The sequence below is a fragment of the Notolabrus celidotus genome, chromosome 8 (genome assembly GCF_009762535.1).
Source record: "Notolabrus celidotus isolate fNotCel1 chromosome 8, fNotCel1.pri, whole genome shotgun sequence".
Taxonomy (NCBI): Eukaryota; Metazoa; Chordata; class Actinopteri; order Labriformes; family Labridae; genus Notolabrus; species Notolabrus celidotus.
Window position 1 is genome coordinate 24,559,108 of NC_048279.1, and position 144,179 is coordinate 24,703,286.

General features: G+C 41.7%; 1 protein-coding gene and 2 long non-coding RNA genes across 3 annotated transcripts; all 3 read left to right on the forward strand.

Annotated features, from left to right (window-relative positions):
- Positions 1-8,255: 8,255 nt before the first annotated feature.
- LOC117817706 lies at positions 8,256-29,433 on the forward strand. Its single transcript, XR_004632181.1, has 3 exons — positions 8,256-8,351; positions 18,504-18,660; positions 29,328-29,433. It is a non-coding gene; the product is annotated as an uncharacterized LOC117817706 (long non-coding RNA).
- Positions 29,434-42,347: 12,914 nt separating this feature from the next.
- Positions 42,348-100,929, forward strand: pcdh19 (protocadherin 19). Its single transcript, XM_034690460.1, is given in 7 exon segments — positions 42,348-44,342; positions 44,344-45,376; positions 45,379-45,823; positions 48,500-48,827; positions 73,769-73,827; positions 75,614-75,786; positions 98,272-100,929. Coding segments are annotated over 7 exon segments (3,249 nt in total). The 5' UTR covers positions 42,348-43,691; the 3' UTR covers positions 98,832-100,929.
- Positions 100,930-126,413: 25,484 nt separating this feature from the next.
- Positions 126,414-128,868, forward strand: LOC117818082. The gene is made up of 3 exons (XR_004632296.1): positions 126,414-126,506; positions 127,632-127,757; positions 128,636-128,868. It is a non-coding gene; the product is annotated as an uncharacterized LOC117818082 (long non-coding RNA).
- The last annotated feature ends 15,311 nt before the right edge of the window (positions 128,869-144,179 follow it).

A 144,179-nucleotide genomic window follows, 5' to 3' on the forward strand; every position in this document is an offset into this window, starting at 1 on the left:
GATCACTATGAAGCAATGGAATCCCCATCACTACTGCACAGTCATGTGGATGTTAACCTGCAAGGAGGACCGAGGGCTGGTGGTGCTAGCTTGGTAAACCAATGTGACATTGTTTGCCCACAGACGCTGTGATCCAGTGAGACTAATGCATAGACTAATGGTGGTAAGAAATGGGTGACTTCCCAAGTTTATAACATGCAGCTGGGCATTTATAGTGAGTAGATAATAAAGATAACACAAACAGTCTCCAATTAGCCATCTTTACTTTCATTTTTACCATAATTGTCAAAACCACTTTAAATAAATGTCACAGGTCTGACACCTCCTGCGTTCATTGTTCATGCTGCTTAAATTAAGTAGCAATTGAATGTGTGTTTGCTAAGCGTTTAAATAATACAGTGATAATTTGGTTAAAAAATGTTTTGATTAGCACACTGTGTGATCACAGATTGTATCAGTTTTTCTTTTGCACATTTGCTGAATAAATCATCAGATGTTAAAATGCACTGCCTCTCGAGAAGATTGTTCAAGACTCCATGTTCTTCTTCTACCGCTTCAAAAAACAAAATGTTGTAAAACTTGAGCTCTGAATGGCTTCATACTCAAATTGCTTAAGTGTTCTCAGCCTCTGAATGTTACAAAGTAATTCATTATGTGTCACTGTTCTACAAGCACATGTTGGATCCAGGGGATAAAAATGGCAGTGTTAAGTGTTTCAGCTGGCTGGTTGCTGAGAGGTGGGTAGAAGTGGCCAGTGAACTAAAGCATCATTATGTAGGAACGTAGTCTGCAGTGTGAGAAGTGACCTACTTTACAACAAGATAACCCTGGATTACCTTTGTGTCATATCCTATTTCAAACCTGTGAAGTCATACAGACGCAAGCAGAGTCTCTACACTCATTTAGAATTTAACCCAAACTTTCCTTCTACAAAGACGCACGATTAAGTGCCTGCATATGCCTCGTAGCAAACGTCATCTCGCATGTTGAGAGGCTCATTTCTTCTGTCTTGTCGTCAAAAAATAAGCAGCGGATCAGAGAGGATGTCATTTGTCAGCTCATCCCTGTTGAAAAAAATAACTTCCATCACAGGTGTGTACAGATTTTATCTTATTTAGCTCATCACACGCTCAGATTTAGTTCATCAGCTATTCCCTTAACGTCGAACATTCATATCTATATCCATTTGACGTGTTTGAAAGAGGAGGAAAAATACTCTTTTGATGATAACTAGGAGAGAGTATTAGACAGTAAATTTTTGGACTCTGGACATCCTTAAATAATTCCACTTGTGCATATTCAAGGCTAAATAGCTAAAGTAGGGCTGACATGAAAAGCAGAGACTAAGGAAAGCATGAGTTGCGATGCCGATACCTTAGTGCTGCAGGCCCTGAGGCCGCTGCTCCTCTGCCTTCCAGAGGGAGGCATATAAAGTCATCATTAAAAAAGGCTTGGGTGAGAGAGTGAGAGAGAGGAGGAGGAGGAGAGAGAGAGAGAGAGAGAGAGAGAGAGAGAGAGAGAGAGAGAGAGAGAGAGAGAGAGAGAGAGAGAGAGAGAGAGAGAGAGAAATAACAGGTTTCTACTCAACTCCCAGCTCTCACTGATTCTCTTTGAACTCGCAGCCAATTTTGCATGCTCGCGCAGACCTTCGCCTCTAAGCCAGAAGAGCCCGGCACTTCCGACATCTAACCCCTGCGCTCAACCCGTGCTGCCGACTCCCGGCTCGATGCCTCGTCTGCCTGCTTCAGAATGAGGGGCCAAAGTTGAAGGAGAGAAGTTGACACACCCCTTAGCTCCAGTAATCACCTGTGGCATATGCTTCTTCCTTTTTTTCCTTTTCTTCTTCTTCTTCCTCTCTGATGCTTGTGTGAAACCGTTTTAGCCTGGAGATAAGTGGTTTTACAACAGTAAACGCAGAAGAGCACATTTTGGCAAATATGTTGAATGGCAAGCAGGAATGCACAAAGATTCTTTTTTTTTTAAAGTGAAACAAAGCCAGCCAACAGTTCACGGTCTGTTTTCTACATGGGTATTATCAGCAGAGTAATTCAGGTCATTGTTTTACTGACATACTCATCCCTTTCAACAAGCCGGTGTTCAGAAGAAACATGGAAAACACCATGAATTTAATAGAGATTATAGGAAATATTACACTTTATACATATCTGGCAAAACTATGATAACTATTTGTCTATCCAGCTACCATCTGTCTCAGTCAAGAGATGTGAATTTGTTCCCATATAATAGCTTTTGATGTTGTTCTCATGTGCTGTCAGTTTTTTTACCATCATACTGCTATAGGTTATTTGTAGGGGTGCAACGGATCAAAAAACTCACGGTTCGGATCGGATCACGGTTTTGAGTCACGGATCGGATCATTTTTCGGATCAGCAAAAAAAAAAAAAAAAAAAAGACAAATATAACTTTGTCCTCCATTTATTTTATAAAACACTTTTAAACTTTTGCCCATTAAATAAAAACAACCATCAACTCAAAATTTACTGTGGGCCCACAGTTCCACTCCATTCTTCTTTCATTTGCTGATTTTCACCGTCCACTTTTCTTTGAGATGCAAACTGAACACACCGTTTTCGTGCATTCTAGGGTCCTACAGCTGGCAAAGTGCAAATATGCGAACTGCTCCTTAAAAGAAAGTGAAAGTTAAAAATTGCACTCGCAGCAGTGAACTCTAAGTGACCCAGTAACAGCCTGTCTGCATATCGTTGACATGGAGACAAGTCCCGGTAAACACGACCAGAACACAGAGTGAAGGAATAACAGTTCGGGGGCCATGAACAGGCGGCCGGATGCGGTCCGCGGGACGCGTATTGACGGCCTCTGGTCGAGTGGGTGCGCGACGGAATTTCATAACGTGGCTCAATCACATTCAGCATTCACTGTATTTCACAGGGAAACCAAAATGCTCCCATACATGTGACTTAAAAGTTGCAGGAGGGTTTTCAAGTTCCTCTGCTCCTTCACTTACCATGACTACTGCTGTGCTTGACGAGTGAGTGTGGATTGAACATGCGGTCATCACGTGAACACGCGCAACTTTTTTCATCAACCGATCCGTGGACCACGTCCGTGCCGATCTGTGGAGAGGCATCCGTACGGATCACGGATCAATGATGATCCGTTGCACTACTAGTTATTTGGGTAAATACCAAGCGGCAACCTGTGGTCTCAAAATATGAAGCCCATGTGGAAGTGTTATAAACTGCAGTTCATGAAGCGGAAACCACATAGGGGAGAACAGGGTTGATTGTCACACGGGTTGGTTGGCACACTCGTTATATCTCGCAACCAGAGGGCACTGTCTCTCAAATTGGGGTATGGACATTTCCAGAATTAGGATCAGAGTTCACCTACATAGTCTTCTCTGGAGTAAGACAGCTGAACTTGAAGGGAGAGGACTTTTTGTGTTTTTCATGTCAAATTGTAAATATTGAGCTCCTCAGTATTTTTCTTCTAGGCTTTAAATGATGGGTTTATAACAAAACAAGTGTTACCCTTACAAAGTGTGAGGGGAAAGCTATAGTTTAGATTTGTGTTAGCTAGCTAACTAGTTGTTAGATGGTTGTTAGCCTTGATGCTAGCAAAAAATTCCAGTTGTGGTTGGTCGTCACATTCTCTTTGGGGTTGGTTGTCACATGTAACAACCATCCCCTATGTTGGCAAAATCATGCATGGTGAAATTAGTTGGAGTGTGCAGACCCTACATTTGCCATCACTGTAACTCAGACAGTGACTGCATGTAGCCTAGGTGAGTAGGCCATTATTGTTTGGCCTATTTGTTTTGTTCTTTATGTTGTTATATAGGCTGGCCTAAAGATGTGTTTCCTGTTCATGGTCCTTGCTCATTTTATGTTAAAATGCATTAAGTTATGTAGGTCTATCACTTGTAAGTGTAATTAAACATTCAAATTTAGTTCTGCCTTCTTGCCTTTTTAAAAATATGTTTCCATTAAAATACCATTGTGACAACCAATCCCATGGTTGTGTCACAGTGTCTTTGATAGTTAATTGCCTCTTTGTTACAATGAGTTGGAAAATGAGAGGGATACACATTTCAAGTCAACATCTTAAGCTTCAATTTAATGTAGGAATGACTATTGAAAGATGTTTTGATAATAAGCAGTCTTATTTTCAGTCTAACTTAAGTAATTTCATTTTATCATAGTTTGTTAGTCCATTTTACTTTTTGAAATATTACTTTTCTTTTTAATATCTGCTTCTGAATTATTTATTTTGCTTCCAGTTTTCTCGTGAGGTCATAAATTACTTCCTTTATGTTTCATATTTTCAGTCTTATTATTGATGTGGTGAGCGAGTCAATTCAAATAGATTTCCTTTTATTTGGAGTTCAGTTCACAAACTATGAAAATCTTCAGACAGGAGACCATAGAGACTTACAAGAGCTCCATTAACCTCTTATAAAATGTATAATGCCAATATATAAAAAATATGTCCTTTTGTAAAGGACATACTCAAATTCAGCTCTCATTATGTCAGTCTGGAAAACCTATAGAGTTGCTTTACAGGATTTGCAGCACAAAGAACTCCACATTTATCTTATGCTGATGAAAACTCTCATGTCAGCACTGTTCAACCTCTGCCTAAACTCTTCGTTTTGTCTGATTTTATGCTAACATAAAGTTAGACACCACATGTGGGTGTTGCTTTTTACACAGCTTTGTATTCATGAAACAAATAGAAAGTTATGCCTTTACAAAAAACATCTGAGGCTAGCTGTTGGTGTCCATGCAAGCTCTTCATTTTACATTAGCTATTGTTACATTACCAGCTGTTATGATGCTACCTATAACTTGTGGTTCTGAGCCTTCAATGAAGGTGTTTACAGACGGTTCAGCCCCAGGTATCAGTAACAGTTGAGACGAAATGTACCGATGTACCGGCTCTGCTGCCATTGCCTGTGTTACAGGGCAGGATCTTGCTCGTCGTACACAGCATTTATTTGGCTGTTGAGAATTTGACACCATCGTTATGGAGTTTTGACCAATCAGAATCAATTACTGCAATAAAAATCCACTATATAGTATTGTCTCACATGTTAACCTGCCGATTGTCATGCCTTATAAACCAACAAAGCTCTGCTCCCGACTCCTACCTCTCCTTCTCTTTGCCTACGCAGATGGATCCTAAAAGACAGAACTGAGGAGGCTATCTTGGAGGTGGCTTTTACTGGAGCTGGATCTCAGATTTTAGGGGTTGAGGGTGAGGAACTTTGGTTTTCCTTTGGTAAGTCCAAGGGTTCTCCAAAGCTGAAGAGAATGCTGAATGTTTTAGAGGAAAACTAAAGACATCTTTTTGGATTCTTTATATTCTAGGGCTCTAACCTGCTGACAGGTTAGTAAAACATCATTCAATTAAGCATGCAGAGCAGGAATGAAGCATACAGAGCATTTTAAAACAGATTGAACGGTCACTATAAATGGAGGAGGAAGTGATCTTTTCATAAAGGGCTTCAAAAAATAAAGCTGTACAATATCAACAATCACCTGATCATTTCCCATCAGCTCTCCTTGTACCCTCCATCCTGACATAGGTGAAAGTTGAAGGAAATGTATTTTGTAGTGAGCTTTAGCTTTACTAAAAGCCTCAATAACAGGAAAGATGGTTTGACCAGAGTATAGATAGCCTTCTATAAGAGGCTGATCTCTGACAGGTCAAAGGTATGCTGCTGAACAGGTTGGGGCTAAAAGGCAGTCCTTGAGGAGGACTAATGCATGATGTATTCATCACTTTTCAATATGCCACAGCTTTTTCAGTTTATCACACCCACACGTTAGCACAGAGATCCCATAGTATGAGATGACCCTCATCTTACACCAATAAGATAGCAGATAGAAAAAAAGCCCACAACATCAGCCTGTGATTTACTTTCGATATGTTTTCTTTGCACCAAGTGTGATATTTCAGAGAAATGAAACACCGGACTTGAACCTTGCAGATTAGAGGCACATCTTTTTATTCATCTTGTTGGTCATTCGCTCCTACAGCTCTGGATAAAATTAAAACACCAGACCAAAGCTTTCATGCAATCAGTGACTCCACATTCATAGAAACCATTCAATTCCGCTTTCTGAATTTCAACACAGGCACAACTCACTCAACTTCACCGTACAACCATATAATAAAGCTGAGCTGCTTAAAGACAGGCATCACCTCTCCCAACAGCAATGTGAAAAACTTGCGCATGAGTGCATGCAAAGATGCATGAAAGCTGGCTTTGAAATCCTGAATATTACACCACATATTGATTTCTGAACTCCTTATACATTGAAACATAAGGGTCTTGTTCAAAAATGAATATGTACTTCATAGCATTTTTCCTGTTGAAAGGACATTTAGAAGACATCTATGACCATAGCTCAAAAGACGTTAAAAAAATAATGTTAGAGCCATATGTGTGTCAATATTCTGTGTGGACTGTTTGTGTGTTTGATGCACTTGTGTGGACACTAGGTGGCGGGTGTGTCAAACCAGGTGTTAGAAAGCATATAGGGAAGAAGACCCAATCAGTGGCAGGTGAGCTGCCTACCGGGTAGCAAACAGTTTTTGACCGTCTCGTTCCGTCTTGTTCCGTCTCGTTTCATCTCGTTACGTTTCGTTACGTTTTGTCATCGTATTGTCTACAATAGACGTAAGCCTGTAATTCTACAAGTTTGATTAGATGCAAGTGTGGATTGATCGGCTGTGCGTATATTGTATATTGGCATAATAAACCTGTTGATGTCAGAGCACGAGTGGACTTCATTCATTCATCCTGACGAGGAGGACGCGTCAACTGAGTCCCGGTAAAGCAGCCCCTCAGTGGCTTATAGGTGTTTTGTTTGGTTTGGCGAAAGCAAGCCACTACAAATAATCTTGATTTAGACAATGCTTAGATGACCACATTACTGGGAAATCTACTTCCACCACAAGTTTTGATACACATTCACACACACAATGGTTTCGAAGCCACATCTCATAAAAGAAGCCAAAACGATTGGGAAAGTGAGCACGGTTCGAACAGTCACCATCAAACCAGTGATGTGCACAACCTGATATGGAACATGGAATGTTGTATACAAGTCCAGATTTCATCATTGTCAGCAAGCTGCTATTAAACTGGCTGAGAGATTAATATCAACTTTAAATGATTCATTAACAAAAATATAGATGAACGACTTCAGTTTTTTTTAATGGCATTAATTGAAAACAAAATTACTCTATTTGAGCAGTAGTTCCATTAACCCCTGGTACCAAAATTAAATAAAGAAGCTATCCCTTTTAAGACCAAACCAATTGTTAAGTGACATGACAGGCAAGTCAGTACCCTTTAAATCTGACTTAGGGCAAGCTTTGACCACCATAGAATACTCGTGTATATGTGGGCTCACGCACAAATAACACAAAAAGCCAGCATTAAACATAAACCAAAACCACTATTGTAGGCCTGATTGAGGCCTGGGTGCTGTGTATGGGGGGGACGTTGGCAGCATTTAGCATCATGCCCATAGTTCATGCCACACTCACTCACCTACTGCACGCCGACTGGTGAAGATACACTGTCCTGAATCCGTCCCAGCAGCACAGAAGGAAAATCCGCACTCCATCTCAGCAGTGAAGAAGAAAAGTCCACACCTTCTGAGGTAAAGTCCAATGGCGGCGATGCAGATAGGAAACATGGGGTCCCCCTCGGAACAGCAGGCCCTGGTAATAGTCTCTCTCCGCGACGCAAGGTCTGAGGCTACGCTCTAGCTCAGCTGGAGTCTTTTGCGTGAATGAGTTAGAAACGAGCTATTCTTATTCTAATAACTATTCTTATTTTTAATCTAATCCTTATTATAAAAGAAGACGATGTCTAGTCGCCAAGCTCTAAGAAAGGCACATGATGTGGTGATGTGGAGGCTGCACAGGTAAAACCTTTGCGGTGAGCATACACCTTGCCAATGCCTCTCTCTTGCGCGTGTGTTTGCCCCGCCCCTCGACCAATCATAATCAAAGGAAATAAAAGCTTCTACTCTACAGGGTAATGCCTGACTCTGCTGCAAACTGGGTACTTACAAACTTTTAAACAAGGCCTAACAGCTGTTATTGAATTGGATGCGCTAGTTGACGAGGAGACAACCCCGGATTATGTTTTTGAAGAACCTCTTCTGAGAAAGAAAATCCCGTGGAGGAGGAGATTGTGGATTAATGCTATTAGACTATCAGCTGTCTCCCGAGAAGAGCAAAACAATGGCAACATCAATGTTTCCATATGGAGCTGTTATTGTAGCAAAAGTAGGCCTATTTGTACATTTTCTGGAAGGAAGACCTCGATGGATCGTCCGCCGCCTGCTGTAAGTACAAGGTCGTGGTTTTGAATCAGGTTTCAGTGGTATTATTACCAGTCTCATACAAGTGAACTTTAAAAAAAATCTAATTTTGGGTAAATGTTAAAATTGTAGGCTTGTTCAGCTGTGTCGGCCCGGCAGCTGGCGCCTTTGAGCCTGAGTTCTGGGAATTAAAACCGTCGCCTCACACAAGTGCGTATTGTGTTTTTTACGCATTTGTGGATCACACAGATCACACACGGCAGAACTGTCGCAAAAGTCACGTGTAGACAGACAGTCAATGAGAAGAATGCCTCAGTTGTAAGCGAGGACTTGTGTGTGTTTTTAGGCCATTGCCTAAAACACTTAGACTTTTTAGAGATTCATCCCTATAGTATGCATTTGTAACTTATACATTTACAGATCTGTGTACAGGTTTGTGGATTCATATACACATTCGTGAATACGTTTATATATTTGTAGATGTGTGTATGCATTTGTGGATCAGTTCACGAATTTGTGGATCTTTGTACGCATTTGTGGATCATAATACACATTTACAAATACTTTTGCTACAATAATAGCTCCATATTCCCATATCTTTGAGGGAACATTTCATCAATGGTAAGTTGAAGTAGACACTGAGTATTTTAATTAAGGTATGTTTATTCAATGCAGTTGTTGTTGTTCTGACATGGTTGGTGTGCAAAGACTAATAAACAACTTAAGTTAACTCAAGTTGACAATGGTAGTAAACCAGCTAATGGTCGCTTAGTAATGACGCAGCTGTTTTCAAAACTGGATACTTTTATCCTGACATTTTGGTGATGAGGTCGATCTGCTTGAGGTGAGGAAAAAGTTAATATGTAGTGTCCAAGCGGCAACCTCCGGTCTAAAAATACGAGTCAAATGCGGAAGGGAAAAAAACTGCAGTTCATCAAGGATCCACTTGAAGCTGGCTCTGAAAGTACCAGAAACTACATACACACCAATTCAAAAAAGCTGATCTTTACAGCAGAAATAAACATGTTTCTTTCACAATACAGCCTGTTACAAAAGACGAGTGTAGTCTGGATAGCTCATTTCTCGATTGGCACACACTGTTGGGGGGGGAGGGGTTTGCTAATGCACGGTTTTCGAAGATGTTGAGATTACGAGTCTTCCAATGAGAGGCACAGCTGACTCGATTGACAGGCGGGAACACTGTACCTGTTGGCTAGGAGGCTCAAAGCCCGCCTCACAATTGCTCGACAGGAGCAATATGCTGCTGCCGCCGACGATTGGCCTCAAAACGACGCTTTAGAAACAGGGTGACGTCACGGATCCTACGTCCATATTTTATACAGTCTATGGTCAAGACTTGACAGTGAACTTTTGGGAGTGAGAGACGTTTTTTACCAGTCTGCATGAATGATATCATCCACCTTTGCTTGATTTTCTAGTCCTTCACCTCTCAAACTGCAGCGTTATTGACCCAGCCTGATCAAAAATACATAGGTCTTTCCTTCATATAGGCTTTCATCCTGGTGGTGGGGTAAAGGAAATGATTCTTGTTTAGATAAGTATACAGATCAGATCACAGGCTTGAAGTTCTGGCAAGGATTCAGCTTTTTGAAATGACTAAAATAGTGTAGCGGATGCTGTTAAAGAGTCGGGAGTGCCCAAAACTTTAAGTGTTTCTTCCTCTCTGTTTTTCTGTGGTTCTCAGGTGGTATAAATACACCAAATTATGTAGAGATGAACACTTAACAAGCTTGTGTTGCAGCTCTGCAGCGTTCAATGGACGCTCTTTCTTTGCGCTCCTGGCTTCTGCGTTGGTCACGTGACAGAAAACTATGAATACTGACCTATTAGAGACAGGTAACACAGTGAACATTAAAATAAATAAACATGACAGCATGTCCTAACTGATGTTTAAGGATGTACACATCAAACAAACTATGTAAAGCTTATGTTCTTAAAGTGACATAGCCTACTATTGTTTTTACTCTAGTGTTTCTACTATTAGGTATATCTTAAATGTATGATTACTTAATTTTAACTCAGCTGGGTGCAGGCTCAACTTAGAGCTGAAAGTTAACCTTCCTAAAGTTAAGCCCTGTATATCAATTAAACTTAAGCCCTGTTTGTGTAACTCCTGGGTGCTACTAGGAAGGAGCAGGTGTAAGTCTGTTAAATCAGGATACTAAGCCTAATCAAGGTCATACTAAGAAAAGCAAAGCTCACAGAGAAAAAAGAGATTGCAGCTCCACTTGTTTGCAGGATGATGTTGATGAAAGTGGGTTAAGAGAGAATAATCCATGATTCGACCCTACTCAGACAGTGAGCTGATTTCAAGGTTTAGTTTTGTCTTATAAGCCCAACATGTTTGAATCAATCAAAGAGCCCTCCCCTCAACCTGCAGCACGTGTCTGGTAGAAAAAGGGGGCTGTCCCCACTCTGCAGGTGCTGATCACTCTCAGGTTTTATGTGAGCTAAATGAGGCTGTCAGCTCTGAGCTGTCAATGCTGTTCAGTTCAGTGAAATTGGAGAAATTCTCTCTGAGTCAATGATTATGCTTCTTTATAATGACGGTTTTGGTTACAGACCTCCATTTTCCTGTTGAAAGCTTCTGTTTGTGATGCTGTTCAGCTTCGTTGTGAGACTGTTTTTGTAATCTGCATGTAACTCCATGAATTTTCCTATTTAGCTATCTGTATTTTTTTCTTTTATGTGTTATTATCCACACCTTCTGTGGATATTTTGATTTGAGAAGAGAGTGGGTAAAAAAGTGTTACTTGGCAGCACTCACTTCTCTGCGAATGCTCACGTGAACTCTCATGACAAGACTGGTCACAGCTAAGAGATATGATATTAAGAGATATGACCAACTTAGTTTGACCTGAGCAATCTTTCTCTTTCTTCTACAGCAGAGTATGATTAAAACCTCTCCCTTTAACCGTGTCTGTAGACCTTCTTGTTAAAGTCATTGCCTATGAAGTGCAGTATTCATGAGTTTGATGTGAAAATGAAAATGCCTCTTTGCATAGACGGGCTTTCAACTACTGCGACATCATTTCAGAGAAATGGCGACAAAATAAAAGTCTTTCCTTCTTTCAACACTAATGAATGATTCATTCAAATCTAAAGACAAGAGACACATTGATGTTAGAGCGTTACTTTCACAGGTTGGAAAATGACTGTAATAAGGTCTACAGCATCAAGATCTGACTTCAACTAGTGCCAAGAAATTTCAGTGTTGAAATTGCGGTTAGTGCTCACTGGGTTGTTTTTTTCTTTGCATTATTCACTCTCTGAAAAATACTTAAACTTGACTATTTTAAACAGTGGCCATTTTATGCTCATCAAAGACCTAAATAAGAATATTTCATACTGATGCTGAAAGAAATGTTGTATATAATCAAACAAAATATTAATTCGATTCAAACAAAAACATCTGAACAATAGGAAATGTGTTTTTGAAGCAATCTCTTAACTTTTCCCAGAGCTGTATATTTTTTAAGTTATGCTATTTCTCTCAGTCTTAAGGCTGATTTATACTTCTGCGTTGAATCGACGGCGTACCCTACGCCGGGGGTCCGCGTAGCTCCCGTACCTACGCCGAGGCCTACGCACGTAGCTGACGTGCACCTCCTCCAAAATGTAACTCTCCGTAGAGCCGACGTGGACCCCAAGCCCTGTGATTGGTCCGCTCGGCGGCTTTGTCTTTCCCGCATTTACAACACTTCCGGGATCCCGGACATCGTCCGCACATCGGCCGTGTATTTCATCTCCCTCTCTCTATTCTTCATGTAATCATGTCTGTATGATAAACAGCAACATGTATCAGCTGTAGATTAACATAACACGCTCTGAAACTCTGTGGAAAAGTAAACAGAGATCGTAGCGGGACCGGAAGCAGGCGGCCGGCTATCAGAGAGACCACACTGCCCTCAGGCGTTTCGGCGGAGAATTGCTGCGCGACACAGACACACCGACGCACAAGTATGTGGGGCTCATGTCCGCGTCAGCCCCTGCTGCGTAGGGGAGACGCAGAAGTATAAATCAGCCTTTATACTGAAAGTCGTTTTGCTATTTATTTGTCAAATTTTTCCTATCAATATCTGATTTATTTAAAGTCTGTAAGTAGAGCTGGGTGATATTGAAAAGAATGTTATCGCAAAAAATGTTTTCATATCAGTAATTATCACCATAAATTAAACATTATTTCATTTAAATTTAAAGACAGATTTTTGCCTCTGGGTGAAAGTTGAAGAAACCAGACAGTTTATTAGCTTGTATCTGGATTTGGTTTTCTGATTAACTTCTTGAATCCCTCATTTTTGACGGTGCTAACAGAAAACAAGTCTTTTGTGTAAGATGAGATTTTTGTGAAGTTTTAGTTTGTAGATTCTTATTTTTCACAGGGTCAGGTAATTTGTATTCCGTAAACATCGGTTTAGTAGAGTATTGTTTTGAGTTGTGCACTCCCCTTTAAGGGTACCAAGAGTTACAGGTGGAGTGATAGTTTCCCACAGTGCAGTGACTGCTTCATGGTTATTCAGTGTTCAGTTGTACTTGTAGCGGTTGACAGCAAACGTGCACAGCAGAAGTTGTCTCTGTGTTCTTCCTTTACCGACATCCTGAAAGTATATTAAACAAAGTTTATTAAGTTAATAGTTAAAGTCAGGGTTAACACAGTGTCAGACTAACGACTTTGCTTTGAGCTGGTAGGTTTGGAGTTTTCCTCAGTTTCGCTGTCGCTTGTTTTCAGCTGAGTATACTTCTGCGTTGCCCCTACGCAGAAGTTTTTTAAGTTTTTAAACACATAGTAAGAAGCAGAGTCCGGTCATTTCCCCCGTAGCCTGTAGCAGTGCGCCCAGAGCCTGGCAGCCGCTGGTACAGGGGAGGAGGACAGCAGAGCAGAACAGCACTTCGTCTTCTGATTTCTGATTGGTTGACTTCTCACCCCACCACCCACCACCCCCTCCCCCTCTGCCCCTCCCCCCATAGCTACAAGTGCTTTTTGCAACACATGCAGTGCAAGAAGTGTTGCAAAAGTCAAGCGCGCAGATTCGTCACATTGCAATGTGAGAAAGCTCATTCGTGAAGTTACAGGGACCGATTCGAGAGGTTGTAATCACCGAAATGTGGTTTTAAATATCAATCTAATTAGTGTGAATATTTTTTTTGTAACTGTATAAATAATTTTTACAAGTGAAAATTTTCAAAATACAAGTTCACATTTTTTCCACACGCTACCTTGTAATTTTTTTTTCTGTAACTTCAAATTCAGTTCACGTGTGGGAATTTTTTTTTAACAAGTGAAAAATGAAACATACAAGTTCACATTTTTGATCCACAAGTACTTAAATCGTATTCTGCAGGTTCTCAAATCAAGTCTAGAAGCTTGTGCATTTTGCAACATATCTACTTTCATAGGAGGAGACGAAATACTCAGCCAATGTGCGGCCGATGAGTGGGGATCCCGTAAGCTGTAAATGCAGGAAATACAATGCCGCCGCACGGACCAATCACAGGGCTTGCGGTCTACGTCAATTCTACGGGTAGTTACACTTTGGAGGAGGTGCACATCAGCTATGTGCATAGACCTCTGCATAGGTATGAGAGCTACACGGACTTCCTGCGTAGGCTACACCGTCAATTCAACGCAGAAATATAAATCCAGCTTTAATGTTACTGAATGACAGAGCACTTGTTAGCAAAACCAGTCAATCAGCTAAATCCGCTTCAGAAGAATACCAAGGTGCTAGTTAAAAAAAAAACTGAACCAGGTGTGTCATCTAAGCAGCTATAAGCCTCCACAAACTTCAACTGGTTCAAAACTCAGCCGCCCGTATCATCACACGCACCGCCTCCATCCACCACATCACACCCATCCTGCAACAGCTCCACTGGCTCCCCATCACAGACCGGATCAACTACAAAATACTTCTCCTCACCTTCAAATCCATACACAACCTCGCCCCTCTATATCTCTCTGACCTCCTCCATACTGCCACACCCGTCCGCACCCTCAGATCCTCCTCCTCCATCCACCTCACTGTCCCCCTTGCTCGCCTTGTTACCATGGGGAGCAGAGCCTTCAGCTGCTCTGCTCCCCAGCTCTGGAACTCTCTCCCACCTGACCTCCGCAACACTGACTCACTCCCACATCTTAAATCCAAACTCAAAACCCATCTGTTTAAACTGGCTTATTCCATCTGACCACAACTCCTCTGTCCATTCACTTAAAACTTTTTAAATTGGGTTTTATTTACTGTTTGCTATTTAAACTCTGTTTGTTTTTAATGTTGTAAGGTGACCTTGAGTGCCAAGAAAGGCGCCTATAAATAAAATGCATTATTATTATTATTATAAGACATTGGATTGGTCTAGTATCACATGAACCAGATTAAACATACTCTCTGTATTTTATTGCTCCCCTCCCTAAAAAAATCAACGTTTGTATAAAAGGAGATGAAAAAAAAAAACAGTCCATCTTTTGTGAACTGTGTTAATATAGACCTGAACAGGCATGCCTGCAGTTTTCAATCATGAGAAAAAGGCGTCATTCTTTTCATCCCTACCTGCTTCTCTTTGCAACTCAGGAAAGAAAGTCCATGCTCATAATATAAATCAATGTAATAGTTACTTGCCACTGTATGTTTTGTCCTGTTCTAATTGTGAAACTTTTTATGCTGTTGTCTTGGCCAGGACTCCCTTGATAAAGAGACTTTGTATCTCAATGGGACTATTCCTGGTAAAATAAAGGTTAAATAAAAAAATAAAAAATAATTAGGCTGTAATTGCTGGAACATACTGTGTTTGCAAGAAGAAATGTGCTCTTACCTATTTCCACTGAAAGTGCCATGACGTAACTCTGCTCCTGTTTCATTGGGAATGAATGTAAAGAGCTTGAAATATTTAAATGATGTCAATTACAAATGTCATGCCCCTGAGTGCCAGATGACTCACTGAACCTTCAGTGAGTTCAAAGGAAGACTTGAGATAAAATGGGACCTATTTCCGCACAAATGTACACTGAGCATAATTCTTTGGAACATTTTGGCCCTGGCTCTATTTATGCTATAGGTGCACCATTTTTCACTTTACATGCTCTTTTAGAGAACAGCCTTGGCAAATATTTTAGTAGCTGTGGCTGAGTTACTGCTGACTGTTGGCAAAACTCCACTCATGAATCAGTTTAAGCAGGAAACCATGTACTTTCAAATGAAGTTACATGCCTCCACTTTGAGGAGTCTTTGATCAAATCCAGGCTGTGAATTTGTGGTGTGAAGTTCAAATCAAATGGATTCTGTTTTGGTGTTCGTTAAGACAGTCAGTTTATTAGAACACGTTTTATAGTTTATGACTATTTAAACCTTTAGTTTGTCTCCCAGTTATTTCCTAATCTTACTTTTGTCTTAATAGCATATCAGAAAATCATAAATATGCCCAAATTTGTCTTACATATTTGTCTTGGCCAACAGTGTTCGCAAACCATGCTATACTATGCTACACCAATAGCATAAGAAACAAGCTGCTGTTATCTTTTTTATGAAAGAGGATTAAGACCACTGAAAAAATCTGGAGGGCAGATGAGGGAAAACAATTTTTGAAGGTGTATTTTTTTTTATTCTGAGACTAAAGTCAGAGTTATGAACTTCTCAGAATTCTGACTTTTTTTTTTACAGATTTATAACTTTTACCTCAGAACTATTACTTTATTTCCTGGTTTATGACTTTAATCTCAGAATTATGACTTTATTTCTCAGACTAATGACTTTAATCTCAGAATTGTGACTTTATTTCCTGGTTTATGACTTTAATCTCAGAATTATGACTTTATTTCTCATATTTATGACTTTAATCTCAGAATTGTGACTTTATTTCCTGGTTTATGACTTTAATCTCAGAATTATGACTTTATTTCTCATATTTATGACTTTAATCTCAGAATTATGACTTTATTTCCTGGTTTATGACTTTAATCTCAGAATTATGACTTTATTTCCTGGTTTACGACTTTAATCTCAGAATTATGACTATTTCTCATATTTATGACTTTAATCTCAGAATTGTGACTTTATTTCCTGGTTTATGACTTTAATCTCAGAATTGTGACTTTATTTCCTGGTTTATGACTTTAATCTCAGAATTATGACTTTATTTCCTGGATCATGAATTTAATCTCAGAATTATGATTTTATTTTTCAGATTTATGACTTTTATCTCAGAATTATGACTTTATTTTTTAGATTTATTACTTTTATTACATAATTATGACTTTTTTCCTCAGATGTATGATTTTATTGCAGAATTATGACTATTTCTTAGATTCATGACTTTTATAGCAGAATTCTAACTTTTTTCTTAGAAGTCTAAAATCAAAGTTAGAATTGTGACTGTAATCTCAGAATTAAAAATAATTCCACTTCAAAAAAAATGTGTGGGACACTGCTGGCCCAGGGGTCTAAGTGCGCACCCCATATACAGATGCTGTAGACCTTGTCGCGGAGGTTGTGAGTTCGATTCCAGTCTCGACCATTTACTGCATGTCTTCCCCCACTCTCTACTCCCCACATTTTCTGGTGTTGCAAAACTTCTGAGTCATACCGAAAATTTTAATAACTACGTCAACAATCAATTTTGCTATTCTTAAATTGTTTCTTGAGATAACACAAAGAAGATCAAAAACTGAAGTAGTCATAATGATCATAGACTCCATAGATTGAATATTTTGCAAGTGATGGCTACTCCCCTTGTGCACCTTACTTGTCACAGTTGTCTAGGAACAACATGTTCTGATTGTTGTTTACCCTCTTTCATGCCTAAACCTGGTTTGAGTTTATGCTAGACTAAGAAAGAAGTTGTCCCATAAATCAGTCTTATGGTGTTGCAGCATAGAGCCAGAGCTGTACAATCAATCACAGCCCTATCGTTATCGTATGTGTTGCATGCAGGTGAGCATAGTTAATTAATTGCAATGCATAAGAGCACTTACATATTCAACTTAAAATCTTGATCGAGTGTTCAGTTTTCTGTCTGCAGGACAACAGTACTCTACTTTCTTTACATCTTGACATTACATATCCAATTGGCTGTAGATTTCACTGTAGAATATAGACAGCTTGAATTGATGTGATACATGTTTTTAAGTGAGACTAAAGGAACTGAACTGAGTCCGTCTCTATAAAAGAAAGAGGAGTTTCCCTCATAACTCGTTACATAAAGCAAATTGTGTTCCTGCAGGTTTAAACTCTAATTCAAAGTGAGTCTTAAATGAGCAGAGCGTCAGTGTGCAGTGTCTGTGTTTGTCCTTGTAGCTCACAGGTGCAGCTAAACACATGAAAGAGCAGAGTGTGGGCTCAGCGAGTAATGCTGATTACATTCTTAAGGAACAAAAAAGCCTACTGTGTGCCATGCATTTGACTTTCCTTTCTATCAAAGAAGGCCAACATCTGGGGGGTAGAACATCCACTCTATGCTCTCTCTGCACACCCACCCACACGGAGAGCGTCTCCTTACTTTGCCAACGCTGTGCGCTGTGAAAGGAAGCCTCTATTACAAATGGTTCTATTAAGTGCCCTCAGTGGAGGATTTTTAAGTAGCCTTGTGGTAATGATGGCTCCCCCACCTTCTCTCTCTCTCTCTCTCTCTGCTTTCTCGCACTTTTCCTTTCCTGTCTGTCTTTTACCTCGCTCCAACCAACCCTGAGAGCACTAAAACACACTTGTATCCTCATCTCCTTTCAACGACAGAGAAAAGATGATGACTTCTCTCTCTCTTATTCCAACCCTTATGCATATCTTAGGCAAAGGGAGGCCTTCAGAATTTAACAGGGCTGTTTTTGCATTCAGCCAGGCCAGCTTATGGTAGGGATGAATGCAGATCAGTGCTTTTGCTTAGAGATGTTTGATACATCCAAAAATCCCCTCCGAGTGATGATTATGGATTCAAGGAGGGGATCTGGGGGCTCTGTTTGAATAGGACGAGCTGTAGGCCAATTCCACCGCTAAGACAGAACAGTGAAGATCGGGCTTCATTGTCAAGCCTGACAAGATTAAGCCAACTCAAAAAGCTGATCAAACCGAGCCAGATTCTGTGTGGCGAGGCGAGAAGTGGTGGCATAGGTGGCTGCTCTGAGGTGTAAACACAGATCTGACATTGACGGGGACACTTCATCTCACCCTGCAGGGTTGCAGACAGAGGCCTCACCACCCCAACTCCCCCTCCCTTTCCTTACACCACTCAACCACCTTGTGAGGAGGAGACGCGATGACCATGAAATCCTTATCTCCCTCACTTCAGCACGGCAGATATTGCTTCACAGCGGCACAGCTTTGACAGCAAAGTAAGTGACAGCCTGGTTTTATCTGTCTGCATAGGGATGAATCAACTGGTTCTGTTTCCCTTTCTGCAAAACTGATCATTATCTTCACCCTCATTATTCCACTGTGTGTGTGTGTGCTTCCTGAGAAATTCCCCTCACCTCAGTTGCAGGGCTTTTTTATTTTGCTCTGTTAATAACTGTCGCCGGGTAATGAATGTGGTTATTAAAGGAACAGCTGTACAGAACGGTACACGCATAAATCGGAATTTCTGCAGGAGCAGACAAACCCATTTAATAGCACAACAGATAAATACATCTCATTTGAAATGTCACCTCATGCACCCCCTCACCCATCTTCACTTATTCTCTGTTTTTATGTGTGGTCTCTTATGAGCAGCCATGCTGCTTGATTATAACATTAGAAGAGTTGCCTGCTCAGCAGTCAGAAGTATTACCGCTTCCAAGACTGTAACAGCCATGTGTCTTCCTCTCGACATTTTCATCTCCTATGCAAATACAGACCCAATGGAGCCAGTAATCATTCATCAGGAAACTGTCTCCAAATGGTAACTGCTTCTGTCCTGCTCATTCATTATTCATCAGCACGGACGGGTCAGGCGGCGAGAGGCTCAACCAGCAGCATGCACACACACACACACACACACACACACACACACACACACACACACACACACACACACACACACACACACACACACACACACACACACACACACACAAAGTCGGCCTCATTCCTCTGTTTATCTCCTTCACTCGGAGTATTGAAATAAGGGAAAAGTCCAATGTTCACTTACTTAGCTCTCCACCGAGTGTAAGAAGTGAGGTTGTGTAGCTTTGGTTCACTCCTCCGCCCCCGGTATTGATAAAACACCTCCGCCCTCCGCTGATACTCCTGTTCATTACTGTGTTTAATGAGAAACTTCTGCATAGAACGCACAGCAAGCGTACCTTTCACAAACGAGTGGGGAAATGTGTTCAGGAGGAGCTGGAGGCAGAGTTTCATCACCAATATGTGACAGGCAACGTGACATGCAAGGAACACCCTAATAAACAGGCCAATATGCAAACACTGCAGTCATATCTGTGCTCTCTCTCTTTTTTTTCCTTGGTAGTGTTTAATTCAAATTACACAGACGCGGAGGAAACATCAAACCAACATGTTAACCCAGCAAAGGAAGAAAAATGAGCTTCCTTAGATGCAGCAGAACCTCGCTCCTGTGTCTTTCTGGTGTCTCGTCTTGATCCCTGCAGGAATTTTCCGTCTGTGTATTAATAACCACTTCAAAGCGAACGCGCTCCCCTGAATGTGTTGTGCATGCATTTAGAGGTCTATCTTCCTCTGTTATGATCCCCCGCAGCAGCAGCAGCCAACATGTAAACATACCGAAGGCGAATGCACATCGACCTGCCGGCTCTGTGTGTCACTGTGCGACTCAACTGTCCACATTCTATTTTGATTTGTTTCCAAGCACGAGCATGTACATGATGGATGATTTCCACGCAGCAGTATTCATCAAGGCTGTCGAGCCAGTCGCTTGTCTCTTTCCAAATGAATGGGAAACACTATTTGTATAATGCTTTGAAACTGTAGCCTGGTGAAATTTGAATTTACTTTGCTAATGGAACACATCCATAATTATTATATGCTTTCTGTCTTCAAGTTGGCTGATAAGCTCAATTTATGGTAGTTGACTTTTGCCCTACAGTGACATCTTCAGCAGGGGGATGCCAGGAGTTTTAGTTTTCAGCTGTGAGGGTTTTTGTGAAGTTTATAGAGCGGGCCAGGGTACATCCCCTCTAGTCTGTCATCATACTTAAGTGGAGCATTGTCTAGGCCCTGCAGCTCCCCCCAGATAAAACTGCCAGTGGTGCAATTTCCTCAAGACCCCTCAGGGCCCATAATTCTCTTTGTAGGTTGTCTGACAATTTGCTAAGCAGTTGAGACTGGGACACGGCAAGACTGAGACGTGCTGCAGCTTAAAGCGTCTTCACAGAACAAGAGGCTCTGCACACGACTCTACAAGGTTACGAGAAGCCAGTTAACTTTCACATTTCAGATACAGAAGTGAGAAATAGAAATCTGAACTCCTCCTTCACTGCTCAGTGAAGCACCTGGCAGTGAGTCGATGTGCGAACTAGCAGGGAGTTTATGAATTCAAATAACAAAACATGGCTGTTCTTTCGAGGAGCAAATATTTGTTTAGTGGCGATCATCAAAAGGAAAAAAGGAATCCAATCAAGTACAGTACGAGCCCGAGGAGCCAGAAGGCAGAAGATGGAAGGGATTCCGAGTGCAGCTCTTATCCAGCTCTGGTGCTTTCTGGGCTACCCAGATTTGGTGCATCACATGCGTTAATCACCCTGCCAAGTGTAAAAACTGCACCAAAGGAGGGCGTTGGCTCACAGCTAGAATGACATACATTCAGTATGCATGCATGAGGAGCTCCGACTGATGTGCCACTGTACACAGAGGGAGCCGAGTCCTGTATCAATGCTTAATGTCCCCATCCACTTGTCATGATGCAGACATGGTTATGAGGGAAGTTTCTTTTCCAGGGTGTTTTTATCGAGCCATCTGTAATGCTGCAGAACTATCACTATGCTGTTCACAAGGACACTAGTTACACCCAATCGCCAAATTTATGCAAAAATCTGTTGTGCTGCCTGTAAAGGACTTTATGTTTGTAGTGATTTGTGTTTGTGTGTGTGTGTTTGTGCACCACCGAGGGGAAAAGAAGGACAGTCATAAAATCCTTTTCTTTCATATCGGCACAATTACCCATGGAAGTAAAATCATACTTCCAATCTTTCTCACATTTTCCCCTCTCACAGTAAACCATTCACAATCGGCCTGTAATTGATTGTAAGAATGAAATTGCCCGTTATGATCCAGGATAGAATTGTCTGAGGGATGGCGTGAGAGAACTAAATAACAAATGTGAGGACAGGATGAAAGACACTGCTTTAATTCACCACAACTGATTTGATAATAAAACTGGAGCCCATTTCACAGTATAGCCAATTATGTCCTCGGTGAGTTCTGCCATCACGCCTGTCAGACTTTAACACCTCACAACCAAGTGTGTGGCAAATCCAAAACCCCTGTGATGCACGTCGGCGATGGATCTATTTTGAAAATACTGTGACATTTACAATAACGCAGATATTTCACATAATTAAACCAACTGTAATTACCTTGATGCTGTACGTCTTTATAACTTTCCACACATTTTAAAGCCCTCTCCTTTTTGGAACTCTTTAACTGTGAGAACCTCTGGCTCATTTTGCAACACAGGAAAGAGCTCCAAGGTGACATGAAGTATGAGTCAATTCTTCATGTGAAGGAAGTAATTAATTAGGATGTCAAATGTGCAGAGCATCCTCGCCTCCATTTTTCTTCTTAATTGGGGAATAATTTGGAATTTGGAGAGGCTGCAGATCACATGTAATGAAGATTGACACCTGTTATTTCTCCCTGTCTCCTCCATCCTCCACGGACTACCATTTATTAATGTCTGTGCCCTTTGTGTAAGGTTACATAGACGCTGTTCTCCTGCGATTGCTGTGCAGCCACAAGGGTCGTGTCTCAATAGACGGTGGAGGATTGGCGGGGCTGCAGGGCCTCACCCTTCAGGGCCGACCTGTATGACACATAGAGACTGCTTTCCTTGTGCTTCACTTCTCATGTCCCATGTAACAGCTGTCTCTCTCAAAGTGATGGCTTCATTTCGACTCCTCCTGGAAGGATCCTCAGTGGAACAGCCCCCCTGAAACTAATACCAGAGTTAACATATGTCAAAAGGTCAAATGTGTGTGTTTTCACCTTTCACACAACACACTCCAGCTATGATCAACCCGACCTGACATGAAAGCCGCTCCCTGAATGTGGAGGGAAGATTAATTGCCCTCTGCAGTCCGCGTGTACTTAATCTCACGTCCTCAAAGTGTGGCTATGTGAGATTAGGTTGCACTAAGCCACTAAGCGCCTGGTGTACACACAGGCAGAGACATCTCTAAGAGGGGGCACACATATGTAAAGCATTCAAAAACACACAACTGCGTGGGTGGCTGCCTGAACAAACACAAGTTGAACCTGCAGAAATGTAAACGAATGCGACACAGACACACGCACGCTGCTGCTAAACCAAGCGCCAAACGTCAATCTTCAATCCTGAGTAATTCAGCTGAGACACAGAGCCGTGCTGTGTTGTCACAGGACAGAGAATCTTAATCAAACCTGAGCTCTGTCAGTCCGCTGCTCACCTTTTTTTTTTTTTCCACTCACACAAAATCAAATTAAATGAGAGTAGGGGGGAGGCGTTTCTGCGTGAGGAGAGAGAGTTGTTGGGCTACAACAAGAGCAGCGTCTGCATAGAAAGCACAGCTAAATAATCATTGTTTGCGTGTAGCAGATTGGGCAGCTTGAAGGGGTTAAGCATGAGTGGATTAAAAATGCCGGCACACATCCGTTTCCATAGTCTAATCCTCTTAGAGCCCACTCCTAATACGTTTTTATATCTTTCCTATCTCTCACCGAGGTGAAATATCAGATTAGTTGCCAGGCTTTGACTATATCTTATTACAACCTTATCTAACACTGAGGGGTTGGGAGCTACCATGGAGGTGGGGGCAGTGATCGACCTCACTGCCTTTTGTTCGAAAAACCCAGATTAAGGTTTTCCTGTTGCTGTGGTCATTGACATAAGTCTCTATAACAGATGACTGGTCCATTATCCTTGGATGTATTTCATTATCCGGTTTTCTAGCTACAATGCAAAGACAAAAAAACACTACATTATAAGTAGGAAGGATATGTTGTATGTTCAGGAGTCAAACGTTGAGTCTTTGAGGGCTCATCTCGTACAAACATGTTGCCTATTGACGCCATGAACCTGTTTGTGTCCACAAACAACTAATAATCCACACCATCCCATACCTGATATCTACTTTCAATTTATACACTGCCTGCAGCAAAACCGGATCTCATACTTCTAAAATCGATCATATTCCTGCAACAGCTAATGAAACATATGAGAGAACACACGAGTGGAATCAATGAAGTGTTAAAACAGAGGTTCTCAATATATCTCGACTATCTCCTGTAGACAGGAAGAAGCAAGGTACAGCGACGTTGAATAATGTCATTGGTTATGAACTTCCACAGAAAGTTGCCAATTAGTTTTAATGACCAGGGACCAGAGATATAGCTATAGATGTTATAAGTAGCACTTTTTACTTTTACAGCAAGGTCCATGTGGAACAGTGCTTCAGCCTGTCACCTTTGTAGGAAACTTAAGCTGTAAAAGACAAATTGTGCTTAGTCACTGTCCTGTTCATTCTGTAGTGCTTTGAATTGGCCTCTGCGTCCAACAGACCACAGACTTTATAAAACATGGGTGTATCTGAGTGACGTCAGCCTTCTGTTTCTGAAGCAGTGTTATGACGTCCAACAATGGCGGATGCCAGATTGGAAATGCTGACTCACTCTTACTTTTGGTCACTCTGACCATAAAAGAGGTGGAGCTGTGGCCCTTTGCAACCCCTCTGTGTAGGTTGTGCCTTTCATAGGCTTTCCAAAGCATGGGCTGAAAAATCGCCCCTGTATAGTGTGTAGGGACATAACAAAATGAGCCCATCAGATCAAAACTACTGTTAGTGCCAGGATGTAAGCATTTTCAATCTTGCTGTGAAAAGGGCAATTGAAAATGGGGGTTAATGTGGTCTTCCCAAGCGGCAACCACCAGATGCGAGAATTTAAGCCAATGTGGAAGTGCTAAAAACTACAGTTCCTTCAGTGTCCACTTGAGGATAGCTCAAGTACCAGAAACCACATACATGCCAATCTTAAAAAGCAGATATTTACAGCAAAAAAAACATGTTTAGCTGGAACACTGTAGCTGTTAGCAAGGAGACTCAAAGCCCGCCTCTTTACCTCACACTAGCTCTACAGAAGTTGGCTTGAGTTTAGCCTTTCCAATATGGCACCCACTGACGATGTAGGTTTCAAAACAGCGCTTCAGAAACAGATAGGTGACGTCATGGACACTTTGTCCATTTATTATACAGTCTATGGATCTCCCCCACTTTTGGTTCCAGCCTCAAAAGGACATTTGAGGAACTGCAGTTTTTTGCATTTTTACATTGGCTTTATTTTTTCATCAGAGATCAAGACCTTGTTCGTTTTATCTTTTTTCATGTATGTTGAACGTGAAGCCCAAGAAAACATCATGTGTTGTTCTTAATTAACAAGTAGAACAGATATAGCAAACTCTGTGGGCATTATAGTTTCTTTGATATCACATCAGTATTAATGTCTTATTACTGGATACTTTTCAATTTGAACTTCCAATTATGTTGCCTTGCAGAAATTTTGGCACCAGTCTGCTTCAGCGGGTCTTAGTAGCAAGTGGGAGATATTGCAGCTGTCCAAAATTTCACATTTCTCAAACTCATTATAACACCTGGTTGGTCGATTCAAGCCCTCTCTTTCCTGTTCTCTCTCACGATATTCCTTATTTTTTCTATTCCTCGTTGTTCCTTTTAACAACAAACTACTGGATGCCCACCTCTGCCACTAAACCAGACAGCAACAAAACAGAGAGTCACCCTTTCACACTCATACAACGGCAAACAATGCACCTTTGACTTATACGCTCTGCCTGCAGTGCTCATATAGTCCGCCTGCAATGCAGTGCACTTTCATATCAGCATAGAGAAGGCACCAGTTAATCCACAGGGTTATGATAGTGAAAGTCCTTCTTTATCCACCTTAAGATGATCCTGCTTCTGCAGTCCTGTGCGGTGCAGATATCAGTCAGAGCCGCAGAGAGAAAAAAGTATACAAGTTTGTGTAGAATGTACATCCTGAGGTCTGCAAAGGGCCATGATGACTCGTCCACAAACACCATGGGGTTGTTCCACCTTTGTGATCACTGAGGGACGGAGCAGAGGAGGAGCCAGGGTGGAGCACTGACAGCTGAATAAACATGTATTGATGGTAGAGTTTGCCAGTGAAGCAGCAGCAGAGGCAGGAGGAAGCTGTTTGAGTAAACTCAATAAGGTGTGCAGTGGTATGAAAAATGGTGTATGTGTTTCTGTTTGCTGTGTTTGTGACGGTTTGCAGAGTACATCATTTAAAGATACCCTGAGGAGGGTTTGACCACCAGGTGAACTATAGAGCCAAGTTTTTACAAGTTGCACCCTTTTGTTTCGATCATATACGAAGATGCATTACACATCCAGTAACTGGAGTGCACATGCTATGCTATTTTGCTGATTTGTTGTCTGGTTTGAGACACAGCAGCCTAGTATTTCAGGAAAGGCGAGGAGAAGAGTCCAGTCTTGAAATCTTGTATTTTACCTTTACACAACTGGAAATATTTGTATAAAATGGCCAAATGATGAATGAATGATTTGATGTCACTTTGTTTATGGTGGAAAATACAAAGAGATGAAACGGTGCAGGAGAAGTGAAAGAAACAAAAGCTGCAGGCTAAGACCAACAACAAAAAAGTAGATGTAAAGGATATATAGTGGTGATCAAGGACTTATAAATGCAAAATAATATTTTATAGTTTCTGACAGTGATGAGGAAGAAAACTCAATCAGGCGCAAACAACAAAACACTTTTTTTTAAGTTATATTTTGGGGGATTTTTTGCCTTATTAGACAGCTGAAGAGAGACAGGAAACATGGGGAGCAGAGAGTGGGGGAAGACATGTAGGAAATGCTCGCTGCCGGTAGTCGAACCGGCAACCTCTGTGAAGAGGACCACAGCCTCTGCACGAGGGGCGCTCAGACCGCCAGGCCACCAGCGCCCCCCAATGAAACACATTCTAATGAGAATTCTAAAAAAATAAAGACTTGATGTTGACAAGCTACATCAGTTTAATATTTGCTGTTATAAGCTCCAAAGCCTCCATTTATCCTTGTTTTGCAATATATTTAACAGCAGATTTAGTAAGACGTTATGTAGTTTAGATCAACTCTTACACATCAAAGATGAGGATTGAGAGTGAGTGAACCGAATGTCTGTCCAGCATGCCTGTAACCACAGGCACAGTAAGGGACTCTTGTCAAAGTGCAGTACAGCCCTTTTCTTCGTAAACAGACATAGACACTATCTGTGTTCAAAGCACTTCTCTTTGAAGTCGAAGAAAATAAAAGAAGCCATGAGGGCCACTTTGAGTAAGGATCATTCCTCCTATAGAACCACTTTTATCTGTGTGTAATGCACTTTCCTTACCTCAGTAGATCAGCAGGGAAAGCGCGGCGGCATTGCATCGGAGGGATCGCAGCAGATTTCAGCACTTGGTGCAACTTTGATAGCAGACTGATGAATGAGTTCAGAGACAGAAAAAGTTTTGACTGAAATGGGGTGACAGAAATGTCTCTTAAAGACTTCATCCTGCTCACCCTGTCAGTGTGCCAAATCCACAACAACAACGTGCTCACTATATCTTGCCCCTTACTTGTATGTTCTGGGAGCTTAGTGTTTAATTTTTCTGTCAAATTTTAATGTAGTTTATGATATTTTGGAAGAAATGTGCATTAGTGGGTGTGGATTTGGCCTGATGGCTAAATTGCGCGCCCATGAAGCGGTTGGCCCGGGTTCGACTCCCCCACTTTCTCCCTGTTTCCAGCACTATCCACTGTCCTCCCAACACTAATAAAGGTGCGAAAACCCCAAAAATTTTAATTTAAAAAAAAGAAATGTGCATTAGTTTTAGTTCCACTTAAGTCATGCAAGATTTAGGCAAGTTTAGGTGAACGATAACTAGAAACATTACAGACAATTTTGATATACTGTAATGCCATGCTTTCTTTCTTTTTTTCACATGAGTCCTGAAAGTTCTCCATTCAAACAGATGAATTCTACAACATTTGATATCACCACAGGAGCTCTTTTTCTGCATAAATGTCTGTGCTCCTGCATCTTTTTACGTGTTTCCCGAGCTTTCTTAACTCTCATTGGATTAGTGCTGAATTTAGCCATTAAATCTGTTTTATTTTCATGAACAGTTAACATCAGATCACGAAACTTAGGGAGACACAGCATAACTGAATTTTAGATGCTTTCATTAAAGGCCGTGCAACAGGTCAGACAGCTTAGCAGCTTGTGAACAAGAGATAATTTAGACCTGCAGAGGATTCTGTTTGGCTCATCAGCTGGGCTGCTGTGTGCAGATGCATGCTGATCAGTGAAAAAGCCTATGCATCAAATCAATACTATGTTTTTTTTTCTCTATCAGCCATCCTTCACATTGCTTTAGTTGAGTTTTAGTGTGCCAAAAAACAACCATTTTTATAGCTCGTCTTACAGAGGTTACTTTTTTACTCATTTTGAAACATAGATACAATACAACTTTTTTGTCCATTGGTGATTAAAACTGTTCCTTTACAGGACGTGCTTTTTTTGATGTGTGATAAAACCAAGCCAAATCAAAACCACAGTCACAGAGTCAGAAAATGAAAGAAAAAGTATCAGAGAAGCAGAAGCACTGCTGCTTTGTACCACATCGAACATCACATTTCTAAATTTTGGTTTTACACAGTCTGTGCTCAGGTCTGCAGGAGTGAGTTTTACCTCCAGTGCTGCCACTCAGAGTTCACTTCCACAGCGCATTGATCCTGAACTATGTCTTGGAAAATAGCCAGTGCCCAGGGAGCAAGAAAAAAAAAACTGTTGAGAGGCGATTCTGGAGACATGTCCCCCGCTCCCCTCCACCTTCCTTTAAAGAACTGCTGACACAATCTGCATCCCTGTGCTTATATAGATCTCATAAATTCAGATACACGGTTGGTTAAAACACATGAATGAGAGAGGTGGGATACAAACACTGAGTTCTTTACAAGTGGTTTCCAGGGAAGCAGAGCACTTGAGTATGGACATCTCTCTTGCTATCTCTCCTCCTCTCTCTGCCTCTATCTCTGGCTGCAGCGTGAGGCTAGCTATGGGGAAATTACCCATGAATGAAACAACTGTTGACACAAAGAGAATTATTTTTTTGCCCTTGCTCCACTGTATGGGCAGTGGATTATGAAATCCTGTGATCCCTCCCCGGTCCTCAGGCCTGGGTAAACATTAGCTGACACATGGGGGAAAGGAATCCCCATAGCCCCAGGGCCAGATTGCCTCCTGCCAAAATAAGCAGCACACAAACCCACTACATAGTAAGAGAGAATAATGAAGCCAGGAGGTGCCTGAGAGGGAGAAATTATCGTAAACATTCTGGTATTAAGGACCTTAGCATGCCTTGAGGTTGTATGAAATAAAAAAGGAACATGTGGCAGAGATATGGAGGCATATAGGACTGAACTGTGATATGTCTTTATACAGCCTGTGGAAATCACTGAAGGAACAAAGCAGGTGTTTGTTTATACGCTGGCAGCATGGGTTTTGTGTTCAAATCCCAAATGCGACTTCCCTGAAAAAGACCTCTAGTGGCCGTGTGGATTAAGACTATTATCAAAGGTGAAAGCAGTGTAATGGAAGTAGTGTGATGCTGTGGTTGGTTGAGTTGAAGAAATAGTCTGACTTAGTGAAGGTATAGACTTCAAACCTGTTTTTTCAGAATGCAAACCAGCAGTTCTGGGAAAGAAAGAGAACAAAAATGACCATAGTCCAGCAACTTTGTTCAGAGCTTTGCTTTACTCTCTCCTGGCAGGAACATCAGAGCTGTCAATCTTTATCTGCAATCCAAGCGACAACCTCCGTACCCAAAATATGGAGCCCATGCAGAAGTGTTATAAACTGCAGTTCAATAAGCGTCCACATAAGGCTGGCTGCAGAAACAAGGGAAACCACATACACACCAATTCAGCAATAATAAACATGTGTACAGCCTGGTTCAAAAAACGGCTTCGGTCTGAAGAGCTCATTTCTTTATGGGCATACACTGTACGTGGGGTGAATATTTTTACAAAGCAACAGTTCAGAAGATATTAAGATTACAAGTTTTGCCCATTTAAGAACATGATTGACAGGCGAGAACACATAGCTGTTGGCGAGGAGGTTCAAACCCTGCCTCTTTGCCTCACACTTGCTCAACAGAAGTTAGGTTGCGTTCAACATTTCCAATATGGCTCCTGCTGACGATTCGCTTCAACATAGTGCTTCAGAAACAGATGGGGGACGTCACTGATACTACGTCCATTAATTATGCAGTCTATGCTACAATCCCATTCAAATGTAATTCTTTACTGTTTGTAATTTTAGTATTACATTATAATATTAGAGCTCAAATTGAATCATTTAATTTATAAATCTTGCCCTCCACTATCGTTGTGATTCTGTGTTCTTGAGTTGAAAAACTGTATTGTTTATAGAGCCATGTGTCACGTGACAAAAACATTTAGAACCTACAGTGAACAGGGGATTCAAAGAAACTTTAGCAGGGAGCCAAATGAAGATCTTTGATAATGACTTCATTCCCTAACTAACTGTCAAGGATACACATTCAGAATGAAAGCACTGTGTAAAAATGAAGGAAGTCACTAAATTGAAAAAAAAAAAAAAACAGATTGGGCTTTTACTTTGAAAAGCATACAGGAAGTAAGTTAACTAATCTTTATATTTCATGCCTAGGAAGTTTTCATAGTGGTGGAGGCAGACGTTGTTTATATCAGATCAACTAATTGACTTGTTTGAACAATGACGAGGACTATATCCCCTGTATATGGGGCGCGTGCTTCAACCGCTAGGCCAACAGCGCCCCAGTGATGTGGCTTTTGAATGTGTAACCATCTGGGTGTTGTTTTGGAAAGTAGTCACAAGTTACCTACTTTGTATATTATAGAAAACTCCAGTTCTTCACTTCAAATGTGGGCAAAGAGCAACCAAATCTATACAAGTTAGAATATGACCTTTGTATTTAGTAGTTAAGTGGTTAGCCGATGATAATAATATAATATAATATAATAATTGTAGCTTTAATGCCATCAATAATATGTGGGAAACTTTCTGTGTCATGCTGCAGCTGGTATGCCAAGTCCCTATTAATCCTCAGGTCTTACATTATCCACACACCACAATGCTTTATTGTATTGTTCATAGTTCTTCACAATAAGCAAGTTCAAGGCTCAACAACACTGAGCCAATACTCAGGAATGATAGTAGGATACGTATCGTCAGAACAACATGGATTTTCTTTATTCAAGGGAGTCAAATGTTAATTTCTCTTCTGACTTGTTGGCGGTACACATCAGAGTGTTCTCAGCCTCAGTTAAAGAAAGCAAAGAGCTCCATTATCTTTGCCGTCTGATGTGCAGTTTCTTTATTTTGAAATCTGGTTAAATATTTATTTGAAACATGACCACTGTCACCATCGGCACTGATCATTTTCTTTGCTGCTTTAGTCATGCACAATAACTTATTTTGGGAAACATAGACAAAAATACTGAACGTATTGAAATTGTGGTTACTATGCATAAGGTTGAAAAAAAACGGACTGTAGCTTTAAGGACTTGGTGTTTACTGCAGAGGAGTTTCAACATGTGTCAGTTTGTCACCATTCCTAAAGGAAGTATAAAAAGCATCAGAAGGCAAACCAAGCTCGTCTCTCAGGCCCGGGCTCCATCAGCTCGGGTGAAGATTACAAACTCTAATATGTTTATTTTCAAATGTTAAGGACCTAGCAACTCTCCATGGATCAAAAATCAGCATGTGATGTTAAAATACAATCTGCTTAGCCCAGACCACTTCATACCACATGCACAATTAGTTTATGTGAACAGCATGATATGCCTTTCATGTGCCATTTCCTTAATCCCACATGCACAGAGGGATATGAGTCTCCCGAGGAAATCAATCCTGCTATATCCCAGCGTTTTCCTCGTACACTGGTATCTGCAAAGGGAACTGCCACCTTCCTGTAGCACCTTACACCACCTTTAACGCCAAAGGCTTTGAAGACAGCTAATTCCATACTAATTTCTTTCTTTCTAACCTCCCTCACCATAATTCCAGGCCAGGCACGAGGCGAGGAGACATGTGTCGCTTGATCTAATGGCAGAGGACTAATTGCATTCTGGGATACATGCCTGGAATTCAGAATGTCCAACAAAAAAAGCATGTTGTGCAGGCAGAACACATACAACATGGGGACAATTAATAACCCTCCTTCAGGGGGAGAAAATTTGGACTGTCCAGCCTCCCAGAAGACTGCACTGCTGCCTTTATGATATCTGCGGCCAGATAGAGACAGGCCCTGCCATCCCGAGGCAGCGTGACTCCACCGGGGCTCCGCTGTGACTGGACTGTTATGAGGCCAACTTAGCCAGCCCGCTCCAATCATAGGAGCACAATCAAGCCCCTAACCACACTGAATGCTAAGCCAGATCAGTCTCGGGGGTGGTTTGTCAGGTTTTTGCAGGGATAACATAGCATGAGATTATTTTTTCTCTCTCTGGCTGTGTCTCTCCCTCTATTCCGCTCCGTGTGTGTCTGTTATTTTGAATCTCTCTGAGGAGGAGAATGCCTTTTCGACACATGCTTGACACGCACTTGCACTCACGTCCATGCATAGTGCATAGACACAAAAACGCCTGTGTGCTTTACGCCCACACGCTCCCCTCACCTCCCATCTCCCCTCGACACAAGCAGCCAAAGCATTCAGAGTCTCCATTTATACGGTTCAGATGTGGTTCAGCTGCAAAATTAAGATGAGGTGTCGACAAGCTAATGTTGGAATACAAGAGCTGCTAATTTGTGGCCGGCCTTATGGAGCCTCTGCCATCAAATGTTGCTGCAGCCCAGTATTAAGGTGATGAAGTGTAACATTTTAAACTGGTACAATCATAGGGCAAAGTCCTCATTACCGTGAAGGCACTGGTGGCACATTATGAAAAGCAATAAACGTGACCCCCTCCCTCGTGCTGCATCTATCAAACAGACAACATATGGGCGCCCACAGGAGTGGCTGTGACTCCTCCGCCTGGGGTTTGCTAACACTGTCATGGTCAGTGTAACAGGAAATGTCATTCTCTTAGCAAAACTGGATTTTTCACCAGTGGGAGTGAGACTGTAACCTTTTGAGGAGTAGCACCAAGGTGTGTGTCCTGTAAGTGACAATGGGCACAAGTGTCTATGGCTTCATTTTAGCAGAGAGAGATGATTTATCGTATTAATGTAACTACTATTTTCTTCATGCTGTCCTGAGCTCAAATGCTTGTTCTACCGTCGGCTGTAATAGGTCGACTAACAACTCAAAATTTAAATATTGGATGCCTTGATAAACGAGCAACTAAACGGATAATTAGGGAAAAAAAGTTAGGGAATTAAGAGCTATATTTCAAGGGAAAAAACAGCCTTTACATAGTTTGACACCTGCTGATGTTAGCATGCAGCCACTCTCTTGCTACCCTTACCACAGCTAAAAACTACATTTATTGCAAACTCAGCATTAGCTAGGAATTTAGATCATTCCAATTGTATCAAGTTACAAACGTAACATCTACAGTATATTCGCTTTATTCCACTTCCTAGCTAACGGATGTAATGTCTAGCTTGCTGAAGAGCCACTGAAAAGACAAATAATAGTGACAATCTAGAGGGAATTTGGGGCATGGATCAAACAAACAACAACAACATTTAAAAGGTAGGCTATTTGCTACAGTTAATGTTAGCATTCAGCGAATATTTAAAAAAAGACGCCCCCGCTCACATGCACGATTGCAGCTGCTTGGCGACCATATTATCGGACTGATTCAAAACCGGTCCTCAGCACATTGTTTGTGTTTTGCAGTAAGTCAACTCATGTCTCACTCAGCTGTAAGAAAACACCCAAACATTATCATAGTGAAAGTTAAAAACACAAGCAACATGAAATGTACGCGCAGGAGGCGGGCAGAATGGCAGGACGGGATTTGATTTGGTTTCATAATTGGCTCCTAATGGCAGGGATTGGTTGGTGTTTTCCCAGGTTACTCCTGATGTAGATGCAGCTTTTTTTTTCGCTCTTTTTAAAGAACACATTATCTATTGATTCCTATCTGGACATAAAATCATTTTAACCCAGTATAACAAAAGTGTATCTAAATCTGACACCAGCCTCAGCTTTAACAGTATGCCAACTAGCAAGTGGCTGGCTGCTAATGTTAGCTATTGTCCTGACAGTTACTTATGGTTAACTAGACATTTACACTATCCCTACTGCCTGAGTACCAAACAGTAATATAAGCTTTTAGCCAACCCCTAGTTAACAGTAATGCTAGCTAGCAAGTGGCTGGATGCTATTGTCTACCAACAGCTAATGGGTTACCGAATATGATGCTACTTTAAACATACTGCCAGATTCATTGTTTTCAGTTTGAGATCAATAGTGAAGCAGTAAAATGATAAGGACTTGTTAGATAAATCTGAAACACAGTTTTTTTTGACTCTGTAAAAGCATTTCAGCTTCCCAGCCTGAGCTTGGCCTCATTAGAAAATGGCTTCTGCGTGAATGTGGTCAATGGCAGGCAGAGAAGAGGGGCTTTGTGTGAGTTTGGAGGTTATCCTCTGTTATATATAACCCGTACCTCATTTTCCAGCACACAGCCTGGTGGGTCTAGTAGGATTTAAAGTATTAACAGGCTAAATCAGCCCCAGCCACTAAAAAAAATGGATATTAGATTAGATAGACAGATTAGAGAGAGAATAATAATCCAGACAATATGTCTCCCAGTCTTGTTTCCCCAGGCTCTGAATACCAAGATCAACAAACACTTACTTAAAACTGACATATGTCACCGACTTTGAAATAGCACTACGGCCGAGCATGTACAAATCCCCAGTGTGAGGTAGTGACCGTGATGTTCCGTTCAATGCTTCACTCTGAGGGGGTGACGGAGGTGCACATCCGCACTAATTTGTCTTGACGGGAAAACAGCTGTAAGCACCCTCAAGGGGGGGTAAGAGATAAGCGCTGTGTTGAGGAGATTGTATCAGATAGCAACAATGTCCCACCCAGGCACCATGCTACATTTTCGGGAGTCCTATCCACCATGCTGTGCCTATTAATCAGAGCTGACATTGAATAAACACAACAACACAAAGCTAATTGACCATACGCCAGGTGAACAGAAACTTCTGTGTTCACAGATCCTGTCTATTGTCTGTTCAAAGCCTTGGGTTTCTGTGGCTTATTTGTTTTTACCTTTTTCTCTCTCTCCTCAAAAGACCCAGGCTTCCAAACAAGACAGCTGATTTTTGCACATCAAGGTAATTAGTTCAAAACGAAATCACCCATATAGTATTGTGCTCATGATTACACCCATTGTGCTTTATGCTATGGAAACAGGAGAGGAAAGGAGGAAAGCTAATTGAAGTAGTCGAAACAGTAAAGCATTCAGCTCCAACATCTGACATAAACATAGGCAGACCTTCTCCCACACCACCCAGACAAGAAAAAACATTTTCTTCTTGTTCGGTTGCCTTAAGGCACTCTAAGCTACAGTACAATGTTCAATTTTCCTAATTCAGAATGTTTCAAACGGCCTGCTGTTTGGAGGTCATTCCTTTTTCGGTGTGGGAGGGGTTACACTGTTAATAACAACTATCAAGTATGCAGGCCCAAAAAAGAAAATCCAATGCGCCAACCAAATTTTCTTTTAATATCCAGCACTGTAGAACTTTCTGAATATAAACTGTCATATTGATTATGGCTTTGGTTTTCTGTATTATGCTCTGTAGGCTTTATAAAGTGTTGCACTAAAATACTACACTGTCTGTTATCCTGCTTCTCTGGTTGCATTTCTTAAAAACAAGATCATTTGGCTGCCTTTATTTCTCCAAGATTGGGATTTTTTTAGACCTCATTTCATTTCATGTAAAGAAATCACACACACAGCATTTTAAGCAGCACACTATAAAGTGAATTGCTAATGTTCTAAAACTGTAAATCCACTTTAAAGGGAGTACTTTAACATTAAGCCATTTGGAGTTTAAATGCTGTTTATCATAGAGACATTCAAAGAGAAAGAATGAAAACACATTTGGCTGGAAACATGAGAGGACTGTACACAAAGTCTGTTAATTGCCGCCCAACAGCATAAATAGCCAAACCAATTATGCACAAATAGAACAAGCTTCTCTTTAACATGTTTCATTTCAGAAACAAACGGGTCATTGGGTCTAATTATTAATTGTTTAAACATCAACAAACTGCATATTAAATCACTGTAAGCTCTTGATGATCAGGAGCGGCCACCAACCATGCAACTTCAAACAGCCTCGTTCAACAATTCTTTCATTCATTTGTATTTGTATGCATCAAGGGCCACATCCATTCTAGTGCGGGACCATCTGCATCCATTTCCTGCTTGCGTCAGGCAAAGCATGGTGAGAGCTGTGCTGCCGCTAAACCTGAGGGAAGCCATTCAGAGAAACCAACATTTTACTACAACACATCAAATACAAATTTGTGAAGTTCAAGAGCAGCTCTTGTGCCGGTTAAAAAAAGACACATTTATACGCAGAGAACCTGTCAACCTCAGTCATGAGGAAAGTTAAAGTGTGCTTTTTCTATGGTACCACTTCAATATATAGAGGCAAAGAAGGTTCCCAGAATAGGCACAAACACAAATGCTTCCACTTTATTTCCACTCACTGGCTCACAGAGAAGGGACAGGGAGGAGGAGAAATGGTATTAAGTGGTATTAACACTGATTGAATGACACACAACCAAGCTGGAGCCACTGTACTCTTCCTGCAACTCAGCCATGATGGGGGTCCCAGGCCACTGCTTTAGGGAAATTAGGATTAAAAACAGGATTAAATTAAAAGTAGCACAACAACTGACAGCACAACAACAAAAAGTTGGAGAAGAGTTTAGAGAAAGCCCACTTTACTTTTAGCCATGTTGGAGAGCTGGAGGGACTCTGTGAACCCTCAGACGGACGGTGAGAATTGATACTAATTGATGTGTCATGGATAGGCACAGTGTGGAATGGAGTGGAGGGCGTATCGTCATTGACAAGACGCCCATAGATTAAGCCTGTCAGTTCCCCTTCCTTTTTATGCCTCTGGCAAGGGGCGCTCAGGAGGAATCAATTTTTTGAGAAGCTGTATGGATGAGGACCATAATAATAATAACGTCATCCTCAGCTCCAGCCAAAATAAGCGTGGCCATCTTGCTTATTCGGAATCAATGCGCTCCTGTCTGTCTGTCTCCCTGTCTCTGCAGTCTTGTTCTAGCTCCTGTAAGTCTGTTTTCTCTGCACGGGCCGAGTTCCAGTGGCGGGCGGGACATTGGGGTGATAATGCCAGCATCTGTCAGAGCAGCTTAGATATTCCTTTCCAAGCAAGCAGCAGGGACAGACTACAGACGGGTGCCATTCCTTGGCAGCAGAGAAGAAAAAAAAAGATATGAAGTAAAATCAGTCATTCTCTGTGTACTTTCAACTGCATTGGTTCAAGCTTTCCACCTCAAACGCCTCAAATATGCTCAAAACCGGTGCGAGGTTGTGAAATTCCCATGGACTTAAGTAGCCTAGCTCTTGCCTTTTGACCACAAGTTTAAAGATAAACCTCTGTGCAGCCTTAAACCTCAGTATTTTGAAACCTTTTTTTCTTTAGAAACAATAGTATTGCACTCAAGTGAATTTTTTTTTTTCTATGATTCCTTTTAGTCCCTGAATGCTTTGTGGCTGGTTGCTGTGTTTTTGTATGTTTTTGTGATGTTATATGTCCCATTCTGTCTTTTGATTTTTAGTTTTCTGTTTTTTGCTGCCTAACATGACCAGAACTCCTTGGCAGACAAAGTATTGTACACCAATGAGACTTTCTATTAAAATTGCAGGATCTTGACCTAGAAGAAATATTGACAAAATAATCCACTGAGGGGGAAATTGGGGAACAAGGTGCTGGATGTGTGACCTTAGCCAACAAACAAAAAATATTAAAAATTCAATATCTCCACTTTGGATTTGGTTATCCCTTTATGCACATTTTAAGTTTGCAATTTCACCAGTGCTTTCTGTTATACAAACAAAAAGGTTGAATTTAACAGTACAAAATAAAACACAATGCCAATAAATCTTTAAACAAAGGATAACCTCACACTGATGCACCAAACACTTTCAATTCACACGCCTGGTTGCAACTTGGAACCTGGCTTTATGCACACCGGGCATCATGTCCAGACTTCTTTTACTGGGGTGACCTATAATGTAAGGTTTCTTTGTGTGCATGATGATATCATGCTTTGTCTGCATGCATGGGTGGAACATTTTGAGACATATAAGTTCAGGTGTAACATCCTGTCTTCGCAGCTTCTTTGCTGACTGCTTTAACACTCTGAACTGTTCCTTCTATTTTTCTATAATTGCTCCTTCTTGCAATAATAAACAATCGCAACAGCGTCCCCCCTGCACAACTTATGCTGGGGGGGGGCATGAAGTAAATTTGCACTAACACTTATAAACTGCACTACTTTGCCCTCTCTGCTTTTACTGATCAGATCTACTTTGATGACTTACATTAATGCATCTTATAGATACTATATTCCTTTCAGTCACACAACAGGGTGGCAACTTTAAAAGCTTAATTTTCCCAACCGAAGATGTTTGTCCAAAGTGACAATACAAAGTAGCCTATTAAAGAAAACGAATGTAACTCCCTCACACTGTTTAACTGTCCACCTGTGCAACAAAGTGCACAGAACGCTACCAGCAGCTGGTTGTAGTACAGTCCCAACAGCTGATGTGAACATAAATCCCTCCTCTTGCAAGGACAACAGCCAATCATAATTCAGGAGTTTGGGGTGGTACCTGGGGTGGCTAATCAGATTTCAAGAGAGGGCCAACACCACCTGTGGCCACCCTTTTGGAATGCACCTGCCCGAAACCAAGGTCCTTTCTGATTTTCCCTGTCATATTTGTACAGTAGTGCATATGCTCTGTGTTTGGCTATTCTCTCATGCAACAATATCAAAATAAAGCAAAGCAAAAGTAAGGCTACAATAATAATTGAGAAAACATATATGTCTGGATATTTATAGCATTCAAATCTTGATAAATAATAGTTAGTGTGGCAAAAGTGTGGTGATGGAAATCTCAGTGCATTTGAATGTTTCAATGCAACAGTGGGAGGTAGATTAAATTACAATTGAAACATCTAATCTTAGGTAAGTCTTAGTGTTATTTTTTTTGTTCTTGGATTTTTGACAGCATTATTGTGTGAAACTGCACTAACAACTCTGTAGTGAACAGTCATTTTCCTCTCAGATTCTTCATTATTTAAAGCATCGATTTTCAGAGGTAAATGCTTTATATCTTGCTGTTTTCCTTTCTAATGGTGGCCATAGCTGTGAGTATGCACACTTCCACTGAGAAAAACAGAAATCAAGCCCGAACATAAAGCATGGTCGGTCAAACACTCCTGACCTTGTCTGACTGACAGTTCAATGAATCAGCAGACAAGTAAACACATTCACACACTCACAATCGGCTCTTCTCTTTACTCCACCTATACCAAAATAATGGCAGTGAAAACAAACACAGATGCTGCACAGTCAATGCAACACCAATCACACCAGAAAATTTAAGGATTTTAACACTGGAGTAAAATCAATAAAGGACACAAAGGAACGTCAAACAGCAGGAAGTATATTGTGGTAGATGGTAGCTAATAAATGAAATATGCTGTCACTCTGGCAGAAGAAGAAATACATTGTGGCTAAATTACTGCGCTGTATAGTTTACGATCAACCCTGCTGCTTGGGGCACTGCTGTTTCTTTTTTAAAAACACTGCACGTAACGGCAGGAATAAGAACACCTGCAACATTTTAACCCTTATCAGACACTGTAGAAATGCAAATTTGACCAAAACTCGTAGCCCCAAGGATGTTGAACCCTAAATTAGTCATAACATAATTCTTCTGACACCAGCAGTCTTCATGTAAAAACCCTAACGAACGATATTTGACAAGAATAGTCTCATAAATGCATAAAAGTTAAAAGTTACAACAGCAAAAGTCCTATTCATAGTATTAAAAACCCACAGAAAGAGGACATCTCCTGAACATTCACAGACATCAAGTAGCAAATAAGCACATTATGTTATTTAGTACTTAAATTGGCACTATTACCATGGAGGACATGCACCTGTTAAGCAGGCAATGCAAGCGTCTGTAACATCATCTGAGACGATAGAAATACCCCACGTACCATCCACCGTGTTGTACATACAGCCATCAGAAAGCCCCGAGGTAGAAGACAGTCCCCTGCCACTGCCTACGGTTGTTTAACTCGCTGACATTATGAATTTATGAGCTTAAAGATTCTTGCAGCGCTTTCCCTTATGCGAAGGCAACATGTCTTGAAAAGTGTTATGGAGGAGCAAACAAGTTGCTTTGTTGATACTTTGTTGTTTGTCAAGATGCCAGTGCATTATGCAAGAGCAGAGGAACTATTTTCACAATGAGAACGTTTCATTTGAGGCGTTTAACAGGGACTCTTTTGTGATACAGTTTGGCCTCGAATTTATTCACTTATTTATTCAACAGCAGTATTATTCAGAAACGGCGGGGAGTGATTCCACATTTATAGCGCTAATCACCACTTTTGCTCTTGTGTCTTGTAATATCCAGTAGCAAAAGCGTTCTTATTATTATATTCTGAACAATTCTTTATTATTTTATTTATTATTTTATTTAACCTTTTTCTTACCAGATAAAAACCCATTGAGATCAAGACATATTTTACAAAGGTGAACTGGCCAAGAGGTCAGCAGCACACATCAAAATGAATATAGTATAGAGCATATATACAGTATGTAAAAAAATGAATAACTTAAAAGGTGCAAATAATTTGCAAATAAAGTGCAGTTAGTGATCACAAACAGCATTTTTTTAAACACAGGCACTGATCAGTGGTCTGTTTTTCCCACTTTAACATAGTAGCCTCAAACAGGCCAATAGAAGCGTCCACTATTCATCCTCAGAGTATTTAATAGACTGAAACACTTTAGAATATTTATTGAAGGTTTTATTTATGACAAAAACTTGTATTACATGTCCATATTTCACAACAATGACCTTATTCTTTCCTCCATACACAGTTCAATCACTCCTTATTGATTTTCAATGATTGAATGTATCACACAAGTAATTCTCATCTAGAAGCAGCATATCAATCGTGATAAAACTGCAAACTTCAAGTCCACTAATAAAACTAAATTTATTTTCCACTGTGTTTCATTCGTATTCATGAGGTAGTGCTATTGTTTTTTGTTTTTTTCGGAGTAAAACAGTCAGGGGGTAAAGAATTTAATGGACGAACTGGTATCACAAAAGGAGCGGACGCTAGGTGTCACCCTTGTGACTTTGAAACCGGCCTGCCCTCAATAGGAAGTGATGGCGGCTGAGCGTGTGCTGTAGAGACAGACTTGCTGCATGGGAGGAGGGTGTGTGTGAGTGTGTGTGTCTGAGTGTCTCTCCGCGTGTGAGGGACCGGCTGTGACCGAGTGACACTTCCCTCTGAATGAGAAGAGCGAAATTTGAGAGAAGGGTGATGATGAGAGGCAATATGTGGAGCTTTATTATCACCTTCTTTTTTCCTCTATACTTTCTTTTAGCTGACAAGTGACAGGCGTACATTGTTCTGCGATATAGTGAGTACTGGTATGATGTCAACCTGAGTTACACGGTGATAAAGCAGATGGGACCCGCTTTGTGAAAGCTAATTCTTTCTTCTTTTTTGTGTCGTCTTTTTCTTTTGAAGAATGGAGGTCAAAGTGCATGTAACCCGTATACTTAAGGACCCTGTAGCTGACAAACACATTTTAATTAAAATAAAGGAGATGTAGTTTATCACGGTATGAAACTGACTATATTGTTTTTAACCCTACTTCATTATAGTCTGACGCCCTCTGATGACGTATCCGCCCCAAAATATCCAAAGTAAAATCAATTCTTGTTAGTTATTCATACTAAAATCAACCTGAATAAAACAAATTACTTGTGACTTAAAATAAACCGTGAGACTTATTGATCCGCACGTGCTCTTGACATTTTAACCGATATTATAAATTACATTTAACTCTTTGTATCCTGGTGTGTTTTGTGTAATAAATAAAGGTGCTCATGGGTCATATAGGCTAGTCTAGAAAATCGTAAGGGCATTTTACTTCCCTGAAATCCCTTGCTAATAAAAACGTGGTTTATTTATGTATTGATTTACCCCCTGGCGAATTTTCCTCCCAGCATGCTCCCACATGGAAACCTATTAACCATACCGTTTGTTGGTTATTGGGGAATTACCACACCACGGTGCTTACATACGTGCTGATGCTGGGGTTCAATTCAGATGTAGTGCACACACATAAGTTAGGGTATTAATGATGTAATATCACAGATACAGTTGCAACTGGCGTATAGATCAATAGGCCCTCCTGCACTTGACTTTGTAAAATGCATTTGAAGATGGTGGAAACTGTTTTTTTTTTTCCAGAGAGGCTTTCTTCTTTTAGCGCAAGGACATCAAACTTTTGAGGATTAAACAGATCCATATGAAGTCCAGGACCCCCCATTGAGAAGATTTGAGTTGTAGACTTCGAAAATAACTGCTGCAGAGAAAAAAACAAGAAGGAGAAATGTGTGAAAAGTTATCCCTTGCATCTCCTCTACCTCGGCAGCAGAAAATGAGTCCGTCGTTCTGTATTTTTGCAGCACCCATCGCTTCCTCAAAGACCCACATGCGTCCCCGAACATCTACTTTTGGGGAACAATCATCTTACACACGTCTTAGTGTTCAGACTTCTACTCTGTAATTGCCCGTTGAGTCGTCCATCTGCAGGAGAACAGGTAGTTGGCCGTGTTTCCTCGCCTGTACTTTGCCCCTCCCACCAGCAGCTCCAGCCCTCCTGTGTAACCCCTGATTGGCTGAGGGGATTGCGGGTCCTGAGACTGAGCGCTCGGCTCTAAGCTGTGCGTCCGCCAGTGTGCACCAGTGAAGCGAGAGGAGCGCTTGTTGGAGTCAACTATAGACAGCCTACTGGCAACGAGTGGTGATTTCTTTTTTCTGCCTCCACCAGGCTGGATATAGGCGTCTGTGCTTCTACTTTTGCTGCAGCCCAAAATGCGTTTTAGAGGCGACATGCACTAGACTCTGTCATCTTTTACTGCCACTGGCTTTTGGCTACATTTTCATCGGAGTGTTTGTGTGTTGCATGGACTAATTATCGGGATACGTGCTGCCTTTTCCAAGTGAGATACGAGGAAATTAATTAGTAAGTAAAAGCTTGAAGACTATCGGAAGGGATGAAAGACTAAATCTGCTGGAAATAAGAAAAAAGCTAATCGGGACTTCAGTGATGTGCTGAGACATTCCTGCAATTTCACCCTTGTTCTTTAGGCAGAGATACCCGGACTTAAGCTGTTGAATAATTTTGTGACTGCAGATTCTTGTACCTTTTTCATCAGATGAGCAGTTTTAGAGCACCGTAGCTGCCGGCTGAAGAGGAAATATTATCACAGCGTGTACTGTGCCACACGGAGTGTGATTTTTATGCAGAATGCGACTTAATTGTTTCGCAGCAAGGAGGAGAATCTAACGCGGACTTTTGAGCCTGATCACTTCATCTGAACGGAAGATTTTTTTTATTTTTCTGGACTTTTGCTGCTCCAAGGAATTCTCATTTTGTGTCCATGCAGTCCGAGCGTTCGTCCTCCTTTTTGCGCACTTCAACATGGACAGTTCATCATGTTTTGCCGCTTGATAAGAGGTGCACGGATTTACACGGCTAAATCACTGTTGTGAGAAGATTCAGCATGTTTTCACTGATCTGTTCTGTCCGCTGCAGCAGACCGGAGGATGTGCTGCGCCTGAGAAGAGTCAAATAGGCTGAGGCACTTGTAACAATTCTAGCTTTCTCACCATGATTTAATTTGCATAATACAAGAGCAATTCGTCAGCCAAACACTTTTTCACCGGACACTTTAATGAGATGATTCATTTGGAACCCTTTTCCTCTTTGCTCTGACGTGCATTCTTGTGCGTAATAATCAAGATATTTTAGAAAAACTCAACAGGTTCAAAGCAAAGCAAGGAAATGGAATTAATACAACTGATTTGTGTGTTCCTCTTGTTTTGGGTCGGGGCCGAGGCTGTCATCAACCTGAAGTATGGAATAAACGAGGAGATGAAGCCCGGCTCCGTGATTGGGAATGTGACAAAGGACGCGCTAAAGCAGGGATTTCAGATTGCACCGCAGCCCCCATACTTAAGGGTTATTTCTAATTCTGAGCCGCGATGGGTGGAACTGAGTCCAGCCGGAATTCTTACAACCCAAATGAAAATAGATCGGGATGTAGTCTGCAGACAGAACCCCAAGTGCATTATTTCCCTAGAAGTGATGTCAAACTCTATGGAGATCTGTGTCATCAAAGTTGAGATTGAGGATTTGAACGATAACGCACCCAGATTCCCAACGAGCCACATTGATATTGAGATTTCTGAGAACGCCTCCCCTGGTACCAGGTTTCCCCTAGAGGGGGCAAGCGATCCGGACTCGGGGATCTTTGGAGTGCAATCGTATTCCATCACCCCAAATGAGCTTTTCGGACTGGAAATAAAGACCAGAGGGGATGGGTCCAAAATAGCAGAGCTTGTCGTGCAAAAATCTTTAGACAGGGAGACACAGTCCCACTATTCGTATGAAATCAGTGCAGAAGATGGAGGAGACCCTCCTAAGATAGGCGCGGGTCCAGTTAAATATCAAGGTGATAGATTCCAATGACAACAACCCTGTTTTTGACGAGACGGTGTATACAGTGAACGTAATGGAGAATTCCCCCTTAAACACTTTAGTCATAGACTTAAATGCAACGGATCCTGACGAGGGCACTAATGGAGAGGTGGTGTACTCGTTCCATAGTTACGTCACCGAGAAAACGAGGGACGCGTTTAAAATTGACCCCAGAACCGGGATCATCACCGTGAACGGGGTTTTGGATTATGAAACAGCGCAAATCTATGAGATCGACGTCCAGGCAAAAGATTTAGGTCCTAACTCTATTCCAGCTCACTGCAAAGTCACTGTGAACGTGATGGACACGAACGATAACCCACCTGTCATCAGTTTACTCTCCCTGAACACGGAGATGGTGGAAGTTAGCGAGAACGCGCAGCGCGGGTATGTCATCGCGCTGGTGAGGGTGTCAGATAAGGATTCTGGGGCAAACGGTAAAGTGCAGTGCAGGCTGCAGGGCAACGTGCCATTCAGGCTGCAAGAATATGAGAGCTTCTCCACTATACTTGTTGATGGCAGGCTGGACAGGGAGCAAAAGGACACGTACAACCTGACTATCCAAGCGGAGGACAGTGGCATCCCTCCTTTACGCGCCACCAAATCTCTGGTTGTCAAAGTCACAGATGAAAATGACAACCCTCCCCACTTCCTCAAACCGCACTATCAAGAGATGGTGATGGAGAACAACCTCCCTGGCTCCTGTCTGCTGGCTGTGTCAGCAGAAGACCCGGATCTGGGCATGAATGGCACAGTTTCCTACTCTATAGTCCCCGGTGAGATTAAGCACATGGATGTAAACACATATGTCAGCATAAACCCATCAGGCCGCATTTATTCCATGAGATCATTCGACCATGAATACACCAGGACTTTTGATTTCAAAGTTTTGGCTAGAGACAATGGTAACCCCTCTTTATCCAGCAACGCCACTGTGCGTATTGTTGTCCTGGATGTGAATGACAACACACCTGTTATGACAAACCCTCCCTGGTTAATGGCACAGCGGAGGTATCCATCCCCAGAAACGCTGGAGTTGGATACATGGTGACCCAGGTGAAAGCAGACGACTACGACGAGGGGGAGAACGGGAGGCTGACCTACACCATCTCGGAGGGGGACAGGGCTTTCTTCGAGATCGACCAGGTGAACGGAGAGGTGCGCTCCACTCGGATGTTTGGAGAAAACGCCAAATCTACATACGAGATCACGGTGGTGGCGCGGGATCACGGCAAGCCCTCCCTGTCTGCCTCGGCCTACATTGTGGTGTACCTCTCCCCGGATCTGAACGCACAGGAGCCTATCGGACCTGTCAACCTGTCCCTCATCTTTATCATCGCGCTGGGCTCTATCGCAGCCATCCTGTTTGTCACCATGATCTTTGTGGCGGTCAAGTGCAAGAGGGATAACAAGGAGATCCGGACTTACAACTGCAGGTACTGACTCAATCTCATGTGTGAGTGTGGGAGTGTTTGTGAGTGTGTGTGTGTGTGTGTGTGTGTGTGTGTGTGTGTGTGTGTGTGTGTGTGTGCGTAGTTGCGCCTGTGTGTTTGCCCGCCATCGTGCCTGAAACTGCGAGTTGCCAGTGCTTTGCTTTTGTCATGCAGCATGTAGAGGCCCGACTGTGAGGACTGCAGATTTTTGCCCTCCTCCCCCTCCCCTCCCCTCTCTCTCTCTCTCTCTCACACACACACACACACACACACACACACACACACACACACACACACACACACACACACACACAGCTGTAAGTGAAGGGGTCTGATTTGGATCAGACACATTCCGCTGAGGACCCCCCTAACCCCCTCACTCACACACACACTCTCACACACACACACACACACACACACACACACACACACACACACACACACAGACACTGTTCCGCATTAAGAACAACGTGATTGATTGATTTAATCCACCCATTGTAACCAATTGACTCATAAATATGACCGTTCAACTGTCATGTTCAATTTGCGGGTGGGTTGCCGGACAATTAACGTCCCACCGGTTCAATAGCAGTCCCAGACATTTATTATTTAACGTGCACCGTGTCTGATTGGCTGTTATCAGCCCTAATCTGGTGCGATTATAGACAGCTCTCTCTGTCATTCACATTTACCTTTGCCTTATCAGGCACCAAGAAATAAACCAGTGCAGTTACGAAGCCAAAAAACGTCATCCTCAAAAACTGTAGTTGAGGTGAGTCAAAAGCAAGTAATTCAGAAGTCCCCAACAGCTTCTCATCCACTCTCCCAGAAAGAAGGAGGTTATTTTCTGGACCTTGCATATTGAACACTGTTTTGTTCATCAATCAGATCATCAGCTCTGGCTTTGATTTCCCTGCGCCACATTACCACCATGAATTTACATATAGATTGGATTTGAGAATTTAACCTGCAGCTATAATCATATTTTGCTCCAAACATAATTTTGTTAATTTGAAGGTAACTTAGGCCGTATTTCAGACATGAAGCCTTGGAAAATATTCTAAACATCCCCAAATATTTATCTTATTACCTTTTTTTTAACATGTGAAATGTTTGTTTTTTTCACCTCCATATGAGGCTTTTAACATATCCTTTTTAAGTGCTTTTTGTAATTTTAAGAAAGGCCAGACATGTAATTTCAGACGAATCCTCTCTCTGGTGGCTCTAGATGAAAGCACATTCACCTCATAAACCAGAAGACCCATGATTTCAGCATCATATTAAAAGTACTAGAAGAGATTACCAGTGCATCAAGATCACAAAGTTATTAAAGCCATGTCCTATTTTCACCCAGAGAAGAAACAATGATTGACAACAACAAAACCCTGAATTCCAAACTGCTCTGAGTCTTTTCCCTCTGCCTGTGTGAGCCTCTGTGTCTACTGGGAGCTTTAATCAGCTCTGATGTGCTCTGCTCCTCAGTCGCCACCTCGAATTTGAGGAGCGGTTATCTCCAATTTATTGCTTGTCCTGTGTCAGTCGGTCTGACTCTGAAGATTTCCCCTCCAAGATTTCAATTTGTGTTCAGAGTGGAGACACTACATGTTAAAATGATAAATGAAAAAGAGATAGAGTATTTTCTTTCAGCCTCCCCTTTTCTTTCCTCTAAATCAGGAGGTGTTGGGAAGGAAATGGGGGAGGGAGCTGTTTTCGAGATGCAATCTAAAAGAAAAAAAATGAAAAAGACAAAGTACACTGGGGCTTCTTAACAGTGTGATTTGAAAAGCGACTGAGGATTAGAGCTGCCTTTTAGTGAGGAACAGAGGCCAGTGGGGGCTGGTGTAGCAGAGACGTTCAAGACAATACAAGAGGCAGAAACAGACACATTCCAGATATGCAATTTCAGGGATAATGATGGTTCAGTTGCAGGCTTTAGAGGACAATAAATGATTTATTCCAAGCCCTAAGGTTCAAAATGTCTTCTTCCAGGGTTTGAAGCAATGCAGATGGTGAAAAAACAGCCCAAATTTATATATGTCTAATGAAGTTTGTAGTCTTCACGGTAGAGTACAGAGCAGCTGTTCTACGGTGAAAAACTGCAAAGCTGTGCGAAGAATGAATATTTCCCCCAGTCGGAGTTTCCTTTGATAAAACATGGCTGTGTTGCTCATTTGCTCCTATTAAAGTCAAAATGCTCAGCTCAAGTTTACAGCCGCCACTGAGAGCAACTAAATGAATCTGAATCTGCAGTTCTCCTGCACTCCGTCTTGCTACTGGGGAGCATGATAATGAAAGAAAAAATGGAATTAGTGTGGGCTGTGTGCTTTGACTATGATTGCATATACCGGTAGTGTTGCTGAAAAGCTGTGTGTTCTTCTTTGCTTCTTTGCTTTTGTTGTTTGGCATGTTTGCATTTGTCTGCCTGTTTGTGACATGTCGATTCTTGAGCATGCAAATGCAAACAAACAAGGGATGAGGGCTCCATTGCAGGGGGAGTGGGGAGTCACTTCAGTGTGCGGTTCCACCCCCGGACACAAGCAATGAGCCTTTGCCTGGCACCCATGGTCGAACAGTGGGCCTAGCTGGCATGGCGGGCGAGCTTTTCGACCGTGTGGACAGATGAGGGGGAAGGCAGAACACTGCTTTATTGAGTCTGTTCAGTTTCTTCTACTTACGCAGGGTGGCGGAGTACTCATACGGCAACCAGAAGAAGTCCAGCAAGAAGAAGAAGCTGAGCAAGAACGACATCCGCCTGGTGCCGCGAGACGTCGAGGAGACGGACAAGATGAATGTGGTGAGTTGCTCGTCTCTCACCTCCCCGCTCAACTACTTCGACTACCACCAGCAGAGCCTGCCGCTGGGCTGCAGGCGCTCCGAGAGCACCTTCCTCAACGTGGAGAACCAGAACTCGCGCAATGCCGCTCCCAACCACGGCTATCAGCACCCATTCACTGGGCAGGGCCACCAGCAGCCAGACCTCATCATCAACGGCATGCCGCTGCCAGAGGTGAGATACGATTTGCTGTGCTCTACCCTGAATCCTTGGCTGGGCTGATCTGGGTGTTAGGGATACAAAAATAGGTTAAAAAATATTCCTAATGATAAATGTGATGTTTCAGACTCAAAGAGGGACCAGTCAGCTTTATAAAAGTCATCTTTTCACTTATTTCTATATGTTCTGATATGGATACCGATATCGGCCTTCGATACTGATATCGTCCTCTGATACCGATAATGGTAGTAATGATTTATCTCCTTTTCATTTATTCTACGGTACAGTATGTTCTTTTCCTATTGGCTAATACACCAGTCAATGCACTCTTCTGTTATCATAGGTAAGTTTCCCCAAAAAGTCAGCTGCTCTTGGGTAAAAATTATGATGTAACAGGAACAAACAAAAACAGTTCATCCTGAATAGAAGAGTGTAATGTAAGTCAAAGCCAGCATAAATATCAGCTAACACTGTTTTTCCTCTGTAAATGTGTATTTTTTTGTAATCTTCTTTGTATCTGAGGGATGACCAATATCGGCACTTGAACCTGATATCAAGAGAGAAAAATTTAATCAGATCCCCTCAAAGTTTTCAGTGATGAGTAGTTTTCAATGAGCGTGAAAGATTCAGCACACCACCTTTCAACACACACACAAACACACCAAAGTCCTGGAGTTCTTCTTTTTTTCCACTCTGCCACCGATTAGAGTCACAATGAATCCACCCGTTATTGATGGAGAGCTGAGCTATTTGAAATGGCATGTGTGACGTGGCGTCAGTCCATCTGAGCGGAATCTTTCGAGGCATCTTTAAAGGGCCGAGACTGTGACGCTGACACTGACCTGTAACTCGGACGGAGTGCTTTGCCAAGCAGAATTTGGAGGCCTGACAAAGTGGATTATTTGGCTTTTCTCACACAAGTTGTTTACTTTTTTCCTCTTTTATTTGTGTGTGCTGAGCTATTGAAAAAAAAAAAAAAAGGAGGTCTGAGCACCTGCCGGATGTATTGACCTGGCTAATCAGCTCCCGCACACAGCAGTCATTTCAGGTGCGAGTAGAAAGAATAATCATTGCTTAAATGCTTTTATCCATTGTGTTGTCCATTTGGCTGCAGTGTTAGCGCATGGCTGCTCTGCACAGCCAGCCATTGAATTGCCCTGACATACCAAGCATGGCTCCAGCAGAGCAGTGAAGGTCTGACGTGTAAGCAGCCTGACGGAGTGTATGCAGACCCAGCTGATCTTTAGTTTATAGATTTCTGTATGTATGAACTGCTCTATCGGATTGTTTGGGGCAACCCTCTCCTTCCTTTCACTTCTCCTGCTCCCCCGTGGGAGAGGGGGCATTTATGTTTGTGCGCCATGCACAGAAACAAAATGTGCATCAGTGTGAGTGTTTGTGCTCACTCCTATAGACAGCAGCAAATAAGCTCCAGCTCCTTGCACACACACACACGCTTGTAATTGATGACTCCAATCTCCGTTTGACATTCAGTGAGAAGGAGGTGGGGGCGCAGGGTTGGGAGTGGGGGTCTTAAAACAAGGAACACAAGATGGATATTGATGTATTGACTGTGTGATCTAGAGAGATCCAGGCACCGATGGATCCTGAGGGGTCAATGAGACCTACTTACAGGCGTGCTGATTTACTGGGCCTGTCTGAGCCGGTTCTGACTGAGTGTGTGCGTGAATAACACAGGTGGAAAGAATGGGGGGGGGGGGGGGGGGGGGGGGGGGGGCTGTTGTCCTGTGGTGTTATCCGGTCAGTGGAGAGGCAGAGGTGGGGGGATTCAGCGGGCACATGCAGTGACCCATATGCTGTGATTGTATTTGCTGGTAGGGAGTGCTGCACAGGTCAACACCACCCTTTTCACTGCCAGAGAGAGAAAGACAGAGAGGAGAAAATAAAGTGGTGGGGCCTGGCTGCACAAAGAAATCAACCTCGGCTGTGAAAAGCTCCAGCAGCATCCTGTCTCTGTGGCTTAAACATCCAATAAAAGCCCATTTGCCGCAGGATTAGGAGAGCCTTTATTTGTTTCAGCTAATGAAAAAGTGGAGAAGGAGACAAATGGGGTCGAAGATTGATTTTGATGATTCCATATGCAAAGCTAGGAGCTGTGTGTGAGGGGGCAGATAGAGAGATAAGTAGAGGGATGAAGTGAGCGAGCGAGGGTGAATGAGTCTCATCGCCAGGTGTCTGAGCCCCCGACCACGTTCTCTCATCTTCTTAGAGGCACTTGATTGGCTTTGATAGAGGCCGGGACTGCTTAGCATGCAGCCTCCACTGCTCTCCGCCTTGCACATGATGTTGACAAACATCTCTTTGACCCTGTTTTTTTTTTTTTGGCATATTTCGCCTGGACAGAGAAAAAGAGAATGGTTGTGTGATTGAAAAATTAAGCAAGGAGCTCTTAGAGCAAGAGCAACAGTTGTCATTGTTGTCTCCTCCTCATTTGACATTTTCTTTCCAGAGACAGAGGCTCCACAGACAGTATATACAAATGTTGCTCTTAAATAAGCAGTGTTTTCATTGTAATTACAATGCCATTTATAGCGCAAACAAACAGCAGTGAAACAACTGATAATTGCTTCGTTACAATGAGCAAGCTCGGGCTTGAAAACACTTGACTCCACAAGTCCTCAACCCATATCTCATTGACTACCAAGGACACATGAGTGGCTGCGCTGTTGTGATTACCGAGGCTGCTTTTGTCCCCCCTCCGAAAAAATTGTCCTCATCCTGAGGGCAACCTCATAATTATCCATGATTCATTTATTTGGCAAGAGAGCTTTTTGTTTAACCGTACAGGGACACAATGATGCCTCTGTGTTGTTTGTTTATTTGGCTAACATGCAGATTATTATTATCACAGGAGTCAGAGTGTGGATTGGAGGTCAGATTAGCCGATTGCTAATGGAGCTAAAGAGGATATATGCCTGTGTCGGTTTGATCGATGCAGAGTTCTCCTCCTGCGTTATTAGTTTATGTGAGGCCAGAGAAACATCCCGCTCTATGTCAGCTGGAGTTGAGCTTTTCCTGCTTCACACACACACAACCACACACAACACACACACACACACACACACACACACACCACACACACACACACACACACACACACACACAGCAGAGTTGGCCAGTTAACAGTGACAGGTCTCCCCAAAGGCCTCATACCTGCTAGTGTATTGTGTATATTGTACTCTCCTTGTGAGATTGTGTGCAGCATATACCTCCGTGAACATGGCTGTCCATGTTTTGATAGCATCAGCCTGTGGAGATGTTTGTTAGACCTGCCCGTGCTAGCACTAATATGAACGCTCACAGGAGAATAGAGCTGTCTTCCATGGCTTAATTATAGCGAGTCACTTGAAGGGGGGGGGGGGGGGGGGTAGACAATTATACAGTAAAGGAATGGCCTTTGGCTAGAATGTGTTGTTGAATTTGTAATGTGTGCTAAGGCTTTGCACACCTGTGATTCCAGATAATGAGCAGAGCAGAAAAATAAGCGCTCTCACTTTATGATTGGACTTGTTCAGGTAGGAGATTGTTACTTTTCCTTACATGGATAATAAATGAGTGAGGAAAAAAGTGATAATGAACGAGGGAAAGAAGGGGTTGAAGTTTGCACTACGTGACAAAATATTCACAGGTGAAATGAATGGTAATTGCTGCAGTCCTCCAGATGCTCCCTGCATAGCTTCCTCATAGGTACTGTAGTCTCAAGGAGCTGCATTGTAGGTTTGAAGCCCAAACAAAAGAGAAATACATGTACTTTTTGCGTTTGTTCCTTCACAGTCTCTCAAAGGCACCTAAATGAGACAATGAAAAGCGAAAACAAAACATCCGACGAGCCACCTCTTTGCAGCAGTCTCTGCCTGTTAGTAAAGAAGATGTTTTTGATTCTGACGCAGCAGAGACAACAGGGAGTGTTCCACGGAGGCTGCACATCCCTCGCTATCACTTCCATCAGGACAATATGCATAAGAGCCTTGAGACGTGTCATATTGAGCATGCAAAGTAGATTCATGCTGTCAGCGCATACTACACATCTGTTGAAAGTGCCAATCTCCTCCCACACATAGACTCATGAATACACACGCACACTAGCATCTCTTCTTCTGGAGCGTCACATTTTTTTTTGAAATATGGGCAACTGACATTAGCATTTACATCATTATGGCCAACTCAGGGATCTCAGAGGAGGCGAGTAGAGCAGTATAATCTAACACTTTCAATAATTAGATATGATGTGATTCTGCATTTAAGTACTTTTTAGTGTTGTTCTGATATCAGCATCACTCCCTGTTGTTTTAGTTGTGAAGTAGATTTCTTCACTAGTACAAGTCCTTTAGAGTTTGATTTTCTAGGACAACTCTTGATGAAAATATTACATACTTAATGCACTTCCTAACGGTTTTCCTTCATTGTAGACGGTTTGAGAGCTTATAAAATAATTGCTATCTTCCCCTCATCTAACAACTTTTCACTTTAACTGTAAAATATGCATTAACAGCCTGAAGGTCTTCTTGAAGCCAGGGATAGTGCAGGTTTGAGTAGCAATTCAAGCTTTATTTTCATCCCACCTCTGGCAGAAACATTTAACCTTTTTTCTATATTTCAACAACTTGCAATTGACAGAAAGTGGCGAACATTGGTTGAAAGTGTAATTAGGAGAGGACAACATGGTGAGAGTGGAAGTAAAACTGTGTCTCCTTTCAGCTCCTCAGTGGGGCTGAATGTAGGCTTCACTGCAGCAGGAGACTCTAGCTGGTACTTGAAGTTAAAACGTAAGAGCTCTCTGTCTGATTTTAGTTTTGCGGATTGACTGTCAGCTTTGTGTTCAGTTTTCAATGCCTTTTGTGACTGAATAGAAATGAATGAGGGATATTTTTCAGCAGAACTAATTCAACAACTGTCACCAGTCAGTGCCTTTCATTTATAACGGGGTAAACATCAAAATTTGCAAGAAACAAAACAAACCTTTTTTTTCCTTTCTGAATAAGGGTAATCAATTTCAATTTTGAAATAGCTCAGCTCTCCATCAGAGGTCTAAGAAAATATTTTAAGATTTTTTAAGATTTTTAATCAACATTTTGAATGCAAGTATTGAATGAGTTCTTTTACTTAAATAGGTAAATACCAATTATTTGTCTTAAATTTCATGATTAGTTGTGCAATGATTAGGGGTGTTACAGGGACAGTATTAAATACAGGTGTAGTTCTATTGCATCGAAATAAGCTTAAGCAATTCTAAAATTGGATTTAAAAAGTTGCAATTCAAAATAATGCAATTACGGCGGTCAAACCATTAATGTTTGGTCCTCGCAATTAATCACTGCATTTCAGTCGCTCTTTTGGTTTGCATCTAAGAACAGTTTTCAAGTCAAAATGAACTATACCTGTGTCTTGATTTTGGAGGCAAGTGAATGTTTGTTGACTGCCCTGCTGTCACTTGCCACCCATTGATTATGTGGGGAACAAGGTCTGATTTGATTCGCACACTCCCAGATAGTCCTCTGTCGGCTTCTGTGTTGCGGTTGACCACTTACATTAGCTTAGGAAGACACTGTGGTGCCTAAATTACGGTGTGCCAAAAGGAACAAAATAGCACAAGATGTAAAAAGACGCTTTAATTTAAGACCTTAATTACATTACTGTCAACATATTAACGGTGATAGCCCTAATTGCAATATGTATTGAATCAGACCACTGTATCATGATCATGTTGTGAGATTCTTTTTAACACACAGCCTCATACACAGTGTAAGAAGCTCAAAGGGATGGAAATCCAGTGCTATGATGAAAAGCTCCATGGGAAAAAAAGCCAGATTCTCTGATAACACAGAACCTCCTCACCTCCAAACAGTTTGTCAATCACAATAGAAACGTGACATCAGATACACGGATATCGTGCAGTAACAGAAGGGATACATAACTGCTGGGTCTTAAAAGCTGTCTCTTTTTATATTTATTTTTGATGTGCTGTAGGAGTGGGAGGTGTATGTTGCATTCTTTAAAGTCTCCTCCTTTCAAAAGGGGGTTTGAGAAGGAATCGTTTCATCTCCAAAAGCTTCCCCGCGTGCTGATTGAGTGGCAGATGAACCTGTTAATTATTTAGAGAGGTTATTTGTAAGGCACAGGCTTCAGAAATGCTCTGCTTTTCATGTGTCAGTGTTTATAAGGTGAAATAAAGCTGAGTCTGTCAGAAATAAATTAACAGTGTGACAGTGATGTACTCAGCCGCCCTCTTATTGCATTCCTCAGCTGGCTCCTCCCTTTATGTTTAACACAGAACTGTTGAAGCTGCGGGCTGATTCTGTGGCATTACTCAACAAGATGCTTTTCACTTCATGCACAACCAGCGCTAGTTTTACACTCGGTTGGGTTTTTATAGCCTTGACCCCAACCCGCAACACCCCATCACTGCATGTCATTCCCGATGTCGCGGAGGTACAATGAAATGACATAACCACCGCAGGCAGCCAGTCAGAAGCAGCCGGGCCCGCCGGTTGCCACCCTCTTGTCAGGATCAGAGCATCCAGCCAAAGAGCTTAAGAGTCAAAATACACGAGTGACGGTGTCTGATGTACACATGTCATGTATGTGTCCTTACAGCATGTGACTGCATGAGAATACAGAGGGAGTAATAGTGCAGAGAAACGGCAAGGCCGAGCGAAACGAGGAGAGACAGAGAGGAACAGGGGAGGGCAGAGTGAGCTATTTATAGAATGCCAATGATTTTGCTCAACCTGTATTGCTACTGCCTGAAACATGTTATTTCTCTCTGTAAAATGCAGTGTGAGGATGAGGAGAGGTTTTATTGCACAAACCATATCAGCCTCTACAGAAAGCAATAATGCCACGCTTCTATTGTTAGTACAAGATTTTTTTTTTCTTTACCCTGAAAAGGAACAAACAATGTGATTATTCAATGTTCCTTGGAACGGGAGGATAACAAAGGATAGTGTTTTGAGTATAAGTTTCGCTGCAGCTATTTTTCATACATGGCACAGTCCTGGATAGAATCATCAAACGGTTGGAAATCTTAATGAAATCATCAAACTGAAAAAGCTACAGACTTTTTTTTTAAATGTCTGTCGACACACAAGCTCAGGATTATTAAAAAAAAGAAAGAAAAATCAGCCATATGGTTCTATTAAACTTAATCACTCATGCATCTTTCAAGATAATCCACTTGGTTTAAGACAACAGCACAGAAAAAAGGAAAGGATATCTTTGGAGCTGCATCATGTGGAAAGAATTAGCTCCTCCATAAACGCACTAAACATCAGAGAAGGTGGATTTTTATTTGAACCAAAGATGGGCGCATAATGCTGCGAGTTGTCCTAACAGTTTACGTTGAAGGATTTTTACTGGACACGTACCTGGCTGCAAAAAGGGCAATAATGGCATTAGATGTACAGGTTGATGGGTCTTTATGTAAATGAGAGACAGGGAAATGGAGAGAAGGAAATGGACATAGTGATAATGTTTATCGCTGGAGAAGGGGGACATCATTACGCACCTTGTTAAGCCCTGCAAGCAATGCCGCACGGACGTAATTACCCATTGAAATGAGTTTCCCGCTGCGTTGTTTTTTATTTCTCAAATTAAAGTCTCTCACAAATATGCGGCATTCTGATTTCTGTCCTCGGACTTTCAAGTGCCAACAAAGTTGCAGTATAAGCGTGGTAAAACTACCATCGAGGACATGGGTTTATTAAGACTGTTTGCAGGTACCATGCACAACCTTTCACACATGTTCTTGCAAAGTTTGCAAAGTAAGACAAAAAGTTAGGTGGAATTAAAAATAAGAAGCAACAAATCTCAGAAAAAAACTTTAGACAAGCGAAGGCTCCGGGAGAATAAGAAACAACCCCCATCCCTCATTAATGCAGATTTTTTGCTGGCTGTGTTTGCCTGTAGTATTTTAATACAAGATAGAAAAGGTCAGCTTACATATTTAAAAATACAAAGCCTAAGACTTGTTATGACCAGGAGTGGAATCTATTTGCTGTGGAAGCTCACACTGCATTTACTTGTATGTCAAGAAGCATGTGTCCACCTCTTTCCCTCTGGCATAAAGTATTAAACAGCGGTGTTTGTACATCGTAAATTAGCATGCACTGTGAGGCAAACATTGACACTCCTTCGATATATTGTCCCCTCTCGCTGATAAGCCTAATAAGGGAGCTATAATCAGCTATGGGGAATTATTATTTTCTTTTCAGATCTGTTGAGGAACAACACAACATGAATGTTTTTTCACCAAATACAGAAGTGACAGAAAAGTAATTACAATTCCTCTATTAATGATGATAGGATTTTAAATGTGCCAGAAACTAATTCAGGCCAATGTTGGGACTGAAAAGGTATTAATTAATATTCATAGATGACTTTTTGCTTAACTTTTCTGCCTTAGTTGAACTGCAGGTTAGCAGACTTGTTGCTGCATTGTTAAGGGAGCTGTGTGGGTTTTTTTTTTGTCTCCTGAGTGCAGATGCTCGGCTCTTTGAATGACAGGGGAATGGGGGAAGGGATCTTGCAAGTGATAACAATACTGGCTGTGAATGGAAACTTTTCCAAGCAGCCAGCTCTGACACCAGGGAAGAATGACCTTTCCAAGTGTCCTGTTTTTTGCCTAAAACAAAGAGGGAGCAGGAGGATGTTAGTTAGCATTTCCCCCATCAGATTAAATGTCAACTTCTGCATGCATAATTGTAGGAAAAGGAGGAGGACTTGAAGGGAACCAATTTGCTGGTGGATAGATGAAGCCTTGGCTTAGTTATTCACTGCATTGCAGATATTGTCACAGTATTTTTGCTTGCACTTTGTGATCTTCATTTTTTTCCTATCCTTATGCTAGCAAGGCACATGGCTGAGCAGTAATTGCAACACAGATGGAAACTCAATACAGCTGGAAAAACAGACTTTTTCTTTGTCACATGTCTACCTTTTTAAAGAGCAAACAAAAGCAGAGCAAACCTCATTGTGTCAAACACAACTGCTGCTGTATACCTGTTTGCTCAATTAGTAGTTCAGCCCTTCCTGTTTTGCCCCTCCTTCCATTCCTGCAAATTCATACAACGCTTTTGTTTCTACACATAACCTGGATGTGCATTAGGGAGCACATGTATGGATGTTTGATGAGCGCAGAGTCTGTTGGCAGGCGAGCCACTATAGCAGCAATATCGGCCGCCTCAGAGGCATGCAGCAGTATGGCTGGAGGAGCAGCAGGGTAGCGTAATTGTGCATTGTTCATCCACAGAACAGAGGCAGAGCATGTAATGAGCTGTAGCATTTTCACCAAGCCAGCCTAATGGGCTATGACCGAATATAGGCCTCTCAGAGCCCTCGCGTTCCCCCTGCCCTGTGTGGCCAATGTCTTGGGCCTCTTTCTTTTCTTTACTCCCATTCTCCCCCTTTCTTTCCACAGTGAACCATTCCTTCACCCCCTGTTATCCCACTCCTTTATCTCCGCTCCCCTTCCCCATTGTCCCCCTGTCTGAGGAGATGGTGGGACCCCTAATGTCTTCTATGTGTGGCACCTTTTCTCATTCATGATGTCTGCAAAGCTCTAAGCAGTCAGTCTGATTCAGGCTGACATAAATCAGAGCGGCTCATTGATGGGGCGCCGTGTGCAGTGTGATTACATTAAAAACCCAAACACTGCGTACAAATAAGAGTTCAGGAGGAGAATGTGCTGATGTTAGGTGTAGGGGATTTGTTGTTAGAAGTCGGCTCATTTTTCTGTCAAAGGCTGTTTTGCATTTTGATTATCTAGTTCTTCTGAAAGCAATTCAGGTGGGCCTGTTTCGCTCAGGTTTGTTTTCCTGGGATTAGGGCTTTTTTTTTTTTTTTTTCTGAAAGAGCCTGGTCCTATTATTTACGCCCATATCTGGTTTCTCAGGAGGCGGGAAACCATTTCTTTGCTCGAGTGATACCAGGTCAAGTTGGAAAGACAAGACTGCTCCCCAGGGAATAGATTAGATGTGTTCTCTGGGTTGAGCTCAGAAGATGAAAACACTACTAATGATAATAGTTATGATTGCCTTGCAAGGGAATTGATAACGGCTTCAGCAGCCTCTTTGTGCTCTCTTATGGCATCAGAAAACAATATTCAGGGCAGAGTCAGTGTCTGGCTGTGGAGCACAATAGGACGTCGGCTTTGACTTTCCCCTCACGTCCACTGTTTGACATACCACAGCATAGGCAGCCAAGTCAATGAATGAAAAGCACTTGGCCTCTGTCAGACTATTCAGAGAGCCGTTCTTTCCCCAGTAACCTCCTTAGTTTGAGATTACTTTACTGTACCTGTTCTTTATTCCAGAGGCTGTTCCCAGTTCGGTCTTAAAGGGTTCTAGTGGGAAAGCTATACCGACTCTTATTAAAGGGACGATTGCATTTCATGTCGACTTTTGATGACAGAGGATAACTACACAGCAGTAAGGTCACCTTAGAGCTGCGTTTGAGGACCCTTATCTTGTTCAGTGCATGTTGAAATCAAAGCAGGCTGTATGGGCTGTGAATGCATCATCAGATATCATAGCTGCTAAATGTGGGCAAATGGGAACATTGTTCAAAATGGTTATCAAAAATGATAATATTCATAAAACTTCAACAGAAGATAAATAACATGAGAAAGTAATGTTAACATCTATGTGTCATACGAGAAGGTTGCTCTGATGTGGTTAGCCTAGCTTCGCACAAAAACTGCAAGCAGGGAAAAGAGTTAGCTTCCCAAAATTTTGGACCATTTGGGAATGGTCAAGTGTAACTTTTTAAATGATATTAGGAGTATTTGGTCCAGGGACTTTATTAGAAAGTTGATACAACAGTGGTTCCATTCAATCTGAAATGATCTTGGTCAGCAGCAGTGCCTTTTTTTATTTTATAAGTTTATTTTGTGGCTTTTTACCTTTTATTTCAAGAAAAAACGTTGACAGAGAAGTAAACTCGCCCAAGGAGCTGTGACTTGTTTGAGTGCCTATGGTAGCCTTTGGTATTTGGCACATGTGTTCTGACCTTAAACAAGAGTGTTTAATGCTGTTTAGCTAAGTTTTGTTTTCATTCAGCCCCTCCGGGTTCTTTGAGAGTATTGTGAGCTGGTGAGGAGTTCATTTCCCTCAGCGCCACTTGACTGTGGTGCAGTACAGACTGCTGATGCTTCTCCTTCTGCAAAGTAAACTTCAATATTGTTGCCTTGGGGACACCATTTTCCATAAGTATTGTGTTTTTTGACTTGGAGATATAGGTGACAAAAGCAGCTTTAGAGTTCAGCAAACTTATGGCTAGCAGAGCTGTAAGCTAGTAGCTAGCAGTGTGACTTTTTGTTTTCTCAAGTGTGGTCCGATTTTATGCCTTAATGCAATTTGTGCTTTGCAAAGTGTAAACTCTTCAATAAATGTCAAGAAAGGTCATGCCTTGAGCTTATTGAGGGACTTAGAACTAGCAGTGTTGCTGTAGGGTTATAGCAAAGGCTGTAGAAAAAGTATAGATTTGTATCGTGCTTTTCAAACTTCATGGCTTCCTTTCTCCTCCTGCTTTCAGATTTTAATGCAAAGCTGTGCTAACCACCTCCTGACTCCTTCTTTGTATTTAGTGCACAGTAGGAAATTGATATCAATGTGGGCTTCTATCTCTCAGCAAGAAAGTGGATAAGAGAATTTACCAACATGTCAGCCATGTCCTTAATTTATTGTTGCATTGTTTCTGATTTACAAATGATATGTTCCAGATAAAAGTGTAATGCAATCTTAGCTTTGATTGTCTCTCAGTTTCAAAGAAGTCGTCCATCTTTGAATGATTACTTGTCAATGCCCCTTTTTTTATTTTTGTGATAGGACAGAAGACAAAATACCAAGTGTGGGGGAGGACAGACATGGGAGTGGTGTTCTGACTTTTCATTTGTTCGCTACCCAGTAATGATTATTTCAGCCTCTAAGCCCCAGATTTGGCCTTGTTTTGTGGTGGGAAGCAGCATCAGCAGGGACAGAGCGGCCTTGCCCTGGCTGAGGAGCTTGTCTGCAGCTAAGCTGGTTGGCAGGAAGAGTCAGGTACACAGCATGGAAGACATTTTGAGTGGAGACACAGGACGTCTGCTGGGAATTGAAAGTGGAGACGGGCAGAATATTCAGTTGAGGTGAGGATGGGTCGTGTTTTGCTACAGCATTATCCACGTTTGTTGGCCCGCTGGCTGAATGAGACGATTTTCTAATTATAGACCTCCATCGTTTTCCTTGTTAGTGGAGCTGGTAACAAGCCAGTCGCCAGCTTGCATGAGCAACTGCAGAAAGCTGACTTTTGGTTTAATTTGGAGGACTAGCGATAATCCAGACTAAGTCTCTTAAAGCTGAAGCCCCCTCCGTCCCCCCACCACTGTTGGATTACGGGAGTGTCTTTAAAAGGATAAGGACCTGCTTATCACTGCTTCCCTCACCACTTGTTTGGGACTTCAGATGTGGGGGGAGGATGTTGCGTTGTCGCCCAATGTAGCCTGTGTGGATATGAGTCAAAGAGATTAGGCATCTGACAGCCGTGATCAATGATAATCACAATTTACAGTTTTTAAAGCCTCACAGTCACTAAGGCATATGGATCATAGCTTATGCTTCCATGCTCCCAGCCCGACCATTTTCATCAGTTATTCTGCTCTAACTAAATAAAGCAGCTAAACAGATGTCCAGCAGTGCTTCATGGGTGCAGTGCTTGTTTTCTTTAATCATTTTCAAACAGATATTTCTGCACTGCCTGGAACACTGAGGCCTTGTTTAAGAGGCAACAATTAGGATTTAAAACGGAGGAACTATTAGAAATCTACTAAAGAAATTACAAAAAAGAAACTTGCAATTCACCCATGTTTAGCATTATTTTAGTCTTTATTAGAATTTTTTTTTTTACAGTACAATAAACTTGCTGTTCTCTCTAATTTTAGCCTAAATTGTGCTAACTGTTACTCTGCATTTATTGTAATTCCTTACAATTGAAGAGCTATACCTCTGTGTTGTTCAGCTATTCAAAGGACTATGTTGTTGTTTTTCATGTGTTGTCATTGCCATCAGGTTGATGACTCTATTCAGCCACTGCATGGATGTAGTTCTACACATTAACTTCAAATGTATTTGATTTTATTCCTATTTTTATTGGCCAAGAGTTATTTGTTACATTTAAAGGTAACAAAAATGATGTAGACTACATGTATGACGTCGTTATTCTTATTACCTGAAACTGCTGCCATAGGGTAGGAGTCAGAAGAGATTAAGACTTACTTTGACTTAATTTTTAACAGCAAAAATCCCCAGAAAGCAGATGAAGATTGTTTAGTTAAAAACCCTACCTGCACCGCTTTGTCCACATGGGGCGCTAAACCGCAACCCAAAGTGATAGGTTCGGTTCCAACCTCTGCCCTCTGCTGAACGTCCTACCCCAATCTCTTCTCCCAACATTTCCTATCTCTCTTCAGCTAGACTATCTAATCAAATTTAACTGCCCCAAAAATTAAAGGACAGTAAAGGACTTATATCTTGGGCTATTCTTTTAATATTCATCGTGATGGTTCACTGATTTCTTTTTGGACAAAGGCTACCCGTTCCCTTATGTTCCCTCTGATTCAAGTCTTCTCGCAGCTAAACTATCCATTGCTAGCTTAAACGTGAATGGTGTCAATCTTGTCAACTAATGCTCTTCAAGAAATCAAATACAAGATATTCTCAAGATTTAAAACTAGTCCTCAGAGGACAGGCAAACAAATTCATAGGGCTGTAAATTGCTTGGTATTCATGATTGAAAATGCAAGATACTTATTTGATGTGTCCGCGGCTAATACAAAGCTAAAAAAACCACAGACTGTGTTTCAAGAAAAGGTTACATCTTCCAATTTGGTGTTGTTTGTATCAGTCACTGCTAATGAAGGGCTGTTAGGAGTTAGGAGGGGTTGTGCAACAGGAGACCAATCTAGCACACATTGGCGTATGTGTTGTTTGAGTCTATATTTGAAAACCAGCCTGCTATTCAACTCTTCAGGGTGAGATCATGACGAAGAGGTGAGAGAGCTGAGTGAATTCCTGGTGGATAGAGGCTGTGAACCCTGAGCTCCCAGCCCAGTAGCACTCTGGGGGTTGCGCGAGGAGTCGAGCCATACACAAGGGGGAGTGCAGAAATAGAAGTAGCTTATTGTGAGCACTTGTTTACCTCGGTGTCAACGTTTTTGACTCAGCTCATTAACCTGTGTGCACGGGTGAAAAAACACATCTCCTGCTCTCTGTCTCTCCCTCTCTTTCTCACAATTAATAATGATAACTAAGGGTTAGCATAAACATATTACACTCAGGCTAATGAACAGATGCAACAACGGGGCGACGGGGCGGCTATCACACCTCGAAGGCAGCGAATCGATTTCAGCTGATACCAGTTCACAGCTACACCCTGTAGCACTTTCCTCAAATCTAATCATGGATCCAATTAAACTACGTTAGCTGGGAGTCTACTTGGCATCAAAATGGGTTTTCAATTTCTATTATTTTGAGAGCATTGGTTAAAAATGAACCAAGTGCAGAGGTAAAGTAACAACCATATGTCTTCTATCCCTGAAAGATGGAAAAAGCAGACGAGTCTCCATTTATCCCAGCTCTCCCCTCACTCCCCTATTACCCATGCAGCCCGCATCCTCTCTAAATTGTTTTGCATGACCTTTGCTACAGTAGCTCTAATTATTACCATCACACAGGCCCTGTAAGGCACATAGCTAATTATACTGGATTTATCTGAAGGGACATTGGTGCCATCCTTCATAGGCATGTCTCGGCTACCATCAGTGGGGGTGATCTAAACCCAGAATAAGGTTAATTTGGGTAATACAGTAATAGTAATTAGAGTCACAATAATTACAAGCATAGTTGTAATAACAATGAAGACTAGGTTATTAGTAATAGGGATCTTAATGAACTGGCTGTATGTGAAACCTTACGTAATTGAGGAGAACGTCATTGCCAAAAAAAAATAAACCCACAAGGAGCAGGAGGGGGAGAAGAGCTGTGAAATATGCATAATGACATTATTACCGAGCCAGATTGTTGCTGTTTCCTTCCCATTGCTCTCAATAGATGTTTGACAGTGCTAGTTGAAAGATATATTTTCAAAGGCGTCGCAGGATTACCCGTTAGTGTGTAGGTACCAGGACCTCTAGTCACTGCGTCTCGTAAAGAATTGTTACCAGAGGAGACCATATTTTTCAAAGCTCCGACATGAATGAAGAGGGGCAGTTGGAGTCGTCTTTTGGCTGGCGGGCAACTCATGTAATGAGCCTAAGAGGGTTCCAATTATTCCACTTGCGATCAAAAAGGAGAAAGAGATTACTTCTCTTGCCTCTTTTTTTCTTTGACATTTTGCACAGTAACATCTTTTGATAGGGGCCGGGGGAGAGAGAGGGAGGGAGACAGATTGCTGGTGAGTGCCTGATAGTAGGCAGCAGAAGTATAGTCTTTTTTTTTTTGTGTAGCAGAGACAAAGCAATGCGTCTGTCGCTCACTCCGATTATTTCTTTATTTTTTTAGATGTTTTTGTAATAAAAGTACTTTCATCCAGAGCATGGTACATTAGATTTCCTGCAGTAGCACGTCACCTGCAGAAGGTGCTGGAAAAGGCACGTTTATATGACCGCAGGCTTTGACTACAGCAGACTTCATGGATGATCGCTGACATATATTTTTCTCCACTGCGCTCAGTACTGTATATTCTGAGGAGGCATGTTGGGCAGCGCTCAGTACTGTATATTCTGAGGAGGCATGTTGGGCACTCACTCACTCACTCACTCACTCACTCACTCACTCACTCACTCACTCACTCACTCACTCACTCACTCACTCACTCACTCACTCACTCACTCACTCGCTCACTTGCTGCAGTTTTTTTCCTCCTCTGCTTAACAGCGTATGTCATGTTCCAAGGAATACAACAGGGAGTTGAATTATTCGATTGTGTACAGATTTTTTTCCCCCCTCTCCTTTTCGTTTATTAAATTCCCAGATTACAAGTAAAAGCACATTAGATGCCTGGCGGTAACTAAAAGGATTTCTCCACTATAGGATATCAAACCATATCAGCCTAGGAGAAATAAACGCTGGAAAAAAGAAAACAAAAGACAAATAATACTATGTACCACTGCACTGAGACAAAGAGAACTCCAATCTGCATCAGCACAGATAAACATCCACCCCTAAGATATGTTCTCGGCAGATAACAGCTTAGTGTGTGTGTGTTAACAACAGTGTGTGTGTGTTAACAACACACACACACAAACACTGACACACTGAGCGGGGCTTTGATAAGCACAGAAAATTACTACATGTTGTTTATGGTGGCAGAACAAAAGGATTCAAGGTATTCATTTCAAGAAATCAAGCTGTGGAAAAGGTGGATTCAGGGGTTTAGATGCATTTCACTGGGAAGAGATTTGACTTCATAATATAGACATAATTACAGGGAGAGAAGATGCTGGGGTGTTTGTGTGTTTGTGTGTGTGAGTAGGAGGTCTTTTTTTCCCCCTGTGGATCCAGGCCGTCTGTTGCTGTTTTCTGTGACCCCGAGTATTTTCCCCCCCCGCAGTGAAAAACGATGTTTGCCCCCAAAGACGGCCTAATGCAAATTAAATTAAATGAAGTCAGTGCGGCTAATCCCTGTGTGTTTCAGCTGCTGGGCCCTCCCCTCCACCACCCTCGCCCCCACCCTCCCTCACAAACGAGTGGGTCAAGCCCACCGCATCTGGCCCCCTTCTACACTAACCCTGCTCTCAAGCTGCCAGGCTTCCAGTCACTGATGGAGACGACAGACGGCGCCCACTGCGACTATACGTGTGTGTTTGTGTGTGAACATGTGTGCTCGACTGTAAATTTGTATTGTTACTCCCTCTCTGACTCACACAGTGTCGATTCCCTCTCTTGCTTGTTTTGTCTTTGCGCCTGTGTGTCTGCATGTGTGAATTTCTTGAGGGAAGCTTTACTTCTGTTTGTGACTGGCTTACACATTTCACACATTCTCCTTGTCATAGCTGAGGTCTATATTTTTTGGTAAATTGACAGTTCAGTGTAAAATATAGAGGATTCACATGTTCACATCTCATAGACAATGGAGTAAACAGCATTGTAGAGACGGTCAGACCACATACAGTTGGATGCTGTTTTTCTGTCTGCACCATGATGGCACCCTGTTCCAGCCCTGCTAACAAGCTGGATTTACAGATGTGCTGATGATGTGCGAGCGGCTAATACTCTGCTGTCAATCTCAAGCTGACAGCTGCCTGGAAAGCCCGCCCCAAATATTAGCACCAGATGTGCCTCACATTCAAGCAAACAGGATCAAAAAAGCTAACTAGGCTTCCATATAGCTTGATAGGAGTAGCCTTGTTGTGACGCGAGCTAAAAGATCTCCAGAGCCCATCTGTTTAATAAAAAGCCCTTTTCTATGATACGCACTCTGGCACCGTGCCCGAGCGTCCACCCCTGATTTGAGCAGCAGTAGCCCTGATTTGCGAGACAAAGTGCATTGACTGAGTTTTAGCAGCTGGTGCACACAGATATTATGTTTAGGAGCGGGTGGGGTTCGGAGTACAGTCTGGAGTTCATGTTTTTGTGTGTGCAGGGACAGTATGCACATTTGTGTGTGTGTGTGTGTTGCGGATCTAGGCACCTGCACACATGCCCTTTGTAAAGCTCCATCACCCCTCCATCCAGCAGTGTAAACACGGTTTGTTTGAGCGAGTGGCCCGGGGTGGTTGGATTAATGAGCGCTGATGAAGTTCCACTTGTATCCCGGGTGCTGCCTCCCTATTTGCCGGAGTGGCTGTGATGTGGTGGTAGTGTGTCTGGAGGCGGTGACTCATTCCCTTTACCCAGTGTCAGATTAAGGCATGTCAATAAACAGACCCACTCAATCCATCTCCGAGTGACTGCATCCGCTCACAGAGCCTCCCAGTCTGTAATGAGCTGCTGCAAATCTCCATCCAACTAAAATGTCTGGAAAGATGCCTTGTCACAGGGAGTGAGAGAAAAAGAGGGAGAGGGAGGGAGACTTGGAGACAGACAGGGAGACTACAGCTGCACCGATGTGACTAGCAGCCAAAGTGAAACCGCTGAGAGAAAATGTAAAGTACAAGACGATCAGCACTTCTTGCAAACGCACAGATTTCTCATTTCTGCCTTGCTCTTGTGTGCTGATTCAATCAAAGTTTAATTACAAATTTTAATAGTGGCTCAAATTTAGGCAGATGATACAGTCACTGCTCTCATGTAAGTATTAAAGGGACGTGTTTACATAATCTGCACTGTTTCTGACTGTTTATTTTTAAGACCCAGCCCAGGGGAGGCGGGAGAACCCTTTGGGAATCCCCTCCCCCTCAACACTGGCTAATATAGGGCACAACCAAGATGATAAAATACTGTCTAGTAATGCTCTCACAGAAATTAAATAGCTGCTAAAAACATGTTTGTAGTAGTGCCTGCTCCCATAGGGGCCCGGAAACTTCCTAGTCTACCTGGATTAGACGCTCTCCTCAACATTTCCGGCGTCTTTTGAAAAAAAAAAAAAAGAATCCCCACCTACTTACCTACCTCTTTCATGTGGCAGCATACACACATTAACGGATTTTGGGATGAGAGGAGTGTGAAAACTTTTCCATCTGACATCCAAATTAAAGAAAATCCCTCAAGACTTGCCTAAAGGGGAAGTTCCTGCTATTTGAGTTTGATTAGGCTCTGCAGGCTTTAAGAGAAGTAAGCCGATTTCTCTTAGGAAACAGCGCAGATAGTAAAGTCTTTCTTCCTCCCTCCCCTCCTTTTTCTGCTATGTAAAACCATGAATCGTAATCTCATAGAGATACTCAGGTTTTTCTGTCTGACTTTGAGATAGAATAAGCTTACAAAACACAGAGGCAAACCTGGGCGCTGAACAGGTGTTCGGTGAAACTCAATCCAGCCTTGTGTGCCTGGTGACGCTGCAGGCCTCTATTCATGCTAAGTGGACACTATAACTCCATCTGAAAGGCTTAAAAAGCACCAGCCTTGTCTCTTAAGACAAAGACAAAACAAAAAACAGAGACCCCCGGAACCTGCACAGCCACCATCGGTTTGAAACATGTCGTCGCAGAGCTGTGATTCTCGGGTAAGACAACAGCTCTGACTTAAGCCTCTTTAGCGTCAGCCGACTCCGCTGGAATGCAGACGTCTGCAGAGGGGGCCTATTATTTAAAATCTTTTCATCATGCTGAAAGGGAGGGAAATAGCTTTGACGTTGAGAAGCTCATGAATAATGAATGTTGTTTCTATCAATGTATGTATAATTAATCACATCTCTACTAACTGGACTTGTGTGGAGCCTGTAGGCCTGAGTGACATGGAGACTGGTCTGGAGAATCGTCTCTGTTTTCAGCAGAGAAGAGTCTGCGGTCGGCAGTTTCCTCTGTTAGGGGGGGTTCACAGGTGGAGGGGGAGCTGTAGCCTTTGGCCCTTTTCCTCACTTTATGAGCGCTGTTTGCTGATTGTTTCAGTCAGAATGAGCAAATATTTGTTCTATTTCGTACGGAAAGGAGAAGAAAAATGAGGAGGAAATGCCAGCAGGAAGTGCAGTTGTGTTTACGTCTCTGTTTCATTGTGTTTCCAGAGAAGCTGTTATTTGGTTTGCTCAAACAATACACTTAACACATGTGGTCAAGGGCATGAGCGACCTCATAATAGCATTTAATTCAGCTGGATTGTTAGTTTTTCCCATCCACTGCTCTCAAGACTGCAGGAACATACAAGCTAAGGAGGCTTTTAAAGCTCTTTTCTCTGCAGAATCGCTCACTTTCACAACATGATTGATTCCCAAATGGGCTGCTAGGTTTGGGGTGAATTGATGGGTGATGAAGTGAAATGATGCAGAGAATGTGGCAGGTTATTTGTCACACGTGTACCCTTCTGTCACAACTGATTGTGTATAATTTGAGTATGCAGGCGAGCCGCTTGATATTAAATGGTAACAACTCTCTGTATTCATCACGGCAGGCCCCCTTTAGCGGGCAGAAATAGAAAATGTAATCTCATCCTCAACCATGGCTGCGCCTCAGGCACTCTTTCACCCTTTTTACCACTGATCCTCCCTGTGGGGCCCCGGCCTCTCTAAAGGAAGAAGGAAATCTATAATCTAGCAGATGGCAGAGCAGCTATGGGAGATTCTATAATGTGAAAGATGGTGGTGATGATGGCCGTCAGGGGCAGAGGTTGGAGGTGAAGTTTGAGGGTTGTAGCGGAAAAGAGGCCGAGGAGCGTTTTTTCCCTTCCAAACAACATATACACCCACTTGGTGAATGTGCCTCTGTGGTCTAAGTCTTTGTCACGGGGTGTCACACAGACTGATTGTGAGCTGCTTAGAGGTGCTGCTGGGTGCCCGACCCCTGAGGCATGATGGGAGCACGCCAGCTCAGCCCTGCGAGTCAGTTATTGTTGGAGGAGTGCTTTTGTAGGAGACGCTGGAAGAGAGTCTGTGTGCAAGAATGTGCAAGAAGCTCCGAGTGAAGCATTTCTTTTCATAGTCACAGTGGATAGGATGACAGAGGCACACACTCTCTCACACACACACACTCCTCACTGCAAAATCACACAAGGGGGATACATGCTTTTGCTCACTCCTATTTTTTTTTTTTACTCATCCTTTTTCACTTAACTCCTCCATTTCCAAACCTAGCTCGATAATGAAGCCTTTTTACTTCCTAATTGCAGCTGGCTCGCCCTGTAAACCCCCTGCATCTCTTTCTCCTCATGGCTTCCTTTAGCAGTGGGATATCAATAACAAGGCTCATTGTGTGTAACATTTCCTTCCGGGACCGAGGGGAGTCCATGAGCGAGCTGCGGCAACAAGAAAGGAAAAAAGGCTGAGGCACAGCCTCTGGGCTGCACAAACACAGAACCAGGCTGCAAAAATGGGATCTGACAGCTTTAATTGATTCTGTCTCATCTGTTGTCCTGTATTTTCAAACTGTGCATTGAAATGTGGCAGTCAGAGCATTTGGGGCACAGCTGGATGTTTTTTAATCTGGTTAAGTGATGACATTAAGGAGTTTATTGATTACCGACCTGAGACACACACATTTGGATTTCTTCTCCTGTGGACAGATAACCATTCCTCCTTTTTGTTTCAGGCAATTTAACTCAAGCTTAAAAAACAGTTTATCTGAGATGTTAAGTTTGCCTTTGAGTTAAGTTTGTATGCATCTGCTTTTAAGCAAGATTTAATCTTCTAATTTAAGATCTGCAGCGGCAAATCTAAAGATAACAATGTCTATAAATAGCAAGATTGCAGATAGTGCACTTGTTCACACCCATTTTTGAAAATAACACATTTGTGCATGCTGCTGCACCAGTGAATATTTTGCAGCTTGCCTCCTTGTTTAAATGTAATATTGTTGCTTTATTAGCCACCATAATGCATATAGTACGGCAGCTGTGTGACATTTTTTTTCTCTCTCTTTCTCTCCTATCTGTGTGACATCTGCTGAACTTGTCGGGTGTTTACTGGTGTAACAACTGGCATCTTCGCTCCCCCTCCTCACCGCCTCCCCCTCCTCTTTTCTCTGCTGCTCCCTGTGCCCCCACACAATGAATACACTTGCATCCCGACTACAGAACCAATTGTCACGCTGGGAGGAAGGCAAATCAAATCTTACGGCAGCAACTAGGCGAGGAGATTGCTTTTCCTCTCAGTGGCAGAGAGGCAAGGCCCGTCGTCCCTGAGCTTCTGGGTGGTTTTTTTTGCACTGGAGAAAAAAGAAGCAGGAAGGGGTGAAAAGGGGAAAGACACTGGGCTGCAGCAGCCGGTCAAGTCCGAGAGCCTCCCGCAGGTCAAGTCTCACCCATTTCCCTTCCATCTTCACCCTCCACTCTCTTTCCCACTTCCCTCCACACTCATCCTGACACTACCTATCCGTCACCCGACGACACCAGGGACTACTTTCCCTCCCTGCAGTCCTCAGGATGAAACGGAACAATAATTACGGGGATAGAGTGACTCTGGCCGCCAAACTGGGGCTGCTCGGATCACAACAACACATTGTCCAACCTGATTAAGGAGCCATTTGTGGCGTCTTCGCTGTAGTTAAGCAGTCCTCATCCTCTTGCCTGAAACTTGACCTCGCAGCGAGATGTATTGACATGTCCTTCAATTTGAGGTCAGTCAGAAAATGTGGGGAGGCAGACGTTACATTTCTTTACAGGAAGCCTGGGCTAATGCTTCCAATTCTTCCCTGAGAATAGGCGCTCACAAGTGACTCATAAATGCCCAAGGTTATGCCCTCGCATGTTGGGTGTTTGTTTATTTCCTCTGACAGTTTGATAAATTGAGGAAACGAGGTTATCTCCACTGAATCCTTTGATGAACGAGTCGCTGTGGAGGAAGAAACGGAGGAGTGAAAGCATGTAATGGTCGAGCACTATGAGGAATACTGCACATTTAAGAAGGCTCCATGTAAAAACCCTGAGAGAGAATTTCATTATGGAAAGTACAGTTCCATTTCTGGACTGGAACAGCATGAGAGCCGGGGCATACTACCTTCCGCCTTCCCCTCTCCAGGCCATGCTCGCACAGAAACCTGCCATCCAAACCAATTACAGGCTGCAGGCAGAGTGACATTCTCAAGAAATTTTCTATCTTGTCTCTTAAATGAAGTTTTCCCCTTGTTACTCATGCCTTGCATTTTCATTAGTCTCTCTCTGGATGCGCAGCCACTGTAGAAGATGAGGCAGGTTTATTTGGGGACCAAAGTGGAGCTAAGGTGAACACAATGCATACAGAAGCATGAGAGATCAGTATTTCTCTCTTAAATGGAAGAAATTCTGAGGCTTAAAGTCTCTTATACCTTTATAAAACATCATGATATGTGTTAATCTGTAATTAAAGATGAATCAATGTTGCAGTGTGTTGCCACAGCCGTTACCTTTGATATTTAATGGAGTCAAAGCGAACAGGCGCAAAAGGAGTCGGGGGTAATAACAACAGAACAAACATGGTGCGCCCCAAATTGAAGGCTAATGATAAAATGTTAATGAAATTCTTATTATAAACCATCCTCTGTATAGTAATGAGTGAAAGTTTAATTAGGGCTAAATGGTAAAAAGGAGGCGCAATGATGCTAACCTTCAGCGCAAACACATTGCATCATAATTTAGCAGTCCCAGTCAGAGGCCTGCGTGCCCTTGTTTAGCTCCTAATCATTGTACAATTTTCTTGCAGAAATAATTAGAAGTAAAGGTGGTGGGATGGCAAACAACAGCTTATCTGCTAATGATTGAAGGAACACCTTTGCTCTTTTAGAACAGTGAAGGACAACTTTAGCTCTGACGTACACAAGTTCCTCAAAGTTTGCAGAAATTAAAGAGAAAAAGAGACAACAGTAGATTCAGTCAGACGCTAATGCTGTGTAATCTTTGAAGACAGAAAAAACAGTATCAATCCTGGAAATATCTAAACAAACAAGAGCATGTTTTTTGGTAGCATTGACAAGCTCCTAAATATTTCATCGTCTGCAAACAGGTCACGGGAGCTATTTGCCAGAGGTACACACCACGCATTGGCTTCTGTGATCTGACAGCATCACTTTTCTTTATTTATGCGTGTATGTCTTTATTTCAAAAGGCATCCAAAGATGACTGGGGCTATGATGTTTGACATTTCCTCTGCTGCCCCCGTCCTTGTCGCTCAGACTCTGCGGCATTGTGGTTCAATGCAGACGTGGGGAAAAAGTTCAAAATGTTCAACCCCATTAGGATCTAATGAGAGGAGTGTTTACATGAAGTTCGCCAACCGAAGCTGTTGGATCAGTGTGAGTGACAGCTGCTAGTACCTCATCATACGTGTAGCTCACTTCCTAATCAGTGATCATGCCCCTGTATTAACCTTCCTTATCATAAGGGTGACTCCTTTTCAGCAGTACTTTGATATCCACACTCTGTAGACTCCCCACTTCAGAAGTTGGTCATTGACTTGCAGCTCCTATCAGGATACTGTATCTGTGTTGTGGAATTTTAAGTGAAGCCTCTGCTTTCATTTTGCAGCAAACACCTGCATCTTATCAAACTGTGTCGAAAGCGTTGTATCCTGGCTTTTCACAGGACTGGAGGAAGTCCTTTGAGAGGGTTTGATACACTTTGACATCTTACCCAGTGTGAGGAGATGCTTTGCAGACACAGGCGGGGGGCACCCTGCTCAGTGTACGCTTACTCCTCTGTCCATGTGCTCTTACTCTTCAGACGTTCTCCCTGCTAAATAAATGTGTGGGGGGAAAAAATGAATGTAGGATGCCTTTGAACTGTGTTCACTAATGTGGGTCAGAGATCTATCGTATGCATATTCCGAGCGCCTTTTCATCTGCAATTGCGGAGTTAAGAATCCCTGGGTACACTCCTAATTTCTTCTACTTTTTCTCGTAGTTATTTATTTAATATTTCCCCACATTAATGTCTCCTCAAACATGGTAAAAAGTGAAGAGTTCGGGGGAGAATAAAGGGAAACTTTTCTTCTCCCTCTGTTTGCGTGATTGTCTGTCCGCCCTAATGACTCCATTTTAAAGACTGACCGGCAGCAGAGGGAGGGATGGAGGCAGGGAGGGAGGGAGGGAGAGGAGCGAGGGAGCGAGGGAGCGAGGGAGCGGGTGAAGAGGAGAGGAGAGGAGAGGCAGCATGCGCTCACTGCAGCACTCTTTCGACTCCCAGTCATCCTCTCTGTGTGTGTGCTTTGAAAGAGAATAGGATTCAGGCCTTTGAAAGCCCGGGCTGCTCACCGGGGCCTTTGTGTAAAATAACATTTCTACTGAAAGCCAATTACTAGCTAACATTTTGGTTGCTTCCATTATTAAAAGTACCTCTCTCTCTGTTTGCCCCCCCCCATCATCTCTCAACCACAACCCCACCCCTCCCACCTCCTTCCCTCTCTTACAGACGGAGAATTACTCCATTGACTCCAGTTACGTGAACAGCAGAGCCCACCTCATTAAAAGGTATGTGTTGATTAGGAATTGTTACCAGCACCTCGTTACCATTGTTATCTGTAATTGTTTTATCTAATGAGTGCACAGCTATACCGCTGCAGCATTTGTTCCTGCATGTTTCCTCATTCGGTGTAATTGCAATAAGAGGATAAGATTTTTGGGGATGAATGGAATACCTCCATAATGCGTTTAGTAGACACTTGTTGAAAGCAGGCGCACACTCAGACTCCACGATTATTAGATTACACAAAGCAGCAGAAAGTATGAGCAAGTGGTTATTTGCACATTTACAGATAACCTTATTACTTTTCTATGACTTGGTCCATTAGCACATTTGGGACTTGAGCACATTAAAACAAATACTCAGTGAATGGATGGTATTTTAGAGGTACAAAGACTGGTTTGTGCACCATTTCCCAAGATGGTACTTCAAGGAATCCCCAATCATTTGCCTTTTTGTTGGGTGAAGAAGAGAATAAATGTCTCCATTGTTGTTTCAGCCCACCTGAACCAGGATATTAGATAGGGTTGTGGGAATGCAGGGTTGCACGGGGGTTGGGATAGGGGTCACATAATAATTGCCTCAAGCCATTGAGGTTTTCCTCACCATGGCTCACTTAAAAAACCTACAATAATCCCCTCTTTACCTGCAGCCATGGATCATTCCAGCCTTTCTCTTTTGTTTGCGGCCATCCCAGGCCTTTTGAAAACCCATTATGGCAATTTCCCCCCCCCAAAAGATTCCCCTGCATTAATGTAAACAAAGAGCATTCAAGTGTGGGGGCCTTCTGCAGCAGACTACAAAGAAATCCCCTCAGGAGCCGGGGAGCCTATGGTCTAGGACAGGTGCAATTACAGTGATAACATCAGAGAGCCAGCATTACCTGCAGTCGTCTCTCCCGGGCGGGAGAATGTGAGGCTTTGGCTGGGGAATGCAGCTACCTTGTACTGTCCTTCACTTCCTCTACCTTCCTTTTTGTTTGCTTATGATTGTTTACTCTTATTTTCTCTCCTTTCTAACCTCTCTCCTCCCCTTAGAGGAACTCATTCCTATACATTTTCCTCCTCCTGCAGGAACACATGTTCATATATTCACCCCTATTTAGTGTTGTTTGTAAAGCAGAATTTGTTCCAGTGGGATGGAAATCAAATGAAGGGAAATCACGCTGTTAGTGTGCAGCTGTTGATTGTAACCCCCCCCCCCCCCCCCCCTCATACCCACCCTCTTTATTGACTGTGAGCCCCAAACAAGACAGATGCTCGGTTTGTATGCTTCCAGCGTTTCCTGCATCCATCTTCCTTCCAGGAATTCCTGATTACTGCAGTATTTGTTTGATTGTAGTGAGTGAGCGAGTGAGTGAGTACCTCCTGTTTGTTCAGTGTGATGTCCTTGAAGTCAGTGCATCCATCCAAAAACGTCCCAGCTTGAGACGGCCTTTAGATGTTGTGCTATCTGTAAAGTTAAAAATGTGCACTTAATCCAGAAAAGGGGTTGCTTTAACTTCCTTATTTCATGATTTTTGCAAATGTGGAAGCTCAGGGAAGGTATTGTTCTGTGCAGAAGTGTAGTATTTAAGGAGGAGGTGCAACAACAAGGAAACATGTTATTCCTCTGGTTCTAATTTGTGGAGATTCTCCAAGCAAAAGGGCACAGAATTTTCAGAAAGGACAAGGAGAGAGAAAGACGGAGCGCCTGTGACTTTTAAAACCAAACACGAAACGACTGCATGTAAGAAAAGGGTGACGTGACAGTTAATCAACATTTCCCTTCTCCCCCCTCCTGGCCCCCATGTAGCACATCGACATTCAAAGACCTGGAGGGGAACAGTCTGAAGGACAGCGGGCACGAGGAGAGCGACCAAACCGACAGTGAACACGATGTCCAGAGAGGACACTATGTTGACACGGCTGTCAATGACGTGCTGAACATGACCGTGCCCCCTAATGTTTGCCAGCTGCCAGACCAAGGTAAGAAAATCTGTGCGTGTGTGCGCTGTGTGTGTTCAGAGGGTTGCTCCCTCTTTGGAGTGTGTTTTGCTGTTTGGAGATAAGCCCAATCTGTGTTTGTGTGTGTCTGTTTTTCTGCCACAGGAGCATCTTTTAAGGTGCATTACGGGCTTCAGATGTGCAAGTATGAATAACAGCACAGTTTTTTTTGTCTTTGAAGTCCCGCTAGAGTAGCTAATGTGCAGGATCTCTGACAGCTAAGGCTCCCCTTTGATACTGGCTTAGGCAACATTATTGACTGATAGTAGCCATGTCTGCTCTTGAAGTGCGCCCGACTTCAGATGTGCCTGAATGGCAGCAATTAGGCTCACAAAGGTAGAAGGTGGAAATCTACATATCTCCACGTGCCCTCATCCATTATTCAACGGGATCATTTAGCGGGGAATTAATGTTGATGTTTCATTTCTGACTCACCGTTTAAAAAGACATCCACTTGGCTGGCAGAAGTCAGCGTAAGGGGTCGTGTTCGTTCTTAACTGCTGCCAGTCAGAGCGAAGAGAGAGAGTGGGTCAGTGTGAGAGAGAGAGATAGAGAGAGAGGGAGTAGGGAGGGAGCAGGAGAGAGCTGTCTGGAGCAGGCGGGGATGACACTATAAGCACCTGAGGGTGTTTACCGAGCTCAAAGGAAACGCCACATGCACAGGTGCAAGAGCTCAGCAGAGCACCAGAGGCAGACTGTGTGGAAATTGCAGACATTTTTAAGGATGACTCACATTAGCAATTTTATTTGGAGTGTGGAGGAAAACACCGGACATTTTATTTGAGGAAGCACACTCTGGAGGACAGCGTTAGCAGATAACACTCGAGGTATCCAAAGTCGACATTTTGGGAACTTTGTGCCAAAATTAGTTTTTCCTCCTTCATAATTTTCGCCCTTTTTTTTTCTCCGACACTGCCCCAGTAATTCTGTCGACTTTCTCCCTCCTCGGCTCGTGCAGGAGAGAAATTTTAATGAGCAAAAAGATAATGAAAAGGAATTCTACAGTATAAAAAAAATGCATAGAGGACTGAAGAGTATGTGTTTTTCTGTATTAAATAATTAATCAATTTTATCAGCACTCTGTGAAGTGTGTGGGTGCGGCTGAAGAAGAAGCAGGGACAGACGTGTAGGCTCTGGGTTGGCAGATTTGACTAACCAGATGCTTCACGTGGAGCAATCTGCCCGTTGATGTTGTTTGACTGGAGGATAATAACATTAGGCAACCTGCACTTTATGTTAATCCAGAATGGAGTCATACGATATGGCTTCATGGCCGCTCGCCCGCGTACTGTAATGAATTAGCTGAGACGTTTATGGGGGTCAGGAGGTATGGTGACCGTTGGAATCAACTGCATGTCCCCTCGGCGGCAACAGACGGTAATGAACAATGAAAAGTGAATTTGCTGACTGTTGGTTGCCAGCTGAAATTACCTCACAAGCGGTGGGGGGAGAAAAAAAATCATGTGCCTTTAAATAAAAAGAGAAGTACACTGACAGGTCTTTTATTCAGGGCATCGCATTATTGGAGACAATTAGAGATGATGTACATGAAGAATATTACAAGTGGAGGGAGAGTGCTCTGAGGCACTGCTTTTTTCATTAACACACCCAACGATTGTATCTGTTTCAGCAAAATGGATGCTCGCCTGCTGAATGTGTAATGCAGCAACACATTGGCAGTAAACAGAAAACAAGAGGCTATTTCACAGTGCTGTCCATTCTTTTGACCAGAACGAATAGATAATAACAAAAGGGTCTGTTTGGAATTACAATTAGGTGGTTTGTTATTGGAATGTTTTTTTTTGCTTCTTCTTGGCCTTCAGTTTTCCTCAGTTTAAACCTGACAAAATGGCTCCTTTGGAATATTTCCTCCATTTGTTTGGAGGACTCAGTCACTCCAGAGAGTAATGAGATTCATAATTATTAAATGAATTGACCGGAGACCCTGACATGTGCAGAAATGTAACGACACAGCAAATGAAATCGTTCCTCTGTTAGCATCTCAATGGTCTAATTACAAGGTTAAAGGGCTGACAGAGATGGGTTGATTCAATATGACACACTTCGGTCTGGCTGTGCAGTGTTGGAGTAGTCAAGTCCATGACTCAAACTCAAGCTTTACTGAAGCCCTGATTTTGAGAAGCTGAGACTCACCTTGGACTCAGATCCAAGTATAGTCTGCTTAGGACTCAGAAGATGGAGAGGTTGATGATTTAACACATGATGGAGACTGGTTCATTGTTTTTGTCAGTTTTATTTTTATATAAGGTGCTAATAATTTACTCAACTTAGCATGCAAAGGCACAAGTGTTCACATTCATGCACGTTCACATGCAAGGCATTCTGCCTCATTCAGCAACAGTTACTGCCAGGATGCTTAAAGTAGCATCACATTTGTACATTTTGCTTTTAAAGATTTTACAGCAAATGCAAACAAAAGCAGTGCCACATTTTTGCTACAGTTGTGCTCGTAAGTTTACATACCATGGCAGAATTTGTGAATTTTTTTGGCCATTTTTCAGAGAATATGAATGGTAAGAGAAAAACTTTATTTTCACTCATGGTTAGCGGTTGGGTGAAGCCATTTATTGTCAAACAACTACTCTTTTTATATCATAATGACAACAGAAACTACCCAAGAAATCATAAATTCTGCCAGGGTATGTAAACTTATGAGCATAACTGTATCTAAAAGAACCATTCAGGGAATACAGTTACGAGCTCAAACTTTAACAGACATCTGACAGACATCATGAAATCAGCCTATTGGGATTGTTAGCAACGGTTATCAAAAAGGATGTGCCTATTTAGTTGACCAAATGGTTGAACCTTGTCACCCTTGCTTGTCGGCACCACATTTTCAAGTCGGTTGAACAAACTATTTGTATAATTTTATATCATGGTCAGTCTGATCTGCCAGTCAAAAGTTGTGTCTAAGCTTGAGCACAGCCACCAGCAGCAGGGTCTTTAGTTCTAGCTCATGGCTACTGCTCTATATAATGCTCTACTACCCAGATGTAAACAAGCAAGTCTCAGTTGGCATATCATAGAATGGCATGGTTTGGCAGTGTTTGAATTTAGAAAATGGAGAGAAAGTTATATTTCAAAATAAATGGATATAACCACTTGGCCAGAGTGTTGTGTAACCAGTGCAGGTATATGTGGATTTCAACCTGTAAAGAGGACAGAAGGCTGTGGTTGCCAGTTTTGCCAACATTAGCCACATGGCATTGGTTACCTACAGACAATGATCTAATGCATGACATAGACTCGACTTGGATTCTTCCTTGATGATGTGTATTCAACTCAGACTATAACACTGTGGACTCCAGACCCAACTTGGACTTGAGGTTTAGTGACTCAACAACAACACTGCTCTGCAGATACTTCCCTAGATCTGTTCTTCTGATTCTGTTTGCGGACTTTACCATCTTCAGATTTATTTTTGTTGTCTTACTCTAGCTCCTCGCCTCCCTGCTTGTCTTTCCTCTGAGCCTTGAGTAAAAAGGCGGAAATAGAACAGCCAGGGTTCGTATAATCTGAGAACAGCAGTGGTTACAGTCATGTGATGACGGCGGTTTCTCTTTGAGCTCATCTGTCTTAATTGACAAAAAGTGGACACTATTTCCCTGTCCTGTTGGGCTGGTAGAGGGAAATTGTCAGAAAACAAATAGGCTTGTTCACTAAACACCCCGCTGCTGAGATGTCTTCTGGGAGTCACTGTGTTGAACAGTACGCCTCTCCTGCCAGCTAAAGCAGAAAACAAGTCGAGAGACTGCAATTGCCAAAGGACATCAAACACACATACCAGCTGAGGAGAGAAGAGCCTTGTGTTTTGTGTGTGTTTTTTATTGTTCTGTTTTCTTCTGCTGATAAGTGCTGAGAACAAAAGGAAGCTAGCAGAAGTGGGGGTAAGGAGGAAGGGTTAAACTCTCAGGCTTTTACAGTGCAAATGTTTACCATTCCCAGAGCTGTGTAAAGGTGTCGTTTACCCAGGAGACAAGCCATTGCCTTTTATATAAAGAGACTGCGTCCACGTCATGTTGTGGGCTTTTTACGGGAACCCCTTTGTGTTTGACAAGATGCAGCTGCTAACAAACCACACAGGGACTTTTACCCTTTCTGTATCAATTTAGGTTTGTGATATTTGTCCTTTTTCATTGCTTACAATGACGCTGTTCATGGTGTTGACCCATGGTAACATTCAGAGAAGTGCCTGTGAAGAATGTTTCGACTTAAATCTGCCTCTTCTTTGCTGAATCTCTGCCAGAAATCTCAAGAGGTGTGTGTGTGTGTTAGTGTGAGTCTTTTGAAAAACCTGACCTGAAATCTCCTCACCCAGTGGATTAGATTTAGGGAAGTATCTGAAGAACAAATTACATCAAATCTCTTCAAATCTATAGAAGAAGGGCTATCTTAAACATGTAATGGCTCCCTCATATCTGCCAATAGAATAAAAATGGATGATATGGCTGTAACTAAAAACCAAGAGAGGATGAGGAGCTATATAAAATGAATTCTTCTTTATCTTTATAGGCATGTCTGTGAAGTTAGAGGGGGGATTTGGTTGAAATGTGCGACATGCTAGCTTTGGCTCTGCAGAACCATTAGTGTCAGGGGAGAATCCAGGGAACAGACTCGGAGGGGGCTGGTGACAAAGAGAGCTAAATCTATTTTTTTCAACTTCCCTTTGATTGTCATAGCTCACACTTTAATTCCTCCCGGATATGGATGAGCCATGGTTTTCAGGGATTAAGATTCATGTATTGTTAAATCGCTCGAGTTATCTCCGCAGGAGAAGAAAAAAAAGAGAGAGTGTGATGTCGTTAGACAGCGTCCGATTCATGGGTTTAGAGGTTTGGGCTCTTCGTTTTAGGATTATTACCAGGTCAATATGTAAGTGTTAGGAAATAAAAGCCCTTCCTTTTGGTTTATTAGGCTCAAAGGGATCTAAGACTGCTCAATTAGCCAGAGCAGGGAACAGGCCTCTTTTATTTCTGACACATTCCTTGGCCTCCACCTCTGGAGAATATCTCTCATCTATCTGCTCGCTCCCTGTGGGTGTGTGCCTGAAGCTGCAGCCCAGGAATGGAGGCCCCCTCTGTGGGCCACAGACTTCTCCAAATTCCCTTCTTCCATCAGCAGATCCGTAGGGTCTCACTGTTCCTAATTGATTTCACCCCCCCCCCCCACTTCATTTCTTTCCATACGTCAGGCTTCCTCTGTTTCCATCCAGCGACTGCGACGTCTCCTAACTTTGTGCCACTCAAGCAGTTCCCTCCCCCTCCTCCCTCAGTTGAATTAAAGAAAGAGTAAAAGCAAGCTCACATGTTTTCTGCTGCAAACTTGCCCTAAATTCAACACGGGGAACATTTCGAGTTTGCAGTCCTCTGATCTACTAACGAAAATGCTGACAGGTGTCAGAATGAGGAAGGCAACAGGAACAGGGCCCTGCTGCTGACAACACGAGAGAGAGAGAGAGAGAGAGAGAGAGAGAGAGAGAGAGAGAGAGAGAGAGAGAGAGAGAGAGAGAGAGAGAGAGAGAGAGAGTCTGCATGTGAGGGAGACAGAGATGGAGAGATGAGCTGAGAGTCTAGTAAGCAGTCTTAGTGAGGGGAAATAAGAAAAAAGGAGGAAAAGAGGAAACAATCTCTCTGACAGGTAGGATTGTTTTCTTCCCCTCACACTCTCTCTCTCTGTGTGAACGTGCCAGAGGATTTGACTGATTCTCAAACAACATTTGATTGAATTAAGCACCAAAACTCTTCGTGTGATCCGACGCTGGCAACAACACGTGTCAGGCTATGATGTCTCATGATTAGATTAACACACTAACTCCATACTGGGACCATCCATTTTGATTTTGATTTGTCTAATCTAATGTGTAACCCTGTGGTGGAGGTAAAATGGCTGACATTGACAAAGAGCGCGGCAAAATCCGAGCAATAAGGAAGACAGAGTGCACACATACACACACAAACACACTTTAGGCTCCAACACACCAGAGGATGCTTGCAAGCAGGTGTGATGGAGTCTGTAATGAACAAGCAGGATGCAGATTCTGCCTCTGAGATGTGGAGACTTGAGGAGGAATAAAAGGAAATAAAACGTTGTTTCAAGCTGTGTCCATCTGTGCTCGGCTCTTTTATCGTCTCTGAATCAAACTGTGCAACACAGTGAAATCTCTAGCTCTATTTTATAAAATTGCTCTTAATGTAATAAAACAAAGCTGGCCCATATTGATTTTGCAACTTGAAGAATGGACAAGAGACCAGTATTGCTGCAAGGAAAGACAATTTCCTCGTTCTCTCGTCCCTTTTTTTTTTTACTGTAAATAACACAAAAAGTAAGCCACACAGTCTTTAAAGTCTGCTCTAAATTTGAAGAAATTGGCTGTGGCCTCTCGGTTCTGTTTGTTTGCAGTTCTAGTGCGAGTGAACCAACACATTATTTTAAAAATCATCTGCGCTCCCATGCTTTTAGTTCTTTAGTTAATCCCAGGAGGGAATAAGTTACGGGATGTGAAGAGAGACTTAAACAAACTTGACATGTTTTGATTCTCCGTTAAGTTTTTACAAGCATCGCCTCTAGCTGCTCTTCCACAGCCGGCGCAGACACAAACAAAAAATGCATCCAAATGGGTTTTTCTTCTCCTCCAGCCCAGACTGAAAACATATAGAAATGTTATAATACTATAATAGCATCCCCCGAACCCTCGTTCTGCCAAAGCCCTCCTGAATATACCCAGTGTATTTAATCAGCTCAAGAGGGGACTGCTTATCTCTCTGCACTTGTCATGGATAGCGTATTGAACATATCAGAGAGAGAAATGGGAATAGTTCATTATTTTCTAGGGCTCACAATGAGCCTGATGTATCTCATTGCAGGCCCTCCACTGACAGCTCATTTTCTAGACAATCCTGGCATTCAGTTCACAACGCGGCAGGGCAAGAGAGAGCGACATGGGGAGAGAGAGAAAGAGAGAGGGAGGAAACAGAGACAGAGAGAGAAAATAGGGCTCCGGATCTCCATTGCTTATTCATGGCGCTGTGGCATGCTAGGTGTGTTAATAATCTCCGCAGAAACCAAGTGAATCACAGTTGTTTGTTGAACACCTAGCCAAGCCGGGGCCCAATCGGCGGCAGATGGGAAAACAGGGGGATCAGGATGATCCCAGACAGAGGGAGGGAGATTAAGAACAGGTAATGTGCTGGAGTTGATGGGGGCCGAGTGTGTATTAAAGAGAGAGGAGAGTACCTGCATTTTAAATCTGTCTGAGAGTGTGTGTACACAGAGTGTGGAGTGTGTGTGTGTGTGTGTATCTGCGGGTTAATCAGAAAAGCAGGGGGAAAGAAAGAGAGGGAAGAGGGAGATGACGAGATGGTAAAAGAGAGAGGATTTTTATTGGTGGAAGGGAAATGGAGTGAAATTCGAGCAGCAGAGATTCAGCGTTGTCTCCGGTCTGCTCACCTTTTGTGGCTCCGATTGATTCTGAGTTCTTGTTTGAGGAGAAGAGGCAGCAGATGTTTTTTCTTCCTAACCGCACCACTGTGTTTTTAATTCTTTGAGGTCAAAGTGTGGGCACAACCTGGCCTCTTCTTTTATAATAAACAAACAATAATAAGACTGTGGTTTAAAACACAAGCCTACAGCCATATTTGTACTTAACACACCTAATGCACAGAGGATAACATCCTTTTAATCATCCCAATTTTCAATCGTGACTTTCTTGAGTATCTTGTGCTGTTCAGTGATGCAGAAAGGCTTGTCTTAACTGTAGCTTAGTGGAACAAGTTCTTGTAGAACCAGTTAGATGTGCACAGAATTCCATCTTAACTTGAATTACATTTAACAGCGATAATCTTATCTTTGTGTAATGAGAGGTTAACAAAGCCTCCTCTGCCATTGTGCTCCTTATTTACGTCCTTCCCACACATAAACAGTGTGAGTGCAGAGGCTGCACGGCACACGAACTGCTTATCAGAAAAATGGAAAACCCAGTGAGGGAAATTGTGTTAAGGTTTTTATACAATGTATTGTTGCATGTTCAACTCAACAGAGGGGAGGCAGCTTTGGTAGAAATGAAGGACTCTCAACACTGAAGCATTGTTTTTTTCTTGTTTTTCACTTGCAGTCAGTGTTGTCTTCTTTTAACAATGCATTGTTCCTTTACTTCGACCGGGTGTTGTTATTGTAAACATGACTTTTTTAAGTCCTTGGACTCTCCAGTAACATAACCAAGTCATGTTCAAGCTAATCTTATTCCTATGGCGTTGTCACATGTGAACAGATTACTTTTTAGCGCTAATCTCAAAGGGTTTTGGACTACACAGGCTAAATATGTAATCCCAACAATAGATGATGAGAAAAATACCACTGACTATGAACCATTTTTTTTTTTTCTATTCAAATTGAACGTTCATTAAGTTATTTTCTAACTGAGAAAATACATTACTTTTTCAGGGACACAAGCACTTGATTATTGTAGTAACTCTTGTTGCTGCTGGTTAGCTAAGAGAAACATTTCTATGACCCTGGCTTGATTTTTTCACACCAGAGGTTGCTGCTTTCAAACCCTGCTTGTGGAATGCCTCCAACGCTGGTTAGCAATTGTTGTCTGTTAGGAATGCATTGTGTGCTTAACAGTAAAGTGCCACCAGCACTGCTCTGCCCCTTACCCAATCCTGATCCTCCGCACACAACTTGAATTCCTCTCAACACCCCTTAATCCACCTTTCCAAAAGCACATCTTACCACAGCCTTGTTGCCGAAATGCTACTACGATAGACTGCTAGCATGTGGAGTAAACACCCTGATGAGGACATGCTATACACATAGACTTACTCAAAGGAGCCTCAGTGTGTGGCTTGGAAGTGGGCACCGAGTGACTGCCAAAGCCAGGCTTGTATTACAGGGATCCCAGGATATCAGACACCAGGCGGCCTGTGCTCCCTCCAGGCAGGGCCGAGTCTGGCAGCTGGCCCGGAGCCCAGATAGCTATAATCAGCTCCATTACCTGTAGCACTGACTCCCATTTATGAGCCCTCATAGTGGGAGCTTGACTGTTCTTCGGGGCTTAAGGATGCTGTGAAGTTTAAAGCATATATAGCATGCATTTGCACATGCTATTGCTACACCTGCATACATTGCACACACAGGAGTGGGTTCCTTACATGCAACGTAAACGTGCAGGGAATGGGGAGAGATTTCTGGGCATTATGTGTCTTGGCATGAGGCATTTGTTTTATCTTCTCCCTCGGTGAAAGGAAAAGATTACAAATATACTCTGCTCTGTTTAAGGGGAAAATCAGCTGTCTTCTGACAAGTACATTGTAGCCTGCAGTTTTCTGTCCGGAATACAAAGAGACATTTATCACTGCAGCTGGGGTGAGGGAGGAAGCGAGTAGGGAAGAGAGTGAGGGGGTCTCCTTTGCTGCAGCAATGTTCTTTTTTTTAACCCCTATTACTTCTCTTTCTGTGTGCAAACACACCCCATCTCTTTAATGCATCCAAGATTCTATTTTTCTGTCATTTCAAAGCCTTTGTCATCCCCGCCTGTGTGTTTTTTTTTTATATCATTGTTCTCATCAGCTTGTTTCACCTAACAACATTATCACTCTGATGGAATATGTAGCAGGAATATGTAAAGTTATATCGCCCTCCTCAGTTGCACCAACAAAAGGTTACTACCTCAGGCATAGTGTTGTAATATTTCCATCTCCTGCTCTCCTCATGTATATTCAGTGAGAATAATTTATTCTGTTGCATTTTACACTTGTGAAATGCAGGATTTCTCGCACACTGACTTTGAATGTATACTGTAAAACATGGCATGACAGAATTTACACTGTGCATTTGTACTCAGCAGAAGTATACCAGAGGTTAAAAAGAAGTCATCCAAATCACCCCCATCATTACTATCTTTCATTCACCAATTAGTGTCAGTGTAACCCCGTCTGCCCCCTACGTAACCTTGCGGGGATGAGCTCACTGTGTTGTAATTTAACAATTTTGAGGAGGTCTCGATGGTGGAGAAAACAATGTGACTGCTGGTGACCCAGATTATAAACTATTGATGAGAGAGTGAAGACAGCAGCAGAGAGGAGGGACCTGCTGAGGTGTGTGTGTGTGTATTCATACATGTGCGGAGAGCCTCCCCCAATCTTTCATTGGCCTTTGGGTCTCTGAAAGATCCTGTTTGGATTGTGTCTTTCAACACGTCTTCATATCCAGGAGTCTTTAAAACCTCTGTGCTCTGTCCAACTCTTTCTCAAACCCTCTATTACCTCAAAATGAAACACAGGAAACTCAAAACCACAATAGCTTTCTAATTATGTAGTAATGCACAACATACCAAGCAGGAAAAAGTAATAAAAAATGAGTTTAAATCCCAAATTGAGGTATTTTCTTTTAGAGATTTGTACACTTAAGCAATTTAGGGTTTAAATTTGTGAGACATTGCTTGGGTCAGGGGGGAACAGAATATCAGTAGCCGGATATATGGTTGTTTTGACTGGTGAGATGCAGTTATACTATTAATTCCTCAAACTCATCATAATATGTTTTTTCTACTTTTTTGTACTCATCTTCTCAGTTCTGTTCTGTTTTATACTTATGCTACAAGTCTGCACATTTTTCACCGCGTCACTGGTTTTGTAAATATTTATGAATTCACCTAATTAGTTGTGTATATAAGATATGCTAATTTTTACTTCTTTATTTTTTAATTGCTAATAACTTTTTATTAATTGCTATTATATGCTATTGTTTACTTTATACTGTTTTGCACTGTCTACTCTTTATACTGTCTACTTTTTATACTGTCTACTATTTTATCTTATCTTATTAAAGTCACTTTGCGGCTGTTAGCTATTTACAGCTAGCATTAGCATCTTGCATGGTCCATCAGTTGATCACTGAGAGACAGGAAGACGCAGAGTGTCAGCTAAACCTGTCTTAAAGCAGTGTGTAGTTAAATTTAGGCGTGGACATTCCATGTGTGTCTGTTTGGCAGTTTAACTTAGCAAAAGAACAGTGCTAGCTTACATTACAGAGCTAACATTTAGCAATGCATCTCACTTGTAGCCACTGTTGGCTTCTATTGAGATTTGGGCGCATGAGTACAGCAAAAGTGATTCATACTTTAGGTTTTACACTATATTCACACCATTTTAATATGTTTTGTCAGTCCGGTTGTGAGAGTCTAAGCTAGTGTTGGTGCTAACTGCTAAATAAGGTATGGAAAGCAGTATTTTTCTTCCTCATTTAGCGACCAGGGCAGAGCTCGTCTCCCTTTTTTTTAAATCTGAGGACTAAAAATGTTGTTTGGGCTGCGCTACGCTGACTGTCACATTTACAGTTGATGTCTGCAGAGCCAGGCAGATGTCAGTCAAAAGTTGCTCTACCATGAAAAATATTCCAAAGAGATAAATCAGCTGTTTTGTAAACTGGGTTTCTTGAGACTTTAACATTTTTAATGAGGGGCTCATATTTAGATATCTTAAATCTTTTTGATTTCTGCTTACTCCCTCACATTTCTAGAGACTTTAAGGAAACATATCACTGCATCCTACAGGGGATTTCTTGGATGAATAAAGATCAGAAGTAAAATGTGCATGACCTAACTTCTATATTGAGCTCACTAGTCGATCTGAGTGCATGTGTTATGCACACACTGTGACAAACACATGGATTTCTGCCTCTTTCGTCTTATGTGCATGTGTGAGAAGGTCAGCTGAACAGGAAGCAGAGTAGTGTTTCTGCACTGTGGCGTAGCTGGCGGTAGTGGATAATCAAATTAGAGTAACTTCATCAACATTAAACACATAATTCACCAGAGCCTTTTTTTTGTGTTGTGCTGCTAACATTACTTCCTTAAGGCTACAGCACATATTTATGGGCATTAGGGTAATTATCATATCACATTAGTATATTATGTAAAATCGGGTCAGTGTGAACCATGAAAATACTACATTAAGTGTTACATTTATCTGATTTAGTATGCAAAGAACAATACTTGAGCCTGATTTAAGGAGGCTTTGCAGTTGTTCCTTTCATGCACGATTGACTAGAGGACAAGTTTCGCTCAATGGATGCATGTTGGCAGCCGAATGTGACTTTTCAAACCTTACCGTCCCCCACCTCTTTAAAAGGGAGGATAAAAGGTAATGGGAGAGGTTGGCTGTTAAGTTTAATGGCAGACAGGAAAGTCTCAGAATGGCTCTTTTTAATGATGTGCCTGTTCTCATGCAGTCCTCGTTAAAGACAGAGCCAGGATGCATGCAGAGGACAGAGGAGAGGAGGTAGGAGGGCTGTGGCCAGTCCTCGCGCTACCCAACAACATCTCTAAGAACCAACAGCAGGGGTCTCGGGCTCTTTTGTGTGCTCTTCGGCACACCGTGGCAACTCTGCGCTCCTTCTGCATTCAGCTCGCATTAGCCTCAGAAAATAAATAACGCAAGCAATCAGGCTGTGACCTCTTATATCCACACTGCTGTGAGCCCCCTACCATCGCTCACCTCCTCCTCTCCTCCGCTACACTCTACATAGGTTTAACCAGCTTGGATTTGCGACTGAATGTCAAGCTCAGTGTTTGGCTTAACCATGGGGCAGGTTGTTCCTCCGGAGAAAGAAGAGAGCTCGAGGATGGTGAGGAGCGAGGGAATTGGATCTTTGACACCTGTCACTTCCACTCTGCTGCACCTTGCTCCCCTCGCCACACATAAGGACTTTTCATGTCACAGCTCAGCATGTTATCATGAGTGGGCACCAGGCCTGAGAAATCCAATTACTACCACTGTGTCAGACCCCCACCATCATCCTTATGTATGCTACACTCATGTTCCTCAAATCAGAGAAGATGTGCCTGTTAGTTCCTTCTCTTTTCTTCAGACCCAGTCTCCCACCTCCATTTCAATCTGTGTCTTAGATACTGCTGCTTTCTCGTTGCTGACAATCCTTTATATAGTGAAGCGCTCGCTAGTGGGTGGCTAATGCTACGGACATTGCCTCTGACTGCCTGATATTAAGTGGTAGACCTCACTGAGGTGAATAATGGAGAAGCTAGGAGAGAAGCAGCATGACTCCCAGATGCCAAACAGAATGGCCTTTGTGACAGCGAAATGAAACGTGTAAGGAAGGCCTCCCCCTGGCTCTTCCTCTGCCCAGTAGGTGTAAATCTAAAGCATCAACACGCAGCCAAGGCATCGCTATGTTTTCCCTTTTTGTGCCTTTTTATATCCCTGAGTGACACTGCCAATCCGGTTCAAAGAGAAACACAAGGACTGTCTTTTCACAACCACAACCGATGTCCTAATCTGGCCCATTTTACTGTATATGTTTCTGCTCGCTGTGCTAAAACTGCCCATCACTCTGCATACTCACTATGTTACTGTGTCCTACTTCTAGAGGTTGTTAAAACTGTCGAGAAAAGAGACAAGTAGTTTTTTTCCCCCGCTATAACAGGAGGGGAAAAAAACAGAAAAAGAGGAAGAAAATGAGAGAGAGAGCAGGGACCATGCTGGTGCCTCTGCAACAAGATAAAATGGAATATAAAACACACAGTCCTGGCTGACACAAAGTGAACATGACTGGATGAGAAGCCACATTATATTAATTATGTAAGGCCGATTCTTCTGAGGTAAAGCTGATGCTCACAGAGAGTTGAAGTCCTCAGATATTGGTATGCTGCCCGGTGTGCCGTCTTCGCTTATTCAGAGCCGGACACGCTGACAGGTGCTGAAGTATTGTGTTTATTTCAGACAGCTAATAGAAGGAGCAATTTAAAAAGAAAAAAAATCAAAAGAGGAAAAGGAGGGGAAATGTCTCTTTATAGCAAATGTGAGGATATAATGGTTTCTTACGCTGAGATATTTATGGGTTATAGATCACTCAAAACCATTAAACTCTAAATCCAATTTCCCACACTTTATTACTTGTGTGTTTTTTTGGCTGTAGGGAAGAAAATAGGATTCAAAAATAGAAATCCTGGCATCGCTGAAGCATCTTTAATTTGTCATGGACCTGTTGTTTATTAAGGAAAAGCCCCATGCCACACAAAAGATTATTTTCCACCATCCGGTGTAATATATCACTGACATTTAAAGTTAACTTTATTCCATCCTTCCTATTTAATGTGTTGGAGTTCTATCAGCACATAGAAAGATCTAGTTTGGTGTTTCTAATCCTTACTTCTGGTTTCTGTTGCACTGCCATCACTCAGCCAGATCTTCCTCTGCTCCTCTCCATGCTCCCCTTCTAACTCCTCACTACACCCCAACCACAACCACAGATGTAATTCAAGCGTCTGATTCTGTCCCCCTTGTTTCTCCCAGACTCCAGGGTTTAGGAGGAAATTAACTCGCTAGATCGGTCAAGCTTAAACACAGAATTACTTTATTTGTTCCAGTGTATTTAAAGATATCCTCTGTCAATGTATTGTAGAGAAATTGAGCCAAGCAGACACAGACAGGCGGGCGGGCAGGCAGACAGACAGGCTGGCATGGTGGAGTGGAGTGGGCAGGCCTGCACCTGAGACGCCAGCGGCCTGGCGTGCTGAGTTCTGTGGGTGGATTTTACTCCCGCTGTGGGCCTGGAGCACCAGAGCACAAGTTAATTTGAGGCTCGTCTTTAGATGGGCAATTTGGACGCTGAGAATTGACAAGGGTGATATTTGCTTTGTTATTATTGTGAAGTCAATCACACCGCAGTGCATCAAAATACTTTAACTTCCTGCTTGTTAAAAAAACAAAACACAAAATTGCAAAGCTGGAAAGTGCTGGATTTTATTATTTGCACTTTCTTAAGTTACCAGTTCGTCTAAGTCTTTGTATTTTTTTTTTCCAGGTTTGTTATCAGGCTTTTATACCTTTATTGAGAGGGAGATAGATCAGAGGCTGAAACTGGGAAGAGTGACTGGGGAGTGACAAAAGACAATGGAATGAAACCCAATTAGGACTAGCCTCTGGACATCATTCGTATGACGTCAAGGGTATTGTAAGGTTCAAGACAAGAAACTTACATATCAGTAAACGTATGTCAGTTTGCTTTGAAAAGGGGAATGGTCATTTACAAATGACATGCAGGACAGTCACAATATATCAGCTAGAAAGAAAGAAGAAGAGAATTCTACACACTTACTTAATGCCACAAGAAGTTTATTAAATCACTGCGTTCTGGCCGACTGGTTTTGCCACAACCATAAATGAAGGTTTCAAATCAATAGACTGACTAGTACCGTGATGGAAGGTGTTCAAACATGCAAAAACCCGCAATGGGAGAAAAATGTCCATAAATATCCACCAGTGTGCAAACTTATCTTCTTTTTCTTACTGTAGTTAACTTACAGTATGTCTCATCAACGTGGGAACAGGTAAAACCACTGAAACAGAACCTTCCAAAAACCCTTTAACAAAGTTATCCTCATAAATCAAATAAAATTACCCATCGTTCTCATTCTCCAATCAAAATAATTCTTCTCCCCATGATGTTTCCCCACAATGTCCTATTTTAACTGGAAATATATCAAATTAAATGAGAAAAATGAGCTCAGATTGCAGTTTCTTTTGGCTTTAATTGCTTTCTTTTTTCACCCTGTCTTTCATATTTTAAAATAATTATCCCTTTAAAACACTCATAACCCAAAGACGAATTTTCTCTGATCACTGAATTACATCCCTGATTAGTTTCCTCTTGGTGATGTTATATATCGCCGCAAAAGTATCTAATTTACTGCCACTAAGTTATTAAAGAGATTTTTTATTTCACTGACAGCGATATGGTTGGCATCATTATCTTTTAGCAGGGGAAGAGCACAGGTATATTAAAAGTTATTTTACAGCTTGAAGTTGTTAGCTGTAAAATCAGAGGATTTGTCAATTATACAGTTGAATTCAACTCAAAATATATCACAGACTAAAATTCCAGATAGCAATCTCCTGATATACCTTATAAAGAGTTCATGGTTTAAATGCTAAACATACATGGAATGACATCAAACATGGCCCCACCCCAAACATTTTCAAAGTTTCTTTCTGTAAAGATCAAACCCCTCTGCCTTGCATGAAGCAAAACCTTTCTTTTATATTTTGCATATATTTGGGTTTGTTGTGCAGATCTGTTTCCTATCATTAGAGCCTCTCTGTGTCCTCGTTTATTTCTGTTTAGCCCAGTTAAGCACTCTGCAGCCTGGCTTTTTGCCTTTTTGCTGGGGTTAAATCCAGTCCAGAGAGCCTGTGGAGAGCGTCAAACAGTCACTGGCTTATTTACTGTACGGAAACTAGGGCATAACTTATAGTCTAAAAAACCTACAGATCCCTCAAAATCTAACCAGTGTAAACCATTAAGCTTCAAGCGATGCACTATGACAACATACAGGCCAGAAGTTACTCTCATGGAGCTTTAAATGAAAGTTACTTAGATATTATAACCTCTTGAATGCAGTGCTGTGGAGGCAGGGCACAATAAGGTGAGAGGATCCTCTCAGGGAAAGAGTTTCTGTTGCCGGTGCGCTGAAACCAGCCCACTCATGTATGTCCTCCTGACAACCAGCACCGCATCATTTCCACTACATCAAGCAGTCCATTGGCTAGTGGTCCTGCTTCTCACAAAACAGTGCACTGCGATGACATAGTGATTTATAAAACAGCGTAGCGATTGCTTTTTTTCCCCCTGCTGCTGTTACACAGCTGTTAAACAGATGCTGTTTGTACCAATTTAGGAGCTAGTGCATTGTTTGTCAACACCAGTTTGGAAATTCATTCTTTATACTCAGACTGGCTGCAGAATGTGAAGGCTGGGTGGATGGACCGGCAGCGTATAGGGAGGGGAGTGGAAGCCAAAATTTGCTGGATTTGGCTTGAGCTGTTGCTTCCTTTTTTTTAAAACAATTATTGACAAGCGCTTAAAAAGAATGTAAGGCTGGGTTAATTTAAGCTAACATGCCATTGTGCATCAGTTTAAGGGAGGACAGAGGCAAGATTGGTGGAAGTGACAAGCTGTCAGACACTCTCTGCAGTCCTGGATGGATTAGACAGTGAATTCACTCTTGATAAATTGGTTTGTACTAATGTTCAGAAATAGAAGCCAGGACCACGTGAACTCCTGGCTCCACCAGCCCGTACGACAGCGCTAACAAGGTTGCCCAGTACTTCTAATTTCCTCGACAATGAATATTTGACTGAGTGAGTTGAAGGAATTCTCGTCAGATCGGCAGAAATGAGAAGGAGAGATTTTTGGATGGAGGATTTATTTAATTACACCGATGTACGTGAGACGGTGGCACTGATGAGATGAAAGAGGAGGACAGAAGGAGGAGACGCATAAAGGATGTGCAGGGAGGATGAATGTGGGGGTGTTTTGGGGGGGGATAACTTGATGTGACTGAACCAGATGCTGTGGGGAGAAAGAAGGGACTCGGTGCTGTGCAGAGAATGATGGCTGTGCGTGGCGCAGTAAGGGTGCCCCTCTACTGTTTGTAAAAACAAGACCATCACACTCCATCTTGCCGCTCCCGCAGGAGCCGGGCCTCCAGGCTGATTTATGGCCCACAGACTGAATTGGCTGGCTGGGATGACAGCAGTGCTTGGACTCTCCCCGGTGAGCGGTGGAGAAGGCTGCTCGGCCAAGCCTCGGCCTCAGCTGGCCGTCTAGCTGCCCTCTGCTGAAGTTAGGGCAGAGCAGAGTTTAAGCTCCGTCCCCAGTGTTCGGATCAGGCGGGGCCAAGCCTGTTAGCTCTCAAGCACAGTTTGGACTCTAAGCCACAGACACAGGCAGTCATCCTCCATTCTGCTGGTGCCATATTTTCAGATTTCTCTGCCTCCCCTGTGATACTCCTCTCAGCTTCTGCATCACAGGCTCCATCAAGACTCTGTAGTAACAATTTAGATTTAATCAATCTTTGCCATGTGACTGCCAGGATGGAAAATTAATATGGAGAGCAATTAGAAAACAGCCATCTCGCTGTCAAAGATACGCCGAGATGAGAGCGAGGGAGTGGACGAGGATTCGGCAGCAAACAAAATCCCTCTGTACACTGCTCAGACATGGCAGTGAGTGTTTTCTCCGAGGCTGTCCTCAAAAAAGGTCATCAGTCTGTGGTCACTTCTATTAACTTCCTGTAGATTGAATTCCTCAGATATTACACCAGTCCTCAAACAGAGCAGCAAAAATAGAAACAAAACATCAGGCTTCTTTCTGCATCTTCAACTTCACAGCTAAATAATGACCTTTCAGACTATGTATATATTTGTCAGTGTTGTCGCAGCATTTTCACACGCTTTAATATCATAGACAGAGAGGAAATAACAATAAATCAAAGGAAATCAGTCAAGTCTCTGAAAGCTGCTAGTTAAGTGTATCTAAATTGCTCTAAGTTATTTGCTTTTTAGAACAGCTACATCTACATTAAACTGTCTGGCTGTCTTTTGAGAAGTGTGCGTCTTTGTGTGACAAACAGAATCAGGACATTTATTGTTTCAGCTACAACAAGAATGTCAGCATGAAAGAAGAATTTTAGGCCCAAAGTGGCAGACATTCTTCGCAAAATGATTTATCATGCCACACTGCTGTTCCAATTTTTATTTTTTCTGGGGGTTCATCATGCTGTAAAACCAAAACTGACTGAATTGTGTCACACTGCAAATCCCTCCTGAGAGCTCGTGGCTCCAGTGAAAATGAGAACTCTTCATAGAAGACGATATTGTCACCTGAGTGTGGGTTCACATCACCCCGGCTCTGCCCTCCTGTTTCATGTTGCTGCTTACACTCATTTTGCAGGATTACATCATTGTATTCAACCTCAAGGCTGTGTGCACTACTTTTGGAGGGAAGAGCACCTTTTGTTTTCCAAGCCCAGCTCCGTGTGTTAGCCAAACAGGGCACAAAATAGCTGGCGAAGGCTCTGGGAGCTTTTCAGGGGAGTTTGTTTTTTTGTTTGTTTTTTTTTTTCCTCAGTGACCGCATCCCTTCCCTTTGTGTTGGGGGGGGATTTTGTTCTTTTGCTGATTTCTCTTTTTTTTGCCACATTAGCAACAAACAAATAACACCTCCAGCTGTATGACATGAAGGGATCATTATACGCCATGCACAAGGGGAAATTGAGAAATGAGCTTGTCGGGTTGTGGGAATCCCCTCACTGCAGAGGAAGATCTGTGTGCCGTGAGTTGAAGTTAAGATGTTTTTATCTGATTGAGGGAAAGAGACAGGATTGAATCAGCTGCTGGCGGGAAACGCGGGCTTTCCACCTCTCTTTGCTGGTTCAAAGTGATAACTCCAGGTAGTTACACATAAAAACATGGCTGCCATTATCAAGAGAGTACGGCCTCTGCATTTGAAGAAGCAATATTTATTATCTCCAATGCCAGGCACATCAGTACATACATATTTAGACTGCTCCTGTGTGCCTCTGCCTGTCTTCAGCCCTCTCCTCTGTAGAAGAGTGAAGTATCTTATTTCTGCTTTCGATACGTGGATATTTCTGCCTCTGCTATCATTCCACTGTTTGTATTTTACATGTGGATGACTAAAAACCACAGACAGCTCTCACCTCCCAGTGGAACTCCCTCAGTAATTACTTCATATCAACTCGTAGATAGGAAATGTTCCCAATGACATCCTGCTCTGCGCCAAACTTAAAGTCTGTTCCTGGAGCTGATTGGCAAGCTTATTTTCCTGATGACTCTGAATGCACATTCACAGCAGGAACTGCCTTCACTGTCTTTGTATTTCATAGTTGTTGACTTCCAAATCCAAGCGCAGCTGTAAAAGCCATTAATTCATCTTCCACCATTACAGTTTGCTCTCTTTTTTTCTTGCACTAGGAGGAGGCTGTGTGTTGTATGAGGTCGATGGCCTGTCACATTTTTCCTCCATTTTTTTTGTGTCTTTTTAGAGCAACATCTGCGTTTTATGAAGCTCAGCGCAGAGGCAGGATGTGTGAGCCTTAATGGCACTTGGCTTTTCATAACAATGTCATTTACAACCCAGTTGCTCTCCCATAGACCCCTAAAGGAAAGGAGAGAAAGTGGTATTCACTGCTTATGTGAGCGCTTGCTAAGCCGGGAGCATACGACTTGTGTATATTTCTGTGTGCCTGGAGGCTTTTCGTGCTTTAGAAAGTGCTTAGGGCTATAGAAAAAAAAAAGCCAAAGTGTTTAGAGGAAATTGCATTCATTAGTGAGATGCTTGTAAATCTTTAATCAGTGGGAAAAAAAATGATCTACTTTGTCAAACATGTCAAACAAGATTGAGGGAGAAAATTCCTGATTGCTAAATTTAAAGCTCAGGGAAGGGAAATATGTACGTGCTTGGATTTTATGTGAACTTGTATATACATGTTGTGTCGCATTATTTGATAAGTACTTAACTGTTCCATGCTTCACACTGCTTCTTAAACGGAAACATGGAGAGCCAAACGCTTATTTGTTGTTTGCAAGTTGTCAAAGAAAAGGCATGAAAAAGAGGTTCAAACTACAGTTAATGACAAAGCTGTTACATAGGATTTAAAAAAGAACATGGGATTTAAAAGTGGCTTAAAAATACCACTGCACTGGACAATGTAATCTAGTGTGTGGGCATGTTTTTTTTTCTATAATATTCATCGCCCTCCATTATGTCCCTGGTACCTGGCTGCAGACTTTCAGTTGTGATTACATTATTACATCCTGATTGGATCCTTTCTCTTTAAACAAAACCTCCAGCTTTGTGCCTTTTGTCGCCTTGATTGCCGCCAGTGCAGACTGAACGACCAATCAGGGCTCATGCAAATTCACATACATACATACAGTAGTGTAAAATATATCCAATCTGCTCATTTTCGGCCTCATAAAATGCTTTTAACTGCATGGAGATTGTGTAAAACTGCCTATTTATGCAGCAGAATGGGTAAAGTGAATCATAGTATGTAATGGTATTCCCTGAAGTTAATATTTCCACAGTAGACGAAGCCATTTACATACGAGGTTCTTATTAAAATGCCGTCTATTGTAAGGAAGAGGATTTCTCAATCTGCATTTATTGGAGATAATGCCATGTCTGTGTGTGTCAGGGTGCGTGTGTGTGTCCGTTTAGACACAAGCAGGATGAAAGGGAGCTAATTCTATGCCGCCTCTGACTCACTGTGATGCATTCGTGTGCACTCTGGACAGCTATGTGTCTGCATTATTAGAGCTGGTGTTCATGTTTCCAGCCTTCGAGGGCGATGATTCCGCCACAACTCCTCTCTCCGCATTCGTCTGCAAACAGCCCATGATAGCGTTTACTCATTCATCCAGTCATTTAGTCACCATGTTATCTGTCACTCTCATCAGATTATACTTTATGAGGGACAGCTCTGGCACATCTGCCCCCGAAAAGCCCGTCTTGGATCTTTAAATATCGATCCCCGGGGCTTTAGCGGAGGTGCCTCTCACGAGCTCAGGAAAGAAGGGAGAAAAACAGATCATTAGTGATTTTAATTAGGTGATCTGTCAAGCTGCGATTGCCAGATGTAAGCGTATGTATTTGGGTCGATGGCAATCCTTCTCACAATCCCCTGCTTGTCACCTTGGGCCCCTGGAACGCAGGATGGCTCTTGCTCGGAGTGAAATGAGCAGAAGGGGAGCACAGAAATGTGTCATCGATGGCAGGTTCTTTCTGGAGATTGGAGCAGGTGGAAAACACAACAGCACAGTGGCATAGAAGGAAGTGATTTTAAAATTGAAACTCCTAAATCAGGGTGAAATCTTTAATGCGCTGAACACTTTCCAAGTAATTACAGTATTCATGTGAGGATTAAAACAAACAAGAAGGGCAGACATGCAGCATTTCAGTTTGATTAACAGAGGGTGACACGTTTTTTTGTTATTGCATGTTGCAAAAATTGTCTCAAAAAGTCTGTCCCCTCCAACACAAGCGAGTACAAAAGAGTGCAGTTATACAGACGCAGGAAATCTTTCTTTCACTACAGCGTTAAACATCATTACATATTTATAACCCGGCGCCAGATGACAGAGACAGAAAGGGAGCTAGGGATGAACCAAGCAACAACACCACAACTTGTCTGTCGTCTCTCTCTGTGAGAGATCTGATTGCACTGTTTAAACCTGCCTTTCATCTGCGTTTGCCACAGAAAACTCGATTTTACCAGAGCTGCAAATGGACTTTTGATTTGACAATATGTCATTTAATTGGCATATTAAGAGCGCCCCAAATGTGCTGTTTCTTCTCATGAGTGAGTGCTGCTAACTGGACTTCTGGGTTGTGCAGATGCAGCAATTGAATGCGTGTGAAAGCGAAACATTCCAAAATGTGTAATTTGGCCATTTTGTTCCAATGCAAACTTCTTTTGGTTTATTTTTCTGTTATTTTAGGACAGGTTTGATATGTTTGATAGAAGGAAAGGCCTCTCATGGGAAAAAAAAATATGTTCAATTAGGTATCAAAGCTTTGCAAACAAATCTAACGTACATCTTCTCTTTTTTGTCCCCACAGATCCCGGCGAAGGCTTCCACTGCCAGGACGAGTGTCGCATCCTCGGCCACTCTGACCGCTGCTGGATGCCTCGAGTCTCCATTCCGGCACGCGCCAAATCGCCAGAGCATGGCCGCAATGTCATTGCCTTGTCCATCGAGGCTACCACAGTAGATGTGCCACACTACGAGGACGGCACCACCAAGAGGACTTTTGCCACCTTTGGCAAGGATGGGCCCGAGGACGTGGAGCGGGGCGAGTTTAAGGGAAAGCGGACTCAAGAGTCGCAGGTGTGTAGCCCCAAGGCCAATGGAGGGGCTATTCGTGAAGCTGGCAACGGGCGTGAAGCAGCCAGCCCCATCACTTCCCCTGTGCACCTGAAGAGCCCCGTGTCCAAGCCGTCGTCTGCCTACAACACGCTGAAATGCCGCGACGCAGAGCGCATCGCCAACCACAGCCTGCTGCGGCAGCCTGAGGGGAAGGACAGTGAGCCGGCCGTGAGGGAGATCAACACACTCCTCCACGATGGCCGAGACAAGGAGTCCCCCAGCAGCAAGCGCCTGAAGGACATAGTGCTTTAGCGAGCTTCTCTCTGACACGTACTATCATGCACACACACAAACAGTGTAAACTCACATTTATGTACCCCGCAATAGCTGTGTGTACACAGAGGAAAGTCAAGCTGACACACCCATTTTGCAGTATACAATATTGAAGAAGCAGCCGGGCTGAGGATGATGAACTGTAGTATGCTGCAGCTAGTTGTGTGCTCATGCCGAGGTAGTGGATGTGGCTTTGTCGTAGTCGCAGTACTTTTTCCTTGTTTGCTTTTTGTTCAGTTTTGGTTCTCTGAGTCTGCAATGAGTGCAAGGCAGGTCACTGTCAACTGCATGGACATGGCGAGCGGAGCTCTCCAGCCTTCTCCAGCGCCAAAGCAGGACACTACGTGTTTGGACACCCCAGGTGCCAATTCTTAAGTACAGTTATGCCTTTTGAACTACTTTTGTATCACAAACTGATATTTGCCTTCTTTGGTTTTTGCAGTTTGTTCTAGCTGCCAAAATCGCTCTTTGTTCCTTTGTATAGTGGGATTCATCAGTGTAATAAATGACAGCAGACACACAGGACTCATCTAAAAATACCCTCCATTGTACTCCTTCAACAGTTTTCAATGCATTCAGGAGAGGCAAAGGGAGGCCTCTGCCTCATTTTGCCCTTTTTCCTTGGCTAATAAGAGAAACTTTCTCTGCGTATCCCTGAGGACGTCCTAGTGTCATCAGACTGTGAGGTCTTTACAGTATTTATATTTTATCAAGGATGGAGCTAAATGAACTCTTGCTATCTGCCCAGCCGCTGTGAACACTGGAAGTGGGACAGACACATCCTTGTGTTCAAATTGAGTTGTATGAAAAAAAGACTTACTGCTTTTGAAATCTCCTGTGCCCAACCTTGATTGTAGCCAGTGGAGCACAAATTAGAACTTTGTGCTCTGGTCTTGTACTTTTTTTGACTTTTGACTATGGGGCTAGGATAGAAGGGATCGTCACTCATGTCTTGCTATGTGAAACTCTCCATAGGGTTTACTATTATCATTTTTAATAACCCGTTGTTATGTGACAATCCCTTTAATGTTTTGTTTCAAGAGAAAAAATGAATAAACATTGGTGTTCAACTGAAGCTACAGTAGCGTTTGTTACACAAACACAAAAATGAAAAAAAACATATATGCCAAAATATATTTTATAAATAATTTAAAAATGTATAATGAGAATATTTAATGCTGTGTAGTTATTTTATGAGTAAGTTATACTTGAAATTAACTTGCTTTTGTTCATTTGTCTTTTTGCTTTTATATTGAACCTGATTTATTTTTCTTTATTTTCAAAATGAACTTGGATTATGATTTTTTTTTAAGTGTGACCCCTGGCTACTGTTGCAGTCTACCTTGTTGTAAAGAGTTTCTTATTGGTCAGTTCTTGTGCCATCAAGTTTCTGTGTGGGCTACTAAAAAATGTATAAAAAAGACAAAAAAAAGATCAACAACAAAAAAAGCGATATCAGCACCAACATTAGTGTGTCAGTTCAACGAGCTTAGAGTGAGATAGCAAAAGATACCAAAAAAGATGCAAACAAAACCTTAAAGATTGCAGGATGTTGCTTCATCTAAGTATCTAAGGAGGAGAATAAAAAGGTTCCCAAGCTGGTATACAGGGTTCCACCTACCTTATATATCTAAGTTGGATTCCTATTGGGCCCAGTCATGTTCAAACAAGACTTTTTTAGCTACAACTGAGGGCACTTGGGCATGCAGGCGTGCTTTTGTCAGCACTGCTGTCATCTGTGTTCAGTTGATCTTGATGCTAAAGTTTGGAGCATAGTGCTACAAACAGGGCTCTCCCCTTCCTACAAACACCACACAGCACACCGGGTGGAATCATGTTTGAGTGAGCTAAGGTCTCAGAAGAACCATGTTGCACATCAGCAATGTGGTTTAATGTTGCTTTGCAGTAAACTATGTACAATGTGGAAAAATATGAATGACAATGGACAAATTGCATACAACAAACTAGATCTTGTAGCTGAATGTTTTGCTGGTCTCACCCATGGCTTCTGGCAACATGAAAATCGGAATAATCACTGAATGTATACAGCAGCTTATAATTAAACTATTAAATGTCATCTGTTTTGTTTCCTTGTCTTTACTCAACACAGCATCAATCACGATGCGCCAAAGTTTAAATTCTCCCCATTTTTCCCCATCTTATCTAGTCATGCAGCCTTTTTGTGGATGTTTAGCTTGGCAACATCTGGCCTCAAATTCCTTCTTTTTTTTTTTGGAAGGCCAACATTGCTTAAATCAGAGCTGTTGCAGTATGTATGCGATGAGCTACTGACGTTCTTTGAAGTTCTATGGATCCAGTGTGTTAAATTAAAGTGTTTTTTGTTTGTTTGGAAAGAGATCCAAATCTGGTCCACTGGTTGCCTCACTCATCAGCAGACATTTGGATCACCTGTGATCTCCCTCGGCAGGTGGCAATCAGCTGAGAAAGGCTATATAAGGAGGCTGAGGTCTCTTTGTTCAGTTGGGGTTAGCTCACAAGAAGGTCAAAACCATCAATTGGCTTTCTGTGTACACATTAGAATGAGAATTTGAGTTTGAGTGGCTGGGTTTTCTGGGAGAAAGCAAAATGTGAATCAAACAACTGTGTCTACTCTTTTTATATCATAAAGAGAACAGAAACTACACAAGAAACCATAAATTCTGCCAGTGTATGTAAACTTATGAGCACAACTGTAGCTGTTTCTCCTAACCATACCAGGCAAAGTTGGTATAGTTATGCTCTATTTCCTATTTGACCATTCCTCTACAAGAGTGAGCATTTGGGAGAAACGATCACTAACTAACTCAACCAATTAAGTTTGTAGTTGTTTGAAATGTGGTACTTATGAAACTTGGCTCAATAACTACTTAGCAAAGCCCCCCTCTATTTTGGTATGTAATTTAAATAAATTCTAAGTCACTAGAAGGTATCACTCATTCAATCTTGTTCTCATCACATTTTTTTTAAGAAGCATTGGGCTAGCAAGCATTTGCTGTCTTTTTCACATAAGTGTAGTGACTATATTTTCAAAATGGGACTTAAAAGTGTACCCTAAAGTATGTTTTTTGCTCTACAGCTATTATTTCACAATTTAGCATGAATACATTTTTTTTGGTTGCTAATTTATTTTTTGTTGTTGTTTTAGTTTTATGAAGGACTAAGAATTCTTCTTCTTTGAAAAACCTGGCAGTAAAATGATTCAGCGTTCACTTTGGGGTCCTAGTTTCAACTTTGTTTTAACCAACACCTTCACTCACTGACAGAACTAACCTTCATAGTGTATGCCTGTGTCACTCAGGCCTTGACAACTCAATATAGAGTTATTGACATTCATACAAAATAGAGAAAAATAAGATAAACAAGCATAATCCATAATGTGGATAAATCAGGATAATTTGGTGCCTATGTTAAAAACTGGAACATTTTATTGTGTTGCTGATATTTGACAGAACACAAGACACCTTACTTGAAACAGGAACCACCCCAGATAATAAGGCTTATCTGGTCACTGTTTCCTGAGGTGACAATAACAAACAACTAGTCAATCACGGATCTCATTAGCATTTGGCTTGTAATCTCAGCACCCTGTGTGTTCAATTATTTGTATCACAACCCCAAGTAACTCATATGTAGTCATTGAGTAACAGAGTTCTTAATTAGCGGCTGGAACAAAGTAATGGCTAACAATGTCTGCCCCGCAGCTGGTGAACTGCCTGTGTGGCCCAAGGAAGAGATTTTACAAGCTTTTGTTTCTGCCCACCCACACAGATATTGGGCCAATCAGATTACCATGCCAATGGCAAAGTAGAGGGGACTGTAAAGGCAGAGAAAGAACAAAACTAACATTGCTTCGATGTCAATTAGCCTTAAAATTATTCAAATGAATAATACAGACATCCACAAAAAGTAAGGCCACACAGTGTATATTTTTTTCTTAGCAAAAATCAATGACGTTTAATTTGAGTCCAGAGATTGATCTGCGCAGGTGCTAAAATCGTATGCATCAAGTTTGCTGTTTTGAACTAAATCTAGGTCTGCCAAAGTATTATTAGAATCTGTAACAGGATGTTAAAGTCTGACAATGGTTCCTGAAAATAGCATTATAACACATGGAGTGATGTCAGTTGTATTTGTCATGATTAAAATGGAAATTAACAGTTTGTCTTGAGGCTGGCTCCAGCTCTGCATTAATATTCCATGCATTCGCTGTTACTCTTTCCCATTATTCTCAAAGCAGACCTTTGGGAATGTTCCAACAAGTGAGGTGAGCGTGCATTTGTGTCTGTCTCTGATGTTTGTGCTCTTTTCCTTTTGCTGGAGTGGGTCACACATGGCATTTTTGAGACATGTAACACCTCCAAATGTCTCTCAAGAAACTGCAATACTGAACCATGAAGTCTGTCATTGAGACTGTGCTTTCAAAGTCAACCGTACAATGTCATTACAACACAAGATCCCACTTGAAATATTGATTTATTGGTGAACTTTGAGTGGAAGAGTATAAGCTATGAAAGAAGTTGAAAGGGAAGACAGAGCCTGTCTTTCTTAGCTGGTCTGCAGCAATCTCTATGACATTCTCACTCAATAAAGACTCCACTTTTCACTTCCCTCAGACACAAAGGATCTTTCTCTTGAGCAAGTTTGTATGGATTGATGAAGGGAAGTGGTGAGAAGATGTAGAACAGGACACATTCCACCACAGCAGACGGAGAAAGAAGGGAAACATGCAAGGGGGGAAAGACGCAGCTGCCCTTCATGATAAGAAAAAGGAGGGTTGGCTTCATTTCTATAATTAATTCTCCATTCCCTCTATACCCTCTGGTGGAGCCAACATGAAAGCTGGTCTGAAAGCGCACTTGCTAACACATCCATTAGTCTATAAGGAGGATCTTATTTCTTCCAGCTAAGTTTTCTTCTCATGGGCAATACTGCTTTTCCAGACCTGCCCCCCCCTTTTTCGAGTTCCTCATGCCCTTTCCGTTGTGTTTAGACCCCTGGGTCTCCATAACAAACCCACTTGAGCTGAAGGTACAGTCCTGCTTCAGACTGAAGGGCAAACCATGCATTTTAAAATCCACTTTAAAGAAGCCAGACTCATTATCATTAACAGGAAAAAAGTGACTCACTAGCACAATATCGCAGTAATTCTTGTAGAGAAAAAAAAGTAAAACTTTGTCTTCCAACAGTATCCCCTTGGGTCAAACCTTATTTGCAATGCAGGAGCCGTATTTGTAAATCCCCCAAATGGTGCTTGTCCACGCATATTTAATGACTCCTGATTCATGGTGGTCATGGAGAATATTCTCCATTACTGGGAGATTTATATCAAAGGTTACCAGGACACACATCCTATTAACATCCTATTAATGTTTCAATTATCATTTTGCAAAATGGTGAGAGGGGGAATCAGAGAACAATTAAAGTGATTTATTTCTGACACAGACATGCAGCGAGAAAGTGGAGGAAGGAGGGAGGTGCCTGTAGTGTGCATTCCTTCAATACAAAATAGTTTGTCGCCTTTTGAGGCCTCCTCGCGACCAACCCCCAATCAGGCACGCTGATCTCTGTCGCTCCAGTGACCTCATTCTATCAAAAGGGCTTGCAGCTGCTCCTGCCTCATTATGACCAAACACTCCTTTTCACCAACCTCTGGTGAAAGTTCACCACGGGATTAAGTGTCAACGAGGAAATGCTTGACACAGTGAAGGAACGTACTTGCGCTGCTTTTGCAATAACTGGATATCAGATGTTTTTACAATATGTTACCAAAATATTTAATCTAATTTAAGTCTTGTTTTTTGTCTGAAGCTACGAGGATGATTACGTGTTATTTATTAGTTAAGTGTTTTGAAATTCCAATGGTCCTGTCAAAGATCTATTCCAATGGATGCAGGCTCAAATACACAATCTTCAAATAGTGATTTTCTCTCCAGAGTTCAGAGCAGTTTGCCAAACTCACTTTACTTCAGGCATGCAAATGAGCTATTGACTTTGGCCCCCTTTAGGCGCCAACTCTACACCAATTTTCTTGCACTGACGAAAAAGCGGGTGAAGTGGGCAAGGCTCCGAACTTACAAAGTAGAGAGGTCAAAGCATGTAAAAAAAGTTGTATTTTACAGCTTTTCATTGCTACTCTTTGTTAAACACAAATTGTAAAACTCCCAAGAAAAGTTTCTTCTATTTCATACTCTTTTTCAACACATAGTGGATTTTTTAATTCTCTCTGGATGAGTTACTAAACACTTAATGGTTTGTTCCGCAGGTTCACACCTTTTAAACAGAACTATTATCATCACTGCTGGAGAGAAATCCGAGCGGCCCAGAGCTGGGTTCATCTCTCCCAGCATGTGTCTCACACCACATCTGCACAGTCCTCAACCTGGGCCTGGTCGGGGATTTGAGCTCCTCTGTGGATGCTTACTTGCTTTGAGAAACAAGTTCAGACTTTGCTGCAGTCCCAGTCATTTGAAAGTGATATTAGCTCAGGGGCTATGCAGTGAAGCTGGAGAAAGTTTATAGAAATTATGGAAGCTCTTGGGGACATTTTATTTTTCTTGGCCTAAAGGCGAGGCTGCCCGGAGGAGAAGAATAACCTTTTGTTGAAACGCGCATTGTGTCGAAGAGGTTAGTCTTTGTCACGATGAGAAGTGGGCTGGTCATTGCTATCAGTAAGAAGACTGATTACCCTCTCTGTCTCCACACCACAACTACATATCTAATAGGCTTGGCCGGTAGCCACTTCCCTTTGTGATGGTCACAAAGGAACTTTGATCGCCACTGAAATGAGCGGCTCAAACAATAGTCTACATTCACTGACCACTGCTCAGCCCTCTGCCACTGCCACATTCCCCCAGCGAGCTTTAATTGGAAGCGATGCCAGACAGATCATATCATAACCATTAGTGATGCCCTGATAAAACTGACCTGGGAGCCGCTTTTTGAAGCCTCTTTGTTGTAGCGAAGGGTCCGATGAGCCCCAGGACCCTTCCGCCTGCCATCTCCAGCAGCAATCACAGCCTGACCTTGGTCACCTCTCTCAGCCCTTAATGCCCAGGATTCAGGCTCTGAGGCTGGGGAACACGTCTGTTGACCCCCCCACCCCCCACCCCCTGTCTCCAGAGGATGAAAACGCTGATAGCAGGGATGAGAAATTAAAGACTGTGGCCTTTCAAAGCCTCCATTATTGTCAGCGAGAGCACAGCGATGAATCTGGCCGCTCCTCTCCTTGGACGTGCATTATCCAAGGAGTGATCATTTGACCTAAAGTCTCTGCTTGCCAATGATTTATTTTACCCTGGAACAGGTGCATACCTGACCTCTCTGCCCTTTCGGAGGGAGGCATATTGACAGAAAATACTGGATCATTAGTGGTGCAAAAGTTCTAAGATTTTTCTTGGTGCCACTTTTAACACAGTCCATCTTTGAGACTTCTACCTTTTCTGTGGAATGAGGCATTTTACAGGGGAATAAAAGGTTTGGATCACTTCCACTTCTTCAGAAACCCCGTAAGATGGATTACAGTCCAGAGTGGGACCTAAAATGTGCTGTGAGAAGCTAAAACCAAAGAAGCATGTCACTTCAAATGTCAGTTCTCATAGTTACTGAGGCAGACAAGGGAACAGTTTTTCTAAAATATGCAATATCTCCAGAAACTCTGAAGGAGTGAGAGGTCTTTGTTTTTTTTTTAAAGTGTTTCTAGCTGTTGTGCTGTTTGTGGTGATCTTTTGACTCTAAACTTGAGTGGAGGGAAGATTATTAACCAAAACATAAAGCTGCCAATGTTTACCTGTTTTCTTTGCACCTCTCTGACTCAAACTGTAACTCAATTAAGGCAGCTTGTATTGATCACCCTCTATATGCATTTGATGACATATTGATTTGAACCTTTTTGTTTTGCTGCAACTCCATCACCATATTTTTTTAGTAAGCAGCTCAGCTTACAGGGGTCAGTACACGCTAACTCAGTCCTCTGTTTTTCCAGGGGAAAGGAGAAGAACAAAAATAAGCTGCTCAGTTGGCCGCTCCGTGGAGCTCGACACTTCGGAACTAATGGTGAATAAGGATGAGCACTAAAGAGCCATCACACACCTGTTTCTGCAGCATGTCCGGCACCGTCAGTACTGCTCGGCCCTCATCAGCAGTCATTGGGATGATTCAACAGGCTGGATTGAAACGTCAGTGGAGGAAGTAAATGAGAGTGAACTGTCTGACTGGCAGTGCAGCCTAGTAAACCTGCGATTTCACTCATTTCTTGCCCTTTTGCTGTGTTTCCTTTTCTCCTTCTACAAGTAAAAGATCACTATCTGAAAAAGTCTGACTAGAAGATAGCAATTAAGTGAGCCAAACATATAAGAATGTGTTGGAAAAGGAGTGGTAGGTAAATTTATTTTAGATTTTATAGATATTATAGTGTTTTGATATATTTCAATTTTTTATTCTGCACAGAGTTTTTGCTATCTCCTAGGATTTCTGATCAATAAGAACTTTTACAGAAGAACTGAGTCGACAGTAAAGCATCAATGAAAGTCTGCCTCTGTTTCTGTGACTCAAATGTCATAAAACATATTACCTATTAGCATAAAACACATTATCTTGTCAGCTTCCTCACTTCTGCCTCATACCACTGATGTGCTAGAACAATTACAGTGCTGTGTTTCACTCGGCACTAAAGCCTCACATATACCTATCGTGATCTGCTGTGCGCCTCAAAGACGGAAGAAAAAAGGCATTTGTACAAAAGGCATATGGCACTTTAAGAAAGATATACTGTGTTTCTCCAGCTGCCAGAGCAAACAAAGTGATTTAAACTGTGGAAAGATAAAAGGCAGGCAGCTGGAATATAAAAACCACTTGTTTTGTCCTGCATGTCACCTAATTAATTTCCCTGTGATGTCCCATTGTGACAGAACAAGGCTGCCTTTTTTCTGAGCTGCAGAGGAGGAAAATGACTAACATCTGATCCAAAAAATACTGTTTTTTACTATTATAAATTATTCATCATTGTTTTTATTGTTGACATGAAATGTTGCTCTCAGACAGTGATACCAGCCTTTGGTGATTCAGCTGTAATCCTTTGACTAACAGAAGCAATGGAGAAACTTAGCTATCCTGCTGCAGTATTTGAAGTAACACAGATCATATAATGACCTCTCTAGGAAAAGAGTTGTAACATTTAACTCAGTGTTTAGTACTTCAAAGTAAACATCTGAAAACTACAGCAAGATGACACTGGTGCTCTTCTTCGACTGCTGTGTACTCGTCCTTTGCCTTAGTCCTTGTGTATTCAGCTCTTCAACCCTGTTTCTTAGAAACTATGTTTATATATTGTTCATTTTTTGGCAGGAATATTTTGGCAAACGTAATCGTTACATAGATCAAGGTTTATTTCCAATAAAGAAAGTGTTGAACACTTTTGTTCCACAAGTTCATAAGAAACACATGCATTCCAATGGGGCCAGCCTGTTGGCGCAGCAGGGGTGCCAATGCAATGCAGAGTTGAACCAGGCCAAAATTTTACTGTATTGCACTGTGGTGTTGACTAAAAAGGCTTTGCACAGACCAATCACATGCAAGCACATATTCTTAGTGAATTACTTAGTCATATATAAAAAGTATATCTATATTTATTATGTTTTAGATGCACTGGTGAAATGGTTTAATGTCAGTACTGGCCAGTGTTTGCCCAGTGACAGACATCATTGGCAAATAATGTGACTGCAGGAACTGCCAACCAACCAACTGAGAGATGACAGACTCTACCACTGATGCACAGCTGCCCCATATGCCATGCACAAATGTCAGTAGCCGATGTTTCTCTGCTATGTTGCATCACTTTAATTCTTATTAGCTAGTGTACCTAACTGCTGATTCAGACAAGGAGGATTTTATTCAGCAGATGTTGGACAAACTGATTCATTTTTATGATCACACGTGAAGAAAATGTTAACAGTGTGGAGCATCACATCGTCTTCATTTTCTAGTATGACCCCTGTTGTATCTGTTATACTGGAGCAGGCAGGCTTCATGATCTATGCTGCAGCCAGCCACAAGTGGGACTCTAAATATTTTGGCTTCACTATGGTACAGTGGTCGTCTCATCCATCTTCCTCTACAGTCTATGGCTGCTTCTCAGTTTGTTAATACGCACATCATCCTGGAGACCAGGATCAAGGAGAAAGGAAGCTTTGGGAGGAGCTCAGAGCGAGGACACTGCGGAAGTATTTTGACCAAAGATGCAACATGATTAGTACACGTGCAACATGCCACACCACCACACAGATAATTACTCAGGATAATTCATGATAGCACTGGTCAGAGGAACATTTTAAAAAATGATGTGATGCCACAACATACTGATACACAACTATAATGGATGAATTGAGGAGCAGCCTATGTTGTACACAAAGGTGGTGTAAACAAACAATAAAGACTTATAAGAAGTTTTTCAGGCACATTCAAACCAAATGACATCATATCTCATACATCACTTAAAAACATTCATTACGGGTAACAAAGGAGCTATATGAGGAACATTGGCATCAAAATGAGCAAAATTGTAATTTAAACTTCAGAATCCGTATAAGCCAATTCACAATGGATGCATCTCTAGTTTTGCATAGCACAAGAAGTATCACAATCCTGCCAGTAAGTATTTCTGGCTTTTATTATCTGTACTTTATTGTCTCACTATACTTACACAATGCCTCCCTGCCAACACAGCCCCCTGTGTTGTTTCAATGCAGCAAATAAAAGTACAAAAAACAGTTGAGGTGAGAAAAAGATCAGAGTTTTGTTTAAATATTGATAAATACCTCCATTGTAAGGCAAGCCACTACAAATTAGGAAAATATGTTCAGTATCTACATTCTGCCACTTGTCAGATATTTCTAATGAGAACTTTTCCCACTTATTTTGACAAAAACAGTATCAGTCAGAATAACATTAGACTGTAAATTGTAGCAGCTCTATATTCATTTTAAAGTTAATCAGCTTCCAACCATCCAGTTTGATTTCTTTATAACCAGATCAATGAGTTTTCTGTCCAGCAAGTAGCTCACAGTGTTAGTTAACAAAATGTAGAAATGTAAGGAGCATCATTTCGTAATGTATCTATTTTAAGGCATTAAGTGTGCAAACACACAGACATTCTTCTACAATGATCTAACCAATCATTGCCACTTTATGCAAATAAAATGTTTCCATATGCATAATATTTACCCAAGATTGCTGCAAATAAACTCTATTGTGCTCCTTTAAAGAGGCAGTGACAAAAAAAGGATGAATGGATTCGGCAGAGAAGAATGAGAGATTACTCTGAGAGACGAAATTGGAACGGTGTGTCGAGTGCACGCTGGTTTATTGTTCTCTATGTTATTTAAATCTCGGAACAAAAAGGCAACGGATTGCCTAAAGCTTTGACTACAGGTGTGTGTAGCTTCCTCTGCAGCTGGTGGAAGAAATTGGACATGTTTTTTTTTTTGTTTTTTTTTTAGCCTAAGTTGTTGAAATTGTTGAAGACAGATTTTCTCCACAACACAGAGGGAGAACATGAAATAGTGCCTGGAAGAAAGCGTTAGAACAGAAAGAGTGCACTCTGGCCATGGTGCCGGGGAGCTGTATCATCGCAAATACATCTTCACAGATTTCTTGTGGGTGGTTTATATAATTTGTTACTCGACACCGGGATAGTCAGCACAGCAGTGTATATATCTCCATGCTGGGACTATTGTGGCTGTAAGATCCTCTTGTTCAGCATACAATAGTGGAAGATCTGCCAGCACTTGTTTGCCATGTTTGCCTACAAGTACCTTATGTACTGATCATATTTTTAATGTCAAATGCTATTCTAGTTCCAAATTGTTTCATTTAAATGTGCAGGCTTATGTGCTTCTGTTGCTGCTTTCAAACTGATTTTTAAATGTCTTTTTTTTTCTCTTTAGAAAGTATTCTGACTCACCTGGCCAACCCAGCCCAGTCCAGCAATGTAATGCTTCAACAAGCCGCAGAAAGCCCAGGAGAGTAAAGTGTCTTTGTTTAATGGGACCTCATGAAGAATAAGTAGCTCAGTGTGAGGTTTTTCCCCCAACAGACTTCAACAATGGAAAGCCTGGGTGATACCACCAGCATTGCAGGAGAGGGAGAGAGGGTAGGAACCTGCTTTGGATTCAGTAAGAGAAACTGTGCGTGCTAGAAGCTCCCATCCCTCGTCTCTTTTGGCCGCTCTCCTTGTTTCACTTGGGAGTGTTTTTTTTCTATCTCAAATTCAACAGGATGGCATGTAATGAACCTGCACCTCAATTTACAAAGCAAACTAGCATTTTTATGGAACAGTGTGTCACCCATATAAGAAAGTCCTTGAGGGATTTGAAGGAGTGTGTATTACAGCTTCAGTGCCGCAGTTCATCAGGCCGAGGCAATTTCAACAGAAGAGGGAAGGTTATTGTAACAGCCATGATAATAGACCTACATTTTTTTGACTATCAATAATCTCTCTTTAGTTACAGAACCACGTAGCTTGGCACTGCCAGACTAAATTGAACATATGAATAAGTAAGGTACCCTCCTGTGCCAGCGGGATTGTCACAAATGAAGGACCAAAAAGCTTCTGACTGCTTCAACCAATCACTAAAAACTAGAAACTAGGCATGGAAGTAACATCCAATATTCCATTCATATGGCTTTTAGTTCAAAATATTACAAAAAGGTTTGGCAGAACATGAATAGTAACAAACATTGCCCATTCCTACCAGAAAATGTAACTACTGCAGCAGCTTGTGAGCAGATCCAGACAATGCTGCTTCTGCAGCAGCCATCCGAGTTGGTTGAAACATCAAATGCGATGGATGGGACAACCACTCCTCGGTAGTGAAGCCAAAAATTGAGAGCTTCCATCAGCTGAATTGTAGCAGATGGGACATTATTTGCAAGTCAAGTCAAATTTTATTTATATAGCACATTTCAAAACAACCGCTGTTGACCAAAGTGCTGTACAAGCTTAAAAAACACAATCAATAAAAACAAATTGTTAAAAATAAAAAATAAAAAAGCCACAATAAATAAAAGCAAGATAAAATGTTGGATGTCAAACAGGGTTCTCATCATGCTGATTGAGGAAGTTTTTTTTTTAAGTAACTATATGATGTTGAAAAGAAGAACATCATGATTAACAGCTTTGTTGAAAAATAAGGGCCTTCAGCGTTCTTAAGGTAAATAAGGTAAACACTGTGTCCCATCTGAGTGTCATAACTGTCTGTGAGCCTTTCACAGCGAGGCAATACAATGCAACGTATTGTTTGGCCTTGGGTCTATATTCACTCTCATTGCTCACATATACGTGGTTGATGAGCGGTTATCTCACAAAGTTCAGATGAAGAGCAACCTGTGTGATACCTCATCATTTCACCACGAAAACCTGAATAAAGGGGAAACTGGCTGGAGATCTCCCAAGGCACTGAGAGTTTCCAATAAGATAATGTTAATTGATTTTAGAGCTTATTAGCTTGTTTAACAAAGCAGAGATAGTGGTGTGTTGATTGTACCCATAACTGGGATTGGAGCATTGACACCAGGGGCTATCCATCGGTTGTCTCCAGCTGGTCTCCAGCACACATTTGATTTGTTTATAAGGCGTAACATGAGGATAAGGATGCAGTGTGGCCAGTGAGCATCTGATGAAATATCTGATGCTAGCACATTGTCAGGAAATAATGCGACATAACTGTGAGTGTCTGCTTCAAACTGACAGAAGCATCTCAGTAAGTTAAAATTTTTATTTTGGGGGCGCTGGTGGCCTAGGGGTCTAAGTGCCCCACATACAGAGGTTACTGTCCTCGCAGCAGGGGTCGCCGGTTCAATTCCCGGCCGGTCGACCATTTCCTGCATGTCTTCCCCTGCTCTCTTCTCCCCACATTTCCTGTCTCTCTTCAGCTGTCCTATAAAATAAAGGCCAAAAATATAACTTGGGAAACATAAATAAATAAATGTATTTTGATGTAAATCCTGTTGCTCCGTCAGCCAGATCACAAAATAGTGCAATATGCCATAACAGCTGTATTTTGGCCTCATTTTTCAAACAATGGAATACAAGGGAAGTGCGTCATCCATATTTATACACGGTCAGTGGTTAACAGAAAATGCCTAAAAATGCCCCCCTTTCCATCCAGCCTGTACAATATACGACAAACAGTTCTGATTGGCCAGTACAGGTAAAATGTAGAGAATGTTAGAGGTCAAGACATAAGATAGATCAGGGCAAACCAAATGAGACTAACTGCGGTTCTTCAGGCCCCGACCACCTCCACAGGGATCCACTTAACCCACACGCTGTTGTTTTTTTTTCTTAACAACATGGAAACAACTCGCAAAGACACAGATTTGAAGCTTGTACTCACACAAGGTCCCACATCCTTTGTCAGAGACAGATTTGCTGCCTTTTGCATAACAGGGATTTGCTGCTAAATGCTTTTTTGATGCATTTGGATTCAGTAATTGAGGAGACAAGAGGAGACAAGAATTGTTCTTGCCCCCTCATATCAACAAAATTTTACGCTCCATTCAGACGAAAGCTTTTTCAGAGCAGCAATCTGCCAGTCAACATGGCATTACAGATTACAGTGTAAGACGTCAAGAATAAGCAGCGGATAGATAATAAAACCTGCTGTATCAAGAGGAGAACACTTTTTTTTTTAGCAACAAAACAATGAATGCAAGAATATACAGGTGTAAGTGCATCATTCCTTCTTGCAATCTTCACTCCAAACTTAAGTTTAGTTAGGACTCTATTTAATTTACACTCTGTATCAGTGGCTTGTGCTAAACAATGAAATAGACCTCTACAACTGCATGTAAAGTTGCCATGGAAATATGATTATTCAAGTGATTATTAAACAACCACTGTCCTTGTGCTGCCGTCATTAAGAGATTAAAAAGTAAAGACATAAAACTAGAGAAAATAATATCTGATAACCACAAGGACTTCATTTTCCTCTTGCAGTGCTTTGTAAAGATCATTAAATGGGCAAACAAGTTATGCAATGCCAAGCATTTTATCAAATCAAGCAATAAAAAGCTTATCAGAATTGCTGTTAATTTTTTTCTAGTTCTTCTTGACAATTAGGAAAACAAGGGTGACTCCATGATTCACTCAAAGTTAAGACAGTTCACAAAACCATCAGTGAAAATTTGCCAAATTTCTTTTTATAAATGAGGTTTTTCAGATTCTAATTACTTTTCTTGTAAGCTTAACTACATCATGGACCTTGCCGGGCAGTGGCATACAAATATTAATTTCTCCACCATGGCTGCAGAGAGGTCAGCAGAGCAAAGCATGTGACCATAAACAAACAATCAAGTGGGACACAAAATCATCATTACAGATATAAAAATTACACCCTGGTTGTTCTGCAGCTCTGAGCCTTTGCACAGAAACAAAGGGCATCACTGGGCTGATGCAGGCATTCATTAAAATTGGTATTTGGCGTGATTAATGATACTTGCTATTTGCAGGGAGTAGCACCAGCTCTGTTGATGCTTTGGGAGGAGAATTGTACTGCATTGGGTAAAGGGGTGGGTGGTCCTGGATCCTCTCTGTGGAAACCCACTATAGCTCTGTTAGGTTGCTGCATTGCCTCTCAGGGACCAACTCTGTGGAAAACAATGACTTGATTCCCTTCAACGGGTAGTCTCTTAATTTTTTCTCCCTTTTTTTCTTGGCCTGATCATTATTTCCTCATTTTGCATTCGTTTCATCAGAGATAATTTATCTCTGCCTGCTTTAATGAAGTGATAATTCCATGATAATTAACGTAATCCTGCACCAAAGCAAATTTGCCTAATGACTGTTGTTTTGATAGTCAGAGTTGGTGCATGGGAGAATGTCCACACTGGGAGGAATCGAGGCTCACTGCCAAGCAGAGGAAATAGGAGAAAGCAGAGTCAGGAGCCAGAGGACGGAGCAAAAGCACCAGAGGATTGTACATTGTGACCCAAACTTTAAGTGCTCGTTTGAAGCACCTCAAGAACTTTCTATCCAGCAGTTCAAATAAAAGGGTGCTAATAGTTCAGCTTAGAGAAAGAAAGCCTATTTGGTCTGCCCTCTTACGCCTGACTACAAATATGACTGCTGGGAGATGATCAGCCAGGTGAGGGAGGGCTTGGACTGAGGTATTGTCCTTGACATTTCATTTGTTCAGGGGTACCAACTTTGACATTTCATGTGTTTGATATTTGTTCAACTCACACAGCAGCAACGTTTAACCTTTCCAAATCCTGGATTAAACATCTATAAATGCTCCCAATTCAATTGAACATTAATAAATCGTGACTTAAACGTATGCATTCATAACTTCATGTTTACATTGTATGTAGGCCAGATGTCTTAGAGATTAGTAATGACAGCCACTAGAATAATTCAGTCATAAGTGTTTCACTGGATCTGATTTCTTTGAAGACTTACTTGGAAGTATTTTCACATGAAGATTGACATGCAATTAAGAAGAGAAGAATTACTAAACATACGTGTTTTTCTGTCAAATATGACATCTATGCTAATTAACTTGTGAGTGTCAGTGTCATCCGTATTAGCTGTGGATGGATAAATATATAGAGCTGTAGATAGAGAAAAAGAGTGATCCAAGCTTAAGATTGTACTCCAAATCTAAATATGTTTCAAATATACCTGCCACTTGAACCGGGCTCTTCACACTGCTTTACATAAATGGACAACAATTGAGCAAGAGTGCAGAGCTCATACATATTCACTCTTGGCATGAACCTAGAATATAACACTGTTTTCATGTAGGCTTATTCAACATCTTGACTTCTATTTTTTAACCTGATTTTGGTTGATCCAAGCAGACAGAAAATACGATATTGCATTTTCAGAATATAAAATAACAGCCCAAAAATTCTTCTGTTGCTTATGCATGCGGTGCCCAATTGAAAGAGGAGACAACATTTCTCCTTTCCCCCCTTGTATTTCAAGTGAAAAAAACAACATTTTTTTTGTGTTATTCTCTTTATTATACAATAAAAATCACTGCATGAAAGATCATTCATGAACATAGTGCAAACATCTCGTTAATATGTAAACTGAGTGAATCTGTCGCTCAGTCAAAGTGACAGAAATATTGCGTATTGTGACGACGAGCATATTAAACAGACTGATTTTTTTTGTTTGTTTTTATATCCGTTCAAACTCAACAAACTGAAAGCGCAAAGACAGGCCTGGATTAATGGCTTTCAAGTGGAAGTGGACCTGGAATATCCAGCTGGCTTGATCCACCCACTGGCTCACCCTGGATGTGGAGAAGAGTGGCAGCCAACAAATCACCACCATGTTTGTTTGTTTTACATGATTAAGCATATGGAGAGAGCATTAAATCACCCTTACCTTGCTTGACAAACTGACAGCTGCAATACCCCCTTTACCACTCTGTGTGTGGGTTGGCAGGAAGTGTTCCCAATCAAAAAATGAAGATTGATGGTCTTAAACCAAAACATGACCATTACTCAGAACAACAATGAATTAAAAGCATCTTTTAGTGAAGTCTCAGACCTCTTAGTGCTGAGTTGATCAGCTGTGTTCTCTCTGCGCAATAAGGTTTGATTTGGTAGTTAACATCATCAAATGACTTATTGCAGCATCTATATAGCTTATAGCATTATACAAACCATGCATCATTATAAAAGGCTTTATTATTCCTTTCTCATTATCATGAGTTCATTTAGCTTGATACAGTATTGTAGCTGCTCATTGCAGTTAATAGATAAACGGCTTACAGTATAGCTCCCTGTATTCTTTGAATAGCTTTGCATATGTTGTGTGATTGATACATGTTATACTAACACTTAAGTCAAGTCAATGATATTTTCAGTTTATGTATGAGGTGATAATTTCTGCTATTTATATCGAACCACTCATGCATATTTACTTGTATGTGTGAACAGGCAGAGGAAGATGGATGCAAAAGAGTGTGTACAGATTTTTTAAAGCTATTGGTTCTTATTGGTGTGTAAGAAGAGCTTCATGAATTGGTAAGCAAACATGAGTAACTACGTTAAAGTAGTTATAAAAGATTCTGAAAAATAAATGACAATAAAAGTATGTTTTTCTGCAACAGAGGCGTGTACAGACTTTTTTTGCCTGAGGTGGCCCAACTCATGCAGGGGTGTCAAAAGTATGTGTGCACTTAAATACATTTTTAAGTAGAATTAATGCAATTTTTTATTTCATTTTAAAGCTATTTTTTCCAATCTCGATATGCTTTTATTGATAGAACACTTAGAGAGAGATAGGAATTATTGCACTGAATGGTTACGGCCTGTGATAAATGTGTTGAGGACTGTAGCCTCTTTATACGGGACATCTTCTCTTGACTGAGCTTAACTGATCTGAATCTGAAAAATTACTCATGTACATGGCTATGTTAGGAAGTAGATAAGTCTTGAGTCTTGTTCACATGGGGGGGCACCACAATCAACACATAACAAAAAGCCCTTAAAGGAGTTTCAAGGTACCCTGCAGTATTTTTAATGAAATCAATCAATTAAATGTATACTTTGTTAGTTAACAGCAAGCGGCAACCTCCGGTCTCAAACGATGAAGCCCATGCGGAAGTGTTATAAACTGCAATTCATCGAGAATCCGCTTGAGGCTGGCTGCAGAAAGACCGGAAACCACATAGACACCAATTCAAGAAAGACGATCTTTGCAGCATTAATAAACATGTTTACAGCCTGGTTCAAAAAACGGTAGCTAATTTCTCTATCGGCACGCACTGTACAGGGGGTGAATTTTTTTCTAACGCAACGGATCAGAATAATATTAAGATTAAGAGTTTTTGCCTAAATAAGGACATGACTGACCTGAATCCCAGACAGGAACACATGGCTGTTGGCTAGGAGGCTCAAACTCCACCCATTTACGTCACAATCTTCAAAACAGCGTTCAGGAACAGATGGGTGACATCACTGATACTACGTCCATATTTTATACAGTCTATGGTTTACAGAGGACAGGCAGTGTATCAACATACATCTATAATGTTTGCTCTGTAAAGGGCTCTACAAATGTATCGCTATAAGTCGCTCTTAAAAATGCCAACAAAAGAAGGCAGGCTAGACTGAAGGCTACAAAAGCTAGCTTGTTTAAAGATAACACAATATATGTGTGTTCAGGGTGGTGTGGCTAGTAAGCAAAAAAAAAAACAACAAACGAAAAGGGAAAAAGAAAAAGTTGCTTTCATAATAAGCCATATCTATGATTGTGAGATGGATCCTGAGGAAGCAAATCAGTTTCAGGAAGGGCCCATGTCCCCACTAGCCACCCTTTGCACACCCCCTGGATTGTAAATGTCAATATCCTTTTTATCTCATTAAAATACTTCAAAGGGGAAAAGGCTTTTGAAGTTCATTGAAAAGCTTTTTAAGTGTGACTGTACTCGTGTACTGGCTGCATATAGATGAGAGAAATAGATTGAGGAATATAAATGTTCCTATTTTTGACAACAGCAGTGGGATTGTTTGGAATTGTTTGTGTGCATGTGTATTGTATTTGCCAATGTGTATTCTAAAGTAGACAAAAATACCTGGTCAATAAATTGCTATTTTCAAACTAACCTGACTCATTTAGCTTAAACCAGACAAAAGATAAAAGCCATGACAGCCATCAGAACACCACAACAACTGTACAATCCCCACTGTAATTTTGGCTGAGGTATGATATTTTCTGAGCAATTGTCCCCTTAAAGACACAAAGATTATTTTCTAGAAAGCGTAGCTATTATGTGCTGTTATGTTATTACCTACGCACCATGGAGCTCACAAATGGCATTCTGCTCATTGTTGCTCTCTGGCTACTTGTCCTTCAAGACCTTCAAATGTTCTGAAGATAGTCCCAGTGGAAAAATATTGGAGTGGAATTACAGTGTGATGTCTGAGGCAAACAAAATTGATATGTTATTGATGAGATGATTATTTTGCTCAGTACATTTGGGCTCCAGCAGGGGAGCCAACTTGGACAAGGGGACTACTTTTTCCTATACTGCAACTGCGTCTCATCACAAATATAAAGGGACTTGAAATCTGTTCAAAAGTGATGCACTTAGCAATTATTTAGATCTGCAAAATAATGCATGTTTGATGATTAATAAGCACTAGTGGACACAGCAGTAGAATTCACAAATTCAAAATTACTCTGATTGATACATTTTAAATCATCCCTAAAGAAAAGGATGTTCACAGATATTTTTGCATGCTCTGTTCGACAATTTAGGGTGATTTGATGGAACTTCAACACAAATTAACTGTGTTTTATTATAATTTCATTCAATTTTATATTTAAATTTTTGCTTTTTAAGAGTTGGAAGAGATAAATAGCATCTCGATTTTCCTGTATGTCTTCGTATATATGGTGAAAATTGACAATAAAAACCTTTGAATCTTGAATCTGAATCTTTTCACCAATGCAAGTGATTCCTTAAAAGAGGGAAACTTTCAACTGTGAGCACAAACAAAGAAAACTCCATTACTTCAGTTTATCTAATTTACTAGGGAAACCTAAGAGTAGCTCTTTAAGACTCTGAAGTCCAGCTGTGGAAAGCTGTGCTGCAAACAATGTTGAAGAGACAGGGTGGTCGCTCATTAAAAACCTTCAATTTGCTGAGAGAAGAATGGCAATGGACCTCTCCAATGCTGTGGGATCTGCACACCCATTCACAGCGGTGCATGTGTTGGTGTGTGAGTGTATCAATTAGGGAGGCTTGTTGGGTTTCTTCTCTTCAAAGTACCTAAATAATTTAACCATCAGGGGTCAGATCCTATTAAGCAGTGTGACATCAGGTCTATACTGTGGTAGAGTTTATAGAGCCACAAATGATGAGGGAAGCTAAGGAAGACAGACAATGAGGAAAGTGTGACGCTACATGATGCAGCCTTCTGTCTGACAGAGGCCATCACTGTTATGACTGCGAGTATCTGATACTTGCACTCAATTCTAAGGTGGGAGCGGCATAAATTGGCTCTGCTGATTCTTAAACTGCTTCCATCAAACTAGATTAGGAAGGTTAGCTGGAAGACGGACCCCTGATGGTTAATTGAAGTTTTATTAATGCTGCTGAAATTCAACTGGAAAAAGAGCAGACATGACCGCAGGGCTAGTGGAGAGCCTTTCACGTTGCGGTGTTTTAAACCAATTATGGGTATTTTCTACTGTCTTTATTCGTACATAGTTGGCAGAGAAACCTATTTTATTTGACCTTGGATGTCCCTTTGCGGTTGTCTGCTCTGAGGATACAGAGTAGCTCCCCAGTGAGAGTTCTATGTATTCTATAATTAATAATTCAGCAGCTCATTGCTGGCAGACAGCAGTCTGGTGGAGGGACTGACACATTAGTAGTGAGGGGTAGTTGCTTCAATCAACCTTAATGAGCTGTTTATGGTTGATTATGTAACAGAACTATAATCAACATTGACTTTCTAGTTTTTCTTTTTACCCACTGCCAAAATGATCCACTAGACTTCTTCTGTAAAAGCATTTTCACATTTTAGTGAATAACTTCACTTGGTATGCACAGTTCAAACACTGTACTTAAACATAATTTCTGTTTGTTATTAGATTTAAATAAAAACTCTAAACTACAAAGTGTTTTTTAAACCGAGGAACAGACAGTCTAAATCAGTCACTTTATAGAAACTGATGATTAAAGAATGTTAAGACGTTTTGTTGGGATCTATCCGCGGGCTCCAGCTTTATACCTTTTTGAGTTTAGCGCAGCATCAAACTCATATTAAGAGTCATATTTTACATGTGAGATCCATACTTTCAAAACTTCAATAAACAAGGCATTAAAACATTTGCAACTAACTTCATTCTCTCTATTTAAGTCGAGTTACTACCGTTTTTGGCTGTATCATTTCACTAGCAAGGACCACACCAACAACAGAATGAGATTTGAAAGAGAGTTTATTGATTACGGATTATTGTATTGATTGATTTTGAACTCGTAGTTGCTTTGGGGAAGCTTCGTAGGGGATCTGACATAGCACCCGGGCACGACGAACCCCCTCAGGGCCCTAGTGATAAGGAGGAGAGGAGCAGAAGGAGAAAGGGAAGGGAGGGAGGGATGGGGAAATGAGAGCGAGAAAGGAGTAAATGGTCAGGCTTGAATTTATGGGAAAGCGGAAGAGGGGCGGTTGAGGTGCCCCTGCTCCTGAAATTTTGCTATTATCACCACTTAACTGGATGAAGGCTTTAGCAAGCTAAGAGCTAAAGTTGGCCCTTTGTAAGCTTAACCGTTTTTCAGTTGAAACTGTCTACTTACGTGTTTACTATTTTAATCTCCTGGTCTGTTGGTTTTGGAGAGGTGGGGACTTCTGAGGATAACTCAGCTGTCAGTGAAACCGTCACATCAATGAACGCTATCCAAATATAGGCTAGCAGCTTCTCAGCTCACAGCTTACAATGCAACCTTTGTATTCTACAGAGGAAAATACTCATTATATTTAGCCAAAAATGTAAATATATAAAGAATAATTTGCTCTATGGGGAATTCTTCTACCCCTGAACAGCTCCAGGTCAGCTTGTCTCCCTTGCTAACCGTCTTAACATTCAGCTATACTAGTAGTCTCTTGGCAATAGCCTCATGTTAAAATTACATTCAGACATATGTGAATTATTTTCTAACTCTACAAAGGAAATTAATGTATTTCTCAAAAGTGTCCAACTTTTCTTTCAAGTGAAATCCATTTTTTTTTTCTTCCCAGAAGTCATTGTTTTTTTTCTAATGTTTGAATAAAGCAGAAACACTCAAAGACTGAAAAGCATTTTGAGAGATTCTCAGATATCAGATCCAGTCCTTCCAGGCTTGTTGATGAGCTGAGGAAGTACTCTTTGATGCTGCAGTCTGTGGCTGTGTGCTAATGTGTGTGGATGAATTGACATGTCCACTTCCCTGGTGTTACTGATGTCAAGTAAATTGAAAACAGGCAGTGGTAGCTGTCATAAATGTGACTGTGCTGGTTACAGACACTATTTACTGCTTTCGCACGATCAAGGCTCCAGGAGTAGAGCCACTCCAGTAGCCCATGCACACACAGTTTTGTCAATTTACTTCACTCTGCACCACTGGGTTCCATAAATATACATTTACACTCTGAAACTTCCTGCAGTGTGTATGTAGCCGGTGAGAGTTCAAGCATGGGGGTAAACCTAGCATATCAATGTGATGTATTTTCAAGTTGGCTACTTTTTCTATATGTGTCCTATGTATTTGATTAGGGACACTGTGTGTTATGATCCCCAGTAGACAGGGAAATAAGGTGTCAAAAGCACTTTGCATGTTGATAGAGTACCCCTTCCTGCAGGATCAGATCTCCAGAATAGACCCTATTAAGTAAACCCAGAAATTGGCGGTAGCAGCCTTTAGACTGACGACCCCCTTCTGCTACTGCGCCTTCCAGTCTCTATGACATTAATATTCATTTTCTTGGTTTTAACGAAGCAGGCAACAAGCATGGGTTGCCCCGGGAGCACTGCGTTTAGCATCAATAGAGATACAGTCAAACAACCAAACACAGAGGGGAAGATGGCTGTCTCCTTCCCCTGGGCTCCATATTAATGAGATAACGCCACACTGCAGCCAATTACAGCCACTTCCAGACAGATGCCTTTGGTCCAAGACAACCTCCCACTGTAGACTCAACCCCCAACCTCCTCCCAGTCACCATTCCTTTACAGGAGCACACATACATCATTTCCCCCTGACACAAATCCATACAGGGTGTACATTATGTATGTTTTTTCAGAGAAAATAGCCACCAACAAAAGAGCATGAAAGGCAAAACTCAAGGGCTAAAAACCATAAACAAAATGTCCCCTTAAATATATCTTGATGTTAACAGCATGCATTATTTGACTCACTTGTCAATTGTGCATCCACCCATTCTCTGAGCTGCTTCTTTCAGGGTCGTCGGAGGGTACAGTCAGGTCACTTGACAGGAGGCAGTTCACAACCTGCTCATATACCATGGTTCCATCACATACATATTGACAACGACTCAATCACACTCATATTTACAGACAATACTGAAGTCTCCAATTTACACTGTCTTTATTCTACCATTCTTTATTGTTTGGAAAACCACACTGACACAAAGAAAGCATGCAAAATCAGAGCACAAGCACAAGTTTGAAGCCTCAACCATCTTGGTGCATGGTGACCTCCCTCGATGGTCAATTATAATTCATCAAACCTTCACAACAGAGGGTTATATGAGATTGGATCATGGCTTCCTACAGGGAAGTCATTACAGAGCAGAAATCCGGTAAAATTTCATTCTGTAGGTGGCAAGTCTAGCTTTATAAAAGACTCAGAGTAAGCGTGCTGTTAGAAGTACCCAGTATTTAAAAGGCTTTCTGTAACCCATGTGAGATGGCTCATTAAATGTGCATTACAAAGCTGAGGCAGTAGAAATAAGGCTACCTGCCTAGCATCACAGCAGCCCTTATATTGGATGGTGCAACTTCATGGTCCTTATGAATAGGATGGCTTAGTGGTACAGTTTGGCTGCACTCAGCACAATGAGAGTAGGCACCTGGTGTTTGCTCACTGAAGTCTGAATTGAGGCTGAGAGCAATAATCACTGCCCAACCTCCAAAGAAAAGGACAGTACATTTTCCCAGAATGCTCAGCTGCTATAAATTACTTCCAGCTTTAATGGAAAAGTCCTCATGTGACCCCATTACAAGAAAATTCTCTGAATTGACAGAGCTGTACCTTCTTGAACTGCTGCTGGCCTACATGTCATCCAGAACAATTAAAATGCATCGGACAGGAAACACATTATGTTGTTTTAATGGTAGTTACATTCAGGCAAATAGGTACACAATGACGTACTTCTCTGCTAAATGCTGCAAAAACAAACCTTCTTTGGGTCTTACTATGAAGATGATATACACATAAAACATTTCATCTTGTCTTTTATGTTTCATTCAAACAGATTGCCTGGTAAGGTAAAATGAAACACAGAAATCCTTGTCTGCATACTTAGGGGCTAACAATTTTAACAAAGGAACACCTTTGCTTTTAGATATCCTTTGTGAGTATCAGTATCTAGCAGTTAAAAACCATGTGTAGACAAAGACTGGCCCATTCTCAGAGAGGAGGCAGACAGATAGCAATAGGGGCCCGGGGACCTGAAAATCGTTGGGCTTGGCTAGTATTCAGGGTGAACCAGGGCCAGTAGTACGATGCATGGGCTCGATACAACTCAGGGGAAGGGGAGAGGGTGGCATGACTGGAATTAATTCTCTGTGATTGAGGCAATTGCCAAGGTTACTGTAGAGAATCAAACAGTGGAATGTCATAGGAAGTGTTGTTTTCAGAGGCACAGTATCCTTGGTCACAGCTCATACCAAAGAGATGCTAATGATGGCTTTATCTTTTATCTCTTTGAAACAACTCAGGAAAACCTTTTTGTGAGGTAAGAACCACTAGAGTCTTATTTTCAAAGGAGATCTATCCGGCTAAGTCCTCTCCAGTATTACATTATCTGAGGGGAAGAGACATAAGCAAGCAAAGTGAGACATGTGCATAAACAAAACTTTACAGATGCCAAAACAATTCAAACAGGATCTCTCTTTTACAACAAACATGTGATGCACCTAACCAAACTGAGCAACAGTTGTGTTTTGCTAAATTAAAAATCCTGCTCTCTGTGATGCATGGGTATTGTAGTGTAACCATGGATAATTAGAGTTTTCTCTAGGTTTGTAAGGAGCTCAGGGAGTGAGTGCAATAACCATAAACAGAGCCCAGACAACACAAGTCATTCCAGCCAATACAAATCAGATTGTAAATCTGTGTAAACCAACTGTAAACCTTCAATCAACGCACAACATGCCCCATGAGTCTCATACAGCGGGCCACTGTCAGGGCCTTATGAGAGTTGTATTATCTGATTGAAAATAAAATAACTGCTGTATAAGTTTTATTAAAACGATGAGGTGATCAAATTCTACTCAGAATAGAGGACCATTTATGTAAATATGATTTTTGATGATAATTGCCCCCACTCCTGCATGCTGTTATGCATTGTGAACAGCAACCGTATTAAATGTTTGTTGCATAGTTGTCCCGTGCAAACCATAAAATCTCACAAAGGTCAATTCTTTATGATTTCAGGAGAAAATAGCCCTTTAGCAGCTTTGTAACGATGCATTTCAAAGGAGATCTTATCCACTAGGGGGCATTAAGTGTGTGCATATTTGTAATGTGCCAACACTAAGCTACCTAACAAGTTACAGTTCGCTAGCCTGACCAGAAGTCGTAAGCTAAGTGTTCCAGAAATGTTCACTGTATTGTGTGACCAAACACAACCTTCATAGTGGGACCAAAGGCAACAGTGCTTTCATTAGTTAGCTTTTCCTGCCGAGAGAGTAGTAGCCACAATCAAGGCTAGTGGAAATGTTGGAGCACATGCATAATGTTTCACATTAGCCCTACCACCACCAGCATCATGGCTGTCATCAGAAACAGAAGTAGTGCTTGCTTGGCTTGCTTGGGGAACATAGAGAGGAGATAAGAGGTGAAAAACTTTGAACCTCATCTTCTAAATACTTACTCACAAAGAAACATTAAATAAGATGTCTGTTTCAAACCTTTGCTTTGGTGTTAACCAGTAAAACATTTCTTGCAAGATATGAAAGGACATTGACATCAATTTTTGCAGACTTGTTGCAGAAACTACTAAAACTACTACTACTACTACTACTACTGATACTACTACTACTACTTCTACTACTACTACTACTACTAATAATAATAATAATGCTTCTACTTCTACTACTACTACTACTACTAATAATAATAATAATAATACTTCTACTTCTACTACTTCTGCTATTAAAACTATAAACCTGTTCTGGAGATGAAAAAACTTTGTCAGTCATTTTCAATGTAATACTCTTACAAATTGGACTTTTCTGTATAAAGATGTGTTGTTTTTTTGTTTTTTTTTAATATTCAGTTCATAGTAAAAACAGTATTATGATAATGTATTTATTTATTTTTAATACACACCCCCTATTTGATTTTTTCATATAAATGCAAAATACAACAATATTGAAACTACTCACAATCTTCAAAACGTTAAAGCCTTAAAGAGGTGGAATTTTTTTTGTCATATATTTTTTATTGTAAGCTGTCTTTGATTTCCTGTTGTATTTTGTAGATTTACCTTGTATTATATTTTTTTGTTTTCTCCCTGTCTGTATAAGTAATGAGTTATCCTTGTCTCTTCCTTGTGTGTGTGTGTGTGTGTGTGTGTGTGTGTGTGTGTGTGTGTGTGTGTGTGTGTGTGTGTGTGTGTGTGTGTGTGTGTGTGTATTTTCTCATGCGTTTCTTAGTCAAGTTTATTGTGTTTCCTGTTTTATTTTGTAGTTCTTGATCCCTTTGTCTGGTTTAGCTTTACTTCCTGTCCTTGTGTTTTCTCCCTCCATTTTAATTACCCTAACAAGTTTCACCTGTGTCTGATTACCCTTTGTGTATTTAGTCTCTGTGGATCCTTACCACTTCTTGCTGCTCCCAGTGTTCCTCATGGTTTACCTTCTTGTGTTTCCTGTGGGTCCCTTGTGTTTTCAGTTAGACCTTTTTGGATGTAAGTTTTTGTTTGCCTTTGCCTGATCTTTTCTTAAACATTTCCTGTCTGCATGTGGGTCCTCCTTCCTTTGTTCTTCACCCATTGTGACAGTTTTTATGTTTTACAAACCAGTGTTTAGTTAAAGGTTTGGATGCCAATACTAAACTTTGGCAAACTTTGAAATTATAAAGTAAATGTGTGTTGGAGTAAACCCAGGATGAGACTGCAGGCTGGACTGCTGCTAAAAATTACACATAATTATGTGAGAGAAAAATGAGATTTGCTTAAATCATGACATCACTGATTGGTGAATGTCCTTAAAAGAGTATCATAACAGAAACCTCACTCTGTTCTTTGCTGCTGGGGATTGTCCCTTTCAAAACTTTCCATGTCAGATTGGGGATCCAGTACATATGGCCTTAGTTTATGATGTGTCATTTTCAATAGAGAAACACTGCTTAACTTGTGACAACGACTTTGTGGCATGGCAGCAGTGGACACGGCGTCTAGAGTGCTGAGTTATGGAGGGCTGGGGTGGCCTCAAAGAGACGGTAGCAGAAATAAAGCATTTTGGACAGAAGCTGAAATGAGTGTTTTGATACTAGCATGGGATAAGTAAATATATTTAACTTGTAAAGCCATAAGAAGGACAATATAAAGGCTGGAAATGAACTTAACATTTGTTATAATTTCTAAACTCCTAATAATTTGTATTATGCACTTCCACTGGTTTTCTTATTCTCTTTATTTTAGTTTCATTGTATTGTCAATGAATACAGTAACTGTTGCAATATATAATGTTCATGTAAAAACAAAAATGTACAAGAGGTGACAAGCCTGAAGAAGAATAAAGCCAGCCACAGCCACATGTCGGTAAAGATGGTGTGTGCGCTAAATTGCATATATAGATGTTTTCGTGATGATGAAATGTTTTCATGTAAGCAGTCAGAAAATGATAACTTTAATCAAATCCCAAATTAAGATGAGCTTTCATGGAATACGGTTTTTGGGTGAGGCTGTTCAATCTGATTTAAAGTTTTTCCTACCTGCGTGCCTTCTGTATAAAATGCACCAAGAGAATTGTTTATTTAATCACCATCAGCAGGTATTGGCAGTGACTATGCATTTCTGTCATTGGTCCAGATCTGACTGGCTGTGCACTGCTGTCTTTGCTGGCTATGGAGTTGTACCTGAACCTGGTGTGATCGATGGACTTTGAGGATAGGATCAGTTTGCATCCAGAAGGTCAAAAAAGAAACTCTTCTCAAGGTAGGACTTTATTCCATTAAGTCTCCTCGGTCTGATTCAGTTTTGCTTGGTGGTTAGATGTTTGTTTATCATTGCAGTATTAAGAGCTGTGTTATTAGGGGGGTTATGGTGTCTGGCTTCTGTTTGGCTTGGTTGTGCTGCTCGTGATGCTTAATGAACATCAGTTCTGTTATGGATTCATCTCCATGTGACATTGTTTTCATAAGCTGCTGTTTACACAGACACATCAGCCTGTTGTTGTGCTCGTGGTCGGTGTTATTGCTCTTTGACAGACTGTTACCATTGTTACTATGAGTGGTGGAGTAGCTCTGTTAGTGTTGAAGTGGTGGTGGGTTGTAGCTGTTATCTAGAAAGGTTTTCATATCAAACTGTAATCATGCAGCTTAACACAAGTTAGGTGTGCGTGCTCTTTTCCTCTTTGAACATTCAGGCCAAATACTTTTTGATTGTTTCCGGTATCATTTGAAGATAGCACGTGGTGGCATCTACCATTAAAATGGAAATGGGGTATATATGCAGTTCAAACTATGGTATTTTACTTATACACACTGCAGTACTGTGGGTTAAAGTCCAGTATTTTGTTACAATGTATAAACAGTAAAATTGGAATAAAATGACTTGAAATGACATTTTAATGTGATGAAACCAGCTTAAAATGATTGAAGTTTCCAGTTTTGTTGAAAGCACATCAGTCATCAATGGATTTATTGACTCAGTTCCGTACTGCGTTGGATAAACAAGCAAGATGCATTTTTTTCAAATAGTTGAAGTGCATACTGCAAAGGTCAAAGCGCCTTATTTGTCAATGTATTTGTAATCTTGTAGTTTACCTTTATAAACCTACTATGTAAACTAACAACACTAACACTAAACTGCAGGTTCTTCTGACCAGTGGAGGGGGTGGCGCAAACCATCGTGCCACACAGTGTTGAGGTGGATTGTACTACAGTCAAAGTTTGAGAGGCTTACATAAGACTTTGGATATACTGGTCATACTCTGCTGCAGACAGAGTGGACTACTAGGAGAGCTGAATAATGCGTCCATGTTATGTGGGACAGAGTGTATAAAGAACTAAAAAGAATGAAATAAAAGTGATAACTCTGCTAACAATTAAAAGGTAACGTACCTTCAATTTAAGTTGCAATGCATGCCCAGTTTGAGGCTCTGGGTGGATAGTTCTTATACTAAAGTAGGGACCAGAACAGCTGCTTTATCTGACACTGAGCAAGCTGTCAGCTGCAAACTGAACTGTAGTCAGTTTGTTGTGTAAATGGATAAACATGACATATAGTGGAGTAACATGAGTCTGTGAGTGACAGCTGAGTTCAGATAAGTTGCAGAGTGAAAAACTCAACAAGGATAGCAGCAAAAGAGGTGAAGGCATAGCTTGTTTGTAATTAAGATGATGGCAGCTGCTCTGAAAGTCTTTAGTGAGGTTTCAAAGTATTGTAAGCATTTGTATACCTTTTATTTTTTTTATTGTTAGCGACTTTAGTTAATCCATCTGTTCATGCAGCAAGAAAGTGTGGAATGCAGGATTTAATATATAGAACTATTTTTTATCTAAGTGGAAAACATTCAAATCTGCCTTATTATGACTCCTCAGCTAAAGGTTGATTGCTACCAAACATAGCAGCTACAGTACCAGCAAAAGGCAGTATCCTCCCTGTGTCTGCAGGGGTTGCACAAGTACAGTTAAACTAGATTTTTCCCAAATATAAATTGCATGTAAGAGCCCTCAATTACAAAATAAACAGCAGAGTGGGAATGAGTCTGTAATAGAGTGGGACCGTGCATTTAGAGCACGGTTCGTTTGGTCAAAGGAAAATGGAGGTCAGGCCACTGTAATTTTGTGGATGCTTGACTTGGTGAAAATTACACTGCAGTGGAATTGCAATTGAGAGATGGTGCGAATATGCTTTTTATTGTAGAGAGAGTGCAAATTACCCTGCATAAGAACTTAATTTGTTTTACCAAACTGTACAGTGGAGAGAGATGAGAAATTTGGCAGAGAGTGATCAGGAGAGCGCCGGGAGGTCTCAGATCTGCATGTTCCTCTAATTGTGTCACATGCCTGCAAACACACGGTGTAATCCAAAAGCAGAGACGCACACTCACCATATTAAGCCACTGTGTTGTAATTTATACTTTGAAACAGCCCTTGATAGAAGTTGAGACAATGTTTGAAATACATTTCCTGGTCATAAGCCCCCCCGCAGAGCTCATTCACATCTGAGATCGAATCTAGTCATTCTCAAGCTGGCATGTAAAATGGTGTGTTTTAACCGAGCCACATTTTACCCATCGCATTTATGGAAAGCAAATATTGACTTGAAAAATGCTGGCAGTGTGACAACGCATGAATAATATCTTGGAACTATGAGTGATGACAACCACTAACAACTAGTTTGGAATCTAATTTGAGAGAGACTGCAAAAAACCCAAAATACTAAATGGCTAAATAGAATATCAGTCCCTGCAAAAAGCGACAATTTAAAATGGCTTCAGTGAAGTGCGTAAACTGTGCTGAAGCCCAGCCACACTGTTATTAGCATAACAAATTCACTAAAGTAAAGTCACTGATATATCATTAGACAGTAACAACTCTGGTTAAGGCTACATTTAATATCAAAGGCATCAAATTCAAACTAGAATGAGACTTAATTATATTGAGTAATGACAGAATTAAAAACAGTTTACAAACCTAATTCAAGGAATACATTTCTAATGACTTGTTTTATCAATTATTGTGAATATTATTATAATTAACATGAATACATGTTAACCAAATAAGCCTTTTTAGAAGAACCATACTTGACATCACCTGAAGCAATGAACAGCAGCACATAAACAGAACCAGGGCACTCCTTTAGGCATTTTCTTTGCACCTTTTATTTACTGGGGGAAAAAATAACCACATCAGCTGAGATTGTTTTTGCCCTCAGATCATAAACTAAACTACCATTGGAATCAACTCAAAGCTCCCCTTTGGCAATGACTGTCCAACCTTTGCGAGCTGGCTTTTTGCCTCCGCCCTGAAACATGTCTTTGTGGCTGAGGTGTGTTTCATAGTGACAATTTGCCATTAAGTCTAATGCAATGTGGGCAGACAGAGGCACCCTTTGACCTCCCTGTTTCTTCCCACAAGGCAAAGAGAGGCTTCTGTCTTGTCAAGGTCAACTATCCTTTCGAGCAGACAGCACTTCAAACTGTGGGGACTGCAGTCACCTCCGAGCCACCTATGGGTGCCTTACAGAGGGTCTTGGCCCTCCCACCTCTCGCAATTACTGCCTACAACACCACACCCTTGTATCTGTAGAGCTGTAAAGACAGAGGGGAGTGTAAACAAAGAGCTAGTTCAGATGTACCGCTGACACTTTTGGCCAATTACTCATGTCTGTGGTCTGCAATTGGCTGTCTGGAAGACAGAAAATGGGTCTGAAGTGAAACATCATTGAGGCCCAACTGCAGTAAATCTAATTTTGTTTATGTTGTCCCTCTGTACCACCTTTGCAGACACAGATTTTTTGTGGAGCCAAAGTTTAGAGCATTCACTTTTATTGTGAAGTGATGAATAGTTTATCAGCTTGAATTTTCCTTTCAGGCCAAACTTGTTGTTGACGATGCCAGTAAAGAATGCTCAGTGGTGTTGTGCCCATTTTTACATTGTTACTATTTCATTTAACAGACGCTTTTGTCAAAAGCGATGTACATCTGAGATAGTACAACACACAAGCATCTAGACAGAAGTAAACATCAGTAAGTACCACAAATACTTCAAGTTGAATCGGACACAGAAACTGACATGCAGAGGTCAAGGCCATGAGCAGGTTATATAGAGGCAGCATTTTCAATAGAAATAAACATGTTTACAGCCACAGGTTTGATGGGTTTACATGACCACTTCTGATGATATACAAATTGAAAAAAATGGTCCAATGGGAATAAAAATGACACACATAAATACTTTGATTAGAATAAAACTGATGATCCAATTGGATTTAAATCAGAATAAAAGGGGTGGTGTTTTCCTTTTGTTTTAACTGCCATGTATGCACTCACACTGATTACTACTATTCTGTTAGTAGATGTTTTGTGCATGCTTGTTTCTCTTCTCTTGTGACTTGAGATCATGCAAGAACACTTTGAAGCAACATGGCAGATGGACCCTTGTTTCATTAACATCATTAATCAACTTCACGGGCGAAAATCAAAAGAAATTATCCCCAACAAAACGGTAAGCTTCTCGCCTTCTTCCCTCCTTTGCCTCCAATATCAGTGTGCTATTTCACAATGCTTCATTAAAAACAAGATGGTCATCTAGACGGTTTATAGAAAAGATGGAGGCTGCTGAAGTCAATATTTCTAACAAGGCGACCGCCATCGTTTGGCTTCTAAAGGACCAACGATTGAACCAATGAGGAGATGGTGAATTACCCTGAGAGTGCGAAAACTCAACCTGTTTCTTTGTTTCAAGCTGTTGTACATATATAATTTGTAGATACCAGGCTTGTTTAAAGCATTTACACTTCAATTACCTTAGTCAGCAGGAGAGTGGGCATACCTTGTGCATATTATGGTGCATTCAGCCCTTTGCACACAGCAGCATTGTGCACAGAAATACTAAACTGTGATGAATTAAACTTCAGACATAAAAAATGTACAGCACAGATCACTTTACAGCAGAGGAAGGACATGGTGCACGCTGTCAATATGGAGCAGCTTCAGTGCAAAACTGGACAGTCATAGAGGTCTAGATTTTTGTTCTCTGAGGAGAGGGCTTTAAAAGAGGTGTGTTTGTTCTGTGTAGTGTTGGCTTTGTCAGTTCTAAAGCATATTCCAGCTGAGGGCTTAGGAGATGCACTTGTTGGTGCGAGGAGGTCAGAGATGAGACTATGTTTTGTTCTCTATTTGGTCAGTGTTGCAAAAAGCCTGAGAGGAGGTTGAGATGTATACAGCCATTTTTTTCTCAGCTTGTTGAATGCGGCAACAGCCAGGTGCTCTCAAGCTGGATGGTGCTGCAAAATAGTCTGCCAAGGTTAAATATAAAAATGGACTGTAATGGTGGTTAGTTCTTCTCAACAAGCCTCCCTCTTCAGGACAGGGTGGAGATTGCTTTTACTCACCTGTGATGTTGAATGTTTCCTTGCTGTTGGTCCCTCACATAATTCTGATATTAACATGTAGTGGTGTTACTGATGACCAGTCAAATCAGCTCTTACCCCTCCTGTCAAAGACAGTCAGTGGCCACCTACAAAAAAAAAGCCCCACTCTGCACATTGTGACACCTCTGTGTCAAAAAATGTGTCTACCGTGGAAAAATGGAGTGTTTTTCTCCTGCTGAAGGGGTTTGTATCACAGATCAAACAGCTGACATATCTAGAAATGCTTAGTGGGCTTTTAAAAGGATCATGTGTGGCTTGCTTGGTGAAGCCATTCACACAGCAAAGATGTGACTGCTCCTTAGGCCTTACGCGTTTGACCTAATCTGGGCATGTGGGCAGTGCAAGTGCAAATCTTCATCATCCGGAACAGAAATTCCTGGTTCTCCCCCTGCTGCCTTTCTATCACCACTCAAACCCATGGATAGCCACCAAACTACTTCATGCCATTAAGAGAAAAGAATAATCTTTTTAATGATTATTGTCATTACAAATTATCACACCATGTCCATCTTGTCAATGTGAATGCTAAGTTCAACGCCTTATCATTTTGTCCTTTGAATATCAAAAGGCTGTAAAACACACAAATTGTAATCTTCTAAACAATGTCTTCAAATTTCCCAAATGAGACGGAAAAAAACAGCTGGACTGCGCAACAGATATGCTAGAAAAAGGAATGTTTGTTGCTTTGAAAATTCATTCTTTCTAGTACAGAAAGATAGGGCGTTTATGGCCTAGCGGTCTGAGTGCACTCCATATGCAAAGGCAACAGACAAGACAAGGCAGCTTTATTTGTATAGTGCATTTCATACATGAGGGCAACTCAATGTGCTTTACATTAAAACATTAAAAGCATTGGAAACATTCAGACAAGCATAAAAGAACACAATTAAAATGACAAATATAATAAAACAGAAAAGAAGAAAAATAGAACTATATTAAAAATTACATTAAGATTTGCATTCAAAATGAGTTAAAATAAGCTAAGATAGGAAGGCAGTGACAAATCAAAAAGTCTTAGTCTTTGATTTAAAAGAGGTGAGAGTTGGAGCGGACCTACAGCTTTCAGGGAGTGTGTTCCAGATATGTAGTGCATAATGAATAAACTCTGCTTCACCATGTTTTGTTCTGACTCAAGGGGCTGAAAGCAGACCAGTACCTGATGACCTCAGAGGTCCAGATGGTTCATACAGTAGCAGCAGATCAGCAATGTATTTTGGGCCTGAACAATTCAGTGCTTTATAAACCATCAGCAGGATTTTAAAGTCTATAGTCCTCATCGCAGAGGTTGCTGGTTTGACTCCCAGCCACATCCATTTGCTGCATGTCTTCCCCAACTCTCTACTCCCCACATTTCATGCCTTATCTGCAGCGGTCCTATCAATAAAGGCGAAATGCCCAAAAATATAACATAAAACAAAAAATGGCCCTTGTGTTAAATTGACTTACTGATCAGTTGTGTCTGTTCTGCATCCAAAAGCAATGGTGATTATGTGATATAGCGGCTCATTCCAATGAAAGATAACAATCCTCAGTATTTAATGAGCATATGGTTCCTGAAGTCAGAGCCTACCTCTGAACTGACACTGGTGTCATGTTGATGTTGATGTGTTCGCAAACTTTCCCAATGACATAATATGACCCTGCTTTAGAAAAAAGAAATGTATTCTGGAAATCATATTAAATAGACTCAAAAGTGGAAAAACAAGGGAAAAGTTGACAAAAGAAAAATAGAAAACCCATTACTGCTCTCCTTCACAGTTTCCTCCATATACCTCCTGTGCTCCTCTGAATTAACTTTCAAGGGCACAGAGTTTGAGCAAATATTTCATTTCCCAAGATGGCCATCACTCAAGCTATCACTTGAACAACTCAAATCTGTCTTTTGTGAAGGAAAAGGGAAAAAGATGGAGGTTATATAGAAAGTGGAAGATGACTGAGATTACTTGGTGCTTTTTTTTTATATCGAGTGTCAATATCTGGAGACAGAAGTTGGAAAAGTGAAGATTGGAAGCTTTCTCTGTTATCAGTGGACAGTTCATTTTTAAACATATCTCTGTTCTGTACTGAAAATACAGTGAATTTAAATAATTATTTTTGAAGACGCACCTTAGCACGCCATTTCAAAGGTGTCACATCAGCTAATTAGGATGACGTGGACCTATTTCGAGGATGAAAAGAAGAGCGCCTGTGACACTGTGTTAAATGTTATTTTTTGCTTACTTCAAAAGTATCTATTTTAAATTCATTGGGTCTTTCTTGGCTAGGTTGTCTATTAATCATTTGATGGTGTGAGCAACATGGCAGTGTTGCAAGTTTAACATGAGCTTTATTCAGCGTGCACAGGGAACAACAACGTCACAGCAGGCAAGAAAAGGATAAAGGGAAAAACAGTGCCACCTATTGGTTAAATTAATGTATTACAACACTCCCACTTAATTTTACAATGGTATTTAGACCCATTTAAATAATAATACAGAGCCATGCTCTCCTTCAAACAACAAAATAAACTTTGCAATTTTCACTTAAACTGTTCTCGTTTGTCATTGAACACGTTTACATTAACAATCACCTTTTTTTTCACTTTTTGGTTACACTGATTTTACTGGAACTCTTTTTCACATGTTTTCAGATTTGCTTTGACCAGGCAGCGTTCGGCGTGCACCTGTCAAGCACAAACAACCACTCTCACATAGAGAAAAGTCCAATCGCTCCCCTTAGTTTTTCAAACCTCTGTTTAGTCAAAGGCTTGGTAAAGATGTCCGCTTTCATGTCATTTGTTGGACAATACTGCAGCTCAATTTGTCCATTCTGCACACATTCACGGATATAGTGGTAGCGAATATCTATGTGTTTAGTTCTGGAGTGATCCACGGGATTCTTCGCGATTGCGATGGCTCCTTGGTTGTCTTCCAGGATCAGTGTGGGCGTGGCCTCCATTCCAAGATCACACAGTAAGCGCCTCAGCCAGATTCCTTCTTGAGCAGCTTTACTGAGTGCGACATACTCAGCCTCTGCTGTTGAAAGTGCAACTGTTGCTTGTTTCTTGCTGAGCCAGCTCACCGCTCCTCCATTCAGTAGAAACATGTTGCCTGTTGTCGAGCGGCGGTCATCCTGATCACCAGCCCAGTCAGCATCTGAGAATCCCTTCAAAGCTCCAGAATCTGACCGCTCATACTTGAGAGCAAGGTTCACCGTCCCTTTCAAGTATCTGAATATCCTCTTCACAGCAGTCAGATGTGCAGCATCTGGACTTGCATTGAACTTTGACACAGCACTCACAGCTTGAGCTATGTCGGGTCGTGTGGCCATTGCAGCATACAAAAGACTTCCAACCATTGACTGATAGTTTTGTTGGTGTACTGGCTTGCTAACACCATCACTTTTCTTCAGTTTGACATTGGCATCAGCAGGAGTTGCTACAGGATTTGCATTATCCATTCCATATTTCTGAAGTATGGCTTCAATGTAATGCTTCTGATGAAGAAAGACACAGTTCTTCTCTTTGTCTTGAACCACAGAGATGCCCAGGATGTAGGACAGCTCACCCATGTCTTTCATCTTGTAGCGCTCTTTGAGAGCTGCTTTCAGCTCGTTCATGCTCTCAGTTGATTCTGTTATCAGAATGAGATCATCCACATAGACTGCTAGTATCTCAATCTCTTGTCTTGATCTCACAAACACACAGGGGTCTGATGTGCTCTGTTTGAATCCAAGTTCCATCATGAACTCTGTGAAGGCCTTGCTCCAGCAACGAGGAGACTGCTTCAGTCCATAGATAGATCTTTTCAGTTTGCACACCAGGTGTTCCTGCCCTGGTTTGATGTATCCCTCTGGTTGCTCCATGTAGATTTCTTCTTCCAGGTGTCCATTGAGGAATGCAGTTACGACATCCATCTGATGCACATGTAGATTATTTTGAACAGCAAAGGACAGTAATGTACGAACAGAGCTGAATCGTACCACTGGTGAAAATGTCTCATCATAGTCAGCACCATACCGCTGTGAGTAGCCCTTGGCAACTAGTCTGCACTTGTATCTCTCCACTCGTCCATCACTATGATGCTTGACTTTGAACACCCATCTTGATCCTATTGCCTTTCTTTCTTTTGGTAAATCCACTAAGTCCCACGTCTCATTTTCCAGCAGCGACTCGTATTCCAAATCAGCCGCCTCCTGCCATTCCTTTGCATCTGGACTCATCATTGCTTCTTTCATTGTGAGTGGCTCTGTCACACGACACATATTGGCATGATGATCAACAACAGCTGTATCAGCAAACTCTTCATATCCATATCTCCTTGGAGACTTTCTGGTTCTGCTGCTTGTTCTGACAGTGCCATCAGCAGTGATCTCACCTTGTGTTTCACTCTCATCTGTTTCCACTGTTATCTGGTTCTCTGAGCAGGGGACTTCTGCTTCTTGATTCCAGTCAAAGTTCGTTTCGTTGAAAACGACATCACGACGGATTAGAATCCTCCTTTTCTCTTCATCATAAAGGCGATAGCCCTTAGCATTGTTTGCGTATCCCACGAAACGAAGCTTCACAGCCTTTTTGTCCAGTTTCCGTCTCTCTTCATTTGGGATATGTGCATAAGCTGCACATCCAAACACTCTCATGTGACTCATGTCAGGTTTTTTCCCACACCATCTCTCGTAGGGTGTCTCTTGCTTCAGGACAGATGTGGGCAGCCTGTTCTGTATGTAAGCTGCAGTGGCTACAGCCTCTGCCCAGTACATCTTTGGCAACTTAGCATGTGACAGCATGCTTCTCGCTGCTTCAACTAATGTCCTATTTTTTCTTTCAGCAACACCGTTTTGCTGTGGTGAGTGAGGTACAGTCATTTCATGGTGGATGCCTTGAGCCGTCAAATATTCTTGAAACTCCTTTGACGTGTACTCACCACCATTGTCTGTTCTCAGCCTCCTGACATTCTGTCCACACTCATTTGAGAAAGTTCTTTCAAATTCCTTGAATTTGTTCAGCACCTCATTCTTATGTTTCAAGAAGTATACCTTGCAGCATCTGGAGTAATCATCAATGAAAGTCACAAAATATTTTGCTCCACTTATAGATTCAGTCTGCATGGGACCACAGACGTCACTATGAATCAGTTGCATCCTGTGTTTGGAACGGATTCCTCCAATCGTCTTGTATGGCTTTTTAGACAGCTTGCCTTCCACACATCCTTCACAGAAAGGAACTTCTGTTTCTGCAGAGAGGTCCACTCCGTTCACCAGATCTTTTAGTTCCTTCAGCTTGGTAGTGTGACCCAGGCGCTGGTGCCATAAGTTGGCTGCTACTGATGCACTATGACAGACAGGAAAACTTCTTTCAACTTCCAGCTGATATAGTCCATCATCTCTTCGTGTTCCCATTCCTTGAAGAGTTCCATTTTTTCCACGTATGTAGCAGTGAGACTTCCTGAACTGAACTGTATTTCCTTTCTTGGTAGCTGCTCCCACTGAGAAAAGATTCCCGGACAGTTTTGGAACATACAGCACGTCATACATTGTGACATTTTTTACATCACTTATTTTGAAAGTCATTTTCATGTTGACATTCCCTATTCCAAGGGCGTCAACCACCCTGCCGTCACCCAGTTTCACAGACTGTGCTTTTGTGAATTGCTGGTATTCTTGAAGAATGTCTTTATCACATGTCATGTGCTTTGATGCTCCCGAATCAATCAACCATTCATCCTGTTGTGATATGTCAGTCGGGTTTGCCTCTTTGGTGACAAAAGCACTTTCATCTCCTGCATCATCACACAACATGCTTTTAGCCTTGTGGGTTTTCTTGTTAGCCTTTTGTTTCAGACTCGGACAGTCACGTTTAATATGACCTTCTTTCCCACATTTGTAACACCGCCACGTCTTTGGTCTTTCTGCTCCCACTGACCTAGAGTTGTCCTGCAGATTCCCTGGAAATTGTGACGACATGGCTGATGCACCCCCTGACGTAGCAACACTGTAGCTTCCGTTAGCATTAACCCGTTTTTGCTCTTCATTTATTAATGCTTGCTGAACAAACTGCAGTGTCAGATTGTCAATCTTTGTTTCCAGTGCAGTGACAATGGTAGCATAACTTGGTGGCAAACTACCCAAAAATGTTACAATTTGGTCTTCTTCTTCAATAACAGCTCCTATTGCTGATAGCTGATCAGTTAGCTCCTTCATTTGTTTCAAATGTTCAGTTAAACGATCTCCTTCCTTCATTTCACATCGGAAATATTTTTTCTTCAGGAACAGTTTATTTGCCAGAGTATCTCTCTCAAAATGACCTTTCAGCGTAGTCCACGCTTCATTGGGAGTCTGGCAGCTTGTTATCAGGTACAACTGGGGTGTACTTACATTCAGTACTAACACAGAGAATGCCCTCTCTCTCCGTTTGGTGAACTCAGCCTGTGCTTGCGCGTTAGCACCTGCGGCTAGCGTGTCCGTCTCCGTTAGCATACCCCATAGTCCTTTAGCCTTTAGCAAATGCTCCATCTGGAACTTCCATGTTGCCCAGTTCTCTGGTCCGCTCAGCTTGTCTATAAACAGCTTCTCATCCATTGTGAAAACCCACAACACTGTTTACTCCACACAAAAAACTCTGTGTAAAGACAGCCTCTTCAGCGTCGATCTGGGCCCATAACCTGTTGCAAGTTTAACATGAGCTTTATTCAGCGTGCACAGGGAACAACAACGTCACAGCAGGCAAGAAAAGGATAAAGGGAAAAACAGTGCCACCTATTGGTTAAATTAATGTATTACAACACTCCCACTTAATTTTACAATGGTATTTAGACCCATTTAAATAATAATACAGAGCCATGCTCTCCTTCAAACAACAAAATAAACTTTGCAATTTTCACTTAAACTGTTCTCGTTTGTCATTGAACACGTTTACATTAACAATCACCTTTTTTTTTCACTTTTTGGTTACACTGATTTTACTGGAACTCTTTTTCACATGTTTTCAGATTTGCTTTGACCAGGCAGCGTTCGGCGTGCACCTGTCAAGCACAAACAACCACTCTCACATAGAGAAAAGTCCAATCGCTCCCCTTAGTTTTTCAAACCTCTGTTTAGTCAAAGGCTTGGTAAAGATGTCCGCTTTCATGTCATTTGTTGGACAATACTGCAGCTCAATTTGTCCATTCTGCACACATTCACGGATATAGTGGTAGCGAATATCTATGTGTTTAGTTCTGGAGTGATCCACGGGATTCTTCGCGATTGCGATGGCTCCTTGGTTGTCTTCCAGGATCAGTGTGGGCGTGGCCTCCATTCCAAGATCACACAGTAAGCGCCTCAGCCAGATTCCTTCTTGAGCAGCTTTACTGAGTGCGACATACTCAGCCTCTGCTGTTGAAAGTGCAACTGTTGCTTGTTTCTTGCTGAGCCAGCTCACCGCTCCTCCATTCAGTAGAAACATGTTGCCTGTTGTCGAGCGGCGGTCATCCTGATCACCAGCCCAGTCAGCATCTGAGAATCCCTTCAAAGCTCCAGAATCTGACCGCTCATACTTGAGAGCAAGGTTCACCGTCCCTTTCAAGTATCTGAATATCCTCTTCACAGCAGTCAGATGTGCAGCATCTGGACTTGCATTGAACTTTGACACAGCACTCACAGCTTGAGCTATGTCGGGTCGTGTGGCCATTGCAGCATACAAAAGACTTCCAACCATTGACTGATAGTTTTGTTGGTGTACTGGCTTGCTAACACCATCACTTTTCTTCAGTTTGACATTGGCATCAGCAGGAGTTGCTACAGGATTTGCATTATCCATTCCATATTTCTGAAGTATGGCTTCAATGTAATGCTTCTGATGAAGAAAGACACAGTTCTTCTCTTTGTCTTGAACCACAGAGATGCCCAGGATGTAGGACAGCTCACCCATGTCTTTCATCTTGTAGCGCTCTTTGAGAGCTGCTTTCAGCTCGTTCATGCTCTCAGTTGATTCTGTTATCAGAATGAGATCATCCACATAGACTGCTAGTATCTCAATCTCTTGTCTTGATCTCACAAACACACAGGGGTCTGATGTGCTCTGTTTGAATCCAAGTTCCATCATGAACTCTGTGAAGGCCTTGCTCCAGCAACGAGGAGACTGCTTCAGTCCATAGATAGATCTTTTCAGTTTGCACACCAGGTGTTCCTGCCCTGGTTTGATGTATCCCTCTGGTTGCTCCATGTAGATTTCTTCTTCCAGGTGTCCATTGAGGAATGCAGTTACGACATCCATCTGATGCACATGTAGATTATTTTGAACAGCAAAGGACAGTAATGTACGAACAGAGCTGAATCGTACCACTGGTGAAAATGTCTCATCATAGTCAGCACCATACCGCTGTGAGTAGCCCTTGGCAACTAGTCTGCACTTGTATCTCTCCACTCGTCCATCACTATGATGCTTGACTTTGAACACCCATCTTGATCCTATTGCCTTTCTTTCTTTTGGTAAATCCACTAAGTCCCACGTCTCATTTTCCAGCAGCGACTCGTATTCCAAATCAGCCGCCTCCTGCCATTCCTTTGCATCTGGACTCATCATTGCTTCTTTCATTGTGAGTGGCTCTGTCACACGACACATATTGGCATGATGATCAACAACAGCTGTATCAGCAAACTCTTCATATCCATATCTCCTTGGAGACTTTCTGGTTCTGCTGCTTGTTCTGACAGTGCCATCAGCAGTGATCTCACCTTGTGTTTCACTCTCATCTGTTTCCACTGTTATCTGGTTCTCTGAGCAGGGGACTTCTGCTTCTTGATTCCAGTCAAAGTTCGTTTCGTTGAAAACGACATCACGACGGATTAGAATCCTCCTTTTCTCTTCATCATAAAGGCGATAGCCCTTAGCATTGTTTGCGTATCCCACGAAACGAAGCTTCACAGCCTTTTTGTCCAGTTTCCGTCTCTCTTCATTTGGGATATGTGCATAAGCTGCACATCCAAACACTCTCATGTGACTCATGTCAGGTTTTTTCCCACACCATCTCTCGTAGGGTGTCTCTTGCTTCAGGACAGATGTGGGCAGCCTGTTCTGTATGTAAGCTGCAGTGGCTACAGCCTCTGCCCAGTACATCTTTGGCAACTTAGCATGTGACAGCATGCTTCTCGCTGCTTCAACTAATGTCCTATTTTTTCTTTCAGCAACACCGTTTTGCTGTGGTGAGTGAGGTACAGTCATTTCATGGTGGATGCCTTGAGCCGTCAAATATTCTTGAAACTCCTTTGACGTGTACTCACCACCATTGTCTGTTCTCAGCCTCCTGACATTCTGTCCACACTCATTTGAGAAAGTTCTTTCAAATTCCTTGAATTTGTTCAGCACCTCATTCTTATGTTTCAAGAAGTATACCTTGCAGCATCTGGAGTAATCATCAATGAAAGTCACAAAATATTTTGCTCCACTTATAGATTCAGTCTGCATGGGACCACAGACGTCACTATGAATCAGTTGCATCCTGTGTTTGGAACGGATTCCTCCAATCGTCTTGTATGGCTTTTTAGACAGCTTGCCTTCCACACATCCTTCACAGAAAGGAACTTCTGTTTCTGCAGAGAGGTCCACTCCGTTCACCAGATCTTTTAGTTCCTTCAGCTTGGTAGTGTGACCCAGGCGCTGGTGCCATAAGTTGGCTGCTACTGATGCACTATGACAGACAGGAAAACTTCTTTCAACTTCCAGCTGATATAGTCCATCATCTCTTCGTGTTCCCATTCCTTGAAGAGTTCCATTTTTTCCACGTATGTAGCAGTGAGACTTCCTGAACTGAACTGTATTTCCTTTCTTGGTAGCTGCTCCCACTGAGAAAAGATTCCCGGACAGTTTTGGAACATACAGCACGTCATACATTGTGACATTTTTTACATCACTTATTTTGAAAGTCATTTTCATGTTGACATTCCCTATTCCAAGGGCGTCAACCACCCTGCCGTCACCCAGTTTCACAGACTGTGCTTTTGTGAATTGCTGGTATTCTTGAAGAATGTCTTTATCACATGTCATGTGCTTTGATGCTCCCGAATCAATCAACCATTCATCCTGTTGTGATATGTCAGTCGGGTTTGCCTCTTTGGTGACAAAAGCACTTTCATCTCCTGCATCATCACACAACATGCTTTTAGCCTTGTGGGTTTTCTTGTTAGCCTTTTGTTTCAGACTCGGACAGTCACGTTTAATATGACCTTCTTTCCCACATTTGTAACACCGCCACGTCTTTGGTCTTTCTGCTCCCACTGACCTAGAGTTGTCCTGCAGATTCCCTGGAAATTGTGACGACATGGCTGATGCACCCCCTGACGTAGCAACACTGTAGCTTCCGTTAGCATTAACCCGTTTTTGCTCTTCATTTATTAATGCTTGCTGAACAAACTGCAGTGTCAGATTGTCAATCTTTGTTTCCAGTGCAGTGACAATGGTAGCATAACTTGGTGGCAAACTACCCAAAAGTGTTACAATTTGGTCTTCTTCTTCAATAACAGCTCCTATTGCTGATAGCTGATCAGTTAGCTCCTTCATTTGTTTCAAATGTTCAGTTAAACGATCTCCTTCCTTCATTTCACATCGGAAATATTTTTTCTTCAGGAACAGTTTATTTGCCAGAGTATCTCTCTCAAAATGACCTTTCAGCGTAGTCCACGCTTCATTGGGAGTCTGGCAGCTTGTTATCAGGTACAACTGGGGTGTACTTACATTCAGTACTAACACAGAGAATGCCCTCTCTCTCCGTTTGGTGAACTCAGCCTGTGCTTGCGCGTTAGCACCTGCGGCTAGCGTGTCCGTCTCCGTTAGCATACCCCATAGTCCTTTAGCCTTTAGCAAATGCTCCATCTGGAACTTCCATGTTGCCCAGTTCTCTGGTCCGCTCAGCTTGTCTATAAACAGCTTCTCATCCATTGTGAAAACCCACAACACTGTTTACTCCACACAAAAAACTCTGTGTAAAGACAGCCTCTTCAGCGTCGATCTGGGCCCATAACCTGTTGCAAGTTTAACATGAGCTTTATTCAGCGTGCACAGGGAACAACAACGTCACAGCAGGCAAGAAAAGGATAAAGGGAAAAACAGTGCCACCTATTGGTTAAATTAATGTATTACAACAGGCAGTTACCCAGCAGCAACGTAAATTGAGCTTCAAAGAAGAGGGTTATTTTTAAAATCAGAGAGATAGCTTTTCAGGTTGATTATGTCTACATACAGTACAAAGGCTCAAGGAAAAGTATTAGAGAACAAGCAGCTACATGAGGAATCAATGCATTCCA